Source organism: Lacerta agilis, chromosome 1 (genome assembly GCF_009819535.1).
Source record: "Lacerta agilis isolate rLacAgi1 chromosome 1, rLacAgi1.pri, whole genome shotgun sequence".
Lineage (NCBI taxonomy): Eukaryota > Metazoa > Chordata > Lepidosauria > Squamata > Lacertidae > Lacerta > Lacerta agilis.
This window is the reverse complement of record NC_046312.1, coordinates 116,709,590-116,853,768: the sequence shown is the minus strand read 5'-3', so window position 1 is coordinate 116,853,768 and position 144,179 is coordinate 116,709,590. Positions and strand designations below refer to the sequence as shown.

The 144,179-nt window shown below is 41.6% G+C and overlaps 1 protein-coding gene across 8 annotated transcripts; it reads right to left on the bottom strand.

Moving 5' to 3' along the window:
• Positions 1 to 26,570: 26,570 nt before the first annotated feature.
• GULP1 (GULP PTB domain containing engulfment adaptor 1) lies at positions 26,571 to 119,928 on the bottom strand. 8 transcript variants are annotated; one of them, XM_033168522.1, is made up of 13 exons: positions 119,777 to 119,928; positions 101,941 to 102,000; positions 91,868 to 91,929; positions 68,341 to 68,412; positions 60,341 to 60,439; positions 56,674 to 56,811; positions 53,990 to 54,106; positions 52,587 to 52,679; positions 43,265 to 43,492; positions 38,611 to 38,674; positions 33,062 to 33,156; positions 31,362 to 31,372; positions 26,571 to 26,868 (listed from the first exon to the last, which is right to left on the bottom strand). In XM_033168522.1, exons 2-13 carry the CDS (start codon positions 101,966 to 101,968, stop codon positions 26,847 to 26,849), a joined length of 1,029 nt encoding a protein of 342 aa, XP_033024413.1. In that variant the 5' UTR covers positions 101,969 to 102,000; positions 119,777 to 119,928; the 3' UTR covers positions 26,571 to 26,846. The 8 variants fall into 8 exon arrangements, with proteins under 8 accessions (XP_033024413.1, XP_033024455.1, XP_033024407.1 ...); XM_033168564.1 differs by having other exon boundaries at positions 38,611 to 38,749; positions 119,777 to 119,927; XM_033168516.1 differs by lacking the exon at positions 31,362 to 31,372 and having other exon boundaries at positions 119,777 to 119,927.
• Between the last annotated feature and the right edge of the window lie 24,251 nt (positions 119,929 to 144,179).

Here is a 144,179-nt window from a genome sequence, read left to right as displayed (position 1 = left end):
AAACATGTAAAAAAACAATCTATCCCCCCCCCTCCTTTTAAACAATTTTGCCCTTTGATTGCCTTAGGAACAAAGTTATTTGAACATAAAATCCCACATATGATTAGTTCTTTATGTCAGGGTAATGTAACATCTGGTCTATTGGGAAAGGCAAACTTCCTTAATGCAAACTATGGGGCAATGAATTGGCAAGAAGCTCCCTATAAATGCACCATATTGCTGAAGAGTGACTTGAATTGAAATCTGCAGAGACTAGGTTAGCTTTCACATTCTGAATTCAGCGTTGCCTTCGATGCCATAACCAAGTATGGGAAACACATTCTACTGCTGTGTATATAACTGAACACGGAACAACACAAGTTGGCTTGTCCTCTGGGCTCTGCATTAAAATCTGTACGTAATACGCTGAGAGTTCTTATGGGGGTGAAAAAGCTCTAGCAGTTATCGACTCTGGATCAGACTCAAGCAATGAGCTACATTAGAAGCATTGCTCTGCGTCACGTGGTTATTTTTAAAGTAGAAGAAGAGGAAGAGTTTGGATTTGATATCCCGCTTTTCACTACCCAAAGGAGTCTCAAAGAGGCTAACATTCTCCTTTCCCTTCCTCCCCCACAACAAACACTCTGAGGTGAGTGGGGCTGAGAGACTTTAGAGAAGTGTGACTAGCCCAAGGTCACCCAGCAGCTGCATGTGGAGGAGCGGAGAAGCGAACCAAGTTCACCAGATTACGAGTCTACCGCTCTTAACCACTACACCACACTGGCAGCTTTGTTTAGCAGCTGCAGGGGAGTATTTTGTATTCTCATTTTGTATCTTTCCGTTGTTGATTTAAGCCAGGATCTATCCAGGTCTTGTGCCCCACTTCGTGCCCCGACTGGGCCAGGCGATAAGACTGGAACACCTACAGCTCAATCATAAATATCTGGACTCAAGACTGTCTGTCATGAGCACCCTCACTTCCTCAGAGGTCGAATAAAGCGCTGGCTATTTTAACTTGAAACAGTTCTTCTTTATTTTTCTACAAGCTACAATATATACATAACTATACAGCTTGTGTGGCTAGGTTTTCTTCCACACATCTTATCTACAGAACGAACCCTGTCCAACACACACAGTGAAGGTCACATTCTGTCTGGCAGAGAGAAGTTAATTAAGAGATCAAAGACTCAGTTCCCTCCCCCTTCTCTCAGACCATAAGTCACACGATTCTCACAAAGGGAGGGGGTGAAATACTAACATACTCCCCCATTTCATCCCGAGGTTTGGGAGAATCTAACATAACTGTAACTGTTTAACATATATACCAAGTTGTTCCTTGTTCACAGCCTTAGTCAACACATCAGCAGGAATTTCCTTCCCTGGTACATATGTAACCTTCACAACATTTTTCTGAATACATTCTCTGGCGCGTTGTAATTTTATCTGCAAATGCTTTGTTCTTTGCTTGCAACCTTCAGAATGTATCAGTGCTATGCAAGATTTACTGTCCTGGTATACATTAACTGGACAAGTAACTTTCAGTCTAATGTCTTGGCATAGCTGCAGTAACCACTCAATGTCCATAAGTGAGTGAGTTAATGCATTGAGCTCTGCTTCGCATGAACTCAAACTTACAGTCGCTTGCTTTTTACATGCCCAATCAAAAACACATTGGTTGTACATATAACAGATACCTGAAGTGCTTTTTCCATCAACTGCGTCACTTCCAAAACTGGCATCCGTGTAAATTTCTAGACCACCTGATTTCTGGCTAGAAAGACGCAAGCGATAGTGCATAGTACCTTTAAGGTAGTTCACAATGCGTTTGAGCGCCTTAAAGTCTTGCACTGTGGGATTGTTTGAATATCTGCTGAGCAGATTTACACTAATGGCAATATCAGGCCTGGTGCATCTAGCTATGAAACTTAGCTTGCCCAATATGCTCCGAAACAATGTGACATCAGGAAACATTGTAGCAGTTGTGTCATGTTGGTACCCTGTGACCATGGGAGTGTCCACTGCATTTGACTCAGTGAGTCTCAATTTCTGGACCAAATCATTAATTTTGCATGTCTGGTGTAACAGAACATCACCTTTGTCATTCCTTTCAACTTCTAATGACAAGTAATTAGTCACATCTCCCAGATCTTTCATATCAAAATGTTTCTGCAACTTCGTGAGTGTGTCTTTGTAAATATTTACATTTTTCCAAAAGAATAAGAGATCGTCAACAAAAAAGATGCAATACAACTTCTGTTGCTTGTGCTCCTTTACAAAAACACAGGAATCGGCCTTTCCTTGTTCAAAACCTAAGGAAAACAGTATTTCAGTAAGTTTGGTATACCAACAGCGAGAACTTTGTTTAAGGCCGTACAAAGACTTTTTTAACTTGCACACCATTCCTTGCTTTACTTGTACACCATCTGGTGGTTGCATATAAATGTTTTCATCTAGAACACCGTATAAAAATGCGGTATTCACATCGTGGTGTGAAATTGTCATGCCTTCCTCAGCAGCAAGTTTCATCAACAGTCTGACACTTTCAAACCTAACTGTTGGTGAATATGTCTCGTGGTAGTCTTGATCAGGAATTTGAGAAAAACCACGAGCTACTAGTCTAGCTTTGTGTCTGACCACTTTACCATGTTTGTCAGTTTTGGCTTTGAAAATCCACCTGCTATCTATTAATTTCATGCCTGGTTCTTGTGGAACCAATTCCCAAGTTTCATTCTGCTTGAGGGAATTCAATTCAGATTTCATGACATTAAGCCAAGGTTCTGCATCTTTGGCTGACATGTTTTGAACCTCTTTGTAACTGGTTGGTTCAAACACAGAATCTGAATTACTGGCAGTAACAGCAGTTTTGGCAAACTCAATGGAAAAACGCTTTGGTGGTTTTCCCTTGGTGGTTCTTTCGGACCTTCTTACAGTCTCCTGATCATCTGGATCCACTTCCTCTTTAGGGGAATCAGGATCTATTGTGAACAAAGGTTGTTCATCTGCACCAGCCTCTGGCTCATCTTTAACTGAGGCTTGGGCACTGTGAAGGTCTGTATCTGGATCAGACTCTCCACCATCACTAGAATCAGCATCATCAGACTTAACCTCTTTCTTTTCTGGTTTTGGTTTTACATTTCCATCATCAGACAGTGGGTAACATTGGAAAATACCAACTGTATCCCATTTGGGATTGCAGTCTATGCTCCTGGTCAACCTTATTGCTTTTGTGTCTGTCATCAGAACACGATAAGAACCTTTCTCATATCCTAGAAAGATACCATGTTGACCACACTTACTCAATTTGTCATTTTTCACAGTGTGTACCCAGACTTCTGAACCAAAAATTTTCAAATGTTTTACAAATGGTTTCTTCTGAAACAGCATCTCATACGGAGTACTCTTAATACTTGAGTGGAATCTCCTGTTATAGACATAAGTGAAGCAAGACAGAGCTTCCCCCCAAAAGGGGTTAGAGAGACCTGAATCATGCAACAGAGTTCTTATCCCTTGTTGCAACGTTTGGTTCATTCTCTCACACAGGCCATTTTGCCATGGTGACCTGGGTGTGGCGGTCAAGTGTTCAATTCCCTGTTCAGAGAGGAAACTTTCAAATTCTTCTGAACAAAACTCACCACCTCGGTCAGTAAAAAAACAGCGTACATGTTCATTGTGCACATTCTTAAGCCATGCACAGAATTGCTGAAATCTCTGAAAAGCCTCTGATTTCTTTTGCAACACATAAACCCAGACATATCTGGAAAATGAATCAATCAGAACTAGAAAATACCGTGAATTTCCTCTAGAGGGCGCTAGAGGTCCCACCAAATCAGCATGAATTACTTCATAAGGTTTTGTAACCTCCCTTCCTGATTCTGCACCTTTGGAAGCCTGTTTGATTTTGTTCTCTGCACAAGAGATACATTTCATGTGGTAAGGACACTTCTTAACCTTCATACCATCAACCAAATCTTGCATTTTTGTTAAAGCCTGAAAATGAAGATGGCCAAACAAGCGATGATAATCATGAATACAATGGTTATGCAACTTCTCATTCTTATCAATTGATATGTTGCAGTGGGCCTGTTTAGTTTTCTTAGCTGTACCAGCTGTTGCACCTGTAACAAAAGGCAATACATATAAACCATTAACACATTTGGCATAAAGAATGAGTTTGTTGTCTCTAATAATGTCACATCGGGACTTTGTGAACACCAGCTTGAGACCTTGAGAAGTAAGTTGAGAAACACTCAACAAATTGTCCTGCAAATGAGGTGCATACATAACATTCTTGACTGTTGCATTAAGATTCTGCAGAGAAATCGTTCCCTGGCCAGGAGACTTTATCTCTGACCCATCGGCCTGTTGAATTCGGCCTACTTGTCTCTGCAAATTAATGAAAATGCTTTTATCATTAGAAACATGGCGCGTCGCCCCAGAATCTACAACAAAAACAGAGTATGCGTCCTTATCATTACAACGAGAGATCAAAGCCTTTTGTGCAGCTGGCCCTTGAGGTCTGCGTCGTCCTCCACCACCTTTGAAGTTGCCCTTCTTCTTTGAAGCTTTCTTGCAATTACTCTGATAATGACCTAGCTCTCCGCAGCCATAGCAACGTACTGACTTCAGTGCCTTTGCAGTAGTTTCACTTTCTCCTGCTGAAGGCTTAGAAACATTTTCAACAGCTTTGCCCCGGCTTTCTTTAACAGTCTGTCTGCGGTCAAACTCATTTAAGAGCACACTAGATACATGATCCGGTGTTAAACGATCATTAGGCAATGCTGATAACTGAGAAGCAATAGCATCATATGACTCATCCAGGCTATTAATCATTAGCATAGAAAAAACAGCATCAGAAAAAGTCAAGTCTCTTTGGATGAGGTCTTGTCTAAGACGTTGTAATTGGGACAGATGGCTGGGCAAATCGCCATCTTTCTGCAACTCCAGTCTACACAATTTCTTGAAAAAAAGAATACTGCTCCCTGCTCCCTGCCTAAGATGCAAATTACGAAGTTTGTCCCAAACAGCTCTTGCCGTTTCAGCATCTTCTAAACTAACCAACAGGGTATCACAAACGCCCAAAACAATAGTCCCTCTGGCTCTTTGATCAGCTTCATGCCAGACAGCCCAATCATCATCATCTTCCTGTGGGGGATCATCCTCAATGGTATGAAAAAGCCTTTCCCTTTGTAAAAGCGCTTTCATTCTAACTTGCCAGGTAGGGTACGTCTCTGGCGTAAGAGGAGGAAAAGAGAGAGATATCTGGCCAAACTGTGCAGAAGACATGCTTGCGTTTTTAACTGTAGCAAACACTACTTCTTCATGCAACAAAATAAGCCTTAACTCCCTTTAACTTCACTCCCCCAAACTGAGCGCAATTAGCAAGAATCTGGAAAAGCGTCTCTGCTATCTGTTCTGGCAGCTAAACAGCATACCATTGTAAATCAATTCTGTAGCTTGAAAACAGCTCCGAAATGAAGCAGCCGAACTGTCTCACCAAACACAGCAGCAGCACGTCTCAGCAGCCTTCATCTGCAGAGGAACGAAAACCAGCCGGTCTGCAACACAGGAGGAACGCCAACCAGCCGCTTTGCACCATAGGAGGAACGAAACCATCCGCCTCTGCTACCATATGTTGATTTAAGCCAGGATCTATCCAGGTCTTGTGCCCCACTTCGTGCCCCGACTGGGCCAGGCGATAAGACTGGAACACCTACAGCTCAATCATAAATATCTGGACTCAAGACTGTCTGTCATGAGCACCCTCACTTCCTCAGAGGTCGAATAAAGCGCTGGCTATTTTAACTTGAAACAGTTCTTCTTTATTTTTCTACAAGCTACAATATATACATAACTATACAGCTTGTGTGGCTAGGTTTTCTTCCACACATCTTATCTACAGAACGAACCCTGTCTAACACACACAGTGAAGGTCACATTCTGTCTGGCAGAGAGAAGTTAATTAAGAGATCAAAGACTCAGTTCCCTCCCCCTTCTCTCAGACCATAAGTCACACGATTCTCACAAAGGGAGGGGGTGAAATACTAACATGAACCAGCCTGGGATTTTCAGATGAAGGGGGGGGGAGGTAGGCAAATTTAATAAATAAATACCACAGACAGGACTTGACAAAGAGCCAGGGGCTTATAATTCCTCAACCTGCAGTCAGATACCTGTACTGAAGCTGTTATGGTGTGTACAATGAATCAGATTGTGGGTCATTCTAGCTCTGCAATTACTGCCAGTGTGGCTCTCCAGGATTTTAGACAGGACGGAGTTGCCAACCTGGGACGTTTGGATGGGCTAAAAGTGCTTTGAATGTGCTATGGACTTCAGGGTCGGCTCCCAAAGTATGAAGCAACTTGCCTTGGGGGCAGAGGCAGGGGATCTAAACAGAGGATCTAAACCAGGTAACCAGATTAATTCTCATAATTTATTGGGAACCTGTATGTTGGTGCAGCTGCCATAGATCAGTTAGGCGATTCTGGAATCTGGTCTGTGGTCTAAACCACTGAACCTCTTGAGCTTGCTGATCAGAAGGTCGGCGGTTCGAAACCCTGCAATGGAGTGAGCTCCCGTTGCTCCGTCCCAGCTTTTGCCAGTTTGAAAGCACACCAGTGCAAGTAGATAAATAGGTATCACTGCGACGGGAAGGTAAATGGAGTTTCTGTGCACTCTGGCTTCTATTACGGTGTTCCGTTGCACCAGAAGCAGTTCCGTCATGCTGGCCACATGACCCAGAAAGCTTTCTGTGGACAAATGCTGGCTCCCTCAGCCTGAAAGCAAGATGAGCACCACAACCCCATAATCACCTTTGACTGGACTTAACCGTCCATGGGTCCTTTACCTTTTTACTCTGGTGGCTATGGTCCTTCAACAGCATTGCATCACTTCAACATGTGGTAAGCAAGCCCCTGCAGAAACGGCAACTTGGAAGCAGTGGATCATGTCCTCCTGTCATGCTCCCTCTATAAAGATCTGAGGTCCGAATTTATTACTCCACTCTTACTCACTATCCCAGGCCGTCCATCTGCGAATACGTTGTTCTTTCTCTTATCTGATAAAAATGAGCTGACAACAACAAACGTTGCTAGATTTATTGAGGGCGCAATGAGATTAAGGGCCACTATTTGAACGACAATCATAACCATTTGATGGATCTTTTTATCCACTATTGTATTTAACTGTACATTGTGTATCTTTTGTTGCAATGGCTGCTGGCTATGCGAATAAAGTTTATTATTATTATTATTATTATTATTATTATTATTAGCCGCAGCCCATTTTGGAGACGTCATTTTGCCGAGTTGGGAGCTTGAATGTGAAGCATTCAAGATAGCGAGGATGAGCGTGTGTCTCTAAAAATGTAGAGGACTTTTCCTGCTTTGAAAAGGGGTTGTTGAATCAACCATCTCAAGAATTTCTTATCGTGCAGCAAAGACCAAATCAGAAGCAAAAAATATCTACATCGGCATTCTTGGCTAGGCTTCCAGAGCAGACTGATAGACGTTAAAATCAGGCATTTTGTATACTTAATTATTTGCTTTGAACAGGGTCCATTAGGAACAGTAAAGGGCAGTGCAGTCACATAAGCAGACACTTCAGACTCATTTATTGTCTGTGCCCATTTTGGTCAACATAATTTATGGGCCATTGGCAGTTGATCTGAGCTGATTTTTAAATTCCTGGGGGAAAATATGGCTACTCCTCCATGTCTGCTAAGTAAAGCCAGAACATTCATCTTGAGGAGTATTTCAAAAAGATTTTTTGAGTGGGAGAGATATTCCATAGTGTAAGTGGAAAGGTATTGTTTTGAAACCATAATGTATTGGGTGAAGAACTACACCAACACTTTTTCCATCTCTGTGTTAAGGCCTTCAAATTTGCAGGCCCAGAGCAACATCTAAATAGATGCAGTATTTGAGTATTTTTATTTTTATTTTCATTTGGATTAACCACAGTGCTGCATCTCAAAATTGGGGCAGGGAGGGGGTCAGAACGGCAAATTCCATAGTTCAGACCCCCGTGCCAATATATGTGTAATCTGACTGTCCACTGAAGTTTGGATCCAATAAGCTCTCTGGCCTGAGCTGCATCCAATTCTGCCCCCCCCCACCCAAATCATACCAGAATGATCAAAAGAACAAGCCAAGTTGGGGGCCACGCCACGTTAACTCATCCCTACTTTAGGTTCCAGAGTTTTAGACAAAGACATGTGTTTATGTGAAATGATCACCTCCTTGCAATAATGTGTGGAATGCCCTCCCATCAGATGTCAAGGAAATAAACAGCTATCTGACTTGTAGAAGACATCTGAAGGGAGCCCTGCTTAGGGAAGCTTTTAATGTTTGGTGTTTTATTGTGCTTTTAAAATTCTGGCGGGAACCGCCCAGAGTGGCTGGGGATAAGAAATGTAAAGGACCCTTGGATGGTTTAAGTCCAGTCAAAGGCACTCATCTCGCTTTCAGTCTGAGGGAGCCAGCGTTTGTCCACAGACAGCTTTCCAGGTCATGTGGCTGGGGAAGCTCAGTCATATGGGTAGGGTATAAATAAATAAATAATATCTGCTTCCCTTTCCAGTTTCTAAGTCCATATGGAAGTAATGCTTAAGCAAAAGCACACACATAACAGTTAGCAGCTAGAAAGCACAAGTGTTAGGAACTTGTGGCCTGGTTAGATGTTAAGAGTTGCCAAACCCCATATATTACCACTCTTTTCATCCTGGTGTCACATTTTTTTAAAAAAATAATATTTATTAAAGTTTCCAAAAACAACAACAAATACAAAAACAACAACAAAAAACAGACAAAACTACAATACAAAACATTACTACAAAAAAACAAAAACAAAAATGGACTGTTATATTAAAAAACCTCAATTTTCATCACATCTTTAGATGGACTTCCTCCTGTTTCCACCTATTGCGTCCCTTACAAAATATTTTATGTAACTTCCCAATTCAAGTCTATCACACATTTTAAAAATTTTAATAAAATAAAAAAGAAAACATTTTCTAAGTCTATTTCTACATTCTTAACTCTCCTAAAATTCACACACTTAATTCAAACTATATTTGACAGCCTATCCTTTTTTTCAAACAAAAACCTAACTTTAGATCTTACAATACTTTTTAAAATACAATTTAAATTTTCCCCATTCTTTCTCCACCGCTTCGTCTCTCTGGTCACGGATCCTCGCGGTCATTTCTGCAGGCTCCATATAGTCTCCATATATAGTTAATGCAATGTGCCATGTGCTATCCTACTGCGCATTGCTCTGCCCTTGGTGCAGATAACCAATGAAGTGAAGGAAGGGTAGGGCATTGCAAGATGAGGAGATGCATGAGGGGATGCACAGATGCTTGGAGCGGGATCAGCTCAACATCTCTGGAAACGTCTAGCTCCCTCCAGATATCATCTACGACGCAGCTGCTGGAAATCCTTCCACAATTAATCTGCTGCTCAAGAAACAGGCACCCTGGCAACCTACACAGCCACACAAAACAAATTAGCTTAGGAAGCGAGTCTTTTTATTCAGGGCCAAAACTGCTCTCAGTGAAAACGGCTTTGGAACGGATTAAGATCTGATTGTTTCCTGGAGATGAGCTACAGTGCTCACCAAGAGATGGAAAACGGGGGTGAGGGGAAGATAGATGCACAATTTTAAATACAACACACGTTTCCAGGAAATAAATCTATATTATCTATCTTGGGATATTTGAAAGAAGTTGGTATCCTTTCTTGATGATTTCTTGTCTTGGCTATTGCAGGAATTTGCTTCTACCGCAGGAATTTGCTTCTGCAACTGTTGTTCTGTCGATAACCAATTCTGTAGCTCAGATGTGTAGTTGCAGCTCAAATGCAACAGAGAATTGGGTGAGCCATTGAGACGCACATTGCTCATTCAAAGCCATGGAGTTGCACAGGATGGACCAGAGAGAGAATTGCCCTCGAAAGGACCAGACTCTTGATAAAGTAAAAATGCATCAAACCCAGTGATGGGGATGATGGCTATTTTCTGTATGTGTCTATGCCGGTACGTACAGATTAATATGTTACCTTTTCCCAAACACATCAAGGCACCTAACGGTGTCAGCAGGGTAAAGATAACAGATTGCATAGGCAAAAAATAATAATACACAGCACACAAGCACTTACATAGAATACACCGTTCATTTAATAATTGTTCTGTGCCTGGTTTTCCATCAAGTGAATCAGTTAATTGCTACAGCATGGCTTGCAGTCCACCTTTTCTGTTCCCCCTCCAGATGCTTTTCAAAAGCTCCCTTCTTTGAAGCGTGGGCAGCTGTTGTTGACGCTTTCCAAAAACATATTTACATTCCCCCCACAATGCTTTTTAATGAAAGACCTTCTTCCAAATGCATGATTCTCTTTCCAAGCAAGTGCTGTTTTTCACAAGGTACATGTTCAGTAAGTGGACTCAGATGCCCTGATCCACAAGAAATATCCACATGCAGAAGATGCACATCTACATTGTGATCCCATCTGGTCTACTGGTTCAGCACAGATAGGGGGAGGCACTCAGCAACAGCAGTGGGGACCCACTGTCAATGGTGATGGGTTCTAGGAGGCTCTGCTTTGGGGTGGGGGGTGGGGGCCCAGCCATGCTTACTACTCTGGCTTACATCTTAGTACTCCAAAAAATACAATGCCTCAGATGCTCTGTAGCAACGTGGATGAAAACAAAATCAATACATGGGGAGGAGATTAAAAAGGAAGACCAAAAATTCTTTTTATATGCCACCACAGCGGCACGAATGTTACTGGCGCAAAATTGGAAAGTAAAAGAAGTACCTACAATAGATGATTGGAAAAGGAAATTATTAGAATATGCAGAATTGGCGAAATTAACTGGAAAAATAAGAGAGCAAAGAGATCAGAGGTTTCAAATGGAATGGAGTAAATTTATAAATTATATGAAAGAATATAAAATTTGAAGGCACTTACAGGTATGAGAGTAATCTTGCAGCAGAGCAAAAATATGGAAAGAGATATAACTACAACAAGAAAACAAAACATGTATAAAAGAAGGTAAAGCGAGGGAAAGATGTAAAATTAGAAAACCAGAGTAAAGAAGGAAGGAAGTCCAAAAAACTCGGCGGAGTTTATGTAACATTGTAAACATTTGTATGATGACTTGTGAGTGTTTATTTTCTTTCTGATGAAAATAAAAAGAAGTTTGCAAAAAAAAAAAGAAAACAAAATCAATACATGGTGACCATCTTGGTTTCCCCCCTGTATTTTGTATCCCAAAGAGTCCCTCCTATGATAACACCCTGTTGAGGGTGCCTGCAGCCCTGGAGTTGGTCTTGATCCTGGCCAACTCTCTCATTTTCATCAACTCTGCTTCCACCCCAGATGGGACACTTCTTCTGATCTTACAGGGCGGGCATGTTTGAATCTGTTGATATGACACTTTGAACCAATGTTCCGATATCTCGGAACATTGGTTCAAAGTTTCCCTGGTGCCTAGTTTCACTGTTTTCCAAAGAGGTCAATGTAAAATGCCTGTGAAATGATGGCATGCTGGTTTCAGCTAGGGCTGAGCCCAAAGTTGTCCACTGAGAACATGCATCTGAAATACAAGGTTAAGGTGGGGTGGAATGTTCCCCTGAAACCACCATTCTTGGCTCACATTCATTTCACCAGTTGTCTGTTTCACAATACAGTGGTACCTCGGGTTATATACGCTTCAGGTTACATACTCCGCTAACCCAGAAATATCGTTTCAGGTTAAGAACTTTGCTTCAGGATAAGAACAGAAATTGTGCTCTGGTGGTGCAGCGGCAACGGGAGGTCCCATTAGTGGTGCTTCATTAAGAACAGTTTCAGGTTAAGAACGGACCTCCGGAACGAATTAAGTACATAACCAGAGGTACCACTGTAGTGCTTCTATTGATTAAAAAGCCATGGGGGGCTGAAAGGCACTCTCCCAATTATACTCTCTGGACTCGGTCCTGAATGTAAGATTAGAACCACTGTAATACAGTGCCCCCAATTCTCATTCTCCAGAGCTGGTCCAGAGGGATACCATGGTCGATGGTATCAATGCTGGTGCAAGACCAGAAAGCAGAAGCAAGGTTGCACTCCCCCTGTCCTACTCACAGACGACCCTCTTGATGGGTCATCCATAAAGACTGACTCATTTCCATGGCCAGGTCTTAGCCCAGATTCAAATGGGATCTAAACAATCTGTCCTCCAATAATGCTTGCAGCTGCTCCACCAAGGCCGACTTAGTTCTGTGCATGGGCCTGAACCCACATTGAAATGGACCAAAATAATCTGTGTCTTCCGAGACGACCGTTTACGCGGGCTAAAGAATGTTGTTTTCTAAGCTGTGGCTTTTATGTGGATCATTACTGTGGGATAAATATAAAATATCTCATGCAAATACAGTTCTGCTTATTTGGCTCTGCAGTCAAACATTTTTTTTTTCTGTTCATGATCCACTCCAGCATGCATTTTATACTTTATTCACGGCCTCTTAAGATGGGAGAAATTCACACCAACTGGGGGCGATGAGAGAGGAGAAGCCACATGGAACAGGGGTTCTTAATGCTCCCTGGTTCTGCATTCTGCCATTTCCCCACCTTAAATTGCCCACGTGACATCTACCCTTGGAGTTTTAAGCATTTAAAAACATACAAGGGAAAAACTTGCCTGGGGATAGGGGAAGCCATTTGGAGTAGGGGGAAACAATGGATGACAGAAAAAAAATTAAGAACATCCTCTCCCTCTCCCCCTCTCCCTCCTTCCATTTCTACACTCCTAATAATCCCCACCAGAAGTGATTTTTCCACATCTAAATGGGCTGTCAGACTTCCGTTACATACGGTTCATCTGCGATGGATCGCTTGGGCCTTAAGTCCGCTTGAATTGCTTGACCTCCCTGAGACTCTTTCCTTGTATCATTTCATTCCCCATTCCACTACTAAGCTTGACCTGCTCTTGAGGCAATGATTTGCATCATTTAGTTTTGACTGCAGCCTGACAGATCTCACTGAGGATGCTGGACAACATCTTCCGTTTACGGGATGCAGCAAAGGGCAGTTTACAGTTGGCTGCTGTTCGACTGACCTCTGCCTGTTCCAATTTAGCATGCCTGGCGGAGGTTGTCGAGAGACTTTGCAGATGTCCTGGCTCCTCCCAGCCAGTCCAGTATCTCTGAAAGAAGAGCAGACCCCTGCCTTTCTTGAAAGCTGATGCACAGAAACCTCCCAGGTCTAAAAATGTAGCAACTTGCGTGTAAAAGGAAAAAACACACAAAAATAAACTGCAAGCACTGAACTGATACAATCTGATCCGTGAGGGCTAAGATCATGTCATGGCTGATTCACTGCCCATTTGTGGTTGGAGAGATGTCAGTTAAGCGAATGCAGCTTTGACTTTTTCTCAGCTCTGGCCCCATGAGGACCGATAAAGCTATAAATGGCTTCTAGCCATGGTAACCGTAGCTGACCTCCAGTCTCCGAGGTAGTTCGCCTCTGAATTGCTGGGAATCGCAGATGGGCAGATGCTGTTCCATGGCAGGTTCCCCCACAAATCTCCGGCTGTCCACTGTGAGAACAGATTGCTGCCCTAGATCGACCTCTAGCAGGGCTTCTTCTGCTCTTAAGCAAACATACAACTGCTTCATTATGCACTCAGATCCTAAAGTTTCTCCTGCCTTAGGTATAAGTATCTTCACGGTCAGTTCCCCACTCACCCATCGTATCAGTTTTAGCCAAAACTGATGGGTCAGCCAAGATGCACTATACAGCTGATAATAAATGTTGGAAATGTAAAGAAAAGGAAGGTACCTTTCTCCACATGTGGTGGACCTGCCCCAAAGTAAAAGATTTCTGAGAAAAGATTTATAATGAAATGAAAAAGGTGTTGAAAAACACATTTGTTAAAAAAAACCCAGAAGCCTTTTTACTTGGAATTATTGGAGGAGAAATCCCCAAAAAGGACATTACATTCTTTTTGTATGCCACAACAGCTGCTAGACTACTTCTTGCCAAAAACTGGGAGACACATGAGATACCAACCATAGATGCATGGCAAATGAAGATTATGGATTTCATGGAACTTGCTGAACTGATGGGGACACTGCACGACCAGACAGAAGATGCGGTGGATGAAGATTGGAAGAAATTCAAAGCTTATTTGAAAAACAAATTATTGCAAAATATAGAATTATAGACTCGTAGAGGAGGAGTTATAGGCTTGCAGCATGAAGTTTGATTTTAGTACAGAATTTTTGTTTTTTTATGGTGAAGTAATAATATAGGTTAATAATAGCTAAACTGGTAATTATTATCAATATGTTAAGTATGATGATAAACCAAACTGCTAAGGATGATTTAACAATGAAAATCAGATGGGAAGGACCGAGGGAAGTCAGTTAACACTGTTAAAGAAAGTTAGAGGAGAAAAAAGAATCTTTTTATGTTTTCTTCTTTTTTTCTTTTTAAGGCTTTTGTATGTTTATTATGTTTTTGTATGTTATTTTTTATATGCTTGTTTTGAAAAAGAATAAATATTATTTTGGGGGGGGGAACCTTATGGGTCAGGACTACTGTGGAACCTCGGTTCCCGAACGCCTCTGTTGTCATACGTTTCGGTTCTAAAATGCCGAAAACTCAGAAGTAAATGCTTCTGTTTTCGAACATTTTTCGGAACCTGAACGTGCGACGCGGCTTCCGCAGAGTTCAATAAACTCTTGCAACCAATGGGAAGCCGCGCCTCGGTTTTCGAACGTTTCGGAAGCCAAATGGGCATCCGGAATGGATTTCGTTCGAGAACAGAGGTACTACTGTACTGTGTTTCCCTGTTTCCGATCACCACTGGCTGCAGATAGAGACAAGGAAATTCATTATGTATTGGCTCCAAACAGGGGCGCCAAGTAGGGGGTCTGGGGGCCCAGCTGCCCCCCACAAAAATTTCAATGAAGGGGCCGGGCCTCCTCAAAGTTCTGTGGCAGTCATAGTTGCAAGCATGGGCCATCTACACGACATGTCAATTTCCAGCAACAGAAAGCAAGAGGTGCAATCCTAAGCACACTTATTGGGAACACAGTTCCACTGAACTCTGCGGGGCTTAAAAAGACTAAGAATCGGGCTGAAATGGTGCTACAGGTTGCAATTCCATTGCAAATGGTTTTCTAAATTAGATGCATCTATGCCAGGCGTGTTGGATGAAATAGGTTGTTGTTTAATATAGCCTGTCAGGATAAATCAACTACTTTTTAGCTGCCACACAGATAGGGTTACCATACATCTGGATAATCCCGGACCTAGCCGGTATTCGGCCCTCGCAAACAGAGTGAGTGGAAATTGCTGAAGCATCTGGGAAAATCCGGACGTGTAGGTTGGTTTTGGAAGTGTAGGTTTTTGGCAATTTTCATTAAAAAAAATAGCTCAGAAACTCTCTTTTTTAAAATAGATATTGCCAAAAAAGCTCAACAATTTTGGCCAAGAAAACAAAAAGTTCAACAACTCGGCCCCCATTCCCAAGCTCATATTTCGCTTTTTGAAATATGGCAACAATGATATCAGTTATTCTTAAGCCCCCTTCTCAGTTATAATTGATTCCCATCTATGTGGTCCCAGTATTCAGACACACACACACACCCCAGTCACGTGGGTAAACATCAAAGGGAAACACAGGATTGCCAGCTGAGTTGGCCACATTATGGCACTTGGACATTATATTCAGAATAGTAGAAAATGCATGACCTAATTGATAGCGCAGCTCCATTTTCTATGTCTTCTGGTCTCTCTCTCCCCGCCTCCTCCTACAACTGCTCCGTTTCCTATAATGTGTTACAGCAGCCCAATATCCCGCAAAGGGCAAAAGCAGAAACTGAAAATGTACCTTGGGTGATGCTCTAGACAGTAATGGATTTTACCAAACACATCACTGGTGTATATTCAACAACAGAATGGTGAGAGATCTTCTACCACAACAGTTGTTGGCCGAGCCATTCCTTTCTACAAAAATGTCTGTATACAGTCAAGATAAATTGTGTATAAATGAATGAACCAGGCGGATTGCTTTTTGAGGGGGGTTTAATATTTACAAGATTAGTATGTTGCCAGATTCATGGCAGTGGGTTTTTTGTTTTTGGCTTGAACCGTTTGTTTTCCAAGAGCTAGTCCAAAAATGGTCTTATTGAGTCCAGCTGCCGGACTCTGATCTCACAGATGGACGCCACAATTCCATACGGATTGCAAAGCCATGGCAAGCCTGAGCAGTCAAATCACCATGTGGTCATGTACAAGAGAAACTCATCTAGGCGGAGCTGTTCTCAGCATTAAAACAATCAGAATCAGCTTAGTCAATTTTGTGTGGTTTTGCTTGGGCGTTGGAAGATTTTCCATTCATAGAGTTTTGCCCCAACAACACCAGACTTGACTGTTTCACCATTGGAGTCACATAGAGTTTTAGCAGGCAAAATAAATCAGTGTCCTGTTTTATCTGTGGGTAAGTTTTGCTTCTGTCCTCTTCTGCATATGAGCAAAGAAATTTGGTTGCATTTTAGACTCTGCTCTTTTTCATACTCCTGCTGCAAAAATAATTCAAGTGAACTGATATCTTTACAGTGGTACCTCGGGTTACAGACGCTTCAGGTTGGAGACGCTTCAGGTTACAGACTCCGCTAACCCAGAAATAGAGCAGAAACAGTTGGCTGACACATTATCACTAGAGAGCATTCTAGACCCCCCTTCTCCCAGAACATGGTGAGCAATGAAAGTAGGAGAGCAGAGAGCCCAGAGGCGATTGTCCCTAAGCAATCACCAGAAAGGGGGTGGGGCTGTTGACAACTGAGAAGGGAAGGGGGGAGATTATTTAGAGCAATGCCATTACCCTCCCAGAGCTAGCGAGCCCCACGTGGCCAGCTAGAGAGCTGAGTTGTGGGACCTTGCTTGTCTCAGCCTCCTGGAGTGCACCCCATGCCTCAGAGCCCACCATGTTTGGGGAGACAGGGCCCCTCTGGCTCTGGTGATCAGTCCTGCTATTCTGGTTCCTGTGCACTGACTCCCATCCCCTTGCCACCCACCAACCTCTCCTTTCCCATCTCTAGGTGTGCTCCAGTTCTGGCTACAACTCTTGCTCCTCTTCCCCATTGTTCTGCCAGTTCATGGCATTTGCTACTCCATTTCCTACTACATGCCCATGTATTCCACTGTATTCCGCTCTGGTCAGACCTCACCTGGAATACTGTGTCCACTTCTGGGTACCACAGTTCAAGAAGGATACTGACAAGCTGGAACGTGTCCAGAGGAGGGCAACCAAAATGGTAAAAGACCTGGAAATGATGCCTTATGAGGAACGGCTTAGGGAGCTGGGTATGTTTATCCTGGAGAAGAGAAGGTTAAGGGGTGATATGATAGCCATGTTCAAATATATAAAAGGATGTCATATAGAGGAGGGAGAAAGGCTGTTTTCTGTTGCTCCAGAGAAGCGGACATGGGGCAATGGATTCAAACTACAAGAAAGAAGATTCCACCTAAACATTAGGAAGAACTTCCTGACAGTAAGAGCTGTTCGACAGTGGAATTTGCTGCCAAGGAGTGTGGTGGAGTCTCCTTCTTTGGAGGTCTTGAAGCGGAGGCTTGACAGCCATCTGTCAGGAATGCTTTGATGGTGTTTCCTGCTTGGCAGGGGGTTGGACTGGATGGCCCTTGTGGTCTCTTCCAACTCTATGATTCTATGATTCTATACTTAAAGCTGGTCTGTATAATCCATACAGTGAATTTTCTGTATTACTAAAGTCGAAAAGGGTGGGATACAAATCCAATCAGGTAAAGGACCCCTGGGTGCTTAAGTCTTGTCCAATTTGACTATGGGGTGCGGCACTCATCATAAATAGGCAGGTCTACATCTTAAGACCTTCATTTTATAAGTTCCCAACCTGCAGGCTCAGTGTTTATGATGTTCCCTGACATAAGGAAAAGTCATTACATTCCTTGATATGAAAACACAACAATTGTTGAAGAAGTGGACCTGGCATTTTAGGTCTTCATCCTTGCAGTTTCCCTATATTAGCAAAACATTTAAACTAGAGGTCAACAGATGATGAAAGATTGCTTCGCCTGCCCTGTAACAGAGCTATTACTGAGTTTGAGATTCAGAAAACTGTGCTGTGTAAAAAAATAAAATTCCCCCCAAACAAATAGTTTTTTATTGTATTTTCCCAGAGATGTTGCATCAGTGATATAGACCACTTACCAGTATTTACTCCATAAAGCTCATTTTAATCAAAATTGATCCAGGGCCAGGAGTACCTGATGGCTTTATTTATTCTTGTTTAGAATAATGGGGTGTTCACAATCTTAAGAGTTGGATGAAACTGTAGATTCCAAAGGATTTCAGATATATAAATGCCAAGCAGATACAAACACCATTTAGAAAGACAAAGTTAAGCAACTATCTTAAAGATAGCCAAAAATTAATGACAAGAACAGTTCTTGTTCTGAACGCCGAGTAGACATGTAGAGAATTGTGCCTTTAAAAAAAGAAAAGAAAATACAGAAATATCTTTCGCCAAACAGGGGGAATTATTGTGCGGGTGATTATTATTTAGCTCCTTTAAACCCAAAGAGAAACTGCATTCCATCAATGACTGCCAGGCAGGCCTTTCAAAAGAATTCTGGGGTATCTTCTCTGAACGGTGTCATTTCAAAAGACTAATTTACAAACTAGTGACAAGCTTATCTGGATCGGAAAGAACAATCATAATCTCATAGTGAGCTGCCCCATAAACACTGAGCACTTTTGTCTTCGGGGGGGGGGGGGGCAGATGGGAGAACTCCCAGAACAGCCCGTGGGGAGAGGAGAGGGGAGATCATTCTGTCTTGCGCTGATGGAACCATTTTTTCCAGTGCAACGTTGAACCCCTCCCAATAGATCCCATGTTTCCTCAGAGGAGTTCAAGGTAGCAGACATGGTTCTCCACTCCCCCCCCCCATTTTATCCTCAAACAACCCTGTGAGTCAGGTTAGACTGAGAGAAAGTGGCTTGCCCCCGTGAACTGGCCTATTGCAGGCTGGATCGTCCTCCTGCCACCAAATTGGCCAATGGCGGCAGGAATTTAGGGGGAGTTCCCCTGGACGTGGTGCTAACTGACCAGGAGTGGCACTTAACACCGCACTCAGGGCAATGCCCAGCCTGCAGGGCCTTTTGTACTCTCTCTCGACGTGCTGGTTGTCCCACCCAACCTCCCTCAGATCAGGGTTTTTGCAGATGGTACGACCTTTGCTAAGGACTATGTCGGCCGCCGGATTTGGGGGGCTGGGCAGGATTTTCCCCCACCTGGCTAATTGGCACTGCCGTTTGGGTTTTCACCTACCTCATAGCGATCATCACAACTTTGTAAGGCGGATAGGCATTGGGTAAGTCTAGTCTTGGTTGGACAGGAGGTTGTAGCCTCTGCCTGCCCCTCCAGTTAAAAGGATCCAGGATGAGCGGTTCCTGTCTGGTGCCCAGATGGGGGCTAGGGCCATAGCACTTCTCCAACGGGGACTGCTTGGGGGATGCTCCGATTTGATGTAGGTCATAGGGCACCCCCCCCCACTGGCTTCACCCTTAGAAACATGGGTGGGAGTGACATACAGAGTTCCTTACCTATGGCCAAACCTTATATCTGCAACCAATAAATTTGTGGCCTTATTTGCTCCCCAAACCAAAATGCTGTGTGTTGTCTAGTTATTTGCAACTTCGCAAGTGAGCATCATGGCTGAACCCTTTCTACCCATATCCTGGTCTGACACTCTTAACAACTACACTGAACTGGCTGATTTCAGTAGGTTGCAGGTTCATATGTATTCTAAGATGGCGCCGAGAAGGGCAGCCTCGGCTTTTGCTCTGTAAGGCACTTGTTCTTTCTTAGGAGTTTAGGAGTGCTTTAGGGTGTTTTAAGGTGTTGTTTTTATTGTTTTGTTGTTTTAGGAGTTAGGAGTATGATTTTTAGGGCTTTCTATTGCCTTTATTGCCTTATATAAGGCTTCAGGACAGCTGAAGGAGTGAGCCGTTAAAAACCGTTAAAGCTGTTAAAGATTCTGAACATCTTTATCACTCCTCATGGCTTTTTGCAAACCTTCTCGGATTACATATTCCAGGGATGAGATTCTAAACATGAGAGAAGCTTCTTCGCGTATTTACGCTACTACCTTAAAATATGTTTTGGACGGAGTAGCCCCTTGCAGGATCTGGAGAAGGCGTCAAAGAGGGAGGCGTGCTGGCGCTCTGGTTAAGCTACGAAGGCAAGGAATGAGATCAGCTTTACCGTCTATTCACCTCTCCAATCTTCGCTCACTTGCCAACAAAATGGATGAACTGCATCTTATTAATCAAGTAAATCTTGATTTTTCAAACTCTGCTGCTATTTGTTTTACGGAGACTTGGCTTAATGAGTATGTTATGGACAGTGCAATTGAACTTTCAGGATTTCAAGTGTTTAGGGCAGACCGGTTGATGGAAACATCTGGAAAAATGAGGGGTGGAGGAGTGTGTTTTTATGTAAATACAAACTGGTGCAAAGATGTTATTGTGCTGGAGAAAACCTGTAGTGCGGAGTTGGAGGCACTGTTTATCAATTGTAAACCATTTTACTCTCCAAGGGAGTTTTCCTCAGTAATTTTAGTCGGGGTTTATATTCCACCTCAAGCCTGCTCTAGTCGGGCATTAGCAGATTTGGCAGACAGGATTATCAGTATGGAAAAGAAATACCCAGATTCCCTACTTATTGTACTAGGGGATTTTAATAAAGCAAACTTATCTCATGAACTGCCCAGATATAAACAATATGTAAATTGTCCCACCAGGGAAATGAATATATTGGATCACTGTTATACTACAGTTCCAAAGGCTTACCGGTCAGTTTCTCGCGCAGCCCTGGGTTTGTCTGATCACTGTATGATTTTTCTCATTCCAACTTATAAGAAAAAACTAAAAGCTGTGAAGCCTAGGGTCAGAACAGTGAAAAGGTGGACAGAGGAGGCAAAGCTTAAGCTTCAGGCCTGCTTTGATTGCACTAATTGGAACATTTTTGAAATGGCCTCAAACAACCTGGATGAATTTACGGACACTGTGACATCATATATTAGCTTTTGTGAAGACTTATGCGTGCCTACTAAAACCTTGCGCATATACAATAATAATAAACCGTGGTTTACAGGAAAACTCAAGCAACTCCGATATGCTAAAGAGGAGGCACATAAGAAAGGAGATAGAATTTTGTACAACCAAGCTAGGAATGCACTGGCCAAGGAGATCAAAGTGGCAAAACGAACTTATGGTGAAAAACTGCAGATTCAATTCTCAAATAGTGACTCGGCTACTCTTTGGAAGAATTTACAGAATATTACTGGATATAAGAGAACATCTTCTTCTGCTCCGGAGAGTCAAAAATTGGCAAATGACCTGAATCAGTTTTATAGCAGGTTCGAAAGTCAAGCATTGCCAACTAGTGTCATTCAGTTGGCGCCAGAGGCATCAATAAGCAACTCAACATGTTCTGAAACCACCCCACTGGTAATCTGGGAAAAAGATGTACTGAGCCTTTTACAGAAACAGAAGACCAGAAAAGCTCCAGGCGCAGACGGTGTGACTCCTCGTTGCTTGAAAGTGTGTGCAGCACAATTGGCTCCGATCCTCACACAGATATTTAATCGTTCTTTGGAGTTGTGTAGAGTCCCTTCATGCTTTAAACATTCTGTCATCATTCCTGTACCTAAGAAGCCTTCCATCAGTGTGATGAACGATTATAGACCAGTTGCTTTAACATCTGTGGTAATGAAAGTATTTGAGAGACTAGTGCTGGCCTACTTGAAAGACGTTACTGATCCCTTGCTGGATCCTCTGCAATTTGCTTATCGAGCTAATAGGTCAGTAGATGATACAATCAACATGGCATTGCACTACATCCTGCAACACCTGGATTCCTTGCGGACCTATGTACGAGTTCTGTTTGTGGACTTTAGCTCAGCTTTTAATACTATTGTACCATCTAAATTGTTTTCTAAATTAATTCATCTCAATTTACCTGCCCCTGTTTGCCGATGGATATACAGCTTTTTAACGGACAGGAGGCAGCAGGTGAGGTTGGGGAAAATTATATCGAGCAACAATACCATCAATACCGGTGCTCCCCAGGGGTGTGTCCTTTCCCCACTTCTTTTCTCTCTATACACAAATGAATGTACCTCAACTGATCCATCGGTTAAGATCTTGAAATTTGCTGATGACACAACAGTTATTGGGCTTATCCAGGAGGACGATGAATCTGTGTATAGGCGGGAAGTAGACCATCTTGTTTCGTGGTGCACCGAAAATAATTTGGTACTAAATATCCAAAAGACAGTAGAAATGGTAATTGATTTCAGAAGGCACTCTTCTGTTCTGCCACCACTTTCCATTCTTGGTAACATGGTTGTAATAGTAGAGTCCTTTAAGTTCCTGGGCTCCATAATTTCTTATAACTTAAATTGGTCAAGCAACATCAATAGTATTATTAAAAGGTCCACCAGAGGCTGTATTTCCTGCGTCAACTAAGGAAATTTAAATTGTCCCAGGAAGTGTTGATTCAATTCTACAGAGGCATCATTGAAACTGTTCTCTGTAATTCTATAACAGCTTGGTACGGTACAGCCTCTAAGAGAGACAAGAAAAAGCTCCAACGAGCTGTAAGAATTGCAGAAAGGGTAATTGGTGTTAGCTTGCCTTCAATAGAGACAATTTATGCTACCCGAGTAAGGAAGAGAGCAGAGAGAATTGTAGCAGATCCTTTACATCCCGGTCATCATCTGCTTGATTTACTTCCATCTGGACGTCGCTACAGGACTTCATATACAAAATCGGCCAGGCACAAGAATAGTTTTTTCCCTTGTGCCATTAAATTGTTAAATTCGTAGTTGTATAGCTTAAGGGGAGGTAAAATATGGGTGGGGTTTCTTTACTTCTTTGTATTGTGAGAGGAACAGTGTCTGTATGTTTACATTGCAATGTAGCCGAAACAAATTCCAAGTATGTTGGAAAATGTACTTGGCCAATAATAAATTATTCCTATTCCTATATGGGAACTGCAAACTGGAAAATAGCAAATTCTTGTGGAATTGCAATAGAAGCAGTTCTTCTTTTATTGTACAGTCTTCTACTGTAATATTAGTGATGAATGGCTAGTACACTCATATATATACATGTGGTAGGTATTAATGCAACCATATATGCCGATTCTCTGCCTCCCTTATATAAGCAAAATGCCACGACAAATAATAATAATAATAATAATAATAATAATAATAATAAATTTATACCCCGCCCATCTGGCTGGTTTTCCCCAGTCACTCAAGCGGCTTCCAACCAAATGTTAAAAAAAATACAGCATCAAACATTAAAAACTTCCTTTCAGTTGTCTTTTAAAAGTAAAATAGTTGCTTATTGCCTTGACATCCGCTGGGAGGGCACCCCACAGGGCAGGCACCACCACCGAGAAGGCCCTCTGCCTGGTTCCCTGTAACCTCACTTCTCGCAGCGAGGGAACCGCCAGGAGGCCCTCGGTGCTGGACCTCAGTGTCCGGGCTGGATGATGGGGGTGGAGACGCTCCTTCAAGTATACAGGACCGAGGCCATTTAGGGCTTTAAAGGCCAGCACCAACACTTTGAAATGAACATGTTAGAGGTGTCAGCACGTTTTGGGGGGAAACCCAATGTTTGCAGAGGTACAAAAACAAGCAAATTTTTTTGGGAGGACATGAGACCAAAACAACCAAAAATAGCAACCTAACAGCCCTATGAAGACAGAACAAAACCATTAAGCACAGAATACTTACACTCTTGCAGAAGCTTGGCCCCACTATTGTGCCTGCCTGGGGCCTCTGCAGGGGTGTGCCTGTACCCCTGGCACAATTTGTGGGTGCCCGGACCCTTCACTGGCAATTTTGTGGGGGAGGTTTACAGGAGTACTGTGAACTGCAACATTTTGTTGTAGCCCCCATTTTTGTTGTTGTTGAGTTTTGCGGTTATTATTGTTTGGTAGGTGCTTTTTCGTTTTTATATTTACTGTTTTCTTTGCACTGAGGATCAGTATTAAATAAAAGTTCTGTTCCACGAGACAAAATTATTTAAAACATTTATTCGGAGCAAAATTAAACAGATAGTTGAGATTACATAGAAATACAAATTTCAACCAGAACACTAGAACCCTCTCATTAAAAATGTACTTTCTCGCTGAATTAATTTAGGTGTCCTTGTACTGACGTGATCGGTTAGATCATATTTAGCATTTCGTAGAATCAACCCACGTAAAAATCAGTAAAAGAAAGGTTTCTTAAAATGTGCAAATATTTTCTGAGTGTTTCGTTACCATCCGTAGTAATCGGCCCCTAAATATATGCTTATTACGTAAAGCTTTCTTTTTAAAAGTACGATAAAAATACAAATTCTGTTTTGTTTTAAAAAGCCATTGATATGGCTACTAAACAACCTCGTTGTACAAATTGCAAAATACTATAGGACAAACAAAATTATAGATTTCTTTCTAGGAAACATAGTCTACTCTACTCATTAGTGATTCCATATATATATATATATGTATATAACTATATCGACAGACACATAGGCTGTGATCCAAAGGACTGTTTGTGGTGTTTTGCCCCACACCTTCCTACTGCAGCCACCGTCCCTGCATCCTCACCAAGCAGCTTCTGAAAGTCAGACGACCCTCTGGAATGGTGTTCGGTGTGATGTGAGAGCCTGCATTCTTCCCCGTACATGTGCAGAAGCACTTTACGTACGCGGGCAGTTCTCTTTGGATCCTGTCCATAGATATAGGTATACGTTCAGACCGATCAACAAAAGAAGGAAGACTTAACACAATGCAAAAATAGGAAAGGCTCGACTGGAGCCGCGTGCCGAAGCAGATGCCTAACTTTAAGCAAGTGAAGAATCCCAGACTGTCAAGGCATCTGCTTAAGCGTCATCCGAGGCTGGAACAAAGCTTTTTTTAAAAAGGTAATAATATTGCATAAATGCATTCTATTTTCCGTGTAAACCTCACAATATAAGGTCAAAAGCTATTATTTTTTTCAACCCAAGTACCAGAAAACTAGTTCTTTTCTCCCCGTCTAAAAGATATAAGCAGTAAAATAATCTCTTAAGTGTCTTCTCTTATTTGTCCTTTGCATCCATCCACCCTCCCCACCCCCCAAAAGTCTTTCCAGTGAAAGCATCCTTACAGGAGAGGACCCCCCCCAATTATTGTATATACATATATGCGTGTGTGTGCGTTTGTGTACATGCACACACACTTTAAAAAATGAGAAAAATGATGGCAAAAATGGAAACAGGAAGGAACAATTCCACTGGTGAATGCAAGAAATGCACAAACAAAATGTTCATTTATTGCTAGTTTGAAGGCTAGTGGAAGAAAAATACACTGGTGCTCAGCAATGTGCTTCTGCACAGAATTACAAATGTCAACAGGATAACCTGTCCCCACCATTCTTCTCTGGGTTATTTGTTATCAAATTATGCACCCATAAATGACACGTACATTGCACAGTAAGGTTATTTGCCAAATGTATGATCCAAGCAGCTTTCATAGGGTTCCCACATGACCCAGCAGCAGAAGTCCTTTGTGTGCTTCCAGATGACTCTCCAGGCTCCCAAGATCCTGAAGGATGGAATCTCGGACGCTCTGAAATCCGCAGAGGGACTGACCTCAAAACGCCGAGAGGGTTCCCTCTTTTAGCTAAAGCGTGTGTGCATAAGGCAATCCGAGCTGGATTTTCCCGTTACACGTAGCAACTTAACATGCGCTCCGAGCAGTGACTTTTAGTCTGCCTCCACTTGGAAATCAACAGGATTTCCAAAATATCTGTGTTGAGGAGTAGGGTATTGGACCCGCACCCTCCTAAATATGTTTTTGAGTGCAGACTAATGCTTGTGTGCACATGTGGATGTGAAAACAGACAATCACTCGCCACTGAAAAGCATACTTTTTGTGAAGCAGATCCCAAACAACAAACACCACTGGGAATGTAAAAATAAGCTTATATGCCTAATCAGATTTCTTAAAGCGAGGACAGGAATCTGTGGTTCTCCAGGTGTTGCCTGGTTTCCAGCTCCGATCGTCTCAATGTGCTAGTTAGTTAGGGGTGATGAGAGTCATGTTAGTTGGGGCTGATGGAAGTTGGAGCCTGACAACATCTGAAGCATCCCAAATCGGTGATGCTGGGACTGTGCACTGGGACTGCCTCCATCACTCCCTTTACGTTAAAGTACAGCCATTAATGTGAATGTGGGAAAGTCTATGTGAAGAACGACAGAGTGCACTGTAGCTTGAATCATGGCCAGAAACAAGGATTTGTGGACTGTGGTATGCAGTATCTGGGTGATTTTCAACAAAACTGTATGAACAGGGCCCTACAGATTGGGAATGAAGAAACCAACCGAGGGGATTCTACAGCGTTGCCATGTCCGAGAGTCCCAAAAGATACAGGAAGGGGTCTGCATGAATGGTTCGAAGAACTTCACAGCACATGGTGAATTGCCATTGGGCGGCAGAAGATGACCAAGAAAGACAGCAGTGTGATTTCATTTTGGTTTCATATACACGTGTGACTTTTTACATTTGTACAGGGATAACACTGGAACCTATCTGGAGTTTCACAGAAGCAAACCTCACAAAAGTGAACAAGTTGAAAAAAACATTTTTGGCACATTGACAGTATTTGTAATACGTTTTAAAACTCCCCCCCCTCCTAAAAAAAAGAGAGAGATGGCGATAATCTTTTCACGTTTCTTTTCTTGGCATCAGCACCTGCTGTCTAGAGGGTCAAGGCAAAATACTGTGCCTTCCAGAGTCAGTCCCATTTTGAACCCCTCCTGAAACAGAGGAAGAAAAACACAAACAAACAAACAAACAAACAAGAAAGAGTGAGAAAACACAGTATTTTACAAACACCTATTGAGAAGTGCTCATTCTTATAACTGTGGAATTCACCCTAAAAAAGAAAAGAAAAGGAAGTCTGGCCATGCAGGAGTAAGCTCTTTTGAGTTCTGTAATACATTCTCATCTGGATTGTTTCATAGGGAGTAGAACTTATCGTTTGTGTGTGTGTGTGTGTGCTTTAATTACACACACACGTACACACACACACACAAAACACAAATGCTTTTGATGTTACTGCTATCGAGCCTTAAGCTGCCTGTTTTCATTGTCGCGTTAATTATAGATGATCAGTATGAATGACATTTACAATATATCTCACTATCTATATGAGAAAAGCACCCTCAGTTTCAGATCCCCATTAAATATCTGCCTAATGTGAAATTTAAAAAGTGAATTTGAACGTTGCATTTTGTCAGTTTTTGGAGGTGGCAGTGGCAGTGAAACATGTATATAGCCTGCAAAAATTATATATATACAGTGGTACCTCGACTTATGAATTTAATCCGTTCCAAATGCACATTCGTAGGTCGAAAAATTCGTAAGTCGAAAAAGCAATTTCCCCATAGGAATGCATTGGAAACGAAAAAGTCGGAAAAATTCATAAGTTGAGTAAACCGCATCTAAAATTCGTAAGTTGAGTAAACCCCATCTAAAACCGCCAACGGATGTCCTTCAGATGTCGAAAAATTCGTAGGCGCGCGGGCACTTTTTTCATTCGTAAGTTGAAAAATTCATATGTCGAGTAATTCGTAAGTCGAGGTACCACTGTGTGTGTGTGTGTGTGTGTGTGTGTGTGTGTATGAATGAAATTTCCAGTATTGTTGCAGTAGAGCACTCACGCACATCCCAGGCTGAAATTGTGCTTCGTAATTATTCCATTTAGCCCTGGTTATTCGAGCTCGAATAACCAGAGCTAAATGGAGTAATTATGAAGCACAATTTATATATATATATACATATACACATGCATACATATGGAATCTTCACCTCAACATTTCAATCCAACATATTCAATGTAACTGAAAGCTGAGAACAACTGAAAGCAGGCATCAGAACAGAACAAAGGCAGCTTCACAGCTATGATTATTCATAGTCTACAGCTTACTTTCGGGTTGTAGGAAATGCTCAAGGGACCGCTCTCTCCCTTGCAACAAGAAATGAGAAACTAATACAGTCGTACCTTGGTTTTCAAACAGCTTAGTTCTCAAACGTTTTGGCTCCCAAACGCTACAAACCTGGAAGTGACTGTTCCGGTTTGTGAACTATTTTTGGAAGCTGAACGTCTGACAGGGCTTCCGCGGCTTCCTGCAGCCAATCAGAAGCCATGCTTTGTTTTCCGAATGTTTCAGAAGCCTAATGAGCTTCTGGAACGGATTCTGTTTGACTTCCAAGGTACAACTGTACATTCAAAGCATGTTCCACATAAGATAAGACAATAGATGATGGTTGATGTATTATGTAAGAACTAAGTGATGTGGCTGCAATTATCTTGTTGACCTGCCTTTCTAATTCTTGCTCCTGATAGATGGGGAGGGGGGGGAAGTATTTCAGTTGTTACGCCAAGTTAAACACCAGGTCACCACTGTTTCGAAATGTTTCAGCCACTTGCTAGAGAACGTGAGATATTAGAACCTTCCCGGATGAAATTACAAAATGTCTGGGGAAATATTGTTAAATATTACTTATATCAACCTTGACAGGGGTAATGAAAGGGTGTGAGATTTTCCTGGCAAAAACTGTTTTTATAAATTACACTCGTTTTGCATCAACCGCATTGGATGTCTATTCATTTTCAAGGACAATTCAAAGTGCTGCTTTGAGGTGGTGAAACTCTCCTTCCTTGGCGGTTTTTAAGCAGAGGTTGGATGGCCATCTGTCATGGATTCTTTAGCTGAGATTCCTGCATTGCAGGAGGTTGGACAAGAATGCTCCAAAGGGGAGCATTCCAATATTAAGACACAAACTTGATTGTATACACAAATGGAATGTGTTATTAGTACATGGCGCAAGAGAGTCATTGCTGCATCCTATTCCTTATTTAGTGAAGGAATATATATATAAATATATATAAATCTAGCAAGCAATGTGTCAAGGTTGAACCCTGATTGAAAGTACGCAGTGGGTTGTGTCACATTCCACTGTAGCGGGCTTGCAAATAGAGAAAAAGTATGCTGTTCCATTCTGAGCTGGAATGGATCTAGTTGGATAAGGATCTGAGAATGTGATGGCTCCGTTTTAGACCATGGAAGCGTAGACTGCCTTACGTACAAGTTGGCAAGAGACAACTTTCAAGATAAGAAGTGATTATTGGCAAGATAGGGGTGCTTTCATAAGGGTTATTCGTGTGGGCTTATAAGGTTTCAGTGTGACCTATAAATCAAATATCCTACAAACACGGCTGATTTGAAAGGTAGCACTCCCCTCTGGATTACAGTGCTGGCTAGAGCTGAAGAATAAATAAGTATTCTTTTACTGAAGAAAACAACAAAACAACAGAAGACACGTGCATTGATTCAGTTCCTTAGAGACCTACATGTGAAAAGCTTTATGTTTGGATGACAGAATTGGGAATGTGACTGTAAAGAATCAGTCCAACACACACGCCTTCTATTTTCTGGGAAAGAATGCCTGGGGAAGGTAATATATACTTGTTGGCAAAGGGTCATAATTTTTTGTTGTTGTTCAGTCGTTCAGTCGTGTCCGACTCTTCGTGACCCCATGGACCAGAGTACGCCAGGCACGCCTATCCTTCACTGCCTCTCGCAGTTTGGCCAAACTCATGTTAGTAGCTTCGAGAACACTGTCCAACCATCTCATCCTCTGTCGTCCCCTTCTCCTTGTGCCCTCCATCTTTCCCAACATCAGGGTCTTTTCTAGGGAGTCTTCTCTTCTCATGAGGTGGCCAAAGTACTGGAGCCTCAACTTCAGGATCTGTCCTTCTAGTGAGTACTCAGGGCTGATTTCTTTGAGAATGGATAGGTTTGATCTTCTTGCAGTCCACGGGACTCTCAAGAGTCTCCTCCAGCACCATAATTCAAAAGCATCAATTCTACGGCGATCAGCCTTCTTTATGGTCCAGCTCTCACTTCCGTACATTACTACTGGGAAAACCATAGCTTTAACTATACGGACCTTTGTCGGCAAGGTGATGTCTTTGCTTTTTAAGATGCTGTCTAGGTTTGTCATTGCTTTTCTCCCAAGAAGCAGGCGTCTTCTGATTTCGTGACTGCTGTCACCATCTGCAGTGATCATGGAACCCAAGAAAGTGAAATCTCTCACTGCCTCCATTTCTTCCCCTTCTATTTGCCAGGAGGTGATGGGACCAGTGGCCATGATCTTAGTTTTTTTGATGTTGAGCTTCAGACCATATTTTGCGCTCTCTTCTTTCACCCTCATTAAAAGGTTCTTCAATTCTTCCTCACTTTCTGCCATCAAGGTAGTATCATCAGCATATCTGAGGTTGTTGATATTTTTTCCGGCAATCTTAATTCCGGTTGGGGATTCATCCAGTCCAGCCTTGCGCATGATGTATTCTGCATATAAGTTAAATAAGCAGGGAGACAATATACAGCCTTGTCGTACTCCTTTCCCAATTTTGAACCAATCAGTTGTTCCATATCCAGTTCTAACTGTAGCTTCTTGTCCCACATAGAGATTTCTCAGGAGGCAAATGAGGTGATCCGGCACTCCCATTTCTTTAAGAACTTGCCATAGTTTGCTGTGGTCGACACAGTCAAATGCTTTTGCATAATCAATGAAGCAGAAGTAGATGTTTTTCTGGAACTCTCTGGCTTTCTCCATAATCCTCTCTGGCTTTCTCCATAATCCAGTCATAGTTTTAGCAAGTCCAAATACAAAGCAGGTTCCTGGCTCATATCAGTGGCGGCGTGGCTCCTCTTTTTATCCATGGTGCATTTATCCTAACATACGAAATGGTTCTTCCATCTCAGTGAACGGGAGTGGGAAGAACATTGTGAATTAGGTCCCTATATGGTCGAAAATCTGCAGGAGTGCCTTTTTTAAAATACATATCATATGCATGGTGGAGAGCACATGTTCTTCCAGCACATGAAGTGCACATATACCCAGAGCACACCATCCCCGCAAAAGCCTGTATTTTACAGAAATGGTAGCCATCTTGCCTGCTCTGTCTGAAGTAATAACATTTCACTTGAGTTTTACACTTCAGATTGAATAAAAGAACTCATTCTTACATAATGTGTATGTACACCATAGTGAGCTATTACAGACAAAAAGTCAATACTTCTCTGAAAGGAGCCTGCAAGAATTTCTCAAATTTTACCGCATGAAAAATGAAAATGACTGGAAATGTAGCCATCTGAAGTGCTAAAGTTTAGATCTCAGACATCAACGTTATTATACTTTATAGGACACGAATCAAAACTCATTAAAAAAAAATACCAACCATCGCTGACGCTGCACAGCCACGAAAGCACAAAGAGACAGAAGAAACATTAGAGCTTCTGGCAGATTGGTTAACATCAGAAATAACATTTCTAATTTAGGCTACAATTCTATACACAATTACGTGGAATAAGTCTCATTGAACTCAAGAGAACTTATGCCCAAGTAGACATACATAGGATTGTGCTGTTGGTTACAGATCTTACAAACAACTAAACTGAATAATATAAAAATAATTGCAACTAAATTCATCTTGTCATTATTTCTTACAAAATATTCAGAAGTAAATATAAAGTTGATTGCAACCAAGTTCATTTTCTGGAGTAAATCTATTATAATTCCCCCACTGTACAGATTGGAAAGGTATTTATAGTACTTCGTCACACGTAGATATAAATATTTTGTGCATGCACTTGGTATCTTTTGGTCTCACATGGTATACTGTCAAAAACCATGAGTATTGGGGTGGAAAAGGTGGGATAATGTTACAGAGGAGCTAAAAGGCAAGGCCATTCTTGCCACTAGCCATGCACCCCATTGGCCTGTACTGCCCTGTGTGTCAATGGATCAGGAAGAGTAGTGAGGGGGTGGTGGAGGCCTAACCACTACACGGAGGTAAGCAAAGGCCAGTCAATGGGCAAAGATACCCAGCCGTGATGAAGAGAGATAGGCAAGGAGTCTTGTAGGTTTGAAATGAAGTGTGAGTAGCTGCTTGACCATACACAAATAGGATGGGGTGACTAGAGAAGGGATCGTGATGGAGAAATGCATGGAGAAACCCAGCGGGCTACCATTTGTCATGTATCTGAGTGGGTGGGGTAGGTTTAAAGAAGTCCTATTGGGCCTACAGAATGTACAAAGGGAGGCAACATGGACCATGAAGTGCTGGCATATGAAAGGAAGGGAAAGGGAAGAGAAGGGGGCATTTTTTAAGGACTCCAAATGGCAAGAATCAAACCTGGTTAGGAGCCTAAGCAATATTATAGTTAGGTGAAGTGCTTTTGTACCTTGAAAGAGCAAAATGTGTTTTACAGATAGATACTAAGGCTTGCTTGCAGTGAGTGCATTCTTCCTTGGTGTACTTGTAGTGTAGTGTAGTGATGACCAAACTTGGTCCTCCAGCTGTTTTGGGACTACAATTCCCATCATCCCTGACCACTGGTCCTGTTAGCTAGGGATGATGGGAGTTGTAGTCACAAAACAGCTGGAGGGCCAAGTTTGGCCATCACTGTAATGTAGCGGTTACATTCAGATCTTCAAAACTGCACCCTCCATGTAGCCCACAAGGGATAAATGGTTCTTCTCCAGAGGAAGCATGAACAGTAATATTGACCCCATTTCCTCTGCAGAAGTAATACAAAATCTTATAGAGTAAGTATTAAATCCTCTAAGGAATCTGAATACTGATTCATTTATTGCCAGTGTTGTTCTCCTTAGATGTTGTTGGACTACCAGCAGCATGGACAGTGGTGACGGATGACGGAAACGGCACATGTGGGGGGACCCCAGAAAAGCTACCATGCTTGAGATGGATAAACACTCTATTAACAACTGAATGAATCCTATTTCCTTTTTTTCCTTTCTTGCAACACTGAACATTTTACAGGCCACGATTATGCCGCCTACACAGCACAAATAATATCCCTTGATATTTACATGGCAATAGAAACAACATTTTTGCAATGGCAAATATTTTATCACCTGCATCTCGTCTAGTTTGGATTGAATGTCTGGAGGGAAATCTCCTGCTCCGCAGCTAAAAGGGTCAAAAGGTTCTGCTCCAAAAAGGTCTCTCTCTAGAAAGAAGAATAAAAAAGGAATCAGCAACAAAAGAGGTGGAGTGTACGGAAACTCAGATACTGAGACAACTGGTGAAACTCTGGACTTGAGAATGCAAAGCAGCAATATTTGCAACCAGTGTTCTGATGTATTCTAGAAGGTCTGTACTAGATGGTTTGGTTGAGCCACCACTCTTGATCGTTGCATCTTGCCCCTCTGGAGAAGGAGTCATGAACTGGCAACCATTAATTTTCACTTCATTTCCCCTAAATTATTTTTCGAAAGGGCATCTCCACGAATTCCAGGCTAAATCTGTATGAAGCATAGTCATCTTTTTTGTTTTGTTTTGTTTTGTTTTTAAAAAGCATACAGCCCCTGCAGGTCATTCAGAAACTGAAGTGTGTGTGCTTTTTCTCTAAGCAGGACAAATATGCAGAGTAAGTAAGTTGTTCCAGCAAACAAGCCTCGGATCACCAGCTCATTAGTTTTGGTTACGACTATGCAGTGTTTCTTATCAAAAGATGAAGCTCGAGGGGGGGGGGGGAATAATCCTTTGGCTTGCATTATATTTCTCTTACACAGAACTGAGCTAAATCAGAACAGCTGCTCAAAGGCATTCAGAATGGGCAGCTTCCAAAAGCCCCTCCAGGCATGATACAGCATACCAGTGATGGAGAGCATGTGGTCCTCCAGAAGTTGTTAAGACTTCAGCTCCCAGCAGCCCAAGTCAGTATAGTCGATGGTCAGCCCCTCTTAATCTTTATAAACTGGCAGGATTCGCAATGCAAGTTGAGTTATGCTACGGGCATGGATTGTGGACATTGGAAGTGCTGAAACAGTGCGTGTAATCCTAGCAATTAGGGACGATTTGCATGCTCGGAGAAAAGAAGGTGGCACATTGTTCCTGGGACTGTACCACATCAGAACATATTCAGGTGGTGGAAATCACCTGACTGATGCCTAGTGCATCCAAAAACATCTGAACCCCCAAAATTAGAACACCAGAAAGCTCAAAGCAACTTCTTGCTCAATTGCTTCCTCCTTCTATTCTCATGACGCTTTAAATCTTTTACATCCCAAATGTTACAGTTCAGATTATATTCTGCTTTAACTAGCTAGAGATTGACAAGAGAATTACACAAACACATTTTTTCCTGATTAATGTACCTCTCATTTTTTATATTAAAAATAAGTATTTGTCCCTTATTTGCAGATTTCCCGTTGCTCTCCTGTATTAATTTGTGCTGCTCATCTATCCCTGTCATGCCTTTCACCGTGTAATAATTTCTTTTCTAAAACAGGACTGGGTGGGTGTTATTTCAAACACTCCCAGAATGTATGACCGTATCAAGTTGTTTTATGGATGAATTTCTCAACCACAATAATAACATAACAGAAGAAAGATTTATAAGGCTATGCTTTATGTGTGGTTATGGAGTTTTTGGGAGATGGGTTTTAAATCTGGCATTTCTGTTTCACACTTTAAAAAGATCTGGAAGTGATTGTTGCAGCTTCTAAAATTACTACTATTGGTCCATTACACATAAAACCACCTCGTGAAAATGCATTATAATGATAATATACTGGACTGCTAAATTCAGTAAAATACAGAGAGAGATTGATTTGCCTATTACAAGATGCAAGATCTTCCAATAAATAATGACTGCATTTTCCTTTTACAACACACTATTTGCCTATCTCAACAATCCTTACAACAACCCTGTAAGGTAGGCTGGCATTACTTATCTCCATTTTGCAGTTAACTGGGAAGAGCTCTAAGAGACGATGGCTGTGATAGGCAGCCTTGTGAGTGGGTTCAAGAGGCGAGATTTCAGACAACAGATCTGAGCAGAGGACTCTGCATTGCAAACTCTTTAAGCCAGCCGTTTCATTAGTGCTTTCATAACATCATGAAAGTATTATTACCTCTTTCAGACCATTCTTTTATGGTGCAGAATCCAGTACCTTTCCAGACTTTGAAATTAATTTTGAAATGTGACTAGCAGTGTTCAAATGTTAGTTTCAATATAAGGTAATCTGTTATGAAAAATAAAGGGGTAAAAGAGAAGCACTCGTGTGGACAGTGGCAGTAAGTTGGGTTCAAATGTTTCTTTGTAGACAATTTGATCTGCAGACCTCCTGGAAAGGCCACTGCCCCCAAGGGTCTTACAGCACGAAGTGGAAAAAAAATGCCCTGTTGTTGTTATTGGTGGTAATCAAACTATTTTCTAAGAAGGGAGTATAAGATTTCATTCATGTAGTATCAAATTTTAGTTGCTTTTCCCCCCTATTGGGACAATTTGATCTCAGAAATATCCTCTTTGGCTTCAATACACATCAAAAGATGTCTCTTGGCACTGAAAATGTGAAAGCCTGAAATAATTGCGGATTTGCCCCCTCGTTTTCAGCCGCTGCGACTCCCCTGCTTGTTGCCCCCCCCTCAGTAGGGCTGGAGATTTCCACTATTTCCCGGAAACATAAACTATACCTTTCCTTTGATGTTTTGTCTGCATAGATCTTGGGCTGCCTGTTGAAGCAAGAAACCAACCTCTGCTTTCAAGCCAGGCATCTATGTTCCTTGGGGTTAAAGGTACCTCATAGTGCACAAGCAGACTGGAGTATTTCACATTCTGCTCAAGATAATACAATTCACTGATTACTATCTGGGGAGAGGAGCACATCAGGTCAGGTACAAAGCTCTGAACAACTTAGGTCCAACATCCCTTAAGGACTGCCTGAGTCCTTCTATCCCAGCCCAATCACTGAGATAATCTGGAAGAGTGCTGTTTACCACTGTGATGCAGAGGCCTGTTGGGCACATATTTTTGTTGGTCTCACATTGTGGAATACTCTTCCAGCAAATTTGTTAGGCACCATCCGTTGTTTGAAACTTTCTGGAGTGGCCAGTCATTTTAATGATTCTTCCATCCTGCTTTTAATGGTTTTTATATTGCTGTATACATCCCTGATATTTTATGGGAGGGTAGTATATAAATACATTCGGAAATAAACAATAGGCCGATCTTCCAAGATTTCAATGGGCAATTTGTTCCCAAAAAGAATGTAAATGGTAAAGCCTCTAAAAAGAAAAACGAAAACGCCCGTCTTTGTTGACTTGGCTGTTTTGTGTTAAAAGCACAACGAATAACATGACAAGAGCTGAACCAGAATTACTCACAAAATTACTAAACTATCGTTTTCAACTTACAGTTAAACTAAGCTATGGTTTATATCACTCCTGCTGCACTGCCAATAAACAAGCCATGACACAGGCTTCTCCCTTGTTTCTTCCAAACAAACAAAGAGTAGTAAGCCAAGAACAAATATTGTTTACCACTCATTGTTTGTTTTCAGAGGACCACAGCTTGTCTTCTGTTAGAGTGGCAGCAGCAGGGGAGGAACTAAATGCCTGTGATTTCAGTAGTATGTGCTAGCGTGCTATGCATTGAAATTCAAAGCATAGTTTAGTTTCTTTATAATTTAAAGTGACATGTTCTCTCTCAGGCAAACACCTTTGGAAATGCTGCAGCACGGGGTGGAGAGAAGCTACCCTCTTTCGGTTCTCTCTCATCCAAACACCTTTGGAAATGCTGCAGCACGGGGTGGAGAGAAGCTACCCTCTTTCGGTGATTCTTTGGCAGTCGTTATACAGTCGTACCTTGGAAGTCGAACGAAATCCGTTCCAGAAATCCGTTCGACTTCCAAAATGTTCAGAAACCAAGGCGCGGCTTCTGATTGGCTGCAGAAAGCTCCTGCAGCCAATTGGAAGCCGTGGAAGCCCCGTCAGATGTTCAGGTTCCAAAGAATGTTCACAAACTGGAACACTCACTTCCGGGTTTGCGGCGTTTGGGAGCCAAAATGTCCAAGTACCAAGACATTTGGGATCCAAGGTACGACTGTAATGAAATTTGCACCCCGGTTTAAATGAATCTCACTTGCAATGGCCCTCAGTGGTGTAAGGTGAGGTAGCCAATCCTGACTGGTTTTGATGACATCTGGTTATGCCATCACATCACACAAAGCATTATTACATCAACCCGTCTGTGAACCCAGAATTAGTGGCACTATTTGTGCGGCATATGAAGAAAAAATGCCACTAACACCAGCAGAAATGATGGCACAAAATCGGTTTGAAGTAATGTTTTTGTGTGGGTGTGGGTGTTCAATCAGAGCGGAAACTGATTTGGGGGGAGGCGGGGATAATTTACATTGCCAAAATCATTAGTTGTACCCCCAACAATAAAAACTGTTGAACATTTGGTACCATCCCACTTATACTTAATGTTAACAAAGTTAATGTTAACTATATTACCGGATAGCTGTAGAAATTATTTGATAGTTTGGCTTTGTGAGGGAGTAATTACAGACACTTGGCCATATAAGAACAGGCCCATAAACATTTAGGCCCGATTAACATTTACTGTTCCCAACCCTAATCCTGAGGAAAGCCATCTAATTAGATTTAAATTTGATCCTGACTTGTTTTTAGGAGGTAATTTAATTATTGTTTGATTTTATACCAATGTTATATATTTGATGTTAGCTGTCCTGAGCGCAATCGGCTGGGGAGGGCGGGATACAAATAAAAGTTTATTATTATTATTATTATTATTATTATTATTCTGAGGTGCTTCCCAAAAGAACCACATAGGTGGTTCTGAAGTCAACTTTTATCTTTCCATGCGGGATTTGATGGGCACAGGTTTTTCTTCTTCAAAACATAGCGTCCCCTGTGTGTCCCTTCTTTAGCCACTGGAATATGAGATTGCCACTACGTTTTCTTTTCAGCATGGGGACAAAAGTATTAGTTGAATCACGGCTGAAGCGGCACAACAAAGAACTAGAAGTGTTTTCCTGATGTTAACACGGGACTAAAACATATCCTCAGATTGCTTTTGCGCAATATGAAACAATATATCCAGTCCTCTGGTTAGCACATATATAGTTGAACGCCTGCTTAGTTTTAACAGCCAAAAGCGGACAAGCAAATATTTACAACAAACAAGCTATTTTAATACAGTGGTACCTCGCAAGATGAATGCCTCGCACAACGAAAAACTCGCTAGACGAAAGGGTTTTGCGATTTTTAGGTGACTCGCAAGACGAATTTTTCTATGGTCGTGCTTCGCAAGACGAAAATTTCAATGCATTCCTATGGGAATTAAATTCCTATGCATTCCTGTGGTTGTGCTTCGCAAGATGAATTTTTCGCAATACGAAACGACTCGTGGAACGAATTAATTTCGTCTCGCGAGGCACCACTGTATCTGCATTGAGTGGAGTTATTACTTGAACATATCAAAGGGTCACAGGATGCCCCCCCCAAACACCCAGACTCTCAAAGAACAGGAGCACTGCGAACCCAGCGCTATCGTTTTGAAATGCGTGGTTTCCAAAAAAACAAACAAAAAACGTATTCGGCTTAGTATGAAGATGAGAACAAATCAGGTCAGTTCATTACAAAAACTTACTGATCTCTGCAGATCTACTGGGCACTGGAGGAGGCTGTGTGCCATTGCGAGTAGGTGTTGATGACTGAGGGGATATGGGAGAAAAGGGAACCATATCAAAGATGTCAGTGGAGGGTGATTTAGGTGTCACACTGCCTGCCTACAATAAGGACAATAAACATTAGGGCAAAAATTTCACATGACAAAAATCACAATATTGAACTTTTTCTTTTCTTTTCGCATGCATGCAGAAGATAAAAAGCTACGTTTTCAAACAGAAGAGGGCATGCAAAAACAAAAACAAAAGAGCTGATATGAGGAATTGGCATTTGCAGCCTGAGGTTTTATGAAACATGCTAAAGCCTTCAGTCACGCACCAACCAGCATTGTAATACTTTCACAGTTTTAGCGTATCTGGTGTATCCAGAATCGAATGATATTTAGATACAAAAGAGCTGGGGGAAATACGAGCACATTTGAATGGAGAGAGAGAGATAATGCCCATTTATAGGGACATTTGGCTATACACCAGAATATAAAGAACTAGGCCTGAAATTAAGAGATAACATATCAGTTTTGTTTTATCACCTCGTGTCATAATTGGATTAATATTCTGAAAACCTGACATAGCAGTTGCTCTAAACACTGAGAAACCATTATGTAATAAAGCAGAAATTTGGATGCAAACACATTAAGGACCATTAATATATTGAAACTAACTTTTTTTTTTTTTTAAGTTCAGCTTAGTACTATAGAAACCTCATCACTAAATAAAGCCTAGAAATTCCGGTCAGCTTCAGCAAAGTATAATTTGCTGAAAATATACTTTTCTGTCTGATTAAGATTAATAGCCACAGTCATTTCACCATTGCTATCCAAGTAAGAATGCTTTCCTAAGAGGAAAATATGCAGCAATAACATACAGAAAGCAGAGATAATCTAAGTAAGCTTTCCCATTACAGGGAGCTAACAAGTAACTCTGTTTAATTGACAATGCAGAAAAAAAATACCCCTAACAGAAAATCCGGACCATGTCTCAAATGTTGTGCAAAACAATCTGCAGTTTGGTTATACTGATATTATAATGGAACAAGGCTAATAAATTGATGTCAGTGCCATGATTCTAGAGGTGATGTTTTTCTTCCCCTCTTGCCATGCAAGGCTTCTTGATATGTTGTGCTTTAACTGGTGGTTAGATACATTCAGCATCTCTCTTTTTTTCTTTTTGTTCCTGCATATTAACAGTGTTCATACATCACATAGTTCTGGGTTGTATCTAATGGTACCCATCCATAAGCGGAAGGAGTCCTTCAATTTATGGAAATATCCTTGATCCAGAGGAGCCTCCGGACTTCTCCTTGTACAATGGGTTCCCTCCAGTCTTCTCCTCATGCCCCCACACTGCCCATGAGTTTGGGTGGTTGTGCTGTCCAGAGCACCCCAAGAACTGCACAAGGGGGTGGGGGAGAAGGAGGAGGAGAAGAGAAGGAGGAGAAGGAGAAGGAGAAGGGAGATGGTTCTGTCTGGCAAGCCAAAATGCTTGTGCTGATGCAACAATCAGAAGAACGTGACGTTGAATTTCTCCCAGAGAACCTTAACGCTTCTTACCACAAATATGCTTATAACAATAAAAAAAATATTGAACAAGCCTTTTGTGTTCACACACAAACATCACACACACTCCTTCCGCGATAGACGGCCACTGGCTTCTTGTACTATCTCTTCAGAGTAACAAAACGATGGCAAGTTTTGTTCCTGGGTCTCAGGCAGAGAGAGAGGAACTAGCATTTTCTATAAAGGCTGCTTTTAAACGGAAGGATAAGCTGGGCATCTTAGAGGTAAGTTTGGAGGAAGGTTCAGAGTTTTCCTGGTTCTAGTTCACCTGTGTTCATAAGGTGCTCTGTCTATGCCAGGCATAGACAAACTCGGCCCTCCAGATGTTTTGGGACTACAACTCCCACCATCTCTAGCTAACAGGACCAGTGGTCAGGGATGATGGGAGGGCCATCTGGAGGGCCGAGTTTGCCTATGCCTGGTCTTTGCATTCTCAGACTCTTCAGCCCCTTCTAATAGAAGTTTATAGTGTTAACGGTACTCTACTGGAAAGAAATCACCGATGACAAATGACTACACATATTCCCCTCAATATTTTTTTCAAATTGCCAGCAGCTAGTCTGCAGAGCATGGTGAAGTTTAGTCTTCCAACTTTGCTTGCTGACTTCAGCTGGATGGCTGATAAATTGCAGCTGGCAAGAGGACTCTCTAGACTTTGAGGCAAATTGGGTTCTTCTGCAAGCTGAGCATTCTCTGCTGTTATGTTTACCCTGTCTGTCTTTAAGAAGGGAGGCCTCCTATGCAGCAAAGATAGTCCTCCTTTCATCAGATGTGAATACTGTAACTATTGGTTTTGAATTTGGAACTGAATGACTATCATACAAAGGTTAGAATGCACCACTTAGAACTGTCTTAATAATCCCTAGAACAGTCACAACGAAAAGCTTGTGCACTCTTGAAATTAGAAGTATCTTCTAAAGGTAGAAGCTGTGGTCCAACAACATCTACCACCTGTTAGCCACCCATTTTAGACACACTGGAGAAACATGAATATAAGTGGCAGACAAACTGATTCTGCCTTTATGCGGAATGGATATTAAGTATCACTTCTTAATCACCTAAAAACAAGGCACTGAACCTTGCAGGACTTTATAGGTGAACACCATGTTCTGCATATGTGGGAGTCTTTCCATGTAACAGATTTGCCAAATTTTGACCCAAATAATGCAACCTGCCCAATTTGTTTGTACACAATTACTATGTACTTTGTTTCCTTCTCTGAGTTCTCTGGAAAAAAAAGCCAAGTCTCATCCAAATGACTTCCTCTGTCTCTGCAACTAATATATTAGCTGCTATTTAACTCAGAACAGTTGTGATAAACACACTCAACTTTTGATGAAGGTGAAATATGTTGATGGATAGCATTTGGATACTGTATAAGACATAGACTCTTAATTTATAATAAAATTTTGCTAGTCCACCCATCATAGAAGTTTAGTCGTCAAATGTTGGCCTTTGATGGTGTGAAAAACAGATTCCATTAGGAGTTATGTCAGGATTATGACACCACATATGTGGAATCAGTATGAATTATTTTTACTTGGCTAATTCATTTTTTTGGATTTCACACACACACAAATCCAAACCCAGACATTCCAAACGATTTTTTAAAAGCTGAAGCCCATCACAAAAAAATAAGTTCTTTTTAATTCCCCACCTTCATCTGACAAATTTGAAGTAAGTTATGGGCGACATGCATAACAATCTCCTATTGAAAATCAGTGAGTCTTGAATGTTTTCGACTCTGTCTGGGCTGCTCTGAATGGCCAGGATCTAAAGAAACTATCTGTAAATGAACCAACTGTGCATCCCTAATAGTTTCTTCTGCACCTGGAGTCTCCTTCGCAACAAAACAAAAGGTACTAAGTTAGCTGAACGTGACTAACTTGCCCCACTGATTCCAATGAAGCCAAGTTCAACTAGTTTAGTCTGGACCTGAAGGAAAGTGTTTTTGGATCTGAAAAAGAAAAAGAAAATCCTAAAATATATCGCTAAACACAAACAAGTCCTTGAGGAAGGCTAAAAAAACTATTGGGATTCTGGCCATTGCAACTGATTTCATCTTTAAATGAATGCAGAAGTCATAAATAGGTCTCTCACTAATAAATGCAGAAAGTATAAATATGTGCTATACGGAATAAATTGTTACAACAGAAAATCTACACAAGGCAGTCAATGGAGTTACAGATCTTTGAAGAGTGAGAGAATCAATCAGTAACATCTGAATCTCTTAAATTCTTAAATTAGTTTTCCCCCATTCACTTATTGCAATTAAATAGTACTTCCTTTTGTTTCTCTCGGGAACGCCAATCATAATAAGAGAACTGATCTTTGTTTCGAAATAAGTGCATACACGCACTACCTGAATGATCATGAGAAGCATTTTTATTGGGTAAACCCATGCAAAAAGCCATGTTTGCCAAGGACAGCCAACTGCTAACTGCAAACAGAAAGAGATGGTTGAATCAGCCCATTCTTACAACCAGGAAGCATGTTACAGCTCATCTTTGGGATAAATAATGGGCATTCTTCATTTTGCACAGAGTTAAAGCAAACATCAATAAAATCAAGTGCTCTACATTGCCCACATTTTATTTAAAATTTTATGCTGTCCAATTACAATTCTTCAGAGATTGTAAGCTTTGCATTGTGAACCTGTAGACAGGGTTCATCTTTCATTTTTCCCTATTGGTAATTAATAGTTCTCATTATTATTATTTTTAATGATACAAGGCTGGAATTCTAAACAAAGCCAGCAACCTTGGCACTTATTTTTTTTATGTTTGTGCATTTGGGATTGAGGTATAAGAATTCCATTTGCTTTCTCAATTTAACCAGACAGCCCAAACAATATAGCGCAAGGTTATCCTTAAGCGTTTTTAAAGGAGAGTCTGTCTCGGTATGCCGAACATTTCCGCACTGCTCAGAAGTAAATGAAATGCTTCTGGCCTGTCCTTTAACCACTGTACAAAATGTAGCACTTTGATACAATTCATACACAACAAAGATAGGAAGGTTGAGGGGGGGGGGGAAATTGACTGTTTGTGCCCAGCTGGATTACACGAGGTCTTGGGATGCTGTGTTCATGGACTGGCTTTGGAAGACCACTTTTGGTAGGTGGTGGCGTTAATAGTCCAGATGAGTGTCTAGAGTCAGGAGAGTTCATAGGAGTTAGTGTAATGGAAGAGATATCTAAACAAGGAGCAGAATCCTCATTGCTACACCAGAAAAAGGTGGTGGGTCTTTGAAACATGTCATGTTCACAATCAGACTCTATGTGCAGCAGCAGCTGTAAAGGAATCACAGAAAGAGAAAATATAGATATATATTCTAAGGAGCGAAAGTAGTAAGAAAAGGGAAAGAAGAAAAAAAAAGAGCACATTTTTTTCTTGTAAACTAATATTCCACAATATTAGGAACAAAAAGTGAATATATATTTTTTTTCTTACATCGCAGTAACAATGAGTATTCCAGTACTGGCAGAAGCAAATTTAACATCTCCATTAAAAATCACTGCAAATATAAAAATTTTAAAATCATGTCTTCTATGTCCTTAAAAATATCCCCATGCACCAAATATGCTTGAAAATCTCCATGTCTTGCAATTGTTCTGGCATATAGTAGGCACACATGTTTGCGTGGTCAGCCCAGTCAGTATTTTATGTATTTAGTATAACTTCACAAACCATTTCTCTCTCACCAAGCACACATGAAACACAAACTTCCTACAAGCTTCACATAGAGTAGGTTATCTTGTCCCCACACAGGATTTTGTGTGGGGCTGTTTTCTAAGCACACATAACTCCAACGAGCAAAGAGCTGTGCTTATATTAGCAAGGCCCTTAATAGCTTAGGACCTAAATTAATTGGAAGGGCGGTTTCTCCTTTACAGATCCGCCACAGATGATCTCCTGATTATTTCACAATATTCTGAAATAAAGTTTGTTGTGACACAGGAACGGGCATTTTCAGTACAAGTATCCTGACTTTGGAATGCCCTCCCTCTGAAATCTGATTGTTATCAACTCTTTCAAGCTTTCGATACCAATTACAGTGGTACCTCGCAAGACGAATCCCTCGCTAGACGAAAGGCATTCGCTAGACGAAAGGCATTTGCTAACGAAAGGGTGACTCGCAAAATGAATTTCCCTATGGGCGCGACTTGCAAGACGGAAAATTTTCGCTTCCCCCCCGTCAAACCGCGCTTCCCCTGTCCGTGCTTCGCAAGACGAAATTTTCGCTAGACGACAGCACTCGCAGAACGAATTAATTTCGTCTTGCGATGCACCACTGTAAAGACTTGCTCATTTACCAAGATCTTTGGTCTCTGTATTTGATGCTATCTATGGTGTTATGGATTCTAACAAGCAATGTTGTACAATATTGTAAATGAAGCATCTGTTTACAAATGCTAGCACTATACAACAAACTGAAAGTGCCACATGGTTGAACATACTTAAAACTTGGTTACATGGCTAATTAAACAATATATAGCCTTTTAAACTGGGGGGAGGGTGTTATTTAGTTTCCTCTTATGTATTTTTGTGTTTTTATATTGCAAACCAACCTGTGAGTGATCCTCAGATGAAGGGTGATAATAGAAATATTATCAATAAATAAAGCAATAAAAATAATGTCTACTCTGCTGGTTATATATATATATATATTTAGATTCTTGATGTGCTATTGCTGGCTATGCAGTTTACTGGCAATTGATTGCAACCTGCTCTGGGATCACCTTATATAGAAATATTTTAAATAAAAAAAACTGTTTAAGCTCTTATTGTGATATGAAAAAGTGAATTTATCATATGGGAGCAATAAATCATACTGCCTTAAACTACTTAGGCTCGAATGTTAGAAAGTGCCTCTGATGTAATGCCAAAGCAAATCCGAAAAATGAACAGCACACACAGAGAACACAAATCCTACTTATGAACCGAAGATGCTGATGGTAGGAAACAGGCAAGAATCCCACAGAATTCAAGCACAATGCACCACTGTGTACACTCAGCAATTATTGACATCTCTGCCCATGACTAATATTTTCACTGGTAGGGAGACTGAGCAAAACAGGCAGCTAGGAATGTAACCAGCAATGGAAACCACATTATAATAATCCTGGTACAACTCCTACATAATTATTCAGGAAATGGTAAAAACAGCATTAATCTATATTACATACAAATCTGTCTTTAATGGATATGTTACAATAAGTAGGTTAGGTTTTAATAAAAAAAGACACTTTGGGAAATAATTCTAAATTAAAAACATTCGCACTTGGTTTGTGGGAAATCAAGGAAAGGGCATTAACAAAAATGAAAACTCTCACTTAACATCCTGACTTCACGAGACCAAAATCCTCAACTCACTATTCTTTGACATTTTGTTTTTTGGTCCCAATAAATATATTGCCCAACTGTATATTTCTTCTTATGGATCCTTCGTGGATCCTTCTTATGGACCCTCCAACATGGATCCTTCTCAACTTTAGCTGAGAAAGGCATTTCGACTTCCCCCCCTTCTGCTCTCATGGCTTGAAATGTTCATCTATACAATGCTGGCTAAGATACATAGTTCGGAGAAGAAACAAACTGTTGCCATGGCAAGGTTAAATTCAAATTTACTGCTTTGATCAGTGGAAATGGCAGTACTACAGGTGCCATATAATACTCAGCATTCGATAATTTAGTGTGGCAGTGCCTGGGAAACCCTGCCAGATGGGTGGGGTATAAATAACAAATTTATTATTATTATTATTATTATTATTATTATTATTATTATTATTACACTTTGCCAATTGAGATCAAGCAGACACCTTCACTGTATTCTTTTCGGCACCTGCTAAAAATCTTCATACCCAGATGTTTAAGGAAGTTGAGGTAATTTTAACCTGCTTTAGTATTTTAACTTTTGTATGTTTTAAGGTAGCGTTGTGTATTTTTCTTTATTTCACTGTTTTATCTTTTGTAAACCGCTTTGAGGCCTTTTTTAAACAATCAAGCATAAATTTTATGAAATGTGACGCGCAGTGTACATTTATAGCATAGTCTTCTTCAGTAAAAGAATAAAAGCTTTACTGAGTTAAAACATTTTTGCAAATAAACAGCATAGTGAACAGAAGATTTAAACTAGCTTCAAAGCATACACAGAGTACAGGATTCACTGAGCACAGGCTCCATGCCTAAGTCAGGCTCCACACACACACTGACTCCACCCCGCTCAGGCCCCACTGAGTCTGCCTACAAGCAGATACAAACATTTATACAGAGAATGAGTCATCCTCAAGATGAGTCATAGGGATTCACAGCATGCTGAGTGATTCTGCAGCATTTCACAACATTTCTAGACTCCTTTACTGCTTCCTTTTACTACTTCTGCTCTCAAATACCTTTGCCACATGACAAATACAATAAGGTAAAGGTAAAGGACCCCTGACAGTTAAGTCCAGACGACTCTGGGGTTGCGGTGCTCATCTCACTTTACTGGCCGAGGGAGCTGACGTTTGTCGCAGACAGTTTTTCCGGGTCATGTGGCCAGCATGACTAAGCTGCTTCCGGCAAAACCAGAGCAGTTCACAGAAACACCATTTACCTTCCCGCCGCAGTGGTACCTATTTATCTACTTGCACTTGGACGTGCTTTCGAACTGCTAGGTTGGCAGGAGCTGGGACCGAGCAACGGGAGCTCACCCCGTTGTGGGGATTCGATTTTCTGAACTTCCGATTGGCAAGCCCTAGGCTCAGTGGTTTAGACCACAGCGCCACCCGCGTCCCTTGACAAATACAATACAATATTACAAATTATAGATAAGATTAAGATAAGATTTCTTTATTATCATTGTACAAGTACAAGTACAATGTTGTATGAGTGCAACGAAATTGAATGTTGTTGTTGTCGTTCAGTCATGTCTGACTCTTCATGACCCTATGGACCAGAGCACGCCAGGCACGCCTATCTTTCACTGCCTCCCACAGTTTGACCAAGTACAAGTACAACGTTGTACGAGTGCAACGAAATTGAATGCCATCCCATAAAAACAAGACAAAAAACAAAAAAAACACCACATTTTCAACCTCACATGCACATACATACACACCCATCACAACTCTCCAAGGTCATATTATCATTAAATTATGGATTTAAACTTGGCCTGTCTTTTTGCCACGGAAGCAAACGTAAAACTATGGGAAAGAATTAACGAGGCAACATGTTCATTCTCAGGAATGAGCTTTGATTCCTGCTCAGCTGATCAGCAAAGATTAAACCAGCTGCCTCAGTAGTGTGATCTAGTTGACTGCTGGGAACAGGATCACAGAGCCAGTGCAGGATTAAACATTGTGCCTTCTCGCATCAGCCGATGTCACTAGTGATGCCTGCAGAAGGGACGGCGGGCCTGGTTTGGGGGAAATGGCTTGGAGACTTCCCCCTCCCTCTGTCCTATACTCACTTCCCTGTGAGCAAGCATCAATGAACTTTTCAAAGTGGACTGAATCTCAAATCATATGTTTTGCTACCAGCAAGCTTGGCTCCTCTCCTCAGTTCATTTGAGGACAAGAACATTATCCCAACGTTCCTCTTGCTTTGTAGAATATTACAGGGAGGATGCTTCCCAACAAACTTTCATCCGGAGTAGAAATTTTGCAATAGTGAGAAGTTCCAACACCTTTATTTGGGGGTGAGTGGGGAGGAGGCAGCTTTGCTGTCTTTGCCCATGGAGATAGCTAGGGAAATAAAGGGGGGTGTGTGTGTTTTGATTTGTGGAAACCTATGCTTAGGATCAGGAACTCTAGACAACAACAAAGCAAAACTCCCTGAAAATGACGGAATTAGTTGAACCAGGAATGAGTGAAAGGCCTACCAATTACACCATGACACTGTAGCTCTGTCTCAATAAAAGAACAAGGAGTCAGAATTCCCCATGAGAACATCTTGGGACAAATCACTGCCTGCAAACTGCCCGACAACTAGTTTAGGTATTTGCTGGTAGATATATTCATGATAAATGGATGAGTTGGGAGTTTTTAACTAAGTATGCAGATTATGTTTATCAGATTGCAAGAGAAGAATTGGGGATCTGCATGTGGGGAGGAATATGCAGTAAGGACAGGGGGGTAGGTTTAGCATAACACCTGAATTGTAAGGCCTTTGGAGCCTTTGTGTTACATAAATAACCTTCCCATTACTGCTTTGTTTTCCATATTTAGCATCATGATTAATAATACATACTTTATTATGCTCTTTAAAAAATTCATTGTAAATATCCTCACTAAAAGCAATGTCAGGGCTCTAACGTATGATTAATATACATTTTTAAATCCATATATTAAATATTCACCAAACAGAAAAGTTGAAAGTAGCTCATTTATTTTTAAAGCAAAATTCAAACCACACTGAACTTTATGAGTAATTTTACATTTGCTGAAGCCTATAGCCAAATGTGGGGTTTTCCCCCACCCCCATAGCCTTAAGAGGATGACAAATATCAGAGGCAGCATTCCTAATGAGCAGCGGGAAACGAAATACCTTGAGCATAATGCTAACAATTAATTTTCGACATTTGTGCTGGACAGGCCATTCTCACAAAGTTTCAGGCAAATAATTTATGTGAAGGTTTCCAGTTTGCTCGCTTGCTCACATTCTCTCAGTCTTGCTGTGAGCGTTCTGAAGAGGTAGGTGGCATTAGCAGTAGTGGAATGCGTGTTTTCCATAAGGAACAGAATGATAAACTATATATATATATATATATATATATATACCCTGTTTCTCCTAAAATAAGACATAGCCATAAAATAAGCCATAGCAGGATTTCTATGCATTTGCGAAATATAAGCCGTTCCCCAAAAATAAGCCATACCCCGAAAATAAGCCATAGTGACGTGGTACCTCCCATTAAAACAGCCTGGAGAGGCGTGGCTATGCAGCGTACCCATGCGACACGGTTAAAATAAGACATCCCCTGAAAATAAGCCATACTGTGTTTTGTTGAGCGAAAAAAAATATAAGACGGTGTCTTATTTTAGGAGAAACACGGTATATATATATATATATATATATATATATATATATATATATATATATATATATATATAGTGTGTTACATCTTTAATATTTGTTTTCACTGGTATTTTAATGAATGTTTTATATTGCTTTATGTGAACCGCTCATTGGGTTTTGTTGATTAAGCATCAGATAAGAAGAAGAAGAAGAGTTTGGATTTGATACCCCGCTTTTCACTACCCGAAGGAGTCTCAAAGCAGCTAACATTCTCCTTTCCCTTCCTCCCCCACAACAAACACTCTGTGAGGTGAGCGGGGCTGAGAGACTTCAGAGAAGTGTGACTAGCCCAAGGTCACCCAGCAGTTGCATGTGGAGGAGCGGAGACGCGAACCCGGTTCCCCAGATTACGAGTCTACCGCTCTTAACCACTACACCACACTGGCTCTCTTGTTAAGTAAAACTGTTCTTGGGTGAAGAAAGGAGGGGTGGTTTCTCTCCCTTGGGTGGGGCTTTTGCCAGCGTACCAGCAGTAATAACAGCGAGCTTTGTGCTGGGTGCATAGGAGAAAGGCAGAGACAGAGGATCTATCACGATGGCTAAAGAGGCGAGTGGATGTATTAAATCCAGTCTTCTATAACTAGAATGCAGGGGAGTGGGTTGGACTGGAAGACCCTCAAGGTCTCTGAGCCAACCGTACAATTTTACGGGGACCCCCTTGACGTTTAAGTCCGGTCAAAGGCGACTATAGGGTTGCAGCGTTCATCTCGCTTTCAGGTCGAGGGGGCTGGCGTTTGTCCACAGACAGCTTTCCAGGTCATGTGGCCAGCATGACTAAACCGCTTCTGGCACAATAGGGCACTGTGACGGAAACCAGAGCACACGGAAATGCCGCTTACCTTCCCGCTGCAATGGTACCTATTTATCTACTTGCACTGGCGTGCTTTCAAGCTGCTAGGTTGGCAGAAGCTGGGACAGAGCAACAGGAGTTCACCCCGTCATGGGGATTCGAACCGCTGACCTTCCAATCGGCAAGCCCAAGAGGCTCAGTGGTTTAGACCACAGCGCCACATACACCCCTCTCCTAAAATTTAATGATTCTATGACTATTACACCAATTACCATTTTATTAACATTTACTGTAAATTGGTGACACCTATTGTAATGGATGGTCCTATGATTAGGTCAAAAATTATATTTTGAGAATATCCACAACGTATGTCTTTTAACTGCACTCTCCTCGCTCTTGCCATGCTTTCTTGTCCTACGGATCTTTCCTTAAATCCATGTCCCAACTCATTATGCCCTCCACACTCAATACATATAAAGCATAAATCTTGTTACATAAAAACAATGTCTCTTTGTTGAAACAGAACATTTCTCTCAGTTGCTTATTACGTTAAATGTTCCTGAAATACAAGAATCCTATATGGGACCTGCCTATCTTAATTCCCACCCAACCTTCTGGCTTCAAGCATCCAGAAAGCCAGTGGCAGCCTATTAAGACTTCTGGGTACAGAATTCCTTAGCGTGTGGCCAATAAGAAATTATTGGAAGGAAGTTGCCTGGAGAGTTTTTTCATTAGGAAGTGGGACAGACATAAAAAATAATAATAAATAAATAGGTGTGTTTGCACACCCTGAAACACATTTCTATGTTTAGTAATTCTCATACCACACACAGAAAGCTGACTGCAGAAATATGTGGTTGAGGGAAACAAAGAGATAATGGTAAATAATGGGTTTTTTTGGCATATTTATTTGGTTGTAAATTGCTTTGGGTTGCCCTGGGCAAAATAAAGTGACTGACTGAAGGACTGACTAAATAAATAAATTAGCTTTTTTTTTTTTTTTAAAGTGTTTCTAAATGACTTTGCTAGAGACAATGAGAGACAAGATTGTGACAACACATACACACGAATATTCTCTTTCTCCCTTTGGTTACTGTCATTCTGCCTTGATGAAAGAATACTTTATGAATCATCTTTTTATTGACACAACATTCTGTGTGATTAAAAGCTAGATTCGCCTACGGGTTAATAGATTGCATTATAAGGCATAATTTAATCATCACTAACAAGGTTGTTTAAATCTGTGAAAAATAGACCATCATGAAATTTATGAACCCACGTCAATTACATTTATTTTCTCAAATCACTTTTTAGATTAGACATCATGTAATAGATTCTTTAATAAAATATTTATTTCATTCATTTTTTAATTAAAAAAAAATTGCTTTCCTTGCATGAGGTGCAGGATTCCACAGATTAAATATACACAACCACTGCAGATTTAACTAGACATAACTGCATGGAGGGCGGAAGCACAACAGCAAACAACTTTTTGACAAATATTGACACATGTAACTGAAAACAGCCACCCTGGTTTAAAATTATTGGATGAGCCTCCAATAAAATTAAAACTAAGTAGAAATCAACAAAAGTTGCACTGCAAAATGAGGGCACATTTCTCAAAAGGCGCATACTCTGGGATTCACACCTTGGTTTTCGAACAGCTTAGTTCTGAACGTTTTGGCTCCTGAACGTCGCAAACCTGGAAGTGACTGGTCCGGTTTGCAAACTATTTTTGGAAGCCAAATGTCTGACGGGGCTTCCGCAGCTCCTGCAGCCAATCAGAAGCCACAGTTTGGTTTCTGAAGGTTTTTGGAAGTCGAACGGACTTCCGGAACAGATTTCGTTCGACTTCCAAGGTATGACTGTGCATCCACAATCACACATGGAAACAAGAATGATCAGAAGAACAAAAATTGTCAACTATATCAAACAGGGAAAGAGCCATATGATTTTTGAGGCAGCTTTATGTGGAATCCGACTTCATACACACTTGCAGGAAGGATTAGGAAGAAGGAAGTTAGTTAAGTGCATTGCACATAAAACAAACTGATATGTAAGTAACTGTATGTTTGTGACAAAACTCTGACAATGTTAGATACACCCAAATTTAGGGACTTGTTCTCTGGCAATGCTTAAGTTCTCAAAAAAAAGAGAGAGATGCTGACATACCAAATAATGATCTAGAAGCCCTTCGTCATACTTGGATGTTTTGGCACTTTGTAATTGTACTTGGTAATTAGGCGAACTAACTTTTCAGGGGCCCTATCTCCTACTCTCATTCATGTTTCAACATTGAATCTTGGTATTGAAACTAAGAGTAAAGTTTGCCAGTTTAAGGCATGACTGATTTCCCCCTCCGCTTTCATTAGCTCATCACAATCTTAGAGTTACTTCAACACTGAAATTGCCATTTATGTGTTAAGTCAATCAGAAAAGAGCCTTTGGGTTATTTATTTAGAAGCAAAGTAAGTATTAAAAGTGTTAAAGTTATTGCATTTATACTAAGAAAAAATGGCTTTGCCCAGGGTACTTACTGGCGATGTTTGCACTTGCGTTATTCTTAACTGGTTCTCCAAATCTTGTACCTTGTTCTTTAGCTCAATGTTTTCTGTTTCTAGTTCATGAATCTAAATAAAACAAAAATGCAGTTATTAGAAAGGTGAGATTAATCAACTGCGTTGGATTTATTGACTCATTCTTACTCACTTCCTGAATGAGCCCAGGAAAGCAAATAACCAAGGAACAAAATCTTTGCCATAATTATGAAAAGAGTTTTGTACAGAGGCAAGTTGTTGATACTTATCCATTAAAAATTTCCTCCCTAGCTACTTCGGGGCCGGATTTAGGTTGGGGCAGATAGGCCCCAAGTTAGCCAAGGGTGTTGTTGCCCTGATTTGGGACCCCTGGATTGAGACAACAGGTTGAACAGGTGGGGTGTGCAAAGCCCTAATAATATTTGCTTATAAATTCAGATGAATCCATTAAAAACAATTTAAGGGCAATTTAGTTACTAGCAATAGCTTCTCTGAGTTGGATCAGGCTATGTCATAATCAGAGTGGACCTAATGAAATTAATGGACAAGTTAGTAAGGATTAACTTAAATCTGTTGTTTATAATGGTTCTACCCTGAGTAGGACTTACTTGGATACAATCCCCTAATTTCATGTGTTGTCGCAATGAATTTTCTATAATGTTGAATTCTCACTTTTGCCCTGCTATACACCAGCAATATACCGTATTTTTCGGTCCATAAGACGCTCTGGACCATAAGACGCACCTATTTTTTAAAGGGGGAAAACAAGGGGGAAAAATATTTTTCTGGTTTTCCTCCTCTAAAAGGCTGGGAGGGGGAGTGAAGGAGGCAGCAGCAGCGGAGGGACTGGGAGAGGAACATGCTACAGGCCTCCCCTGCCTCCCCCACCCTGCCGACACCAGCGAAAGTGGGGTGGAGAAAGGGGAAGCCCAGTAGAGATGCTGTAGGGCTTCCTGTTTCTCCCCCTCCCCCACTTTCACTGGTGTGGGGGAGGTTTAAAGATTTAAAGACAACTGGGGAGAAGGGGTGAACGCTCACCCCTTCTCCCCAGCTCCCTTTAAAAAAAGCAGGGATGAGCTGCTCTGAAGGGGTGCCAGGCACCCTTCAAAGCAAGCGGGAAGAGCACAGGGCGTGGGGTGGTGGAGAAAGCAGCTGGAATCCCGGCTGCTTTCCCCACCTCCCCACGCCGATGCAGAAAGCTTGCTTTTTGGATCGGTGCAGTGTGCTGGGTGGTGGAGAAAGCAGCTGGGATCCAGGCTGCTTTCCCCACCACCCAGCACCCCACGTCGATCCAAAAAGCCTGATTTTGGGCGCTGGGTGGTGGGTGAAGCAGCTGGGATCTTTGAAAATCCAAATGAAACATTACTTAAACCAATAAAAGAAACCCAAATTCTGCTACTTACTCTTTTCTGTAACCCAGCAATCTGTTTTCTTGTTTCGACATCCTTTCCTCCAGATTCCAGAAATTTCCTGTAAGCCAGGTCAAATGCTTGACCAATAGTTAAAGTTATCTCTTCTGCCTTTATATGGAGCAAATATTACTGTTAGCTTGTAAACTCTAGCTGAGCAGAAACCAAACCCCTAAAGGAACATACTGGCCCAGTTCACATAGAATGCTAGGCCAAACCATGGCTTGGCATCAATGAGCAAATGTGTGGGTTTCCTGGAGAGAAGATCATGGCTGAAGCACTCCAGTGTTACTCCTGCCATGTGACATAGATGTAAACCATGGTTGAATGTGGCATTGCATCTGAACCCTGTAATGCGTCAAGCTGTTTCAAATGTGATTGCAGAGTGCAGAAAAACCACATTTGGCAAAATGCATTCAAAAGGACAAGACATTAAGGCTATTGTTCAAGACGTAGTACATGAAGGGTAGTCAGATGGAACAGAGCATTGGCTACCACCAAGGAGCTGATTTTAAGCCAGGCCCAATAACAGTGTAACTAGCCTGTCTCTGGGATAATTACATATGGCTAGACCTGGAGCGGCTCCAAATGGCTCAAGTCCTGGTATTCACAGAATATGGTTTGTGTGTGCTTTTACGCTGCGTTTCCTGACCAGTGAACATGACTCAGAGTTGCAATGACTGCCAATGCTTTTATCCACCCTAGACCTGGACCACTGAGTCACAAGGCTGGGTTGCATCCGTGATATTCACTGCTACTTATAATGAAAAAGCGCATCGGGATTTGGACATAGCTGTCAACTTTTCCCTTTTCTTGCGAGGAATCCTATTCAGAATAAAGGAATTTCCCTTTTGTAAAAAAGGGAAAAGTTGACAGCTATGGATTTGGAAGCAGAGGAAGGATGAACACAAGATCTAAGAGAAGGAAAGTATCCAAAACATTACTTTAGCCATTGCACAGCACTTAATACTGCACAGCTCTATAAACAGTCAAAGCCCTACAGCAAGATAAAAGACAGAGCCTTTCCTTCAGTCTCAGAACAGTGAAGGACATTTCTTTCAGGTTTTTTGGTACTGTTTTTCAGATGCAGAGGTACAAAACAGAAATGCTGGCTATCAAGGGCACATGTATTCCTCTTAATACTAAAATGCAAGGCCCAACGCCAGCCCACCATGCACTGCTTCCCAGTATTTTAATGCAGCATGCAGTAGGATGCTACTTTGATGCTTAATGGTGCTTGGTGCATATATTTTTGGGTATCCTTATTGAAGTACAGTATAAAATATTTTGAAGTAATATATTTGGACTAAGAGGCAAGGACACTGCTTTTCTGGCTTTCCTTATATGGTCTGTGATTGACATTGCATAACAACGTAAGAAAAGTCTGCTGGATCAGGCCAAGGAATGGTACATCTTGTGTAGCATCCTGCTCTCTCGGTGACCAAGCAGATACTTATGAAAAGCCAGCATGCAGAACCTGTGTGCAATAGCATTCTCCCATCCTGTAGTTTCTAGCAACCAGTGTTCATGCTTTTTTTCCGGGGGGGACGGGGGGGGGACGCAGGGGTATGCATAACCCCTAAACATTTTGTGAATCTAAGTTTGGCCTCATTGAGAGGCCGTATTTCAATATGAGTAGGAAAATGAGTAGGAAATTCAATATGAGTAGGAAAATCAATTTTTCTCTTGATTGTTCCCTGCAATGTGTGCAAATTGAAAGACAAGGTTATACAATCCTGAATAAAAGATAAACATGCATGCATGAATAAATCAACCAACCAACATCTTGACCATGAAACTGTTTTTCTTTCCCACCAACCAAAGTGCACTGAGTTATTAGCAGTACCAGTGAAATGCACACTGCAGTTTCAGCCGGCTTTTTGAATATGCCAGATTGGGGCATATTCAACTATCAATGGACTGAACTGGTTGTCATTCAGAACATCCTCAGTATTGACCAGTTCTGGGTTCCAAAACCAGAACCAGGATCCCATGCTCGGCACAGTTATATTTTATATCCACCTCGGTGAAGTTTGTGTTACAATAACCGCAGCTAAACTTTTCTAAAACGGCACGGAGGACAACTAAATATTATTAGAACGCATGGCACGCGCATATATGCTTGCACATGCCCACTAACTCACCCATCTGCAACATTCATTTGTATAATGATGACAAAGCAACCAGATTACTTGGTCAAAGGGATAAAAGGTTCTCAAAACATTATTCATTAATGTAGGAATTCAGTAGAAAAGGTATGCTAAAAGGGGAGCCGACTTGAACTGAATGAAGAACAGCACTTGAGGTTACATTATCTTGGGCACTATGAACGAACTTCCTCTCATTTATTTGCTGCCTCGGTTGCATAACATGGCTGTGTGCACCATCATTTTGTGAATCTAAGTTTGGCCTCATTGAGGGGCTGTATTTCAATATGAGTAGGAAAATCAGAGTACCCCTAAACATTTTTTTAAAGAAAAAAAGCACTGGTTGTAACAGCCTCAAAGGAGCACAGGGATAATACCTTTGTGACAACTTTGGCTTCAAAGATAGAAGCTTCTGCATGTTTTCTTCTATTTTCTGCCTTTACAGCAAGAAAAGGGACGATAACTTTCAGCATAACAAACAAAACTCAACCCCAAGCCAGCTTTAAAAAAAAAAAAATACTTCATACTTACACACTTTTCACTGTCAAAGACATAGCACAAGTGTTTGTTTGATTCTGAATCTTTGCATATGAAAGTGAATATCCTTTTGTCAGTTTTGTCATCAGCACAAAATGATATCCTGTGGAGTTGGCAGTTGTGCTGGACTTCCTGGGGAAAAAAAGATTGGGGGGTCTGATGATTGCATTTGGGGGTCTGATGATTGTGTAGCGAGGCCCCACAAAAGTTACCACAACAAGCTATAATTTTACTTTTGAACATGAAATATGCCTCTCACAGAAACCAATACACTGCTTTGTTAGACATGCCTGCAATCTGAACAGGCATCTGGGTCTAATTTTCAGCTACACAAGGCAAAGAAGCATAAACACAAGATGTTCCATTGCAGATATTGGGAGAGCTCCAGCTCCATTCTTGGGACTCTCATGTTGGATCACACTCAATGTAGTTTCTGCACAAAACATATTCCTGCTGTACATAACATCCCGTCAGTTGACATGACTGTATATATTAACTGTAGTAAGTGCATGATGCAAATCCCAGTTTTCCAGATAGAAGGAAGGGATCTCGAAGTACAGAGTACCGTGCTTTCTTTCAGAATCCCACTTAAGAGATATGTTAAACACATCGGGCACTTGAAACACATACACAGAAAACAACTTCTGCAATCACTCTCAACTAATCCTGACTACCGAACATTTTAGAAAGCCAAATTTAGATTGGTGATCCTGGATTAAAGCAACTGAAGTGAAGTTTTATTGCATTCTTTGAGAGCAATGTGGTATCAACACCCTTCAGCAAACTCATTTCACCTTCTGTGTCTCAGTGGATGTGGTGCCATTTGCAAGCTGTGACCAACATTAAGGGACATCCCATTCCATAAGTTAGGTTGTAGAGCTCATGTGAAATGACAGAGCATAGTATGAGAAAACAAACAAACACATCACTGGAGTTAGAAGGATGCTCCAAAACCACAGTGGGGTATGGAAGAGAGAAGAAAATGACAGGCCTACTCCTGCCCTGCAACTTTTTCAGCCATACCCCATACATTATTCAATGATCCACGGATTATAAATATGGAGTGCATCTCCTAAGATGATGATGATAAAAAATCTCTCTTTCCAACTTTTCGGTAACTGAGTGATAATCGGTAATCTGAATTGCACAGATTTTGTATCTGAAATGTGTGTTTTAGATGTGTGGAGAAATACAAGAAATCTTGTAGATGCAAAATTCAGTAAAACCACAAACTATCTGTTCACATGTTTATTATACTGAGGAATACATTCATTTTCATTTATTATATTTTGATGCCACGTTCCACTCACACAAATCACAAACAAATATACCTATGAAATCTGAAGGGTTGGAGGAAGAAGAAGAGGGTTTCAGCTGGTGTTGAGAGATGGACAATGTTTGTGTCAAATGTGGGTGTTTGGGGAACCTTCTGAGGAACGTTTGGGCCTTATATCTGCGTTGGATGTTAGTCATGGTATATAAATGATTTAAATGCATTCTGGGACTTTGAAATAAAGCTACATAATGCCAAATGAAAAAAATGCTTAAATAAAATGATTTTACACTGAAAACTAAAGGGAAGCTCCTGTCTCTTTGTACAAGGGAATAGGTAAAGGTAAAGGACCCCTGGATGGTTAAGTCCAGTCAAAGGCGATTATGGGGTTGTGGCACTTATCTCACTTTCAGGCCGAGGGAGCTGGTGTTTGTCCACAGAGAGCTTTCCAGACCATGTGGCCAGCAACAGCGCGGCAGAACACTGTGATGGAAACCAGAACGCACGGAAATACCATTTACCTTCCCGCCATGGTGGTACCTATTTATTTTCTTGCACTGGCGTGCTTTTGAACTGCTAGGTTGGCAGAAGCTGGGACAGAACAACAGGAGCTCACTCTGTTGCAGGGATTCAAGCTGGTGATCTTCAGATTGGCAAGCCCAAGATGAGGCTCAGTGGTTAGACCACAGCACTACCTGCGTCCCTATACAAGGGAATACCTATACTTGCTGCTTACCATTTTTGTCAGCTGCCGTCATGCGCATGAAGAGCAATACAAGCCTATATGTAGAGGAGACGGCAGGCATTGCCACACCAAGGGGATGCCCCAATACTGAAAGTGCCGCTGTTGCTTAAACTGCCACGAAGCTGATAACTTCCGAACTTGGAAAACACACTTTTGTAAGTTTATAGAAACAGAATACTTAATGATACTTATTTGCTTTTCAATCCAAGTCCCTAGGCAGCATTTTATTACTTCTGGCTAGTGTCATGGGAAAGCAGTTCTGGCTATTGAGAAAAATATGTCGCTTGTATGGGAGATATTCTCCGCTTTAAGAATATGTGGTTCTCGTTCTTCATTAATGTAAGAGTTTCTGGGATTGCCAGAATTCTCTGTGCCTTCCCTTTTTTGGCCTGGTGTCACACACTGGTTCTCATTTTTCTCTCTTTAAAAAAAAAAGTGCTACTCTTGGTTCTTTGCATTCCTTCTAGATTTCTCCTTCAGCAATAAGTTTTTAATCTGTGACATTTTAATGTATTTTAATATTTGTTGGATTATATTATAGCACAGCCTTCCTGATAACTCAACTGTTTCCCTGGTCAGTATTGCTCCTTCTCATCCACTTTGCAGGCAAAGAAGAATTTCTCAAATAAGGTGTTTACTTCCCTTTCACCAAATCCACAGGCCTTTTTTTGTATTTCTTTGGAATATAAACCATACAGATTCATAGAATCATAGAGTTGGAAGGGACCCTGAGGATCGTTTAGTCCAGCGCTCAGCAAACTTTCGCAGCAGGGAGCCGGTCCACTGTCCCTCAGACCTTGTGGGGGGCTGGACTATATATATATATATATATATATATATATATATATATATATATATATATAGGAATGAATGAATTCCTATGCCCCACAAATAACCCAGAGATGCATTTTAAATAAAAGGACACATTCTACTCATGTAAAAACACGCTGACTCCTGGACTGTCCGTGGGCCAGATTTATAAGGCGATTGGGCTGGATCTGTCCCCCGGGCCTTAGTTTGCCTACCAATGGTTTAGTCCAACCCTCTGCAATGCAGGAATATGCAGCTGCCCCATATGGGGGAATGAACTTGTAATCTTGGAGTTATCAGCACCGCACTCTAGCCAATTGAGCTATTGTGAAGTGAATTTCAGTTATTCCTTGGGTGATTTTTCTCTGGGAGACTGATAGGAACATGATAGGCTGTAAGAGTTTCCCCTGCCCCTTGATCCATGTATTTCATCATTACTTCCACTCATATGGGGATCCCATTGGAAGAAGCAGGGAGGGAATTTTCTCCAATCTCTCCCCACCCCCACCAACTCCCAGAAAAGCTGCAGAGGGAATTGAAGGCGGGGGGGGGAGGGGGGGTGGTGGCTGGATCCAATCCATTGCTCAGGAACTTCAAATAAGCAGAATTTAAAATATATATACTGTGTTATTATCTTGATATATGCAATGTTTTACAACTATTGTAAATTTATTCTTGGTGGTGGCCATGGTGGGAGCTCATGTTTCATACCAGGCCTTCTGCTATTTTTGATTCTTGCTTGCCAATGAGATGGATGCATTTAATTCAATATATGTATTACATCAAATAGTCAGGATGCGAGAGGGAGAAGAGGGAGAAAAGAGGGTTCCTACCTTTGTTTTTGGATCTAGGATTTTCACTCCATATATTGAAATTTGCAACTCAACCTTTGGTGTTTTTTGACCTTCAGATTTCTTGATATGTCTTGCGAACTGAAAATGGGAAACAAAAGATCATGTAAAAATATAGTTATAGTTTAAATTTAACACTATTAATTATGTCACACTGCGTTCCTTTTTATGAAATTTGCTACAGCCCACAAGTTCCAAAGAAAACAATATCCATTTCCAGCTTTCTGTCTGTCTCAGTTCCTCTGCTGCTCTGGTCACTGAGGTCAGTCGGTGAGACCGTTGTATGGGTGCCTCCTCCATTAGTAGCAAGGCTTCTTTCAGCAGCCCAAGCAGCTTTATCAGGGGTAACTCTGCATTTATAGATTATGATTCATTGTAATACTCTCCAGGATCAGGGATGGACTTTGGCAATATTTCATAATACAGTGCCCTGAGAAAGCCCAAAATCTGGTGCCCGCAAATGGATCCAGGTGCCCAGGCTGGGAATCATTTTGGACTCACAGCAGTCCATGGAGGTGCAGGTCAATTCTGTGTCCAGGGTAGCTGTCTATCAGCTCCATCTGGTACGCAGGCTGAGACCCTACCCTACCGTATTTAGACTGTCTTACCAGAGTGGTGTATGCTCTGGTTATCTCCCGCTTGGACTACTGCAATGCGCTCTACGTGGGGCTACCTTTGAAGGTGACCCAGAAACTACAACTAATCCAGAATGCAGCAGCTAGACTGGTGACTGGGAGTTGCTGCCGAGACCATATAACACCGGTCTTGAAAGACCTACATTGGCTCCCAGTACGTTTCCGATCACAATTCAAAGTGTTGGTGCTGACCTTGAAAGCCTTAAATGGCCTCGGTCCTGTATACCTGAAGGAGCGTCTCCACCCCCATCATTCAGCCTGGACACTGAGGTCCAGCTCTGAGGGCCTTCTGGTGGTTCCCTCACTGTGAGAAGTGAAGTTACAGGGAACCAGGCAGAGGGCCTTCTCGGTAGTGGTGCCCACCCTGTGGAATGTTTAAGGAAATAAACAACTATCTGACTTTTAGAAGTCAGCCCTGTTTAGGGAAGTTTTTAATGTTTGATGCTTTATCATGTTTTTATATTCTGTTGGGAGCCGCCCAGAGTGGCTGGGGAAACCCAGCCAGATGGTCAGGGTATAGATAATAAATTATTATTATTATTATTACTTCTCAATTATGGATCTTCTCAGTTTTGCGTCTCCTCAGCTTGGTGCCCTGTGCAGGAGAACTGCCCACACGGCACTAAATCTGGCGCTGACAGGATGGTGGGTTCAGATTGTTTAGGCAAGCAGCTGAGACCTTTCTTTTTTAAGGGAGGCATTATATTTTCAAACATGCTAGAGGCTTCATCTGGCAATAGTGAATAAGTGATCCAGTGTTTGTATTATATACTATTTTAATTACTGTTTTAAAAATGAATTTAATTTTTCTCTTGATTGTTCCCTGCAATGTGTGCAAATTGAAAGACAAGGTTATATAATCCTGAATAAAAGATATACATGCATGAATAAATCAACCAACATCTTGACCATGAAACTGTTTTTCTTTCCCTCCAACCAAAGTGCACTGAGTTATTAGCAGTACCAGTGAAATGCACACTGCAGTTTCAGATGGCTTTTTGAATATGCCAGATTAGGGCATATTCAAGTATCAATGGACTGAACTGGTTGTCATTCAGAACACCCTCAGTATTGACCAGTTCTGGGTTCCAAAACCAGAACCAGGATCCCATGCTCGGCACAGTTATATTTTATATCCACCTCAGTGAAGTTTGTGTTACTATAACCGCTGCTAAACTTTTCTAAAACGGCACAGAGGACAACTAAATATTATTAGAACGCATGGCATGCGCATATATGCTTGCACATGCCCACTAACTCATCCATCTGCAACATTCATTTGTATAATGATGACAAAGCAACCAGATTACTTGGTCAAAGGGATAAAAGGTTCTCAAAACATTATTCCTTAATGTAGGAATTCAGTTGAAAAGGTATGCTAAAAGGGGAGCCGAACTGAACTGAATGAAGAGCAGCACTTGAGGTTACATTATATTGGGCACTATGAACGAACTTCCTCTCATTTATTTGCTGCCCCGGTTGCATAACATGGCTGTGTGCACCATCATTTGTAGCTCAAATGCATGCTTAATTCAGACAGATAGATAGAATCTTTATTTGCATCAGCCGCTAGCCATAGCAATAAAATAAAATGTACTGAAGATAGAGGTAAAAACTTAACTATAGAAAATACATTTTGGGGGTTTACATTGATAATAAAATAATAAATCTTATTCTAATTGCCCTCGCTAAAAACCTCGCGGTTTTTGCCATCAGCTGATCATCTTGATCTGTTAAAAGAAAGGACACAGTAGGTGAGGGGTAATAACCTCACTCTTCAAATCTTCATAAAGAGTGTAAGCCAGAAGCACATGAGCCACTGACTCAATACTGCCATCTCCACAGGGACATAACCATTTGTCCAGTTGATTTTTTTTTTAATCGACCCTCAACTACTGCCGAAGGCAGTATATTCAATCTTGTGAAAGTGTGTCTGTATTTTGGAACTGTTAAATTTTGCAAATAGGGTGCGAAAGTGTTAAAATGACAAGGTGGAAAATAACATGATTAATTCACTGTGTTGTCTTAGCTCAACTGCTGACTTGTACTGGATGTAATAATAATAATAATAATAATAATAATAATAATAATAATAATAATAATAATAATTTATACCCCGCCTATCTGGCTGGGTTTTCCCAGCCACTCTGGGGTGCTACAACTTGTGCAGTCAGGGGCAACACAAAGGTTGGGTTTACTGCATGGTAGGAGTGCTGGAGGAGACTCTTGAGAGTCCCATGGACTGCAAAAAGATCAAACCTATCCATCCTTAAAGAAATCAGCCCTGAGTGCTCACTGGAAGGACAGATCCTGAAGTTGAGGCTCCAGTACTTTGGCCACCTCATGAGAAGAGAAGACTCCCTAGAAAAGACCCTGGTGTTGGGAAAGATGGAGGGCACAAGGAGAAGGGGATGACAGAGGATGTGATGGTTGGACAGTGTTCTCGAAGCAACTAGCATGAGTTTGGTCAAACTGCGGGAGGCAGTGAAAGATAGGCGTGCCTGGCGTGCTCTGGTCCATGGGGTCATGAAGAGTCGGACATGACTGAATGACTGAACAACAACAACAACAACAACAACAACACAAGGGGTTGCCCTTTTGAAAATGATACATGACGTACTAAAACTTAATGTGATACCAATTCTCCCCCCCACACACCTTTTACATTATTTAGCCATTCTCAGGAGGCATGGGCGATAACTGGTCCGTCCTTTACATTTCACTGGGCAGCTTATATTGTTGGAAGAAGTGGCTGGTTGGCTGCAGGATCTTTGAAAGCAATAAAGTTGATATGAAGACTCATCCTAAACTACTGTTGTTGCTGCCCTCGATTTGTTGCAGCAGAACTGGAAAGCAAATGAAGGGGAGCCACCCATCATCAACAATGCCTTGCTAGTGCTCAGTAGGAAAGAAGCATCAATGCTATTGAAGACAAGATGATGAGAGGGGCAACTTGCCAGACTCCAAAGATTGAAATCTATTTTCTCCCTTGGGCTCCATCCTTTGTATGTTTCACACATTAGTCATTCTCCTTTTCCAGAACAATGACATTCTTACCAACTATCTGTGTCTCTTTTAAGATTAGGGTTTACTTGAAGAGGCTCACTATGAAACAATTATGAGCAACACCCATTTTATATATCTGTTTGATTAGAATAATGGAAAATGTTACTTCGGGAACAAGAACAAAAGAGTTCAAATGGAGTATGTAACGGACATGCTATATCAGAAGATTCTCCTGGCATCCACGTTCCCTCTGGTAATGGCGGTTTATACTATTTTTTCACATCTGCGCAAAGGAACAGAAAGGATTCCACAGGAGAATGCTGTGTAGGAAAGTTGATAATGCAACAAGGGTGTTTCTTTTCAATAACATTAACAATTCCTGGCCCAATGTAATGACTTAGTACTGATAGCAGTGGCATAAATCATGAACTGGAAGAGAAACAGAAAAGAATTAAGCCTGCCAAAAATGTCTCTTTTTTGCTGTAGAACATTAGCACCACCTACTGGTGAAAATCAAATTATTTAGTTCCATATGTAATAGTTTCATAAATTAATACCTTGTGGGGAGAGGGAAAGAGAATTAACACTTTGATGCCCCTACATTGTTGACTATTTTTTATCACTTGGATCATCAATGGGCTCTTAAGTTGGACACCTCTTCAGCAGAGTTCAAGCAACTTTAACGTTCTATGGTCAAGCATGAGCAAGCAACATTTTCCGGAGGTGCAAAGCTACACAGCCTTTTAGCAGTGAATGGGCATTTGAGATCATATAATATTTCTGAGTATGTGCTCAACTCTTTGAAGCATCAAGGCCTTTGATGAAACAAGTGCCTTGAACTTGGATCACAACACAAATACATGGAAGCATTAAAAAGTAAGTATTAATTAGGCCCCAAGATTTATGATTAATTTCCTCTAATAGGAGCCTAAACACTTAAAACATGTTCTCCCTCTTTTCCAATTAATTCAGTTCTTTTTGAAGTTGTGGCACTGCTGTGGTTTCATGAAATTTTAATTGGCATTTCTTTTAAGAGTAATAACAATAATGAACAGATAGGAATACATCTTTATTTTTTTTACCATTAAGTATTCTCATGCAGAGCATGCTTTAAGCTGGATCACAGAAATTTTATGGTGCATCTTTAAAGAGAATTAAAATGGAGGAGCATTTAAATTTAGTATGAACTGTTGGATATCATTTCGTTTCTCAGATTGCTGCTCACTCCCGTCAGACTTTTAACTCTAACATTTAAGAATCAGTTTCTAGTGTTTACTCATTCTACACTTTCTCCCACACTAATTCAGCCACCTGAGATTTTATACAAATTTTGCCCATATAAAAAATACCCCTATATCTAAAATATTCAGACATACGGAAATATTCATACTGCTTTGGGTTCAATGTATTCATTCTTTGTTATAAGATGGATCAACTGAGTTAATCTTCTAAGTAATATGATCTGTGCTCCAAGGCTGAACAACAAGGGCAAAAGGCTCACAGCTTCTGCAATAACCGTGACACTGGAGAGTGCCCAAACTGAGCCTCAGTGTCTGTTAAAACCATTGCAAATGTTTTTATTCCGGTTGTCTTTCTGCTATTGGGCATAAGTTCATAAAACAATGGAAATTTTAGCATCAGTTTTTTTTATTGGAGGAACAATCCTGTTGTCTGCTCTGAACTGTTGCAGTGCATACAGACACTGATGACAGATGCTGATGATTAAAAAATGATTTATGTGCCAGATGTAGCTTTTAGTTGCAAAAAACAAAAACAAAAAAACACCTTTTAATGGGACATTGGGATAAAATAGGCTTATCCTTTAAAAAAGAAATGGATATTTGACTATGACTCTAGTGTATATATGAAATTGAGTCAAGGATTTGTTGACCACAGGGTTGGTACCTAAGGTCAGCAATGGCACTCAGTGTTCAATTCCTACGATGTCTCATAAATTCATGAAAGCATATGGAAAGAATTAATGAAACGGTTTACACTTCCTTATCATAATCTTTGCATCAACATAACGTTGTTTACTGAGAATTTAAACCAGATTGAGGATCATTTAGATATTATATGTGGCTTAGTGGTCAACAAGTGCATAGGAAGATTAAGACTGATATTTACTAAGAAAACAGATGACCAAACGTTATCTGTGAAGGTCTGATTCAGAGCTCTGATCTTATCATTCTTTCCCACACAGCGTTCTTCCCACTCTCAAATACTGTAAAATGCGAATTAACTGTCAACAATGATTTTTTTGCCTAAAGCAAAAATGGAAGTAAATGTTGTGGTTTCTCCTCCGGCAAACAGCATGAGGAATTCTGAAGGAAGCAAAAAGTATCTGCAAAAAAACTAGTGAAAAATATTGAGGATGACAGCTCTGGTGCAAAGCAGTAATGTGGAAATTCTTCCTTGAGCATTCAAAAGAAAGATTTTGTGCAAATCATTTTTTTTTTTACATTACTTCCTCTTTCTCCCCACTGCTTCTGCAAAAATTCAAAGTCCTTGTGCAGGAGGTAACTGAAGAAAGAAAAGGATCACAGATAGGTGTCCGCCTGCCTGATACTCAGCTAAAAAAATGATTTCCCTGAGCCTGACCACCATTGTTGCCTGCCCATCCGCTTCCATGCAAAGGTAAAAGAGTAGAGAGTGCTCAGCAGGGGAGGAAGGGCCAATAGCAACAGGGGCAAAGCGTGAACCCCATTTTCAGTTGGACTCAAACTTAAAAGGGGCTGCAAATGACTTCAAAACAGTGGCCACTTACCTGGGACTCTGGGGGAGGGGTGGTTTGCGGTCAAGCGCAGTCCAGTCCCAGGGCTATCTTCATCCTGGCATGACCATTGGAGGACGTGGGAACCTCCCCTTGCGGTCACCCAGAATGGCACAAAAAGCTAGTTTGAATGGGCCAATCGGATAAGAAGGGGCTGCCGGCTTGGGCTGCGGACCTGGTTTCATTCAGATCCACCCATTCAATTTAAAAGCAGACTGTTCCAGGCCTCAGCCTGTTTAGATCATGCAGGGTGGAACCCCCCTGCTTAGGCTTTGCAAGCATCACTGGTGGAAAAGCAGTGGAGACTGAGGAAGCAAGTCAACATGAACGGAAATAACACAAAAGGATTACAAGATTCACTGAGCAATGATCCCTAAACTTATTTCTGTTTTTCACAATTACAATTTGACGTTTCTGGGAATGTTAACAGTTGGCTGTTTTTCAGGACACTGTTCTTTTCTGTATGAAAGCCTGCATGTTTTCCTGCAGTGAACTCAAGTGAAAATCACAGCACGGGCATATTGCAAGTGTGCGCCAAGTCCTTTAGTCACAAGCGCATTGTGAGGAGCAAACATCAAACCATCATGTCTCTGTAAGTCTTTGCGAAAAGCCCAAGCAGCAATGAATCAGGTCAGGCTGGAAGACACCCTTCTGTTCTTAGTATGCAGAGATACAGCATAAACCGCGGAGGAATCAGAAAAAGGAAAGCTGAGAGAAACAGGATAATGGAGAGGAGAGGAATTGTTAAGATGCATTCCAGCCAGCCTGCAGAGTGAGATGTTTGGGGAAACAGAGATAAGAGGGTGGAACCCTTGAAGCTGTGCCCAATGAGAGGACAATATAAATTCGGAGGAAGGAAACCCCACAATTGGAGTAGAGAAGGAAAACAAGAAGAAACACGGGATACTGGAGTGAAGGTCTGGAACAAAAGGTACTAGTGATGAACCTTTAACAGGAGATTAGTTTAATGTATGGAAGGGGGCCACAACTTGTGAAAAAAGGAAATATGAATTGTTGTAGCAAGGCTCCACACAATATATAGTGGTACCTCGGAAGTTGAATGGAATCCATTCCGGAAGTCAGTTCGACTTTCAAAACGTTCTGAAACCAAGGCGCGGCTTCCGATTGGCTGCAGGAATCTCCTGCAGCCAATCGGGAGCTGCAGAAGTAGGGTCGGATGTTCGCGTTCCAAAGATTGTTTGCAAACTGGAATAATAATAATAATAATAATAATAATAATAATAATAATAATAATTTATTTGTACCCCGCCCATCTGGCCGGGTCTCCCCAGCCACTCTGGGCAGCTTCCAACAAATATTAAAATACATTAAAATATCACAGATTAAAACACCCACTTCTGGGTTTGTGGCGTTTGGGAGCCAAAACGTTCGACTTGCAAGGCATTCAGGATCCAAGGTACAACTGTACACTGAAGGAAGAGTATATTGGTGTTTTGAGATTTTCTAGCAGAGGGTGGATAAACATAGAAGGAATGCAACACATATGTTTAGAACAGATCAGGCATTGCTTCTAACTGTATCTAGTAAACTTAAAAAGAGTTTCCTACCTTAAGTTTTCTAACAGCATCTCTCACGACTTCTGTGCCTTTAGGTTGCTCCACTTCTGTGCTGCCAAGAAACTAAAAACATTGTGATTTGTGAGAAAAGTAGTGGATACTTGTTACCTCTTTTTTAAAAAAAATGCCTTTGAAATAACTGTATTGAATTTGTATTAATTTATGGATTTTGTATTAATTTGGTGACAATTTGTTTAAAATTATGGAAAATCAATAAAAATAATTGGCCAAAAAAGAAAGAAAGAAAGAAAGAAAGAAAGAAAGAAAGAAAGAAAAGAAAAGAAAAGAAAAGAAAAGAAAAGAAAAAAGAAATAACTAGCCAGAATTGTACCTGCAAACTATTTTTATCTCTGGGGAATATGTATGTATAAAGACACACAAACATATTTCCACTTTTGCTAAAAGTTTTTAACTTACATTAAAATATTTTTTGCTTCATTTTACAGATTTCTACATGCTATTGCATAATCCTTATTTTCATAGTTAAAAAGGCAGTGTTTCTCTTCTTGTAATCCTCACTACCTTGGAGTTGGCATGACTTTTAGCAATGAATGTAACAGCAACAAATGCCATGTCATTATATTAGGTTAAATATTTATTTATTTATTTTTAAAAAATCAAGAGTGTGCTTTAAGTTTGGTCTCTTTCCAACATTGGCAGCTTGAGCAAAGCCACAAAACTAATGGACCCGTCTTAAAACATGCTGTGCCAGCATGGAGCGTAGGGCCAACACATTAGCATAATTCACAATGTTGTGCCAGCATTGCTGACATATATACTGGCACAAATGCTCAGTATCAAGGTGAAACCCCAAAAGCTCTCAATGGTACATTCACTGTGGAGTGGAAAATGAAGACTTCAGTAGCAACCATAACACCTTGCTTAATCATATTGTTACTTGTATATAAAAAAGGTAAAGGACCCTTGGATGGTTAAGTCCTGTCAAAGGCGACTCTGGGGTTGCGGCGCTCATCTTGCTTTCAGGCCAAGGGAGCTGGCATTTGTCCACAGACAGCTTTCTGGGTCATGTGGACAGCATGACTAAACTGCTTCTGGCATAACGGGACACCGTGATGGAAACCAGAGTGCACGGAAACACTGTTTGCCTTCCCACTGCAGCAGTACCTATTTATCTACTTGCACTGGCATGCTTTCAAGCTGCTAGGTTGGCAGGAGCTGAGACAGAGCAATGGGAGCTCACTCCGTCACGGGGATTCAAACCGCTGACCTTCTAATCAGGAAGCCCAAGAGGCTCAGTGGTTTAGACCACAGCGCCACTCTGCTTTTACACCAGACAAATTTGTCTTATACCAGACGAATGAGGGAAGGATGAACATGCACAATTGCCTTAATCCATAGGTCATGGGTGGGTAGCCTGATCTCACGATAGTTTCACACACGAGTAATAATGTTGCAGCTCCAGTGAACACGATCCCCTTTCAACACCAATAATATCACTGCAGAAGGGCCAATGCTATCTAACTGTTTCTCTAAACTATTTGGAATAACTTTCTGAGGCCTCAAGCAAGTCCTCTGCTCACATGTTAACACCTACATTTCCCCCTTGAATCCCTAATCATCATCATCATCATCATCATCATCATCATCATCATCACCATCATCTTTATTATAGCCCAAAGACCCATAAAACAATTCCAGAACAGAATACAGATAAGACAGCCAACCTCAAAAGAGAGAGGAACTGAGGCGGTCATTTTGTTTTGTCTCGAGCTTGATGATCATTGTTTCTTTTGACTTCCGAAAGAAACTTTCCCACGGCCAGTGTAATATTATTAGACCTTTCATCCAAAAAATACCATTTAGCACTTCCGTAGGAATTACATTTAGTCTGGCTTTGGTAAATAAACGCCGGTAGGTTGGTACAGACAGGTTCCTAAGATATGAGGATATCTGAACGTTGTACCCATGTTGGATTCCTGCTGCTACCAGGCCACAGATCACATGAGATTGAGATCGCAGGTCGCTATGTGAAACATCCCAAAGCCTTTGCCTCAGGGGTTCAAGGGTGGTATCATAGCCCAGATGATACAAGAGGGATGATGGCAATCCAATTGAGGTGGCAAGCAAGGAATGGATCAAGACTTGGATCTCAGCTCCTGCAAATTGAAGGTGGGGTGGGGGATCTATTTCCTTCTTCCCCTTTCAATCCCTATTGGCCCAAAAATCAGTTCCAGGATTATCCCTGCTTCTGTTTATGGAGGTCTCCAGTAGATTGAAACCTCTTCCGTGAACTTTTATGTTCTTGGAAAAGCACCATCGGCTCAAACCGGTGATTGTCTGTCATATTTGCACAACTAACACTGAGTTATCAATAGACTTAACTGCTCTTTTCACTTTGGTCCTTAAGCCTATTCTGAGAAACAAGAACCACATTTCTGTGCTCAGTTAACACAGAAGCTTCATGCAAGCAAATGTACAATGTGGTGGTTAATGTAACTACAATAGACTAAGACCACTGCAAACTTTAAAAAAAGGTGTTTCCTCTCTACAGCATCCCTCACTAAACCCAGGGTTCCCAGAAGAAATGCACAACTTTTACTCTGAAGTATGAGCCATGTGTTTTCATATTGTGCATTGGTTTACTTTAAGTAGTACAGATATGAAAACCAGTGTTTCCGTCAGTTTCCATAATAAAAACACTTTCAGCAAAGTAACCTGAGCACTGACACAAGGTTTTCATTTATTTCTAAAGAATCTACATTCCCCAGAAAAGAATTAAATATAACATATTTATTTTAAATACTACCAACACCTTTCCACCCAGTTGCTGGATAATTGCCTTTGAAAACTTTGAATTATAAAGAAAATTAAGGTGATGAATGTATCTTGAAGAAATAAAATAAGAAATGTGGCATTCATTTATTTAATCAGAAACAGTGTGCCACAGGCTATTTCAACATTTGTAGAAGCTGAACGAACTAATCACAATTATTTTTGTGAAGCACCAGATCTCATGGACAAATTTTACCTTTTAACACAGAATAGCACACAAAACTCCACTGCTGTGGATTTTACAAGCTTGTGCACACAAACAAATGTGTGGAATCGCAGCTAAACGGAGCATTTAGTAAATAAAAATAAAAGAGGTATTGCATGTGTCACATATAATCTCAAACATAATTTCTATACTAGTAAGGCCAATTGGCTATTTTTAAAAATGTTGTTGCTATATAACAGATTCAGATTCATAGTAACTTTATTTAGCCATTTCCTCATAATTTCAAAAACACTTATGTTCTCTGATTCCCCCACCCCTTCCAAATGCATTAAAAACACATCAGTTTGGTATAGTAATAGTTCCATTAGATTCCTCCCCCCATCCCACACTCTAGAGAGAAGTCTATTGGTAATTTTTAGCCAAAAGCAAATTGGACTAACTTCATCAACTACACTTAATGCGAAAATAAGTGCACCAGTTGTTTAGCGTTATTAGAGTTGTGTGTTCCGTTTCTTCCCTGTGTGCATTTAATTATTTTTCTTCTTCCCTCATTCAATCTTCATGTTTGCTTCACCCGCTTCCTGGAATGCAGGGATAATGTTCCAGGCTATTTCTGAAATTATGTATACGAGCACTTGGGAACTACTGCCGTTCCGGTAGTGATCAAGACCCAATATTGGGAGACAACTGCTCTGAACTCTAAAGAGGAACTGTGAAATGGACAATATGTGTTAATCGATTTTAAGAAACCAGAGGTGATGGGGTGGGGTTTTTTTTTTTTTTTTGGTAGACTTGAAACTTCTTCAGGTGTTCATCCTATGTAAACAAAAATGAGGAAGGGTGAGGAAACTTTTTGCCCTGATGGGCCTGACCTTTATCTCCTCCCACCCCTGTCGGCAAACTCTGACAGCTGGGCAGGAAAATAATCTGATATCAAATTGACTGACACCTGTTGACTGACCCGCAGGGATGGGAAGAGATTGTGTGACCAAGCGGGATTGTACTCCCCACCCATCAGCTACTGGGTACAGAGTTCAATCCTGCTTTCTGCTATGTGGGCAGCCAATCTAGACACATCGCTACCTGTTCCACCCTTAACATCACATATTATATCACATGTAGTTACAGGTGGGTAGCCGTGTTGGTCTGCCATAGTCAAAACAAAATCGAAAATTCTTTCTAGTAGCACCTTAGAGACCAACTGAGTTTGTTCCTGGTATGAGCTTTCGTGTGCATGGTATGAGCTTTCGTGTGCATGGTATCTGAAGAAGTGTGCATGCACACGAAAGCTCATACCAGGAACAAACTCAGTTGGTCTCTAAGGTGCTACTAGAAAGAATTTTCGATTTTGTTATATCACATGTAGGCATGGTTCATGAAAAATGGCCTTGTGAACCAAATTTGGCTGTGGGGTGCAGGTTTCTCACTGCTGGTGTAGAGGAACGAGTGTATCTGCATCAGCCCACATGCCCAACTGGACGTGTCCATCAATATTAGGGGTGAAGCTGACAGGTATGCTCCCATCTCTGCACACACTAGCATACCGAAGCCGAATGCAAGAATTGAGGACTGCAATACCTCAATTGCATATGCTTCTTTCCATATGAACAACCTACCCAGGCCGTGAGATCATCTTCTGAGGCCCTCCTTTGTGTGCCTCCTCCTCCAGAGGTCCGGAGGGTGGCAACACAAGAACAGGCCTTCTCTGCAGTGGCTTCCCATCTGTGGAATGCTCTCCCCAGGGAAGTTCGCTTGGCACCTTCATTATACACTGTTAGGCACCAGGAAGAAACGTTCCTCTTTCACCAGAATTTTGGTTGATTTGATTGACACCCTATACCCTTTTAAAATGTGGGTTTTGGGGGGGGGGGTTATTGGGTTGTTGTTTTTATTTTGATTATATCTTTTGTGGTTTTTATTTTCATATAGGGCAGTAAATAAATAAATAAATAAATAAATAAATAAAATAAATGTTCTTAGTGCTCTGGCAGTTCTCATTTAAGATACAGTGGTACCTAGGTTGTTGAACGTAATCTGTTGAACGTAATCTGTTCCGGAAGACTGTTTTGACTTCCAAAACGTTTGACAACTGAGGCAGAAAGGGCGGTCAGCAAAGTCAATGGAGAAAAAAGAAGAAAATCGCAGTGGAAGCCATTCAACTTCTGAGGCACGTTCGAACTTCCAGGTTTTTGGCATTCGGGTTGTGAAACGTTCAGCTTCCAAGATGCTCAAAAACCGAGGTACCACTGTATCTGTAGAGGGATCCAGGTGGCTGAGCCTATGTACTGCTCTGCTATTTCAATGAGTTGTAAAATCACAGCACAAATGTGTCGCACTCCATTGTGCTATTTCTGACCTTCCCTCCCACCCTCGGCTTTCTTGAAACTGGGATACACAATTGACAAATTGTATTACTTGAACCGCACAATTGCACTCATTTCACACGCTAGCAAGGTTATGCTTAAAATTCTACAAGGCAGGCTTAAGCAGTATGTGGACCGAGAACTCCCAGAAGTGCAAGCTGGATTTCGAAGGGGCAGAGGAACCAGAGACCAAATTGCAAACATGCGCTGGATTATGGAGAAAGCTAGAGAGTTCCAGAAAAACATCTACTTCTGCTTCATTGACTATGCCAAAGCATTTGACTGTGTCGACCACAGCAAACTATGGCAAGTTCTTAAAGAAATGCGAGTGCCGGATCACCTCATTTGTCTCCTGAGAAATCTCTATGTGGGACAAGAAGCTACAGTTAGAACTGGATATGGAACAACTGATTGGTTCAAAATTGGGAAAGGAGTACGACAAGGCTGTATATTTTCTCCCTGCTTATTTAACTTATATGCAGAATTCATCATGCGAAAGGCTGGACTGGATGAATCCCAAACAGGAATTAAGATTGCCGAAAAAAATATCAACAACCTCAGATACGCTGATGATACTACCTTGATGGCAGAAAGTGAGGAGGAATTAAAGAACCTTTTAATGAGGGTGAAAGAGGAGAGCGCAAAATATGGTCTGAAGCTCAACATCAAAAAAACTAAGATCATGGCCACTGGTCCCATCACCTCCTGGCAAATAGAAGGGGAAGAAATGGAGGCAGTGAGAGATTTCACTTTCTTGGGTTCCATGATCACTGCAGATGGTGACAGCAGTCACGAAATTAGAAGACGCATGCTTCTTGGGAGAAAAGCAATGACAAACCTAGACAGCATCTTAAAAAGCAAAGACATCACCTTGCCGACAAAGGTCCGTATAGTTAAAGCTATGGTTTTCCCAGTAGTAATGTACGGAAGTGAGAGCTGGACCATCAAGAAGGCTGATTGCCGAAGAATTGATGCTTTTGAATTATGGTGCTGGAGGAGACTCTTGAGAGTCCCATGGACTGCAAGAAGATCAAACCTATCCATTCTCAAAGAAATCAGCCCTGAGTGCTCACTAGAAGGACAGATCCTGAAGTTGAGGCTCCAGTACTTTGGCCACCTCATGAGAAGAGAAGACTCCCTAGAAAAGTCCCTGATGCTGGGAAAGATGGAGGGCACAAGGAGAAGGGGACGACAGAGGATGAGATGGTTGGACAGTGTTCTCGAAGCGACTGGCATGAGTTTGGCCAAACTGCGGGAGGCAGTGGAGGATAGGCGTGCCTGGCGTGCTCTGGTCCATGGGGTAACGAAGAGTCGGACACGACTGAACGACTGAACAACAACAACAACAATTACTTGAACTCGTTTTCGAAAGGAAAACATGAGACAATTTTCACTGCAATTCATACGGCTCTGAAAAGGTGAAGTCTAGGCAGGTTCTTTTGCATACAAATGTGACAAACGAATACTTTTGCAAAACTTACTGATGCATCAGCTCTGCAACCCATAACATGTTTTCCTGCATTATTTCTAGAACAGATGTTGGGCCCAGAAAACGTGACTATTCATAGGGATGTTTAGCTTTTGTTCTGCTCCACCATTAACTGAAGAATTACTTGAAACAGATTAGACAATGTTTCGTTTAATTTTTTTTTTAACCCAGTATAAAGCTTGGGAATGGTTTTTGGATAACTCAGCCACAGATTTAGGTCATATAAGAACTGCATGTAAATCCTTCTCTTCCAGTAGAGAGCAGTGTAGGATTTGCTACTAATGCTTCTTTATCCCCATCTCACAAAATTATTCATCAAGTTTTACAATGACTTTTAAAGCCTTTGAAACACTGAATGCTAATAATTTTGTGGTATGTGTACACATGACAGAAGTAAAAAAAACAAAACAGTCCTGTGATACCTTAAAAATAGCAAAACTGTTGCAGTATATCGTTTTGCAAACTAGAGCCACCTAATCAGACATATGAAGTATTATCATTAGTTACCAGATGATATATTAATACAATTTCTTCTCTCTGTAACCATGTAAACTGTTGGGTCAAAAAGCCAAGAAATGCAAGAGGGCCATTGGGTCTGGAATAAAAGTATCTTCTGACTCCATAAAGCAGATAAGAAGGCAGTTTGAATTTTACACAGAAAGCCTGCTGCCAAAGATTGATAAACAGGCTCTCTTTTTCATCACTGAAGTTAGGAAGAAAGTTGATTTATGACTGAATGAAAGCAAAGCATCTCTGATCCTGCAACACTAAGCTAATGCAAGTTGGAAAGGGGGGGCGGGAATTGACTGGTTCTTGGAAACCAAACAAGGAAACAGAATCAAAGAACCATTTGAAGTGCATGCTAGGGGTGGGGTGGGAAACAGCTTCAGATTAAAAAACAACAACCAGAAAAGCAGAATATGAACCTTAGTAATAGGCAAAAATGTTTACTGTATATTTTGACCCTGTATAGAAGACATGCTTAAACCAAACCAGGGATGTCAACTTGAATAAAATATTATTATTATTATTATTATTATTATTATTATTATTAGGGGGGAGGGCAGGTAAGTCCTGCCCCATTAATCAATCATTGCCATTTGAATAGCAATGCCTATCAACTTTTTTGGGGGGGGGGCTCAAATATTTTAGGGGGAGGCAAAGGGCCCCTTGGCCCCTAGGAGTTGGGTTCCTATAAACCAAACCAAGTCTCAGAGAAGAAGAAGAAGAGTTTGGATTTGATATCCCACTTTATCACTACCCGAAGGAGTCTCAAAGCGGCTCACATTCTCCTTTCCCTTCCTCCCCCACAACAAACACTCTGTGAGGTGAGCAGGGCTGAGAAAACAATGACTGCTTTGCCCCTCCAGACCACAAAACCATCTGACCATCACTTGGGCATGAGTATTCCCAGGATGAAAGCTCAGGACAACACTGGGCACCTGGAATGGATTGCAGAGTTATGGTTAATAATGGGTACAACTATGCCATGGATAAGATAAGGTTATCTGAAGAAGTCAAGATGTCAAGATTGAGTACTGTATACCTGTTGGCCAATGTCATGAAAGAGTGGGAAGTGATAGGCAGAAATGCTCTTAGAAGAAGAAGAAGAAAATGAGTCAGTTACTGGCAGAGGAGCAACAAGGTTGAAATCAAGCACAGAATGACAGCGCCAAAGATTGAGAAGCCAGGGGAATTTTGCTTAGGCAAAGAGTCCCAAGCTGTTCTATAACTTATTTATAACAAGTGAAGGTAAATAGTCAGAGAGCCATTTATTGATTCGGTCCCTCTTTTCAGTCCATTGTCATCTCCCAAAGCAGCTCACTTCAATTAAAAACTAAGATACAAGCACCAATATTGTTCTTACAAAGGCACACAAGGGAAAGGAAGTGGGAGGATGATGCGAAGTGGAAAGGCTGCTGTATCAGAACTATTTGCTGAGCTGCAACTGCAGCCGAGATGGATGAGGGGTACCCACATTAGCATGCCCCAAAAGTCTGGGGAAAGAGATGCATCTTCACTCGCCAAAGAAATACAATGCCAATATCGTGCTGAGGTGCAGCTCAGAGGGAAGATTGTTCCAAAGTAAGTCACCACCACAAAGAAAGCCCATGGGCAATACACATCTCGTTAGGCATGGAGACTACCACCAGCATGTCTCCTTCAGATCAGAAAGCTCTGGGAGGTCAGTGGAACAGGTGACATTCTTTCAGTAAGTGGTGGTTTAGGGTCTAAAGCTCTTAGGGTGGATTTCAATGTCATGCTTTTCTAATCATTCTATGTGCAACCCTGGCAGCTTGCCAGATGGAGCAATCTCCCTCCCCTCCCCTATGGGTTCCCCCAACACAAATTGGGGGCAGCGGTACTGGAGCATATGGGGGGAGGAGACCTCAGTATACCAACCAACATGCTGGCCAACAGTCTTCCTGGCTGAGGTGGTCTTGGCGGTGGTGTTGAAGAACTCCACTCTTGTTTTGGGGACTTCAATATCCATACCAATGCTGCTTCTACTGTGCTTATTCGGTACATCAAGTGCCCAACCCATATTGCAAGACCTGCCCTGGATCTTAATGATGCAAGAGAGCAGGAGGACAGAAATGTTTTAGCAGTGGGGCTTATGATGAATCCATTATCATGGATAAATCACGCGAGGTCTGACCTGATCATAAATCACCCTGCAGGGTTGGGGCACCTATTAGGTAAAGGTAAAGGGACCCCTGACAGTTAAGTCCAGTTGCAGACGACTCTGGGGTTGCGGCGCTCATCTTGCTTGACAGGCCGAGGGAGCCGGCATTTGTCCACTTTGGCAGACAGTTTTTCCGGGCCATGTGGCCAGCATGACTAAGCCGCTTCTGGTGAAGCCAGAGCAGCGCATGGAAACGCCGTTTACCTTCCCGCCAGAGCGGTACCTGTTTATCTACTTGCACTGGCGTGCTTTCAAACTGCTAGTTTGGCAGGAACTGGGACCGAACAATAGGAGCTCACCACGTCATGGGGCTTCAAACCACCGACCTTCTGATCAGCAAGTCCAAGTGGCACAGTGATTTAAACCACAGCACCACCCGTGTCCCAGGGGCACCTATTAAGATGGCATATAAAGGATTTCTGACTACTCTGAGGGATTTCCCCAACCAACATGGTTTGTGTGCTTGTCCAAGCCCTGGTCTTGCTACAGTGTAGCGCTAAAGGGAGTGCTCTTGACACGATCACTTCCAGGTCGCCACTTCAATGAAGGACAGTAGATTGGTTGCAAGTGGTACAAGGCCCAAGATGAATCTGACCAAACACAGGAACAAGCTCATTATTGTGCCTACAATGTTGCAGTGATAGTCATGGGAAAGCCTTACACTGGTAACTCGGGTTACAGACGCTTCAGGTTACAGACAATTCAGGTTACAGACTCCGCTAACCCAGAAATAGTACCTCAGGTTAAGAACTTTGCTTCAGGAGGAGAACAGAAATCTTGCGGCGGCAGCACGAGGCCCCTTTAGCTAAAGTGGTACCTCAGGTTAAGAACAGTTTCAGGTTAAGAACGGACCTCCAGAACGAATTAAGTTCTTAACCAGAGGTACCACTGTACTTCTTTTCTACCAGTGTACCCTCCAGTAGCTGTCCAGCAGATCTTTTCCACATGGTGAAAGGCTTTTAGGATCTGTCCAGTTGAAAGGGACTGTTCTGATTTTCCTAGTCAGAAGAACTGATGGCACCGTTGGAGAAACTTCATTATATGTTGCAATATATAAACTTCCCTATGCAGATATTAAACTTGAATGTCATAATAAAGTTCTCCCATCAATGCACAACATCTAACAGAAAAACAACTGTGAATGGAAACTCGTTACATTTTGGGTTGCACTCTTCAGTATTATGCATCTATGAAATGCAAAGTAAAGAAAACAAAACATTGAAACAGGTTCTGGCAAGAAATATTTGAAAGCTATAATTTAATAAACACAGCCGTTAAGAGTCGTCAACAGGTTTTCCACACCTATCAGCTGATCACCCATTCCTACCACCCTTCTGAGCAATACCCCTCCCCACTCCCTCACTATATTTAAGGGTCTGGTGACTTCTGTTTCAGTGTATCTGAAGAAGTGTGCATGCACACGAAAGCTCATACCAAGAACAAACTCAGTTGGTCTCTAAGGTGCTACTGGAAAGAATTTTCGATTTTGTTAATAAACACACTTCAACACTCATCAGTACCATGTCTGCCTTATATATCCTAAAAGGACAATAATAAACACTTCATAAGGCCTGACTGACAGGAAGTTAAGATCTTTTGTAAATCAGTTTCATATTCCTGCGGCTGCATTTGCAATTTCAAAGGGGAAATGGCACAAAGGCACCCGCAGTTTGCCTTTACACAGTCTCAAGGTGTGTGCAGAGAAGTCCCTTAGAAAAGAGAACTCGTTGCTGTACCTGCAGTGAACCTTGCCTTCCTTAACATATGTACAGCTTTTGACAGATGTACTTATCAGCTAAATGAACCCTGGCTTGAGTTGTCTGTTTTCCACCTCCTTCTATTCTTTAGGCTGCTTCCCCAGGTTTTTCAATGTACCCGTTTGCATGTTTATCCAGCTTTATGGCTGTTTTTTATCTTCATGTTGTTGCTTTTTAAACACATTCATAGTGGGCACACTCATGATGTCAACAACCTAATTCCAGCCAATAAAGTATACAGCCGAGGTCAGGCTCAAACTTACAGAACAACTTTCCCTCGAGTCAAATCTCGGAAAAATATTGTTTTGGGTATGAACAAACCCCAGCAATTGTACTTCCACTGAAGCTCCACAGTTCAAATTATGTTAGTCTGGATGTTCCCCATACTGTGTGTCAATGGCTCATGCAGACAAGTGCTAATGAGTCTAACTCATAGAATTTCAAAAGAGAATTTTGTCAAAGCAAGTGGATAATATATAATCAAAGCAGAGGGGAAAGGAAGCTTGGAAGGACCACAAATAGCTTACTGCCTCTGGGAACATTAATTGTGTTCTATTTCTTTGTGCACAAATAACTGTGATTCATTTCCTTTTTTAAGCCCAGCCAATAAACATATCCTTGACTAGCCTAATCACAATGGCTATTTCAAATCAATAGCATGGAGGAACCACATAACCGAGCCCTGGCACAATAAATTGAAACCAAATGTACAAAACTCAGTGAAGCTTCAGATAAAAACCATGTCCCATCTACCAAGCTACTCTGGTTTTCTTCAGGAAGAAAATAATGAAGGGTCCCCCCCCCCATACAACTGCTGACTTTTCTTTTTGCAGCTTATAAGATATGTTTTCTTCTAAAATAAGGATACTGGTGTCGTTTGACAAGAAAGAGTACCTACGTTTGAATAGAAATTTATGACAATGGCATTTGAGTGCTTCTTAACAAGTCATTAGGAATGCTTTTCAAGTCACTGTTTCAATCTTTAGATGGTGACTGGGAATAAGGGCTGCAATCCAGTGCATAAATAGACTGTTTCATTCCCTCACCTTCAATGCGATTTAAGCAGCACCAAAGCCATGGTGATACACTTGAATCCCCCCTCCATTTGAGGCAATATATTTAAATGATCCTCCCCAAGCATGGAGCAACTTGTCTGCCTAAAGAGGTGTTAAGGATTTAAAGGCAAACTAATGTTTGAAGAAGGTATTTTATAATTACCTGCTTTACTCATCCTTTTTTACAGAAACAACACAATACACTTCCTGTACACTGCAGTGCATTTTATTGACGATAATATTAAAACCGCATTCAAGTATTTCCTTTAAGTATTTCTCCTGGTTGTGAAACAGGAGAGGCTGCCAGTGGGGGGTGGGTTGTTCAGCCTCTGAAGACAATAAGAGATTCATCTTCAGAGTCCTCCTCAGGCAAACACTGGGGCTGTGAGATAGGGGACACGACGTGTCCTATCAAGTCAGTGACCCTGTGGGGTGGCAAAGTGTAAGGCAGGGGTCGGCATACTAAGGCCCGCGGGCCAGATGCGGCCCACCAGGGTTGTTAATCAGTCCCCATGCTAAACCGGCGCGGTGTGGAGGCCTCGCTGCGTGGGGACTGACTTCCATGATGCTGGTGTGGCTTCAGGTTGGCTCCTGCAGCCAATCCGAAGCTGCGGACGCCTCTGGGCGACGCCCCTTCCTTCTCACTGAGGCGGTTGTGTATGATCAAGAGCCGAGCAGGAGGAAGTGGCGGTGGTGAGGCTGCCTCCGCCACCCAGGCCAGCGGCATGGGCTCTGTGCCCCACAGACCCCTGGCCAAGGCAGAGGATGACAACGCTGCCGAAGATGAGGTGGCATCGGCGTGAGTGGCGGCTGGGGGGCTCCTTTCAGGAAGGGGGTCTTTTGGGGGTGCTTTCGGGAGAGGGTGGGTCCGCCCCCCCCACAAGGTCTGAAGGACAGTGGCCCAGCCCCCTCCTGAAAAAGTTTGCTGACCCCTGGTGTAAGGAGTAATAGCAGGTGAAGTTAGACAGTGGGAATGTGTTGAAGCGAGCAGCAGCAGGCAAGGTTACTCAGACCAAAAAATGCACTTTGCCACACAGAAGGGGTGATATAAGTCAGATCTCCACTGGGCAATACTCAGTTCCTGCCAGTTATTCTCAAGACCCCAAATTCAGAAAATGCTGAAGCCTTGCACCCAGGCAGCCCCAGGCACAGGGGGAAGCAGCATGGCCTTCGGCTAATTAATACATTCTCAGATGCTGAGAACAAGCAAGAGCAGGGAACAGCTCTGCCAACCATGTGAGCTTCCCAGAGAATCTGATTACCTTCTGTTGGAAGGTCCATAGGCCTGATTCAGCAAGCAATTCTCACAGTGCCTGAATCCTTGCATGCCCCCAGTTCATGCAACTTTGCCATTAATCCGTCATAGACTTCACCGGTTCTCATAATGAAGTTTAGCAGTGCTTTTATCACCAGTCTTGCGAGCTGACTGTGATTTTTAAAATATCGTTCTGCAGACATTTAAGTGTGCCTCTTTTTAAGGCAATAAAGTTGGTCTGATTCCATGCATACCAATATTGTACAGTAATAAACTCTATAATAAATAATATTTGGCTCTCTGATAGACTAGCCACCAAAGAAACAATTATGGAATCTTAAGTTCCTTTTGGATTATTTTAGGGCACCCTCAGAAGGTTGTTTTCAGCTGCACAGTGAATCTCCATCTGTGAGTGCTACTGTTTCCCTGCACAAGCCACCTTAATTAACACCACGTCACGCTGTTACAATTCTGTTTCTTTCACATCTCACTGACAGTGTGAACTAGTATGATTATATTATGCAATCTGGCTTCTTAAATCCAAGTATTTGAAAAGACCATTTATTAATTAGCATTCTGACTTTCATTTAATTTTTTTTAAAAAAGTAATCCTCGTTCCCCACGAATAATAGTTTTCAAAACTCCTCTTATTTGTGAAGCCAGTTCCCAGATTTTATGAGATTCAGCTCTTAAACAAACTTGAAATGTGTGGGAAATAGGAGCCCTCTACCAAACTGTGCGTGTGTGTGTGTGTGTGTGTGTGTGTATGAATGACAGCAAAAAAATGTTGGCTCATAAAATGTTAAAAGATACATTATGGCATTGCACTGATAAGACTCTTCCTCAGTGCCTATGGCTATGTGTTTTGTGCAATTACCGAAAAGCTAATTTACCATAAGCATTGTATGAATGAGCCAGTAACATAACATGGGACTGCAGGACATTCTCCCTATTTAATCTGCAGGAAAGGAACCTGCAGATTTCTGTCTTTTCATTTTGGAATATCAATTACATTAACACGATTCAGTTCCTTACTGGGCCATCCCTCACTGCTGGTCCCCTAACTTGCATGCATTGATTTCTGTACTTCCCAGTTCTTCACTTGTGTCCCAAACTGACCTCATTGCCTTTGGCTGAGGGACACACCATGACCTATATTTAAAAGCACCCCTTATCACAAATTAGTCACATAGCACCTTTGTGTCTTTCTATCAAGCAACACTTCCAATTTGCTTAGATCTCATTTGATGCTTAACTCTCCTCATTTCTCAGCCAGAGGTCACCTTATTGTTCCCGCTTCCAGCTCAATTACCATTACTGGCAAATCTCTTAGTAATCTGTCTACCGTGCCATTATTCAGAACAGCTGTGTTATCTCACACTTTTAGCTTATTGATTTTCCTGTAAACCCGAGAGATGGAAATATTTTCCTTTAACATAACCTCAACACTTAGCTGTCAAATCAACTTTCTGCAGGGTTTTCTAACTGTGTAGCATTTGATAAAGTTGAAAATGTTCACAAATAAGGATGTGAAATAGACATACTTCACCATCATGTTAGTTGTGTGTTTAGACCTTTTAACCACCCCCTAAATAAATTCACACATGACTCAGATATTTGGTTTGGTTTTTGGCAAAATTTAGGCCACAACTTTATCGATTACAATCAAATTTAGGCCACAACTTTATCGATTACAATCAAGTGAGTGGTTGCATGGGCTCTGGTTCAACTAGCTCCCTGCACCGTTGCAGGCAGCGCTGACTCTATCGTAGGTCAGCCAAAGGTGAACACCAGGGACAGCGGAAAGTGGGACCCCGCCAGTCTGCCAGTCTGATGTCCCCTGGACTCGGGCACGGGCACAACCCCTCTCAGGGTTGACCAAACCATTGAGTCCCTGGATTCCTTTACTGGAATACCTTTCTCATAGGGATGGCCAGACCTTTCTGCCACCCCTATCACTCAAACCAGAGCCTATCCACAAACTTACAAGTTGTGACGATTTGCTACGCGGCAGCCGAAACCCAAGTGGCAACAGCCAATCAGCCAAGTGGGAAAAATTCCTGCCGTGCCCGTCCCAACGACAGGCGACACACGACGGCATAGCAAGTTGAAGCGCAAGCCCTAAATATAGGGAGAGGTGGGTGGGTATTCCGATGCAATAGCCCCAAGAGGAAGCTCAGGGACACATGCATGGGCTTAAATAGGTCCCTCAATGTCCTTTCTCTTGCGTCCCATTGGTCAGACTGCTGCCAGCATCGAGGGACCTACCAATAGGGTGTTGTGGCTTGTCCAGATATTCCCACCCACAACACAGGGTTTGGTTGCCAGGTCGCACTGCAACACGTGCCCTCTTTGAGGGAGGACCCGATTTATGTAGCCGATATGTACCTGCTTACCTGTCTTAGTATTTTAGGGCAGCCTTCCCCAACTTGCTGCTCACCAGATGTTTTGAACTACAGCTCCCATCAGACCCTGCTAACAAAGCCAGGCTGATTGAAGTTGAGTCTTAAACATCAGAAAGCTACCATGTTTTAGTAGGCTATTATATGGAGAGAACAGTATGAACAACTGGATTTGTATCCTGAACCCCCCACCCCCTGCAAGTTGGATTATTCAGGCTATTTCACCTCAATGATTTTAAGGGCTCCACAACTAGCCATGAAAGTACAATCTCTAGAGCTTGGGAATGAATTGAATGTTGCCAAATTGGCTTTATGCCCCCCCCCCCAAAAAAAAACACCAGAGCACATCTCCTTCAGAGCAAACAATTCCAGTTATTTATTTATACCCTGTTGGGTGGCTCCCAACAGAATATTAAAAACACGATAAAACATCAACCATTAAAAACTTCCCTAAACAGGGCTGCCTTCAGATGTGTTCTAAAAGTCAGATAGTTGTTTTATTTCCCTGGCATCTGATGGAGGGCGTTCCACAGGGCGGGCACCACTACCATGAAGGCACTCTGCCTGGTTAGGCAGAAGAAAAGAATTTCAGTCCTCCTGTGTACCTACAATCTGAGAAGGTGCCTTTAAACAGGGAAAGCAGCCTGAAAAACCACCGGGTCCTGCAATTGCAGGTTTGGAAGGGACCCTGAGAGTCATCTAGTTCAACCCCCTACAATGAAGGTATCTCAACGAAAGCCAGCTCTAAGACCCACCTCTTTTGCCCTCAACCTCAAGGACTCTCCACTAGCTCAGTACACATTCACTGTGCATGCCAGGACACAAACACACACTATGGCTAATGTAGGAGGGGAAAGCAAGGAAAATGAAGGCATCTATTACTGAATGTATTACCTTGAAAATGCTTTGGGCTTACACAAAGGTTGGATCATATCTTCAATTTTGTTCTCCCCTCCCTCAAGCATTCTGTTACAATGCCACAAATAGGAGCGCTGGTGAAATTTCCTTATGTCCCATGTAAGCTACGCAATGTTTCCCCTTCATTTTAAGTCTTCTCCATTCAAGCACACCACTCTGTTAAGTCTCCAGTGAGCAAAGAGATTCATGAAATCTGACGAGAACATAAAAGGGTGGAAAGCCCAGCTTAAATGTGACTTCAGACCTCAGGCAAGATTCATGAAGTGGCAATAATTTAATGGGTAATACCTAATAAGCTCACTGGAGGCTTGACCCATCTCCAACGACAATTAATGGCTATTAGCTTTACTGTAGTTAGAGCACAGCCAGGTTCAAAGGGCCTGCAAAGCAGCACAGTAAAAACTTTCAAGAAACGGCAATTTTCTAAATTTATGTAACACTGATCACTGTCTAGCTTTTCCTTGCTGTATGTAGCATCTTGTTCGAATCCCTAGTATCCACTGAAAGGAATTTCACTTCAGAATTTCTATTCATTGTTTCAGGACTGAACTTTCTACTCAGCTTATTCTACTAAAATCATCAAACACATCCTGTCAAAGGTTTATAGTCCTAAATAGCAACTGCCCTATTCTTATCACAGAAAATGTTTGTGAGATGTTATCGTTGAATCATAGAATTGTACTGTTGCAAGGCAGGAATCTCAACTAGGTTTATTTGTTTAGAGAACTATCATATGCATAGCCATCTGGGAGTAAGCCCCATAAAATGAATATAATCTAACCGTTCAGAGGTACAGTACATCTCTCACTTCATGCACTAGTTATTGCTGTGTACCAAAATCTGTATGCAAAAATGGAGTATAGAAATTCAGGCTGGAAGGTGACAATCTTTCTCCCATATGGTACAAATATAACAACATGGCAAGTATGTTTGGAACTGTGTTATGTGCTACACAAAATAAATTTATGTTATCTTATAGGCAAATCTGTTTTCTAGATGGTAAGGACATTTGTGTACATTTAAGGCTTCAGAAATCTGAATTGATTGCACCAACACTCAGACTTCACAGCACTGGTTATGTTCAAGATAAGCAACCAAGTCAAAATCTATTTCAACTGTAAAGACTGGCTCTGTTCCGTGTTTATCATTGACTGCTGCTTCCTATAGGCATGTACAACATTCCCTATACATATTTATTTATTAGATTTCTTACCCGCCCTTCATCTTGAGATCCCAGGGTGGGTTACAATGACAATTTAAAATGTGGTATTAAAGTTCATGAAAACAAATTACAGTCAAGAGAGGGCTGCCAACCAGGTGTGCCCAGTTCACTGTACATGGATTGGGGCCTTTGTCTTACTTGGGTTCAGTCACCCTTGTGATCAGGTTTCCAAGACCAATGCAACATGTTTCAATGACCAAAGTTCCCTTGTAAAGGGGTGGTTCTCCACTGATGGCCCACTTCATCTCAATGTTATCCTGACCTCGACAGAACACCTAGCCCTGTCACCTGGAACCACACTGAGCATTCAGAAATCCATCGCATTCCATAAGTCCCTGGGATTAGATCACCTGCAGGAGGGCAAGATTACCACAGGTCCACATTTGACGAGGGAGGGGTCTGGCCACAGCTGTCCATGGAGACGCAGGTCAAATCTGTGTCCAGGGCAGCTGTCTACTAGCTCTAACTGGTATGCAGGCTGAGACCCTACCTGCTTGCAGACTGTCTTGTCAGAGTGGTACATGCTCTCGTTATCTCCTGCTTGGACTACTGTAATGTGCTCTACGTGGGGCTACCTTTGAAAGCGACCCGGAAAGTACAACAAATCCAGAATATGGCAGCTAGACTGGTGACTGGGAGTGGCCGCCAAGATCACATAGCACCAGTCCTGAGAGACCTACATTGGCTGCCAGGAGGTTTCCAAGCACAATTCAAAGTGTTGGTGCTGACCTTGAAAGCCCTAAACGGCCTCGGCCCGATATACCTGAAGTCTCCACCCCCATCAATCAACGTGGACTGAGGTCCAGCTCCGAGGGCCTTCTGGCAGTTCCTTCGCTGCGAGAAGTGAGTTTACAGGCAACCAGGCAGAGGGCCTTCTCAGTAGTGGCGCCCACCCTGTGGAAGGCCCTCCCATCAGATGTCGAGGAAATAAACAACTATCTGACTTTTAGAAGACATCTGAAGGCAGCCCTGCTTAGGGAAGTTTTTAATGCTTGATGTTTTATCGTGTTTTTAATATTCTGTTGGGAGCAGCCCAGAGTTGCTGGGGAAACCCAGCCAGATGGGCGGGGTATAAATAATAAATAATAAATTATCAATATTATTATGATTATAGAATAATTTGTATCTCCTCATTCTTGTTGGGCTGGGCTGGAAACTGCAGGGCAGTACCACCCTCCGACCATCAGCAGTGCTAGAGCTGCAATGCGGCAGAGATCAAGTCCGCAGTTCCCCAAGCTTGCAAACTACTGTACTACGATGGGAAAGGGAGCAAGGTGCCTGGGAGTCCTGCCTGAGTTCCAGGCTCAGGAACTTTTGCATATGACTTTTATTGTGTTGGAATGTTATTTCATCATATTCCTAATGTACAACTTTGTTTTGCATACTGTTTTGTACAATATACTTACAAGACAAGTGTGCTATTAGAAAGGCTGATGAAATGCTGTTAATAAAGCAGCCTTAGCAAAGTAAAAGAATCGCAGACACATTGCTGATTTCAATGGGAGTGTTAAGCAGATGCCCAACAGCACTTAATTGTCTGGATTGTGCCCATGTTGTTGTTGTTTAGTTGTGTCCGACTCTTCGTGACCCCATGGACCAGAGCACGCCAGGCACTCGTGTCTTCCACTGCCTCCCGCTGTATGTTAGTAGCTTTGAGAACACTGTCCAACCATCTCGTCCTCTGTCGTCCCCTTCTCCTTGTGCCCTCCATCTTTCCCAACATCAGGGTCTTTTCCAGGGAGTCTTCTCTTCTCATGAGATGGCCAAAGTACTGGAGCCTCAGCTTCAGGATCTGCCCTTCCAGTGAGCACTCAGGGCTGATTTCCTTCAGAATGGATAGGTTTGATCTTCTTGCAGTCCATGGGACTCTCAAGAATCTCCTCCAGCATCATAATTCAAAAGCATCAATTCTTCAGCGGAACCAATATAGTGCAGTAAGACATATTTCTCTGCACTGCAATTCACAGTCCATGAAACTCAGCATAGCAAACTTTATCTTAAGTGATTTCTGCCAATTTACAGCAAGTGAATACCTGCCCCTTAGCTACCTTATTGTGGCTGCAGCAGAAAATAATCCCCATTGGGGGGTTTGGGGAGCAGTGAGTTTTATAAGCTGCCGGTATCTGTGTGCATGTGTGGTTTTTTTTTTTTTTTGAAGAAAAAAAATCTGATAAGTAGAGAGCAGTCTTAGAAAGATTCCTTAGAGTAAAATAATGTTTTTATGTATGGCTCATCTCAACAGCGCTGTGGTCTAAAATGTCATAAACATATATCTACTAATTTAATTCCAAACTCAACATTGACTCACAAATCAAAAGATTTTTTTTTGTTCAGTATCTTCCCTTAACCGAAGTACTGCAAATGCTCTTATTTCACAACCCATAACAATAGTTTCAGAACGCCAGGCAAAGTTTGCATACTATTTGAACTAATGCATAAATGTGAAAAGCCTGTTAGAAATTCTAGACCTGCTGTCCTGCCTTGTATATGCAGTTCTTATCCATGACAAATACAAGTAAACATTTATTTATTATTCATTTCTTGTAAATGAGAACATGCAGCACTTCTAGAGAACTTTACTGTTAGTTGAGTAACATATTATTTTAAAACCAATCATTGATTGTTGACGGTTTTCAATAGAACACTGATTTTAGTGATAAACGTCACAGCATTTGGAAATGATGATTAAAGGAACAATGTCTGACTTTTGTTCTCTATGCATAAAAAAGCCAGCCGACCAGCTGCTTCTGAGCTATTCATGCCTCACGTCATTTCCCTTGCAGCTCTTAAAATATATATTTGTTCCAGAACTGATTAATATACCCCACAACTATAGACCCAACTAGACATGACATAGATCTTCTATTAAGAAACTTTTTTAAAAAACAAAAAACAAAAACTAATTATCAGCCCCCAGTGGCTGGCCTGAAGGTCAGTTAAGTGGAGCTCTCTAGAAGAGGCCATTGAACTTAGCATCTGTACATGTCTTTTCCCTCCAGTAGATCTAATAGCAGCCTTGGGAGCAGTGTGTGTATGTAATGTGTGGGAATGAGCACAGAGGTAAGGTTTCAAAACTTTCTACAAGACTGCATCATCCACATTCTTCAAAGCAGCCACCTGGGGCCACTTAGTATAACAGAGGTTGTGGAAGAACCTAATCACGGGATTACCACATCCCTTCTAGTTTGGCTAATGGAAATGACTCGAAAAAAAGGTTTTGGAATATCCATCCGCAAAGGCACTACTTTACAAATCACAGGCCAGTACCAGCTCAAACAGGCCAGAAGCACCACATGATGTATGTAGCCATTGTGAGGCTGTGCTGTTTTGAGGAACAACAGCTGAGGATATTCTTTTGGATACTCTTCCACGTGAAATACTCCTTACATATATGAAACTAGCAATTATCATAGAATCATAGAGTTGGAAGAGACCACAAGGGCCATCCAGTCCAACCCCCTGCCAAGCAGGAAACACCATCAAAGCATTCCTGACAGGTGGCTGTCAAGCCTCCACTTAAAGACCTCCAAAGAAGGAGATTCCACCACACTCCTTGGCAGCAAATTCCACTGTCGAACAGCTCTTACTGTCAGGAAGTTCTTCCTAATGTTTAGGTGGAATCTTCTTTCTTGTAGTTTGAATTCATTGCCCCGTGTCTGCTTCTCTGGAACAGCAGAAAACCACCTTTCTCCCTCCTCTATATGACATCCTTTTATATATTTGAACATGGCTATCATATCACCCCTTAACCTTCTCTTCTCCAGGCTAAACATACCCAGCTCCCTAAGCCGTTCCTCATAAGGCATCGTTTCCAGGCCTTTGACCATTTTGGTTGCCCTCCTCTGGACATGTTCCAGCTTGTCAGTATCCTTCTTGAACTGTGGTGCCCAGAACTGGACACAGTATTCCAGGTGAGGTCTGACCAGAGCAGAATACAGTGGTACTATTACTTCCCATGATCTAGATGCTATACTCCTATTGATGCAGCCCAGAATTGCATTGGCTTTTTTTTAGGGAATTTAGGGAAAGGTCTCACCTAGACAAACTAGTTATGAACTTGTAGGGAGCATGTTACGTTTACAACCCTACATGTTTTGTGTGTTTTAATACAGTTAACCACCCTGTGATCCTTGGATGAAGTGCAGTATATGAATGTAATAAATGGATGCTGATAATACTGCCCCACAACAGATACATCTTGTGAGGCACCTGCTTAAGTTTTCTAACAATATATTTTGGTAATTCCACAACAAACGCCTATTACATATTAATGCTGTTCTTAAGCCCCATCTCCACTTCATCACAGTCCAGTATCTACGCCAGAGGAGTTGCAACTACATTGCTCAAGTCCAATCTAAATTTTGAGTGCCTTTTTTTTTTGCCTGCAACTAATTATCTACAAACTGACAGCACAAACAACAACAAAAAATATCAGCACACTACATTGGACAAATACTTGGCAGTTTCCAAATCTGCTGGTAAATCATATAAGCATTCCCGGTAGTTGCAAATCAGCCCCCAGATTTACATGCATTTGATTCCTACTAAAATCAACAGGGCACCCATAGTAACTGCACACTAGAGACTGCAGTCAACATGCTTTTCCCTTTTGATCTTTCTGTAGAGTTGCGCTACTGCCAACCTCGGTGGCAATTCTCTGGCTTCCACATATTTTGTTTACTGTGATATCCTCTCCAAGATAATTCAGCCAACAACTGCTTTGAGTGTAGCTGGAAACTGCTTGGTTTAAATGATTTATCCGGAACGTTAAGCCATAACCAACACTCAACTAACGAGACAGCCACTATTTTGGATGTGCTGCACAACTTCTTTCATTATGTAACTCATAAGCAACTAACAATTCCTTACTGGCAACAAGGGATATTGTACAGTTAAGCTACTCCATTCCTTGCCTTCATGAGAGTGCAGTTGCATTAAGGTTGAAAACAACACCTAGGGCAGAACCAGACCAAAACCAAAACCTTTAGCTGCTTCATAATTTAAATGTGTGCATGCATATGTTAAAATTCAATTTCTAGCTGTTGGGGTTAATGGTGGTGAAATCTCCTGGTCTAATTCAGAATTTGGCTGAATTTGGAGATTGCTTTACGCACAATCAAGGCTTCTGTGCCACCCCAGCAACAACCTGACCTAGCTAAGAGGCTTCCCTCACTTCCATTGGCATGGTATGCCACAGACTCCAGGCCCCAGACACTGCTTGAAAAATGAGCAACAACACCTAGGATAATTTGCCAAGCTTTGCATTCCGTTGCAGTCCAAATTCTTAGTCACTTTCAACCTTATAAAGCAGGTGGCATTTTTAATGAAGACAAATGGAAAGCATCTTCAGAATTTAGGCAATTGCCGGCTGTCACGTAGGCAGAAGCAAAGTTAAGTAAGCAGACCCCTCACCTTTACATTGTAGGGAATATAGTGCTTCGATAAAGCCTCGGGAGTATGCATCCACGTTTTGTCTGTAAAAGGAAAAGAAAAAAACCCACATAATTTAGTCTTACTTTTTGCATTTCTTGCTTGTGTTCTTTCTGGGCAGGCAACACACCATTCTTAATCTAATCCCTAATAGCAAAAACATTGTCACAATAGCAGTACCGTGTGTGTGTGTGTGTAGCAATCAGTTAAGAACTGCTTGCATTGCCACAAAGGACGGAGGGCTCGCAAAGGAACTGATGTAGCCATGTATTGATGCAGGGCTTTTCGAGTGGTCAAAGAATGTACCCACCAGTATCTCTATGGCATCTGCAAAAGGTCTAAGGGTGTAAAAACAACAACAAAAACTACAGTACTTGAAGGAATGCTTGCTTTCCTGATCAGTTCCTATTAACACTGTCTTGGCCTTTCCTACATTGAACATGCCTGCATAAAAGTGTCCAGGAGTGGGGCTGGGGACATGACTGCAGGCATAAACCTTTTTGTGGTCCTGTTTCTTTTTCTGTCCTTTGTGGGATTCCCTCCCCATAGAAGTGTGTCTGGCATCTTCACTATATAGTTTTTGGCAAATGCTAAAGGCACACACCTTTACTCTGACCTTTGACACCTGAGAGGTGTTTTCAGGGCCCACCCTATTCCTGCACCTGTTAGTTTAAACTATTTTTAAATCTATTTTAATGTGTCTTGAATTGTCGTTAACATGTCATTGGGCCTGCCAGTTAAGGACAGACAGAAACAGTAACAACAACAACAACAACAACCACAACAGATGTAGTGACCATTTTGTGTTATGCCACACCCCACACGAGCCACTACTTGATGAAGTGAACATGCGTGAGGGCCGACCCAAGTTGCTGAACCTTTTCTTACGATTTTACCCCACAGCTGTTGAGCTTTTTCAGGATTCAACTTATTGAACTTTTTAAAGGATTTGACCCCAATAAATAAACTGCCACAGGGGCCAGATAAGACGGGCCGGGGGGCCAAATTAGGCCCCCAAAATGGACTTTGGACATGCCTGCTCTATCTGTTCCCTTTTGTCCCTGTTGACGGGCTGCTGCTATTATGAGGAGGGGAGGTCCATTTCTGCTTCAACACTTATCTCTCCACCCCTACTGGTTTTCTGTGCAGCGGTCAAACATCTCTGGTGGAAAATGAAAGCCGAGAAAGTTTCATACTTGGTCAGGTAATTTTACTTCAGGCAAAATCTTTGTCTATTCAATTATGCAGTTGTTTCTTCCTTAACAGGACGTCTTTTCACGTCAATCTCCACAATGCATATCCCATAATCTGAAGTATTATACAATTTAAAAGGTTATGTACTCAGTTACTGGCAACACGCTGGGGAGAAATTTCAAAGAACTGTTGAAATCTGTTTTCCCACGAATGTATTTGAATGTACTCAGGTTTGTTTTATTTACAGTGGTACCTCTGGTTACGTACTTAATTCGTTCCAGAGGTCCGTTCTTAACCTGAAACTGTTCTGAACCTGAAGCACCACTTTAGCTAATGGGGCCTCCCGCTGCCGCTGCGCCGCCAGAGCACGATTTCTGTTCTTATCCTGAAGCAAAGTTCTTAACCTGAAGCGTTATTTCTGGGTTAGCAGAGTCTGTAACCTGAAGCGTCTGTAACCTGAGGTACCACTGTATTGCTTTGCAGGTTTGGGTAGCGTACTCTATCTATTTCTTCTTATTTTAAATTAATAAAAACCCAAGTCACCTAAAATTAATTTTTTTAAAAAAAATGTTTCATAATGCAATATGGAATATTAACAGGTTGACTGAGACTATTGTAATATTATGTTCACTCGAGAAATCTGCACTATTTTGTTCCTGGACAGGTTATTATACTTCAACAGCAGGAGTTAATTGCGTCATGAAATACATTCTCATTCTATCACCACTGCCATTCTTTAAAAATAAGTTCTTTAATAGAGCACTTAAAATGAAGGGGGAGGGGAGAACCTCTAGACAGCAGGGGAAATCAAATGAAAGAGTTTATATTAAATAACTGTGAATATTTACTTGAAAGACCACCTGCTGCTGTAAAGACTAGTTAAGATCACTTAGATCATTTGAGGGAATTCTACTTGTGGTACTGCATTCTGTAGAATGCCATAGGAAAGTGACTCAAAAATTAGGAATTTTCCCACTATTGCTCCTGTGCCACGGACTTCGTTTCTCTCTCATGTGAAGCAGCGACCACCAGTTGCTTCAGTTGCCTTGTAAAGACATACCTTTTCCCCAGGATTTCTTTGAGAGGAATTTTTTATTTGTTTGAATTCCCTAAATTCTTGTTTTTATATGCATTTACGCTACTTTTTTGTATTAATTGCATTGCTTGTTAATTGCAATGGTTTCTAATGTAAAAAACATAAGGCAATTTATAAATGTTTCTAAAATAAAATGTGTAATATAATATATGATCTGGTCTTTTATTTGGATATTTGTAACAGCAGAAGAAAAAGGCTATCCCCTTAAATATATACAACAGCCATGCATAGGAGAACCCACAATAACTAAGAAATGGGAAGGTTATCTGTAGACATAGCTTATGAGAGTTAATGTATTTTCAAAGCAACAGGAAAACACTGCTGGGAAATTCATGACCACGAGGGAAAGACAGTACAAAAAGAAGTTTAATTCAAGATTATGTAAAGGAATCCTTCAATGACTGTATTCAATTTAATAGATGAATGGGTTTGACAATAACATCCGGACAATTGTGTTCCTTCACCTATTTCTCTTAAAATTAATTTTAAACAGGGTTTCACAGTTCACAACTTTAAAATAATAAACAGAATGCAGTTTTCCAAAACAGAATAATTCTAAAACAACCAATATTATGATTGCTTTTCTCACCCAGACCACATTCTTGGCTTCCCATGAAAATCCGTAATGGTAAAAATCTCAAAGCAGGACCTCAGATGATAATTGAAACAGTAGCTAGCAAGATATCGAAATGCCACATTGATCTGTACAGACACGATCCAACAAAAACGCAGCACTTTGAAAACTCATTCATTTCAAAGGAAGAGATTTAAGTAGATACTTAACACTCCCTTCGTGGAACTAAAATGTAGTTAACTTGGCTAGGTTTTTCCGATACTATTTTTAAAAAAATGCAAATTGCTGTAACATTGTGGATTAAGATATAAAAGAAACCAATTAAGCTAGACACCAGTGTTGCAAAATACCATCAAACCTCATGGCATTACCTGGTCCGTCCCTAAAATACCGCTTGTTGTTTTATTTTGCAGATGTAATCTTGTCTTGACTGCAGTGGAACATCAGAATGAAATACAAGAGGCTGTTCATTGGGATTTTTGCTTACACCATTCCCACCTTGGCACCAAACGTTAGCTGCATGGCATAGCTGTGCCATGTAAGGTCTTCTCTTCAGCAGAAGTGCAAGATTTCAGTATCAGTGGAAGACCAGTAGGTAACCTTTTTGTGCCAGTGCTGGATAAACTCCCCAACTTTACTTTTCCCATATAGACCTCATAATCTTCATAAACCCACAAGTAAGGGAAAATCTCAATAGTGTGAGCAGAGCAGATCATATATGAAATACCTGGATGATCTAATCAGTGTTAGAAACTGAGATATGAAAACTAGGGGCTAAATGGCACCTTAAACCGAGGTTATGGGCGCAACAACGGAATGTCTAGGCAGGCTTTTTTATAACAAGGTTACAAAGCTGAAAAGGAATGAACCGCAGCTAAAATATTATGTTCCTTTTTCACATGGTGTAGTCCTTCCCCTGCCTGCCCCCCTAATATTCTTAAGAGGGTCTCTTCTCCATTCTTCAGAGAGTAGCTGGAAGTGGGGAGGCAAAAAAAGGTCCTCCTTTCCTTCCGCTATGCAGTTTTAATCTGAAATCTTAGGCGCAATGCTGCGCCCAGAGCTCAGAAACTGCTCGCGCTAATGAAATCAACTGTCGCAAAATGCGCCTGGAACAATGGGAGTTTCGAACAGTGGACCTACTCAAATCAGCACTTCCCTATACTATAAATGAAAACCTACTGGCAAAATCTCTTTCGCGGTTTGTTGCCTCTTGAAGTACCGAAATGCTTAACCCTCTATCCTTGAGTGAGTTAAAAACCTTCATATCCAGCTGAAATCTAACTGTGCCCTGGAATAATGCTAATGGATAATGCATTATATTCTGGTCGCAAATCACATGTAATGGGCAAAACAGGAATCCTCATCTTCCCTACAATGAAATTCATGGAACACCCACCCACCACTGCACAACTTACTTGTACAACTTTTGCTTGAACATTTCTGGACAGACCAAACAGAAGTACCTGTATGTGGCAAACTGTGCAACTACAGGTATACCCTATTTTGAACATTACTGCTGGTGGCTCTTATATGGAGAAGTAGTTGAGACATGTCCTTCATCATGTGCTTAAAATTGTAATAGACTTTTTGAAACCACAGTAGCAAAATGATTCCCCCTTTTTTCCCAGGGCATCATGGAAGATATTTGTAGCACATAATTAACGTTTTTATCTGTGGACATAAATTGACTGCTAACTCACAAATAAAGTATATACCCCTCTTCAAGCATTATGATTATGTGTTATGACAACATACGAAGCGGTTGAGCAGCTGGAGTGAGCACGCTAGGTTCACTGCATCATAATTGTTCCATAGTACCCTATTTCTGGAAGGAGACTGTATGAACCAGAGGGTCTGCTGTTTTCATGGAGGCTTCCTCTGCAGTTCAAGACCATGGGAAATCAGAATTACGAAACACAAGTTTTCAACACAGAACTTTGATGTTACATGATGCAAATCAGGGTTCCATCTTCAGGTATGCACGGGCAACTTCCACAATTATATATATAGAATTAAAAATAATTTTCAAGGAAGTGTATTCAGCTGGCATTCCCAGCAACGATCCTTGAAAGACATGTGTTCATTCTTTTGCCAGGATTCTGAAAGCCTTATCTTCCCTGTGCAGAATATCTGCCTCCTTTATAAAACACCAGCCTTTATAAATGGATTTATAAGGCAGCTTATTAAAACGACAGAATGCTGTTAATTCAAGTATTGGCAATCGTATATCGGATTCCTGGCTCATCTGTATATTTAGTGCTGCAAGGTTTTCAAAGGCGTCCGTAAGCCTTTAAGGACTTAGGAGCTTGTACTGGCAAAATGAAGTAATGGGCTGACTGACATTTTCAAACATAAAAAAATATGTAGCTAAGGAAACTGAGGAAAAAAACCCCCCACACACGTTGGTTTCATAACCTCGATTCCTACTGTGAAATGCTCCTCGAGCCTAGGAGTATAAGAATAAATGTAAAAGGCATCCCTTGTCAACCACTTCTTAGTTTCTGAACTGAAAGTTGGTGAGAGCTGGCATAGTATATGTCAGGCGACAGAGGGCCCAGCTCCCATGGCAGGTTGCCAGGAATGCATAAGACAAGGAAAAGTCCTTACCATCTGCTTCCCCCACCCCCCATTATTTACAGAGAGAGGCTTGGGAGTGCAGCCTCTTGGAATAATGGCATTGTCTCGAGTAAATCTCCACCTCCCCCCATCTCTCCCACTTCCTCATTTGTCAACAGCACCACCCCCTCTACGGTTGCCGCTTGGGGCCATCTGTCTTTGATCTCTTTGCTCTCTTACTTTTAAGGCTTGCCGGGTTCTGGGAGATGGTGGGTCTGGAATGCTTTCTAGTCATAACATGTCAGCCAGCTGCTCCAGCTCTTCCTCCTCCTCTCCCATTATTTCCCAACTTTCCCCCCGCATCTTCTTCTGAGTTGTGACCTCCCGCAAACCCCTGTTGTAATTCTGAACTGTCTTCATATTCTCCTCTGGAAGGGTCAGGCTGGGGGGGGGGCGGTCTCCACCATTCTTCCTCTGCCCAGTCCCTGACAGTATAACAGTTAACAGTGTGAACTGTGATTCAGGAGGCCCCAGGTTTATAGTTTAACTCAGGGGTCGGCAACGTTTTTTGAGGCCGGGCCGGTCCACTCCCCGGCAGACCTCTTGGTGGTGTGTGCTCAAACTATTTCTGGCACTCTTCTGACCCAGAAGTCGGTCCCCGTGGCAAGAAAAAAAATGGTACTGTGAAAAGAAAAAGCACAGAAGCACATGCCGATCCACGGAACAGCCACGGAACAGTTCCAGGAAGTTCATGGGCCGGAACCGGCCCATGGGCTTTAGGTTGCTGACCTCTGGTTTAGCTCATTCAATTCAATTTTATTTTATTGAGTTTAGCTAAGTCATGAACCTACTTGGTAGCTTAGGCAAGTCACCGCCCCTCAATTTACACCTCACATCTGGCCTATGGTTATAATACTGATACAATTTTTTTGAAGATTGCAGATAACGTTTTGAAGATGACTGAGGTTGGTGTGAGCTGCTTCGAATATTCTATCCAAAGCATGATGTTTGTGCTAAACAAATAGTGCTGTCACTCTCTAAGTTGGCCTAAAGTCCTAAAGTTTCTACAAGAGAGAAAAAGTTGTTGCCATTCTATATATACTTTCTATAGATTTCATTCAGCCGATGGAACAATCTATTCGAGGCATAGGCAAGCTCGGCCCTCCAGATGTTTTGGGATTACAACTCCCATCATCCCTGACCACTGGTCCTGTTAGCTACGGATGATGGGAGTTGTAGTCCCAAAACATCTGGAGGGCCGAGTTTGCCTATGCCTGATCTATTCACTTTGAAAGCCCAGGTCTTATGACAGGTATGGTGCTACACTTCAGTTTTAAAAATAGTTATCCAATGACTGTTAGGGGACTAGCAGGATATTCTTCCCCGCTCTCCCCACGAGGAGTACTCCCACCCAGACTCTCCTCACGAGTAGGGCCTCCCCCCGGGCTCTCCTCATGAGGAGAAGGCAAATCCCTGACAGATACCAGATATGCGCGCACACATAACTGAAATCAAGCCATCCAAATGGCCCAAAAACGTATTCTGCCCTAGAAGTGTAGGATGTTCCCATGCTCTCAATAATATTCAGATTGTGCATCTGCCAAGCCTACTAAGCATGACAGAGAAAAGGAGGGGGGGTGATTATGCTATTCATGAAAGTGGAGGCTGAGTACTTTGTACAACTAAAGTATGTTGTGCCAATATACGACACGATGATTCCATAAATCCTCCATATATATTATGGATAAATAAAATGAAAAATTATATAGAATATGCAACACTTGGGCTGGTGCTTACCAATCTTGCAATCACGTTAATTTAGCTTAAATAGTGAGAGCCTATCCATATCCGGCAAAGGGCTTCACTCATCTAACTAAAAAGCCAGAGATATTATTTAACCCTTGATTGCGAATCCCAGAACACGTCAACCAGCGGAGTTGAAGGGGAAGACTAGAAACGGTTCTAACTAAACATTAAAGTTCTGATTCTCAAAATTCTGATGAGAACTGCTGACATCGCGTTGGAAGTCCAATGGCATAATTCACAACCTAAAGGCAATAAACGAGTGCTTCCATTTATTTTCTCTCTTGCCTTCCATTGCCTTAGTTGTGGGAATCATACCCTAAAAAAGGAAGAGCATGTGCCACACTTTACACAGTCTGTATGTTTAGAAATTGGCAATTTCATTACCAGCCCATTCAAAAGCAACTGATGTCTATAACTTTCTTATGCCATCCAGAGCATTAAACTTTTTACTTTCTCTATTTTCACAAATGCTTGTCATAAAATAATAATAATAATCATGGTCTAACTTGGATGTCTGGAGATGCACACCTATTCACAACCCATAATGTTTAATAGGCAATAACTTCAGGAGATTACATTTAGAACTTTAACTTGCAGTTGAGTTCTGCGTGGCTCAGGTTTGCATACGACTGCAATTTCTCAGTACTGCGCCATCTGTAATAGGCCAATACCTCAAACCTTTATAATTTAATGTCACTGTGAATATCTTCCACGTTACAAGATCTAGTCACCTGTAAGCAATTATTGCCTTCATAAAAGGAGCATCGCCTCCCTTCCAATGTTAAGCAATCTAGCTCTTCTTTTTGGACAGCTGTCTCAACACTGAACTTTGCTCTTTATATGATTATGGCTGCCATTGCTATCTTTGTAATCAAGGCGAGCACACTAGAATACAAGACAACATGTGATTAATTCATGGCTGATTTGACTGTCGATAATCACCCAGGACTCAACAGAATTTCAACACACCATTTAAACCCTCATCCATAGCCAAAGCAAAGCTTAAGCACTAGTAACCATAAGTCAGTTAGATCAACCCCTGGCATCTGGTATTGAATAGGGAGGCTGCATTCCTGGCTGTCATTACCATTCGGAACCAAGAAACTCACCCTGCTTTAAGTTTTCTAATCCTCATTTAATATCATTCATATTACAGGTGGGTAGCTGTGTTGGTCTGCCATAGTCGAAACAAAATAGAAAATTCTTTCCAGTAGCACCTTAGAGACCAACTGAGTTTGTTCTTGGTATGAGCTTTCGTGTGCATGCACACTTCTTCAGATCGGAGTATTTTCTTTGAAAAGAAAATGAAGCATAAAAGGATCCTCTCCCCCCCCCCCGCCGGAAATACAAACTCAGCAGTCCAAAAGCAATTACTGGTATGTTTGTTACTATTCATGGAGATGTATTTGAGTATTAGGCAGCATCCTGAAGAAACCTTGAGTTGAAGAGCATCTAATCAAACCAACTCACAGTGCCATCTGGTTCAAAGAGGTGCTTGGTCATATTATTATTATTATTATTATTATTATTATTATTATTATTATTCCCAGAGGTCTCAGGGTGGTTCACAAAAAACACAATATATAAAATCAAAATAAAACCAATAACCCAAAAACACCCCCCCAAAAAAGAGCCACATTTTAAAAGGCCATAGGGCATCAATCAGATCAACCAAAGGCCTGGTTAAAAAAGAACGTTTCTGCCTGGCGCCTAAAGGTGTGTAATGAAGGCATCAGGCGAACTTTCCTGGGGAAAAGCATTCCACAGAAGGGGAGCCACTGCAGAGAAGGCCCTGTTCTCGTGTTGCCACCCTCCGGACCTCTCGAGGAGGAGACACACAAAGAAGGGCCTCAGAAGATGATCTCAGGGTCCTGGTAGCGTCATATGGGAAGAGGCGGTCCTTGAGGTGTTGCGGTCCTGAGCCGTTTAAGGCTTTATAGGTCAAAACCAGCACTTTGAATTGGGCCCGGAAACTAACTGGTAGCCAGCGCAGTTGGACCAGGATCAGTGTTATATGCTCAAACCGTCTTGCTCTGGTGAGCAACCTGGCCGCTGAATTCTGCACCGGCTGAAGTTTCCGAACCGCCTTCAGAGGCAGCCCTACGTATAACACATTGCAGTAATCTAACCATATGTTCTTGGGACCTGAAGGAGCTGCCCTGCTGAATGCTGGGTAGCTCATCTTCATGCTGAGTTGACAATAAAACCTACATTAAAACAAGTGCTAGGTAAAAGTAAACGACCCCTGACAGTCAAGTCCAGTCACTAATGACTGTGGGGTTGTGGCGCTCATCTCACTTTACAGGCCGCTTCTGGCACAAAGGAACACCGAAACCGGAGCAGCGCACAGAAACGCCGTTTACCTTCCCACCGGAGCGGTACCTATTTATCTACTTACACTTTTTGCCGTGCTTTTGAACTGCTAGATTGGTGGAGGCTGGGACAGAGCAATGGGAGTTCACCCCGTCGCGGAGATTCGAACCGCCGACCTTCTGATCGGCAAACCCAAGGGGCTCAGTGGTTTAGACCACAGCGCCACCTGCATTTCTCAAAAAACAAGTGCTAGGATTGTTTTAATAAAGTTGTGGTCTTCATGTCATGTACATGTCTTGCGAGTCTTCACTCGGGGTATGGGGAGAAGTGGCACTTACTTCTTCACCATTCTAGTTTAGATACAGTATTGCACATCACCCTTGAACAGACTTTCCTTAAAACTCCTTGGACAGTGTCCTCTAATAATAACTTTGCTATGTACTTTTGAGGTCTGTGTCTCTTTTCAGTGTTACCCTCCCTTTTCTGCTCTGATATAATGCAAGTCAAACTGCTTACCTTTCTTCCTACTAAAAGCACGATTCATGATGAGAAATCACCCAGTGTGTGTAATTTAATCTAGGGAAAAAATACAATTAAACATTAATTTTACCAATAAGATTTTTCAGGTATCAGTTTCATGTCAGAAACAATTCAAAAAATATTTTCTTTCTTTCTTTCTTTCTTTCTTTCTTTCTTTCTTTCTTTCTTTCTTTCTTAGTTTAGTTTGAATTTTATGGTATATTAGGTTGAAAACCTTTAATAAAATTGATATTTTTTTTAAAGGCAGCAATTACAAGAAGTTTTGTACTGATCTCTATTAGATTTACTTCCAAGTAATAAACTATTGGATTATTCTGTATATTGCTGCATAGTCGATGCCAAATTTAGTTATAGTGTGCTATACAGCTATCATATATTTCTGTTCATATTGTACAGTCATATATCTATAAAAGTACACTTTCTATTAAATCAAAATACACATCCCTGATTTCTTTTGCTATGAGTCACGATCCAGCAGAAGCGATAATGAGACTCAACTTTTGTTGGATACACTTCAATATTGCCACCATCATTAAAGGAAATATTGCTCCTGATTTATTCAGAATTACTGCAGAGGCAGCTAAAAACCAATTTTCTTAACATATTTAACAAAAGCAATAAAATGCTGCAAAAGAAATCTAGAACTTGGGTCATTTAATTTTCCTAGCAGTTGCAGTCACATTTTTATTTTCACCAAACAATCTAATTTTTATTTATATTTCTAACCAATAATGAGGAGACTTAAACATTATTATGTTTTTAAAAGATGCTTCATTCAAATTAGTCCAGTAACTACTATGCATTTACGCTATCTTTCAGTGTAACGATATCTTAAGATCTGATACTATTAATGTGGAATGGTTAATACAAAATAATTAGTAGTAATTTCCCTTAAACATTTGATTAGCTTCAATCTATGTAATAGGACAGTACTGCTGTAGTAAATATAATATAGATATGCTACTATTATGAGAACTAATAACAAGCAGTTAACATCGATGTGGACAAAACAGAGAGCATACTGTATAACATTCAGCTCAACAAGAAATGAAGTGTCAAATTTATTCAAATGAATAGCAATTAAATTACTTACCATGCACCTAAATCAATTTATTCCTCTGGAGTACTTTTCACATTTTTGTTTAATTGAAAAGTCATTGTTATTGAATCGTTTTAACTGTGATAATGTACAATTTGTGAAGCTTGTGAATTAAATCAGAACGCACATAACAGGAATTCATTAGCTTAATAGTTTACATAACGTCTAAGATTAGACCTCTCTAAGGAATGCAATATCCCAGCTTACCATAGAACCATAAGGTCACCTGACACTGGTCCCCACTCTTATGTTCATGTAAAGTAACTAGGAAACCTTTATTATACATTTCTGTTAAAGTACACTCATCATATATGGAACAGCATTTTCCTGTTGCAAAATAAAAATAAAAATGAGGCACCTAATAAGAAGTGTATTTTCTAGCATATAATGTCCTGTAAGATATACAGCATAATACATGCAATAAAAGCCAAGATTCAAAGATACATTTTATGTACTACACATAAAGACTCACACACAACACTAGTATTTATATATCATTTCACCTCCACGCACCCCCCCCAAGCATCCCCTAAGATTGTATTATTGTAAAGGTAAAGGGATCCCTGAACGTTAGGTTCAGTTGCGGATGACTCTGGAGTTGTGGTGCTCATCTCGCTTTACTGGCTGAGGGAGCTGGCGTACAGCTTCCAAGTCATGTGGCCAGCATGACTAAGCCGCTTCTGGTGAACCAGAGCAGCGCACGGAAATGCCGTTTACCTTCCCGCCGGAGCGGTACCTATTTATCTACTTGCACTCTGACGTGCTTTCAAACTGCTAGGTTGGCAGGAGCAGGGACTGAAGCAAAGGGAGCTCACCCCGTCGCAGGGATTCAAACCACCGACCTTCTCATCTGCAAGCCCCAGGCTCTGTGGTTTAACCCACAGCACCACCCGCTGTTTAATGACCTTTAGGAAACATGTGTGAGGCCCCAGGAACTTCCCAGAGCCCTGTAAGCATGGAAAACTCACTGGGTGCCCGTGTGTGTGTGTGTGTGTGGAATAAATAGAGAGTGGTGAGTTTCCTCCACTCTTCATTTATTCCCCCCCCCATACACACACCTACATAAATTTGTATTGTGTATGAAAAGTGAGTGCAAGGACTCAGCTATATAGCTGCAAATAAAATGTTTTAAGTGTGTTTTAAGTGCAATATACAATGTGACACTAAATGACAATGGCCTGACTGGTAAACATATTCATTTCTAACTTTTTTTAGCATATCGAGGCATGGCCTTATTGCATTAACAGCCAGCAAAATATGGAATGAAGTAATAAATACTGGACATCAAAAGTGTCCATCCTTTTCAACTCCTATTTTAGCAAAAAAACAAACAAACACTTTCTGCACAATAGCTATGCACAACAATTGTCTCACTATCTAAAACTAAGGAATGGAAACAAAATAACCACTGCAACTCTTCTAAATGTTCAGAACTTAATGTTATTAAATATCTTCTTCAGAATGTAGAAACGAACCACGTTCCAATGACTATTTTAGTAAATCAGTCTCACCAGAGCTTTTTTAAAAAAGGGATGCTGCATATTAGCTAATTAACTAGATATGAGACCGCTAGGTAAGAGACTGCAGCTCCCATACACAAGCACAAAAACATTACAACCAAGACAATTGAATAAAAAGCATTTAATGGAACAGTTTCATATTATGAAGATTAGCTCTGGGTCCGCCCTGGAAAAACAATTTCACGCCTTACAAACTCCATAAGCATGGAGCAAGACACTGATTTCCTGGCAGCTGGGTAGTAAAGTCTTGTTCTAGATGCACACAGAGTGAATTTTGCTCTCCAGCCATTGTCCAGTTGCCATAATTCATAGATAGTGGAATTCAGCTCTGATATATACAAGTTTTGGAAGTTTTGGCAGACCCAGACATTATTTCAAAATTTCTTCCTGACTCACCGAAAACCACCCTCCTGCCTTTTCATTCTGTTTCCTTTAAAACAATATTCAACCGAACTAGATTATCCAGTGCTGAAATTCTACAGAGAAACTCAAAAACACAGTTGCCCTACAAAGGTTTCAAACCTCAAGTGCTACATAACCCATGGTGCAGTGTGACTTATAAAAAACACAGGCACCACTTCTTTCAAGAACCAAACAGAAACGTAATACATTTCCATAACTCCCCATGAATTTTGCAATAATGACTGCAAAACCGTGCAGCGAAGATCCATTTCATAGTTTCTGGTAATTGAAATTAAAGGTGATTTCTCAGAAATGTTTAAAATGGATAGTAAGTAGCCTTCTGCTGATGAACTATGATACAGCCTACGGTTGATATTAATCATTACTAAAAAGATGGAAACAATGAAAACTTCATAAGCATTTATCTGTAAGTTACAGTACATTACTAACTTCCCAAGCTGTTTAGGCTAAAAGAATAAGTTGAGCAAGGCAACCAGTCGGACTGCATTTTTTCTGTTTTTGTTTTACCTTTCTAGCACTGTGGATAGAACCATAGTCAAATATTTAAAAGTACACTATGTTCAAAGTATAACTGCTATAAATTGTAGTGCATTTAGTTGTCCTGTGTCTACCAGCGGGGCAGTGGCATGAGACCACCCACAACCAATCTGGATGCTTCAGTATAACTGGGGGATTCTCAAGGTATGCAGAAAATTATTAGTTTGTAAACTTTAAAAAAGAAAAGGGTGGGAGATGCCAAGCTCCAACAGGAAACGAGCAAGTTAATTATATTCCAGGAGGCATGGAATATGGAAGGCATCTGACGTGTGTGTGAGAGAAAAAATGGGTGATAGAAAATTGCTCTGAACTGATAGCAGCTTATAATATTCTAGAATCGTCCTTGTGACATCGCAATTTGAAGAGAGACATTGAAGCCTTATTATAATATATACTGAAGTAGATGCAGCTAGTTAAGAGATACTACACTTGGACTTCCACCAAAGACTCCTGAATAAGCTTATCTGTCATGGAAAAAGAGGAGAGGATCAGGAACTGATTAAATAACATGAAGTACAGAGCAGAAATGAATGCACCAGTTATTCAATGAAGGGTTATAGAATCAGTATAGGGACCTGTGTTTTTTAACATCTGGAACTATACACTTTGTACAGTTCTGCTCACCTCACTTCAACAAGGGTATTGTAGAGTTGGAAAATATTCAGTCAATGGCAAGTAAAATGACCAAGGCAATACATCAACTCCCCTATGAGGCAACGTTAACACATCTGGGGAATTTTAGTTTAGAGATAATCCAAGTAAGGGGAGACATGATAGAAATGTATACAATTATGCATGATGTGAAAACTTTGGATAAGGAAAAGTTTTGCTCCCTCTCTTGTAAAACTAGAATTCAAAGTAATCCCATGAAGCTGAATGTTGGAACATTCAGGACAGCCAAAAGAAAGTACACAGTGCAGAGTTCAACTATGGAATTCGTTTACATAAGAGGCAGGGATAACTACCAACTTGGATGACTTTAGACAAATTTGGTGAAGGATAAGACTATCAATGCCTACTAGTCATGACAGTTATGCTCTGACTCCATGTTCAGAGGATATATGCTTCTGAATATAAGTTGCTGGAAACTGCAGGAGAATAGAGTGCTGTTGCACTTAAGTCCTGCTTGTGGGCTCCCAAAGGCATCTAGTTGGAAGAGGATGCTCTACTGGGTGGGCCACTAACATTATGAAGCAGGGTCGCGGGTCATGCTGTGGTCTAAACCACTGAGCCCCTTGGGCTTGATGACCAGAAGGTTGGCGGTTCGAATCCTCACAACCAAGTGAACTCCTGTTGCTCTGTCCCAGCTCCTGCCAACCTAGCAGTTGGAAAGTAAATAAATAATGTACCACTCCGGCAGGAAGGTAAACGACATTTCTGTGCACTCATCAATGTGTCCAATTGTGCCAGAAGCGGTTTAGTTATGCTGGCCACATGACCCGGAAAGCTGTCTACAGACAAAGGCCGGCTCTCTCGGCCTGAAAAGCGAGATGAGCGCTGCACCCCATAGTTGCGGGGGCCTTAACTGGACCTTGCAGTGGGGTCTTCTTATTTGAACAAGGGAAAGCAGCGTTAAACCGAATAGATACATGTGGCCTGGCAAGGCTTCTCCTGCTGCCGTCTGCAACTTTCTGCTGCCATTGGATATGTTTTTTATGGCTTGCTCATTCTTACAGAAGTAGTTCTTGGCGACATGTCCTACAGGGCCTTGAATCAGCTGTCCCAGCAATAAATAAGTATATAAGCAGACAAAGCCTTATTTAATATAGCTGATCTGCTAAACAGAAGGTTACGGAGATTAAGCTCCTTGATTAAATTATGTATGGTAATTTGTATTAAAAAGAATGATGCATGACTTGTGCACTGTTAGGATTATTAGAATGTTTAACGCCTTGTGCCAATGCATAATAAATCCTTCAGTAGTTATTTATTGAAGGGTGGTGGTTGTTTTACCAAAACCACTGAATACTAAAATCAGGATATTATGGATGATTTCCAGCATTAGTCACGTTCAGCAGACTCAATGACATCAGTGAGTTCTATCCAATTAAGTTTTACTCTACTGAAATTATTGGGCCTAAATTAGTCCTGCTCGTTTTTCCAGTGGGTCTACATTGAGTATAACCAACACTGAATCGCAACCTAAATGATTTCATAGTTGCTATAATAGAAAGTAACTTTAAGCTGCATTTCTTTAAAAAGAAAGAAAGAAAACATTTTAATTTGATATTCACCGGTTCAGCAGATCAGTGTCCATTGAGAGGTTCCCATATTTTTCTCTTTCTCTGGCTTGACTTATAAGCTATTATATTCACTAGGTATCACTGTGATGTTCAGTGAAACTTTAGAAGACAACCAAGCACTGTGCACTACAGCAGCAGAATAGTCTGACATTGGTTTTCTGCCCATTGTGAAGTATGAAGGCGTTGCCAGGGGGGTAATTCAATGGAGTGAGATCTACGCATGCAGATTTGCTTTGCCTCTGTGGGAATTGCATCAGGCTCTGTGTGCGGCATCCCGCATTAATTTTTCAGAAGAATTTTGTATCTTTGAAAGAAGTGAGAGAGGGGGAGAAAAAGAAGCAGCAGAAGCCAGCTTGCCATGCATTTCTTGAAAAGTGAGTAAACTTTTGGAAGTACAGCTAAAGGAGCCGATGAGTTCAGATTACTCTCGTAACAAGGCCTTCACAGAAAAAATCAAACGGAAGTCAAACTGCAAAACTCCAGCACTATAGTTATCTTTTAATAAAAATGCAAGTGTGCACAAAATTAGGAATGTCAAAATTAGACACCTTGTTCTTCTATTACTTAACACCACTCAAGCGATAGCCTTCCCAAGTGAATGGTCCTGGAGCTCAACTCTGTGTAAATTCACACTCTCACTTGAAAAACATCCCTTACCTAATATATTATTTAAAAAAAATCCTTAGTACCTTAGAGACCAACTAAGTTTGTTCTTGGTATGAGCTTTTGTGTGCATGCACACTTCTTCAGATACCTGAAGAAGTATCTGAAGAAGTGTGCATGCACACGAAAGCTCATACCAAGAACAAACTTAGTTGGTCTCTAAGGTGCTAAGGAATTTTTTTATTTTATTTTGTTTTGACTATGGCAGACCAACACGGCTACCTACCTGTAACTAATATATTAAGATCAGTTGTACAAGTTACCTATGCTGAGAGGCTATGTATGCTCTTTTTAATCAGGCTTCATAACTTTACCTTTGCTCAGAAAAGAAATGAACCTGGCTTTTCTTTTCTTTTTTTCTTTTTTTTTGGGGGGGGGGGTGTCGGGAGAATCTTGTTCCAGACAGTTCTTTTCAGTGTTTCTGTGGTTTAATATTTTAATGTTCATTTTATCATACTGCATTCCATTTGCATTATGTGAATCACTGTTATTATCTAAACGAACTGCTGCAGATACATGTGTTAAAATAGGTAACTAATGTTGTTTCTCACCAGTTGCGTGGTTCCCGAACCCAGATAAAACTGGAGAAGCTACTTCAAAGTAAGTGATTCAAAAAATGAGGTGCTACAGAGATGATGGTGTGCTGCCTGACTTCTTTTGGAAACTCTTTCAATGAACTCCTCCAGCCCAGATCGTAAGCTGGGCTCAAATTTTCCTAAATTTCAGGCATGATGGAGAACTTCTTCCCTGTCATCCATCAACTCTCAGGGCTCACCCACACTTATTTCTCTCTCTCTCTCTGCATTTCTAGGTACAGGTCCACACTATAAAACTCCCTGTCCATGCCCTTTTTTTCCCTGCAAAAAAGTCTCTGCAGAAAAACCAAAACCCTGCTTGTTCTGGTTCAGCATTAAAGAGCTGGTTTTCCTGGGGAAAGTGGTGGGGGAGGCGGAAATGACTGGACACGAACCAGCTTCCGGGTCATGTGGCCAGCATGACTAAGCCGCTTCTGGCGAACCAGAGCAGTGCACGGAAACGCCGTTTACCTTCCCGCCGGAGTAGTATCTATTTATCTACTTGCACTTTGATGTGCTTTCGAACTGCTAGGTGGGCAGGAGCTGGGACCATACAACGGGAGCTCACCCCGTCGCGGGGATTTGAACCGCCAACCTTCTGATCGGCAATAACATCAATATTTCAAATAGCTGCATTGTAACTTCATGGAACATTTTAGCTCCTGGTTAACATTCCCTACAATTTATTGGCATGCCATGTAAGAACAGAAATGTTCATTGGATCATCTCAAGAGAATCTTCTCTTTAGCATACAGCCATTTTTATACATATTTAAGTAGACTCCTTGAAGAGATTCATCGAAATGCTGAACACCACTCTGTTTATAATTCAAACCAAATTTTGGCAACATATTTTATACCACAGAATTTATGGGGGAGAAGGCAGCATACAAAAGGAAAATAGATTATTTTAGTTAAGGAGCCTTGGGTTCTTGCCTTGAGAATGAAACTTCTGGAATTTGTTTCGGAAAAACAGAACTGTGCTTCAAATGCAGTGTGTCTGCAGCCACAAAAGCCATGCAGTATATGTATATTTTTTTCAACAGCAAACAAAATTAAACAAGACACTTTACAGAATGACACAGAATATGAGGACATAATAATTTGAACAATGCAATTATTTCTTTTCACTTGAGCAGAGCACCTTTGACAGATGACGACTGGGATCCTAAGTAGTATTTTAAATGTGCCCAAGGACTTGAGCATGCCCAGAGGGATTTTGTGACTGCTATTTGGAACAGCTGTTTGTCATCTTATCTTCATCTGTCAGAAAAGGACGTTTGTTCAATTTCACCTTCACTTCAGGCGGCGCTAGTTTCTTTCACCCAATTTCAGGTGCTCCCCTCTGTGTAACATAGCCCAGTGTTCAGTAGGTTGAGCACACACTCTGAAAAAGCTTTTCGGTCGCCACTGCGGGGGGTGGGGGTGGGAGGGAGAGAGAAAAGAGAAATACAATGGAACCTCAGTTGTTGAACATAATCCGTTCCAGAAGACCGTACGGCTTCCAAAACGTTCAACAACCAAGGCACAATTGCTGGTCGGCAAATTACTTTTTTAAAAAATGGAGAAACATTCAACTTCCAAGGCACGTTTGAAAATGGAAGCATTCCCTTCTGGGTTGTCGGTGTTTGACTCCTGAAGCGTTTGACAACCAAGGTTCCACTGTACCTGTTGCAAAAACTGTCTTCCACTCGTGCTACTTTGGAGACAACCCAAGGCCCTTTTCTACATTGAATTTGTCACTGTGTACATCCTCTAGACAGCAATAGTTTTAAGCGAGGTTTCTGCCAGATACCCCACACACATAGAATCATAGAATCATGGAGTTGGAAGAGACCACAAGGGCCATCCAGTCCAACCCCCTGCCAAGCAGGAAACACCATCAAAGCATTCCTGACAGATGGCTGTCAAGCCTCCGCTTAAAGACCCCCAAAGAAGGAGACTCCACCACACTCCTTGGCAGCAAATTCCACTGTCGAACAGCTCTTAATGTCAGGAAGTTCTTCCTAATGTTTAGGTGGAATCTTCTTTCTTGTAGTTTGAATCCATTGCTCTGTGTCCGCTTCTCTGGAGCAGCAGAAAACAACCTTTCTCCCTCTTCTATATGGCATCCTTTTATATATTTGAAAATGGCGATCATATCACCCCTTAACCTTCTCTTCTCCAGGCTAAACATACCCAGCTCCCTAAGCCGTTCCTCATAAGGCATCGTTTCCAGGCCTTTGACCATTTTGGTTGCCCTCCTCTGGACACGTTCCAGCTTGTCAGTATCCTTCTTGAACTGTGGTGCCCAGAACTGGACACAGTATTCCAGGTGAGGTCTGACCAGAGTGGAATACAGTGGTACTATTACTTCCCTTGATCTAGATGCTATATTCCTATTGATGCAGCCCAGAATTTATCTCCATATGCTTATGTCCAGTCCATATGCTTATGTCCTTTATTCACACTTATTTGTGGTTCTACTAGTTTCCTGCTCCCAGTCTCTCTGTACCGGTATTGATTTTACGCCACCCAAACCCCCAGAAAACAAAATTGAGCAACCCTCGGGCTCATGACAATACTAAGCAAACTGAAACAACCCTTTGGATCATGACAGAGCAAAAGCTTCTTTTTGTGTTTAAGTTGCTATACACTCTAGCAAGCCACTAGAACTTTCAAAGGAAGCACCTTTACTTTACCTACAATTTTATTGCTGACTCAGGCATCCTCACTTCACTGTTAGGAACTGTGGAAATGAAGTTATGTCATGCAATACTGTTGTATAGTGACATCAGCAGTCTCATTTCGATCGAAATTACAGGCCACTGTTTGTCATTGCACCGAGAAATCACTTCAAATACTATCAACAGAAAGACTCTGATAACAAAACCAGCTTTCTAAGAAAATAAGTTCTTCAGAAGAAAAAAGAAATATTTGGATGAAGAAAGGAGGGGGGGAAATCAAGTGAGTTCTTTGTGCATTTTGCAAAGAGACTTCACAAGAGTCTATTTGCCCTTTTTATGTAAGAATGCTTTATGTGACAAAGAATCAATAACTTCTGCAGAAATACCAGAAGGTAGAACTCTTCGCTGCTACCAAGTGCCTGCATTAAAAAACCAAATTACTAACAACATCATATTTACAGTACTTTTCCATCTATAAGATGCCCCCATGTATGAGATGCCCCCTATTTTGTGGGGCTGAAATTTCAGGAAATGGGGGGAGATTGCAAAAAGTTGTTGAGCTTTTTTTTGGGGGGGAGGATTGACCATAGTTGTTTAGGGGGGAACGCCGAAAATTGCTCACCCACACGCATGGGTTCGGTTTATTGATTCTACTGACTGGTTTTTATCTGCTCTCTTTTTAACTGAAGCTTTCCTATATGTTTTTTGTATGGTGGTTTTTATTATGTTACTTTAGCTCAAGGGTCGGCAAACTAAGGTCCGCAAGCCAGATCAGGCCCAATTACCTTCAGGATCCGGCCCGCAGACTGTCTGTGGATCGGCGTGGGGATTCTGTTTGGGCGGCGCCATTCTCCCCCCCCCCCCGCACCATTCCATTTCCCCACACACACACACATACCGTGGTGGTGCCTCCTCCCTCCCTCCTCCTGGCTTCTCCCTGCCCTGCCTAGAGGAGGAAGGGAGCTGGGCTTAGCTGCCTGAGAGCCATTTTAAGCAGCCCCTCTCCGGAGCCAGCCCTTTCACGCTGGTCATCTTCCCTCCACCACCGCCCTGGTTCTCCTGTGGGCCAGAGAGTGGAGCGGACGAGCTCACTCTGCCTACCCATGAGAAGCAGCAGCAGCGGCAATGGTGGCGGCGGCGGTGGCCTCTGGGAAGGTAAGCGCAGCGGCTGGGGGTGGGGAGGAGGACAACTTGCCCCCCTCACCTCTTCTTCCAGCTCTCCCCCCCCCCCCGTGCTGCTTCTCCGGCCCGCCACAAGGTCTGAGGGACAGTGGACCAGCCCACGGCTAAAAAAAATTGCTGACCCCCTGCTTTAGCTTGTCACACACCTTGGGTGATATTTGGAGAAAGGCAATAGACTAAATATACCAAATTATATATATACACACACACATACCTACTTTCATAATTTCGTAATGCTGAGGTCTATTGAGTTTGACCTCACATTTATGTGACATGAATTCCACCTCAAGAGGCTCAGTCTAACTAATGCCAAGGCACAGAGTCACTTTATATTACTCATTATTTATTATTTGACTTGAGTTAGTTTGGAACCAGACTCCAAAATAATAACCTTAAGCAACGATGACTCCTACAGTTTTATCTACATTTCCTCTTCTTAGTTCCAAAAATGGTTTTGCATAGGTTATTCCTCTCCCCAGCTGCTTTAGCAAAGTACCTATGACCTTATATCATAAGACCAGAGGTAGATTTAGGGAAGTGTGGTTTAGGGAAGATTGCCCACACTGGGCACTGAGCTGAGAGGGTACCACAGGGGGCACCACAACAATGACAAAGCAAGAGGTGGGGTGGGCGCCATTTTTTTTGCATCACACAGGATACTGCTGAAATTTTAAAGCCCCAAATCTGCCATTGATAAGACATGGGAAGTCCAATTAATTAGAAATAAGAAATTATATTACCGGTAAATGGAAATGATATAGGGATACTCTAGAGACCCAACCCCCTGGCCTACTAAGTTCAAACCCCATCATAAATTCTTCTTTGTTAGCCTATTAACAGCCATATACAACTTCTGAAGGGTGAAATCAAAAGCATGAACTAGAAATATGCTTTATTTCTCCAATAATTATTGAGCTTTTATTCTTCAGAACAAGCACCTGCTGGCCAGACTGAGGCTAATAAATCAGATGAGCACAGAAATGGCCACACAGCAGCAGCCAATCAGTTATTCTTATATTTTGTAAGTTGCCTTGGTATGTATGTGGAAAGAGCTTAATAAACAATGGGAAATGGAGGGGAAAACCTAGTGCAAGATGATCTACAAAACCTGTAACAAAATTAGCTGCAAAGCTTGACTTAAAACTTCTACAAAGGAGGTTTAAAGAAAAATGTGTTGAAACCATCCTCCTAAACGAATAAAACTCAGGGAGGTCCCTTAAATTCCAGTGATCTCTCAAGGCCTCAGCAGCTATGTCTGGGACTGTAAATTCAAAGCTATCGTCCTAATTTGACATCTTCTGTTTATGGAGCAATGAATCTCAGCGAGGTCTAACTTTGCTCACTGCATCACTAACAGTCAATAGTGCATTGTGAATTGTGGAGTACTTGCACAGTGCCTGTGTCCTTTTCTTCAACAGAAATGTGTGCTTTTTTTACAAGACAAACATAAAAGGCATCAGTCACCTTGTCGTAAAAGGGCAGCCAAACCCCAGAGGTTGCATCTCTATCAGCGGCAATGATGCACAAAATGATGGCTGCAAACTAGGCATTGATCTCCATCAGTCCAGGCAACAAAATCTCTCCTTAATACAACTCCATGTACACAAGTGAACTGGCTCCTCACACCGTCTATGGATGTAGCTTGAAAACCATCCCAGCTTGCAAAATCTAAAGTCTTTATCTGATCGTATAGCTAGGAAAACAATATAACAGTTGTAATGGGAAACATTTATGATTTCATTTTAGGTCATCTCTGTCAGCTACTGCCAGGCTTAGTGAGTCCCTTGCTCACAAAACAATTACCCAGTTGACCTCTACCCACAATCAATCATATCCCAAACCAAAAAGTGCCCACGCTGTTTTATCCCCAATATTTTGTACTCCGCTCCAAATAAAAGTTGCAAAATCCAATGCTTTTCATTCAAACATTCTAAATTACTTAAGACAACTAAGGAGGGAAGGAGGAAATAAGAGGGTTTGGGGCTCCTTCCGCATTCGGACTCCTTAGTTTTGCCAAGACATCATTCTTCAATTCTCAGCTGCAAGCAAAATTACAGTGGCAGTTCTGGAGCAGGAATTGGTGTGTGAGGCAGAGAATTTGATTCAGTTTGCATTTAAAGGCGAATCTACCTAATTCACACTTCCTGAGACAACATGTGAACCAAACTGCAGTTGTCTTTTGAAATTTGCACTTCTCTCAATTTTGCAATGCTGCTCTACAACCAAATAACATGTACAAAACTGCAAATGCTTGGTAATGTCTTCATAAAAACATGTATTTTAATGAAAACAGCATACAAACATGCGTTATGTTAGGGGAAATTGCTTGCAAAATTGTGTATATCACATACTATATGTGTTTATTCTGAGACATTCATTCTAAAAAGCTAGCAAATGTTCATGAGGACTTCATAAGAAAAGGAATTTTCCAACTGATAAGACTGCATTTAATATATTGTGCTTAATCTCAAGACGAGCAATGTCTGTCTATATACCAGTAAGTTGAAGGGGGGAAATAGAAACATAAGGAAAGGAGGAAAGGTCTTCACCCTTTGCAAATATCTGTTATAATGAAATGTAATTGATGCAGGCTTTTTATTTTGTTTGTTCAACTCATTAGAATTTCAGAAGCTAGAGAGGACTATATTTTACAAAAGATCTGTAGGACTCTGAACAAGAGAAGCAGATTCCTTCTTCCCTTATCCCAAGCCTTCTCTGACTTTGATGGAGTCACACAACTCATGTGCGTTGCTTTCTAATGCTGAGAAGGGGAAATCCAGTACATGGCCTTTATTTGCCTTCTATGTCCAATGGCTCCACCCAAGTTAAATACAACTTGGGAGAAGCAGAGAAGAAGTTTCATGAGTTTCCCAGAGCTTTGCAAAATATCAGTGTTAATGACTATAACAACAACAACAACAATTTTTCAGTACTTGTATTTCAACATTACAAGGAAGCTATGGTGCTACAGTGATTGCCTTTTTCTTTGGTTTGAAAAATAAAAGAAATTAGTTGTTAGATGGTACAGAAGAAACATGGGGGGGGGAGCATTGAAAATAAAGGCTTGATGAGAAATCAACTAGATGCCAGCTCAGGAAAAATGTGTTTTCAGCCTTATCTTTTGAACTCAGGTTTTTTTTTTTCCCAATGAAGAGCAGGGGTTGGGGAATTAAAGGCCTAATAATGGATATTATATTAATGGCCATAAATTCAGTTCAATTCAGCATTTTAAGCAGACTTTTCCATCACAGGGAAAACAGCAACCACAACCTTCAATATACATATATGGAAGTTTCTTCTCACAAGTTATAAGCTCATTGCAAATTTATGATAAAAGAGCCTTGCTAGTCCATTTTGTAACACCTCCCATAAAGATTTTAGTTAAGAATGTAACCCGAAAACAGAGATTGATGGTCAAACTTTCAGGAAAAGTGGGGACAAACCAATAGGTGGTGTAGAAAACTTTTACCTGTAGATGGATTACAATCTGTTTAGAGGTCTATGGACACACAATGGATCAGCATGGGGAAAGAAGAGAGCAATTTTTAAAAACAAAACAAAACACCGAGTTACAGAGGGGACTGGTATCTTCACAGGAACTGGAACACTTTATCTGGCATAGTAATTCACTCCCATACAGTTATGTAAGCCTTCAAGAAATAACAGCCACAGTGAGCTGTCGCCTAGCAACAGGAGAAGGTAGGCCTAGTGAAAAGAATGGCTAAGAAAGCCAAGAGTTTTTCTGTTCACACAACTGAGGCACTGCCGGTTCAGAAGCTGCCATTTATTGCCATGCTGTGTGGACTTCAAAAAGGCTGTCAGCACTCTGGTGTGTGTCCCTTTTGCTCAACACCTCACTAAATGCCCAATTGCGGAGAACTGACCCCCCCCCCCCCGAGCCTTTAAGGTAGAAAGACTGTCGTTCTGTTTGGACGTTATTGATGCTCCTCTGGACAATGTAATGAGGGTGACAGGTTCTCTTTGCTTGCCAATTCTTTTTATCGATTTGAAGGGTGACGGAATCTCACTACTTTGCAAGCAATCTCATGCAGACACAAAAACAGGTACACAAACCTTCCACAGCGAACTCTCAACGCATGGAGCAATCCCTATGCCTATATAAGCTCATGTAGGCATATTCATGTTGCAGACATGAATGAATGAATGAATGATGAAATGAAATGATGAAATGAAGTACTTTATTGTCATTTGTACAACTTGTATACAGTGAGGTTACATGAGCATCCCCACTCAGCTCTCTTAGTCTTAATTCCCCTCGTTTATTGGCGCACACCCACCTAACCCGAAAGTCAGTTGCCCTGTTGTTTTCTTTTCATTCAGAAGCCTAACAGCCCACAGATAGAAGCTGTTCTTTACCCTGTTGGTGCGACTAATCATGCTTCTATATATTCTGCCCAAGGGCAGGAGATCAACAAAAGTGCCAGGGTGTGAATCATCCCTGAGGATTTTCCTCACTCTCCTGAGGCAACGGTCTTCCACGATGTCATCCAGCGGATTCATGGGACAGCCCATAATATCTTGTGCTGTATTCATCACCTTTTGTTGGCACTTCCTATTCGTGAGTGTCAAACCGGCATACCACACCATGATGCTGTATGAAAGGACACTTTCTATTGTGGACCAGTAGAAGGAGATCATCAAATGTTGGTTGACATTGTTCTTTCGCAATACTCTGAGGAAGTGGAGTCTCTGTTGGGCTTTCTTAACCACCTGGGTTGTATTGATTTTCCAAGTAAGGTCTTCACTGAGATAAACTCCTAGGAATTTAAAGGAAGAGACTCTCTCCACACAGCCCTCCCTGATGTACAGCGGTGCTGGTTCTCCTCTCTTCCTACGAAAATTCAGCACTATCTCCTTTGTCTTGCAAAGGAATGAAACATGTGAGTCTTCTGCCATCATGCCAGCCCCACTGTCATGTACACATTAGGCAAAGGTAAAGGTAAGGGTAAAGGGATGTGGATGGCACTGTGGTCTAAAGCACTGAGCCTCTTGGGCTCGCCGATCAGAAGGTTGGCGGTTTGAATCCCCGCGGCGGGGTGAGCTCCTGTTGCTCTGTCCCAGCTCCTGCCAACGTAGCAGTTCAAAAGCATGCCAGTGCAAGTAGATAAATAGGTACCGCTACGGTGAGAAGGTAAATGGCATCTCCATGCACTCTGGTTTCCGTTATGGTGTCCCGTTGCGACAGAAGCAGTTTAGTCATGCTGGCCTTATGACCAGGAAAGCTGTCTGTGGACTAATGCCAGCTCCTTTGGCCTGAAAAGTGAGATGAGCGCCGCAACCCCATAGTCACCTTTGACTGGACTTAACCATTCAGGGGTCCTTTACCGTTACCTATGCACATTAACTTAATGAATGGAAGAGCCCCAAACAACTGATGCATATTCTAGGTTCATCTGATCTGCAGTAGAGCTACCAGATCACAAAACAATAGCCCTAGTGGAGCCCTAGAATGAGAGTGTTGTCGTCGCAAGCTGACCAAACAAAAATAGTTGTCGCCAAGGCACACACAGACCCCATACTCTGACCCCCTGTTATATCTCTGAAGTGCAGGATGAGATCAGGGGGAAATCTCCTGCTCTGGTTAAAGCTTGGAGCCAGGGAGAAGGATTCTGCTCCCACTTCAGAGCTGAAGGCAGAAGAAGGAGCATTGGCTTGCACAACCTCAGCTTCTGATCAGGTGTGAAGAGCACCCGTCAAGCATAGAGGCAAGCCCATATGCTTCTATTCTCCTCCTCCAGTTCAAAGCTGGAGAGGAAAGTGCTTCAGCCTGCTCTGCCTGAAAGATGTTTCGATGAGTTTACCTCCCGTGATACAAAATGTGGAAGACTCTGCAATTGTGCCCAGCAGGCACAAAGCCAAAATGAATTCCAGGCTTTGGGTGAGCTTTGAAGTCTTGAGGAGGGGGCAGTGTTCATCCCACCTCCTCTATAGCTTTCTGGTTCAGAAGACATCTCAGGCTCACGTCACTCACCAGTGTCTGGCATCCCACTCACCATGGTGAAGTGAAAAGGACTGTTGAACCCTAATCCCTGCAAGAAGGACCCCTTTACGACAAAAACGAATAGTTCTAAAACTGCAGTTTGGACTTGTGAATGGGGAAACAGCTTCCTTGTGACCACCAACAGAACTCAAAATCTGGCCCTTCCTACTGCAAGGTTTCAGGCAGAAGGTTTACACTTATGAATCATATTTCTGATTCATTCCAAAATTAAAAGTTAACAAGAATAAAAAGTTAGTGTTACTGAAATAAAAAAAGTTATGAAAAAATTGAGTCATCCATGAAATTTAATACATAATATTCTCCTGTCATTCTTTTAATTAAGACCATGATTTTGGATGGGCTACATAAATAGTATTCACTTTTATACTAAGTAGAAAGCTGACCAAAATCTGAACTCTGGAGATACATGCTTCTACCATCAAGGTTATATGGAAACATCTGAGATACCATTTATTCATAACAGTAACATTTTTTCAAGAGGCTTTTTAAACTTTCCATCTCAATTCTATTGGTGCTGATTCAGTGTCTCTAGAACAGTCAAAAATATGAATCTGATCAGAGGGGAAATTTGCATCTCCATGATCATCATTCAATGACAGTATGAAATGACAACATGCAATTGGGGAACAGCCAAGAAAGATCCAAAAGCATGGATCAAAACGTTCCTGTCATCCATACTGTTCCAATTACAGTATTTTTTTCTAAAGAAGAAAGTTCACACATCCAGTTATATGTACCAGTCCTAAAATGGATCAGTTTCATTTACAGTTTTGTCTGACAAGGTCACAGCAGTCAATTTAAAAGTTCACACCGTGTGATGACTTCTAGAATTGCAGCACTTGTACTGCTCACATTAACAAATGGTTAAACATTAAACTCTTACCGTGATGGGTCCAAATTTTCACCAAGGGTCAGAATAGCAGCTTGCTTTCATGGGAAACAAATCACTTGTTTGTCAACATGTTTGTCCTCATGGTGCTGTATTCTAATGTCTTCTATGTTGGGTGTGCTGAAAGAATGAAATAAGAAACATCAGCTGAAAAGCTAGTGTGCCACCAAAGAAAACAAAGGGCCCCCCCCTCCTTTCCTCTTGAGACTGAAGATGCTAGGCATTATTAATTGCCTTCAGAATGCTTGCACACACTGAAAGGCCAGACGATAACTCACAACACAAAAGGGGCTGGATTGCCCCACCCACTGAAGCTTTTTTGTCTAATATTTCAGGGAACATTAACTCTAAAAAAATATTCTCCTGTTCCATCTATAGATGATCCACTCAAATTAGTTTTGTTAGGAAGCAGACATGCAGAACACAAAGAACTGTGCCCTCGGTCTCTTCCTTTTTGGAAAACATGGGCAAAGAAAACAGTAACCAAAGTCCATGGAAATATAAACAACATGTTTTGGGTGGCAAGCATCTCTCTTGCATATATATATACCCTTAGCCTTAAAAGCAGATGGCAGAACATCTTATGCTTAAAATAAAGCTAGCCGGAACATTTCAATGAAACATCATTATCCCTCTGAAAAATAGTAAGGGTGATAAGAGTTGCATTTGTGGGGATAGGGAATTATCATAAAAAACCCAAGTACATTCAGAAGTACTATTGTGATGACGTGAGAATTAAAAATACCACCCTGGTCTAATGCAAGAAATTGGTCTGAATTGCAGAGGATTGTGTTTCAATTATGAGAGGGTACTGTGACAGCAGCTTTGAGCAGAAAGATAAGGAGCAGGACTTTACTACGAATGACATTCTCTTGAGTTAGGGTTGAGATCAAAGTTAGTGACTAATAAATGCAAAAAAATAACTCAATATTCAGCTTGGATCAAAATATGAGCCAAGGAAAATTTTCTACCATCTATTTCACACGTCTCTTCCAGTCCCTGGCATTCACCAACCCCTGCCAACCCCCTGAACAGAGCCATAACATCGGGGCACAGAGAAAGAGGGTGTTTTTACTCCTCCTCCCTCACCTGATAGGTAAAAAGGTAAAGGTAAAGGACCCCTGGACAGTTAAGTGCAGTCAAAGGCAGCTATGGGGTTGCGGCACTCATCTCGCTTTTAGGCCGAGGGAACCGGAGTTTGTCCACAGACAGCTTTCCTGGTCATGTGGCCAGCATGACTAAACCGCTTCTGGCGCAACAGGACACCGTGACAGAAACCAGAGCGCACGGAAATGCCGTTTACCTTCCCGCAGCAGTGGAACCTATTTATCTACTTGCACTGGTGTGCTTTCGAACTGCTAGTCTGGCAGGAGCTGGGACAGAGCAACGGGAGCTCACCCCGTCACGGGGATTCGAACCGCCGACATTCCGATTGGCAAGCCCAAGAGGCTCAGGGGTTTACGCCACAGTACCACCCACTCCCCTGCTTGATAGGATACATAAACAGCATGCCAGGATGCCACACCTGGTGGACCACAGCAAAGACAGCAGCCCTGAAATTACTTCTCCTATGATCGACAGGTTTTGCAGCCCATCAGGGTGCAGTGCCACCCCCTATGGATCAGGGACACTGAGAAGGAAGGAGGACAGAGCGAATCATATCCCTTTCTTCTCCCTGCACACCTGCTTGCCAGCATTTGTCAGGTAAGTGTGACTGCAAAAGACTAATTGTTGGAGTTGATAGGGAAGGGTTCGCAACAGGGGCATTTTCCCTTCAGTTGGCTCACAAAAGATATCCAAGTTCTTCCAGTTTGTGAGGGTGAAGGGTGGGAGAGAAACCTGATGAATTTCTACGACAACCTTTGAAAGTTTTCCCATTTCTAGACTTTTACACATAGCACTTGTATCCACTTTAAACTTTCTGACAGGTTTTTATTGGAAAGAGAATTCTACATTTCTTTCTCAAATGGGTAACAGCAGCACAGAGAATACCAATATAGAAAACGTCTGTGAGTCCCGAACACTAATTCATTTTACTTGTTTTACTGATGACGTTGAAGAGTTCTATCCCTTGGGGAGCAGGAATGTTGCACTAGGGTAAACTAAATTCTGCAGTGAGGAAGACTTGAATACGCAGCCTACATAAATTATGCAAATGTGCATGGCTTCTCTTATTTCATATGATTTGTTCTACGATTCTTACTATATTGCATAATACAGTCTGCTTCTTCTAGCCTGGATAAGAGTTATACAGGGCACTTAAGGATGCCAAGGTAACAAGCCAAGTTACATTTCCAAAGTGGAAATCGCTGTCTTGAAATTACCCTGAACTGTTCATTCAAATTTATTTTCTATTAGGAAAAATAATAATCAGCAGATGAATTAAAATAATCTGTACATGAAAACAACCACTGGAATGAGCACACAAGTTGAGATTCCAACAACATGTTGTTCAAATACACATTCCCATCCGAAACTACTGCAACTGCACGTTACGATTGTGTGTATCTGGACTCACATGTGCACTGCCAGCACACATGTATGTTCATATATACACATCCAAAATTTCATATATGTACCAAGCTTGTGTTAAAGGGCAACAGTTTCCAGAAGATAAACAGGGGGGGAAATGTCCATCCTTGGTTTTTAATGGGCTGGTGCCATCATAGACAGCATCTCCTCTAAAATATGTCATAGCATAGCTTCTTGCGCCCTAAAAACCACGAACCATTGTAACTTCACAGAAGGGGGCTTTCTTCTCCAGTCCTATCACCCACATTGCAGCCCCCAAACCCCTAAAAAGCTCCTTTGGGAAGTTGGGTGACCCTGCTGAAAATCATGTCTTAGTGGGACGTCTACTAGAACTCATTTCCATGTCCAATATGTGCATACAGATTCTAATTAGTTTATTTAAAGGCAAGTGAAACTTATCAAGACAATTGTTATTCTCCCCTGAGGACTCATGTTGAATCCAAGCAATGCTGTTACTTGGCCTTTGAGCACCATGGTTTCCATGACATTTCATAATTGCCAGCAGTAACAATAGGTTCATTAACTATTTCCCTTAACACCCACAATGTATTTACCTACGCTATAATGGTTCCAAACGTCCTTGCACATTTTTTTTTATTAATAAGAACTTCAAAGTAAATATTGTTCTTAAAATCCTATTTTATAAGAGAGAGAAACTAAGCACTTGAGAATTCCTATTCATTTCTTTTGCATATTTTACTGGACTTATTCAGGAATATGAACAGCAATAGTATTTAAGCATTAAGAGTTGGAGTCCCCCCCCCCTTTTGTTTTATAGGAAGGGCCAACTTCTGCATAACCTGAGTTCTACGGCGTCCGCACTGGAATTTGACATTGCAACTTAATTATAATCATGTGTTGAGTATCTCTGGTTCTGCACTGTTGACGGCTATCACTACGTCTTGTGCTAACGAATTCCATAGTGTAACTATGCAATGTGTGAAGGCAATTCAAAACATTTTGAGAAGTATATCATAACCTTATTGTGTTTTATCTGCTGGTTATTTTGCATGTCTTTGTTACTGTTTCACTCGTTGTCTTTTTGTACACTGCCTTGAAATCTTGGATAAAAGGAAGAAGAAGAAGAAGAAGAAGAAGAAGAAGAAGAAGAAGAAGAAGAAGAAGAAAAGAGTTTGGATTTGATATCCCGCTTTTCACTACCCAAAGGAGTCTCAAAGCGGCTAACATTCTCCTTTCCCTTCCTCCCCCACAACAAACACTCTGTGAGGTGAGTGGGGCTGAGAGACTTCAGAGAAGTGTGACTAGCCCAAGGTCACCCAGCAGCTGCATGTCGAGGAGTGGAGACGCGAACCCGGTTCCCCAGATAACGAGTCTACCGCTCTTAACCACTACACCACACTGGCTCCAAGTCGTACCTTGGAAATTGAATGGAATCCATCCTGAAAGTCCATTCGACTTCCAAAATGTTTGGAAACCCAAGTGCAGCTTCTGATTGGCTGCAGGAAGCTCCTGCAACCAATTGGAAGCCGCAGAAGTCCCGCCGGGACATTCGGCTTCCAAAAATAGTTCACAAACAGGAACAATCACTTCCGGGTTTGCGACGTTCGGGAGCCAAAACATTTGAGAATTAAGCTGTCTGAACGCCAAAGTATGACTGTATATAAATGTTACAAACAAAACAGTTCAAGAGGTTCAAGATATCTACAGTGTATCTTGACGCGTAATTCTTTTTTTTTTAAAAAAAAAAAGAATAAAAAATTGTGTTATGTGTTTATTGTGCCGAGCCAGAAGAAAGTCAGTTTCGTTAATCACACACATTTGTCTCACTTATTTTCATTATGTCTTCGTAACCCTACACCATGTATTTAATGATGTATATCATGCAGATACCAAATATGCATGGCTTTTTGAAAGATGGAGATGGGGCTGCAATGTGTGGTTTTTCTTTTACACCATTTCATCATTATGACAGCCCTGCTCCTGATAAACGAACACAAAGAGTGTTATACTTGCTGTTTAGTCACCTGGAAGGATTTGGAGCTATTACATCATGCAACATAATGCAATGTTGGGACATCAAACCATAGGTCTGAGTTCAAATCCTCCCTTGATGGTGAAGTGCACCAGCTAAAAGTGTCAGGGCATGCGGAATGGGCAGCCACATTCAAATCCGTACCAGAAAAGTGTGCCTCCCCCCAACAAAGTTTCCTCAAATCCATGGCCTGAGTCTGAAACGTATTAAGCAGAATGCACTGCTCTGTTGACCAAGTGAAAGCAGAACGCCAGTCTTCGCAGTATATCAACTGCAATAATTAAGCTTGGGAAAGGAGGGATAGCAAGTTTTCCAATCCCTATCATGCGCCCGATGACATCATTGGGAACATGATGTGATGTTCGCTTGGAATGGGGCCAGACCTAAATGAGATGAATTCAGGCATGATTCAAATTGCCTAAATGATCTCATTTGAGTCCTGTCCTTTCCACATCGAACTGGGGAGATGCATATTACTAATCCAAACTGTTCATTTACGGCACTAGAATTCAAATGCGTAAACTTGATTTCCTGTACAATATTAGATGTTGTAGACAAATGCAAGCACTGTTAGATATAGTTGCCCCCCCCCCCCGAGACAAGCATCAAGCAGGAAAGCAGGACAAACAGAGTTTTTTGGGGGGTGGGGGTAGGCAGGGGCAGGGAATACTACAAGCACAGATCAGCCTGTAGATCTTAAGTCAAAAGTTCTATTGCCAGAGAAATGTGGACTTCTGATAAGAAGCTTAACCAGGTGAACTAAACAGTCCCGGCAACCAATTAAGTTGCAACCTTTCCACAAGAAACAGGTGCTGTTTGAAGCACTAACTGGAAGAAAAAAAGGACCAGAAAAGTTTTGGAGCATTGCTAAGTAAGTGAGACAATAAAGTAAGGTCTAAACCACGAGGCTTCTACTCTCACTGAAAGAGAAAGGCTCTCCTGTATTAAGGAGTGCTACATTCCTATTTGTGGTTTGATACTGCATTATCAAAACAAGCATTGTGTTGCACCTTAGCTTCCTCTTAAAAGTTGTTATTTCACAGGACTAGGAAACTGAAGTAAGCTGTGTATCACAGTGTTATCTGCGAATATATTGCAATGAGGCTGCAAAGATGAGAATCAGCAGCTGATTTTCATCATTGCAGCCATTGACAACCAAGTCATTCAGCATTTAAGTGCACACCAACAGCATAAAACAAAGAAGCAGATGAATACGTAAGTTCTTAAATAATACTGGAAACGGCATGGAGATGGTTGGTGGATGGATGACAGCTAAACAGATTGAGGTAGAATCCTGACAAGACAGAAGTACCGTTTTGGGGGGACAGGGGCTGGGTGGGTGTGGAGGAGTCCCTGGTCCTGAACAGGGTAGCCATGCCCCTGAAAGACCAGGTGCACAGCCTGGGAGTCATTTTGGACTCACAGCTGTCCATAGAGGCACAGGTCAATTCTGTGTCCAGGGCAGCTGTCTACCAACTCCATCTGGTACTCAGGCCGAGACCCTACATGCCCGCAGACTGTCTCACCAGAGTGATGCATGCTCTGGTTATCTCCCGCTTGGACTACTGCATTGTGCTTTACATGTGGCTTCCTTTTAAGGCGATTCGGAAATGACAACTAATCCAGAATGCAGCAGCTAGACTGGTGACTGGGAGTGGCTGCCAGGACCATATAACACCTGTCCTAAGGGATCTTCACTGGCTCCCAGTACTTTTCCAAGCACAATTCAAAGTGTTGGTGCTGACCTTTAAAGCACCAAACGGCCTCGGTTCAGTATACCTGAAAGAGTGTCTCCACCCCCATCGCTCAGTCTGGACACTGAGATCCTCCTCTGAGTGTCTTCTGCTGGTTTCCTGACTGTGAGAAGCAAAGTTACAGGGAAACAAGCCCCTGTGGCCCTCCCTTCAGATGTCTAGGAGATAAAGAATTACACAACTCTTAGAAGATATCTGAAGGTATCCCTGTATTGGGAGGTTTTTAATGCTTGATGTTTTTATTGTGTTTTTAGATAGCCTAGGGCTTGCCGACCAGAAGGTCGGTGGTTCAAATCCCCAGGACGGGGTGAGCTCCTGTTGTTCTGTCCCAGCTCCTGCCAACCTAGCAGTTCAAAAGCACGTCAAAGTGCAAGTAGATAAATAGGCACCACTCCAGCGGGAAGGTAAACGGCGTTTCTGTGCGCTGCTCTGGTTCGCCAGAAGCAGCTTAGTCATGCTGGCCACATGACCCGGAAGCTGTCTGTGGACAAACGCCTGTTCCCTCGGCCAGTAAAGCGAGATGAGCGCCGCAACCCCAGAGTCATTCATGACTGGACTTAACGGTCAGGGGTCCTTTACCTTTACCTTTACGCTCTACTAGGCCTTGCTTGATACCTTTACAACTGATGTGCTACCCAATGTAGCACGAGACACTACCGTAAGTATAGGGGTAGCAATGAATTCACTACCATCGATACTTCCAATGGGTTGCTTTTTTAAAAAGAAGAAGAAGAAAATCAGGAAGTGGCTAAAGATGCAGCACAGGTACTCTAGCAGAACTATTAGTTCAAAATATGAATGTGTCCCTCAGACGAATGAGACCGATATACTGTGTAGCAGCTTTCACTGCAAAAAGGTCTTTTAATCATCCTTTGCATGTAACGTTCTGACATGCCGCACATGTCCTTCATTAGAGCCAATAACAACAGATTACAGACAATGGCTACATAATGTAAATGTATTTCAACTTTGGCTAAAGCAATTTGGCTGGTGATTGCAATTATAAATGCACCTCCTGTCACTGAAAGCCACAGTAAATCTCTTCTCAAATGGCCCAGCCGGGACGAAGATAAGAAGATAATTTTACTAGAGGTCTAACATCCTCGTCCTTCAGACGAGTATTTCACAACACACAAAATGGAGCATACAGAATAAAAGCAAAGAGTATTGCTCACATTTACAGTTCTTAGAAGAATATGAATGCTCCTGGTACTGCAGCTTCATTATACCAAAGCTACAAGGGGATCTTTTAGGTGTATCAAGGTCCCCAGGAATAATTTGTTTATCATCTTGCCCAGTGGGTACAGTATAGATTTATGCTTTAGGCTTACATAGATTAAAAACACTGTGCTTTTTGACTGACTTGTTTTATTGCATATTTTAATTGAGGATGTTTTAACGATATGATGGAATTGTTAGTGTGTATTTTAAGTACGGTATGTATTTGTTTCATTGAGACCATATAACACTGGTCCTGAAAGACCTACATAGAATCATAGAGTTGGAAGAGACCACAAGGGCCATCCAGTCCAACCCCCTGCCAAGCAGGAAACACCATCAAAGCATTCCTGACAGATGGCTGTCAAGCCTCTGCTTAAAGACCTCCAAAGAAGGTCTTTGGAGTACGTTTCCGAGCACAATTCAAAGTGTTGGTGCTGACCTTTAAAGCCCTAAATGGCCTCTGCCCAGTATACCTGAAGGAGCGTCTCCACCTCCATCGTCCAGCCCGGACACTGAGGTCCTGCAAGAAGTGAGGATACAGGGAACCAGGCAGAGGGCCTTCTCGGTAGTGGCGCCCGCCCTGTGGAATGCCCTCCCATCAGATATCAAGGAAATAAACAACTATCTGACTTTTAGAAGACATCTAAAGGCAGCCCTGTTTAGGGAAGTTTGAACGTTTGACATTTTATCGTTTTTTTAATATTCTGTTGGGAGCCGCCCAGAGTGGTTGGGGAAACCCAGCCAAATGGGCAGGGTATAAATAATAAATTCTTATTCTTATTATATTGTGGTTGCAAACCATGTAGAAACCAAATGAATGAATGAATGAATAACAGAGAGAGCTATCTCTAGTTTTCCATACATGAGATTAGAAGAGTTCTCCTACGTGCAAACTCTGGAGCACTATGTCATGAAATCTTTGTGCCCTGTGAATAAAAGCTGCATGTTAAGTATTGCAAAAATCTATTAGCACTGAATCCTTAGATAACAAAACCGCCTTCCCCCATTACTCTTAATTCTACAGTCAAGGGGGAGAGGGAATCAGCACATACGTTTTCATTCTGATTAACTTGGAATAAATTCACTGTAGGAAGGCAGATTTCCCATTCCTAAAGAGAACAGTAAAGGTAGCATTAGTGCCTGCCTATTCTAATTATTTCCACCAAGAAAAGAACCAGCAGGTATCAAAACAAATTATTTAAGTGTAAAGTCAGTTCTTTTATTCTTGCTTTAAGTAACTACCTGCTTCCTGGGGCTTCTGAATGTGAATAATTGCCCAGCTTACACATAGTTGCTACAGGTGTTTAAAGAGTCCAATAAAGGCTATGACTTCCCAAATGTAATAAATTCTCTGGCATCTTCTCTGGTTTACTTAGAGCACAATCTTTTGTAAGGAATAATCTACTTGCCTGAATAAAGCAATAAAGTAGTATATTACCCTTTCGGTGGAGGGGGCAGGGAGGAGAACATGTTGAAGAACACTGCTTCTTTTTTAATTTTAGAAAGCTGAATTACTTTACTACAGCGTGACTGTTCTGGTTTGCGAACTATTTTTGGAAGACAAACATCGAACGGGGCTTCAGCGGGTTCCAGGAGCTTCCTGCAGCCAATGAGAAGCCACGCTTTGGTTTCCGAACATTTCGAAAGTCGAATGGAACAGATTCCATTTGACTTCCAAGGTATGACTGTACTGCCCCCCCCAAATAAATTGGTTTCTCTTTAGAAATGACAAAACCTGTAAATGGAGATATTTGAGATATTGATTTTGTTTCTTTAATGAGGCTTTGGGGAGATTCCTTTCTCTCCCTCTTGTTATAGAAATTACTGATTTGGGACCTTTTATCCTTGATCACCCTACTTTGATCTCTCTATAATAATAGGTGCCAACTCCCTAGGGCACTAGGTGCCCAAGCACCCACAAAATTCCCCATGAAGGGGCCGGACACCCACAAATTTCAGTGCCAGGGCCTTACACACTGCATGACACCCAAGGCCCCAGGCACCCACAGTCACTGGGCCAAGTTGGCACTCCTGCCTATAGTTCACCCTTCTACCTTTTTCACTGCCAAGTGCCAATTTTGCTTTGCCTCCTTGTTACCTGCCTGTGCTATTCCCCACCTTTTTTCTGCCTGCACTAAAGATATTGACAATCAGTGTGCTCCTGAGCTGTGCTGAGCAACGTTGAGTCATTCATTGATTTCCCTTTTTAGCCATGGGCTGCTCCCTTTTCTTTGCAACAGCCTTCTTTCTAACTGACAGCAGATTTCATTATTACTGGAGTCAAACACCATAGTATTCCAATTAAGAGCAACAATGTTATTACAGTAGAGGAGATTGCTTGATAGCACCGCTGAGCAGACACGCTTGGCAGACTGCAGCACAAGCTGGAGAAAATATTACTGTAAAGGTGGAATATGTGAGGCAGAAGACTAACGAACATAAAATTGGAGGTTTAATAACAATACAGTGGGTGCTTCCAGACAGGGGCTTAATTTGCAAGTGGATCACTGAGATATCACAAACAGGTGAATGGCAACTTGTTGGTATATAAATACAGCCTGGCATTTTGATGCCAATGCTGTTGCGCAGAGGCTGCAAAAACCTGCATATGTGAAGTGCACTGATCCCACGATAAAAACCTATCTGGAAGTCCCCATTGCTGTGAAAATGCACATGGCCCAGTAGCGGAGATCATGCTTCACTTGCAAAAAGTATGCAGGTTCGTCCCCTGGCATCTCCTTTAACAAGAATTTTGTGTAGCAGGGCAAAGAAAGCACTCGGCCCCAGGCCCTAGAGATTCAAGCAGGATATGAGATTATGCTGCTCAGCGGTGTGACACAGTAAAAAACCAGCTTCATATGTTCAAAGTGGAGGATACAAATGCAAAGATGGGTTTGACCTTTGACTGCAAATCTAAGGTCAAGGAAGAACATTTCTTAGATCCAAGTGGCTTAGGTCTACTGTCTTGTCCAGGAAGACACATGAACACACACACACACCTTGTCCTCACATTAGTAAAACAGACAACTACCTTTCACATATTACTCATGATGCTATTCTCTTACGTTATCTCTAGATAACAAGTCAATCTTTAGTGAATTCTCATTATTGTTGTTGTTCACCCTAAGGTCCCAGAATGGTTTACAACAATTAAAGCAACTGTGGGACGTAAGAATCAGGTACAGTCAAACACAACATTTGCTAGAGTAGACATGAAGGTTGCCTCAGTCCTCCAGCCGGTACTTCCTGCTTTCTAGGACTGAGACGAAACTTCCTATGTGTAACTTGAGATGGGTGTGGCCTCTCTTTTTAGCAGAAAGAACAAGAACCACAGGCTGGCGACCATCTTACCTTTTGTCTCTCACGATGCCATCTTAACAACAGCATTACTAAGATGCAGTCTTGGCACTAGGCCAAGAGAAGAAAAGGGGGGACTTTCTCCCATAAGGAGATAGTCACCACATTTACGCTATGTTCTAACCTTTTAAGTCTGCCTTCTGGGAACCTTTATGTGAACAGATGATTACTTGTGAGTAAACGTTTTATACTTTACATAAGACTGTGTAGCGCCTTATTTCAGGAGGGATTAAACGGGGAAAGTACCAGGAAAATATTTACAGAGACTCTAGTGAGTCTGAGGAAGCTATCTGCTGTGCGTGTGATTAAAAAGGGGAATGTTAGCTCTGCTGATATTGTTCAACTTGTAAAGACAAGTTGGGGTAGGATGTCTTAGACAGCAACATTAAAACAGTTTAAAACAATTTACAACCACTGATATGGGATGGATCCTAAAGCCATATACAGTGGTACCTTGGGTTAAGAACTTAATTCGTTCTGGGGGTCCGTTCTTAACCTGAAACTGTTATTAACCTGAGGTACCACTTTAGCTAATGGGGCCTCCTGCTACTGCTGCTGCACCACTGCCACGCGATTTCTGTTCTCATCCTGAAGCCAAGTTCTTAACTCAAGGTACTATTTCTGGGTTAGCAGAGTCTGTAACCTGAAGTGTCTGTAACCTGAAGCACCTATAACCCGAGGTACCACTGTACCTCCAATGTCAAAAGCCAGGGTAAGGAGATTTTATTTATTTATTTATTTATTTATTTATTTATTTATTTATTTATTTATTTATACCCCGCCCATCTGGCTGGGTTTCCCCAGCCACTCTGGGCGGCTTCCAACAGAATGTTAAAATACAATAATCTATTAAACATTAAAAGCATCCCTAAACAGGGTTGCTTTCAGACGTCTTCTAAAAGTCTGGTAGTTGTTTTTCTCTTTGACATCTGGTGGGAGGGCATTCCACAGGGCGGGTGCCACTACCGAGAAGGCCCTCTGCCTGGTTCCCTGTAATATGTCTTCAGCATTTGCCAAAAGCTGCATAAGGAAGATGCCAGATGCACCTCTGTGAGGAGGGAGTTCCACAACCTGGGGGTCTTCCACAGGGTATGCACTCTTCTGGGTTACCATCCCCTGAGGGCAGTGGAACAACCAAAAGAGCCCTCTCTGCCAATCTCAACACCCGAAAGAGTCTGTGGGAAAGGAAGCAGACTTTCAAGTAATAAATAAATATTGTGAGCCTAGGTAGTTGAGCAAAAAGCAAAGACATCACCTTGCCGACAAAGGTCCGTATAGTTAAAGCTATGGTTTTCCTAGTAGTAATGTACGGAAGTGAGAGCTGGACCATAAAGAAGGCTGATCGCCGTAGAATTGATGCTTTTGAATTATGGTGCTGGAGGAGACTCTTGAGAGTCCCATGGACTGCAAGAAGATCAAACCTATCCATTCTCAAAGAAATCAGCCCTGAGTGCTCACTAGAAGGACAGATCTTGAAGTTGAGGCTCCAGTACTTTGGCCACCTCATGAGAAGAGAAGACTCCCTAGAAAAGACCCTGATGTTGGGAAAGATGGATGGCACAAGGAGAAGGGGACGACAGAGGACGAGATGGTTGGACAGTGTTCTCGAAGCTACTAACATGAGTTTGGCCAAACTGCAAGAGGCAGTGAAGGATAGGCGTGCCTGGCGTGCTCTGGTCCATGGGGTCACGAAGAGTCGGACACGACTGAACGACTGAACAACAAAGGTAGTTGAAACACTAATGTGAGCACCCTAAAGAGCTAGCAACCAGTGAGATCTAATGAAACCCCAGCCAGCAATCTGCCCACTAATGATTGAAGTTCCTAAGTCATCTTCAAGGGCATCCCCATGTAGAGTGCATTGCAATAATCCAATCTGGAGATTACGGGAGCATGGAGGGGTAGAGTGGCCAAGTTATTCCTGTCCAAAAGGGGCCATAACGAGTCATAGCTGGGAAAAGGTGCTCCTAGCAACTGTTCACCTGAGTCTCTAGTGTCAAATCCAGGAGCACCCTCCAAGCTGCATATCTGCTACTTCTAGAGAAGTACAACCCCATACAGGACCAGGCCATCTCTGCAAGTCCCAGACAAGACAACACTTCTGTCCACTCAACCCATCATAGCCTTCAAGCACTAGTAGGTGATAAGCGCTGTGTACACACCATAGATTTAAAGCGCCACCTCCCAAAATAGCAAAGTGTGTGTGTGTGTGTGTGTGTGTGAGAGAGAGAGAGAGAGAGAGAGAGAGAGAGAGAGAGAGAGAGAGAGTGAGATTCATGGGAGCTGCAGCTTACCTCTCTCAGAGTTACAACTTCCAGGACCCTTAATAAAGTACAGTTCCCAGAGTTCTTTGGGAGAACGTGTTTTAAAAGTATGGTGTGTATTGTAGCCTTGGTTTCAGAGGCTACCTTTGTGACTGTATGAAATATATATCAGAAGGACATAGAGGAAACATATGCACAACCTATCTTCCATTTGTTTATAAAGTATATTCCACCCTTTTGCCTCTTGGACTGCTGCTTTTCCTTACAGCTGCCGAATATAGAGAGTCAAAAAAACTGCAACGATGCTTTATGGTCTGTCAAGCTGTAGAATCCATCTTACACCCACATTGGCTTCCACCTTGGGTCAGGGCTGCAGGCAATTATTTCACCAGCTACAGCTACATATAATTAATCATCTTTTTTCTCTCTCTCCAGGTCCTCTCTAGTTCTCCACCTCCACAGCAAAATATAATGATTTGGCTACATGAAAGCATATTTCAATAATACTGCAAAACAAAACTGAGTATTTGGAAGTAGCCTATAAGCAACACAGCGAATGGTAGAGCTCAAGTATGACTATCTTCACTGGCAGGGCAGGGAGATGTGTAGGAAATGTTTACAGAACAATAACTACAATAAGAGAGATCAATATTTCATTAGTAATGATGAATTCAGTAGGGACGTGTCTTATGTAGAGACACAGAAAAGCGATGTACAGTAGTGCTGCAAGGTCCTCTTTTTTTTGCCTTTATCCTGCTTGCTTTGTTAAATTATGATTCATCAAAAAAGTTTACACAATGCTAATTCAATCTGTGAGAGCACATTACCACTCACTCTGGTCACTGGATAGTATCATTCATTTTAACCTGAATCTGCTATTGTTATGTTCTTAATTACCAGCTTTATTTCCATGTTAGTGCAGCGACTAGTTTGTTTTGCTATGACATATAAGGATCCTGAAATACTCAAGTGTTATTAGACACGGCAGTTTAACTTTTTGTGCTATTGACCTTTGAATCTGGAGTTTAAAACCCCATATTCAACACCTGTGAACAGGTTTGCTCTGCAGAAAATGCAAATTACTCGTATCTGGGCAAGGAAAGGTCCTATTCCCACCTGGTGTGCGTGCACACACACACCCTGCTTTTCTCCTACATACAAACACGGCAGTGAGAAGGTCCTCTGCCCATGCAAATGGGGAGTGTGTGTGCAAATATATCTCAACCACATGGCCTCACTCACTTTGGGTCTTCCAATCTAGCAGGGTGCCACTGGGGACAATTAGTAATGTTAAATTCTCGAGAATAATCTTATGGAGAATATTCTCGATTAATGAGAATATTAGAGAATTTTCATTTAAAATAGGAGAATATTTATTTTAATGCACTGAAAATATCATTTTAATGCATTGAAAATGATATAATTATTTAATATACATGTTTATTCATGGGTAAACTTGTTCAGATGGCAACCAAAAACTGTACAGATACTTTTATTCAATGGAGCAATGCAGTGAATTCACATTCTTTGATTTTTTTTTTTGCACCACACTTGAAACTGAAAATTCAACGTGAATGACTCACGTTAATCACTAAGCCTGCCACTAACCATATATTTACCATCAACTTTGAATTCTAATTATGTTGTGTATGTATAAAATGTAGCTTTTAAAGTAAAAAAAAACAACAACAACTCAGGTCTGCTACATGAGTACGTTCTTTAATAAGCATATCTACATGGCACTGTATTTTCAGTGCAACACTAATAAAAACTATATAAAGTTTAAAATAAATACTATTATTTCCAGAAAATAAAACACAATGATCATTATTCATTACTTACACTGGCAATACCACAGCTTGACTTATTATTTACTAGTTTTTTTTAAAAAAAATGTGGGTTGTAAAACTGGTTCTTACATTAGAATTTACAGTTTGTGGAGAATATTCTCTGGAGAATTTTTCTAGCATATTCAAGAATATTCTCTCCTCACTAGGGACAATACCCATGCACTCACCTATGTTTGTGTAAGAGAAACACACAAACAGAAGTAAAGGCTTCATGACATCTATAGGCAACTTCATAAAAGGAGTGTTAATTACTGGAGAAGGGGAATTCACAAAACTCTCAAAGGGTGCATTTAGGACTACAGCACAGCTTTACTGTGACAAGTAGTCTTGGATTGGTTTTATACCTTTATAACTTGATAATGACATTTTTTCTCAATCAGTCAGTCATCTGGAAACCACTATCATGGATTAAGTTTTGGTGACCCTGTTATTTCATCACTTCACCTTATTGCATTTACTTCCACATTTATTACATTTCTTGCCACTTTAAAAAATGGAGCATGGGTGCCTTCCTAGCTTCTGGCAAATCCAGCTCTTGCCATAAAAAAAATAAGCCATTATCTCACTTCAGCTCCAAACAAGTCTTGGTCCCATGACATGGATATGTCTTTGTAAACTTCAGAAGATATTCTCTTCTCCTGTCTCTTTGCCATGAAACTTCAATTTGAAGACATCACAGTAATCCACCATGTTGAATCAAACATACAGATACCGTTGCCCCACCATACAATTCTATGTGATTTATTTTATGTGGGGGACAAAATGCAATTAGAGGCTGGGTGCACCAGCTAAGCCAAGTCATATAGGGTAAATCTGCATCAGGTGCATGGCGACAAGGGCAGTGACTTGGACACCAACTCAGGTGGAGAGAGGCCAGCTGAGTCAAACAAGTCAGTTTGACTTGGAGAAATGGATTATGACCCTGACACAATGTCCAATGTGGCTTCCGCTTGAGTGCAGGAAGCTCCTGCAGCCAATTGGAAGCTGTGCCTTGGCTGTCAAACATTTTGGAAGCCAAACGAGCTTTCGGAATGGATTGCATTCAACAACCGAGGTTTGACTTTACAGTGGTACCTTGGATTACATACGCTTCAGGTTACATACGCTTCAGCTTACATACTCTGCTAACCCAGAAATAACGCTTTAGGTTAAGAACTTTGCTTCAGGATAAGAACAGAAATCGTGCTTTGGTGGCACAGCGGCTGCGGGAAGTCCCATTAGCTAAAGTGGTGCTTCAGGTTAAGAACAGTTTCAGGTTAAGAACAGACCTCCAGAACAAATTAAGTATGTGACCAGAGGTACCACTGTATATGTGTGTCCTGTTTGTAGTGATCATGCACACTTTTGGCCTGATTATGCCCACCTCTGGCAAGAAGCTCCCAAAAAGTTGACCAAGAGGGACTATGGTCCTTGGACTAAAAAGGGTATTCTCCCTCCCAATACTGTGGGATGTTAACATCCAAAATGCATACGTAAAGGATTAATTGCAAGAGCTGTAGAACTCATTGACACTCTGTGTCAGTCATGGTCGTTGGTTCAGTTATGGCGGTGAGTTGAACAACCTTACGAACTGTTGTGCTGCTGTCTGCCTCAGAGTCAAAATATCAGTCCGTCTGCAAATGTCAGCCAGCCTTAAACATAAATCTATGCCAGATGCTTTAGCAGCTTAAGAATCAACTGCCTGCATTGTATATTTAATCTGCAAGTACACTAAGAATAAAATAATAATAATTCTTTGAACTTTAAAAAGAGTGTGTCTTGCATAGCCTTTATAGGAGGGGGAAAGAGGTGTAATTAAAAGGTCAAACAACTCAGGGTTGTCTTTCACATATTCTGCAAATGGGAACGAGAGTCTAATTCCCACAAATATAAGGACTAAACATAAAACACTTAACAGACCCACTTTTGCACATCTAGGGCCTTGGACCTGTCCAGGGTTCTGAAGGATCTGTCTCTAGCTACGCCTGCCTCCAGGTTCTGATACTCATGCTTTGGGTAGATAGGTACACAGGGTTCTATCCAAAGCAGCACCATCAGAGTTCCATTGGTGCAGAGGCACCTTCCTTTTCTCTCACCCTCCACTCCCAAAATCTTCTCCTAGTGTTCCCCCAGCTCCCTGGGGGTGATTTTAAGGAAGTGCAGGGCACTGCAGAGGGGAGGAGGTGGGGTTAAGTTTTGTCCCACTAGCACAGGCCTCTTGCACTGGCAGTATGGGGATTTCAGATACCGCCCAAGGTCCCTGCATTTCAATTATTTTCTCTTACTACCTTGCCAGACCATTGCCAGACCTCCTTTCTCTGAACTCTTCATCTCATCAACACCAGGCAGTTTGTCAGCCTGCATTTCTCACATTGGGATTCACGTGTCCTACCCACAGTTGGATCAGTGAGCAAAGCCTCATGAGGAACAAAGTCAAAAGGACTTCTTGAGACTGTAGCTGTCACTTCCTTTGAGCGTGCTGTTGCAGATTCCACTTTGCTCTTCTCACTTTTGTCAGACTGCACATTAAGGCTGACAGAACTAGCAATATTTTGCATGCATTGGCCCCAAAATATAAAAAGGTAAAGGTAAAGGACCCCTAGACAGTTAAGTCCAGTCAAAGGCGACTACGGGGTTGCGTCACTCATCTTGCTTTCAGGCTGAAGGAGCTTACGTTTGTCCACAGATAGCTTTCCAGGTCATGTGGCCATCATGACTAAACCGCTTCTGGCGCAATGCAACACTGTGACGGAAACCAGAGCACACAGAAATGCCGTTTACTTTCCCACCACAGCGGTACCTATTTATATACTTGCACTAGTGTGCTTTCAAGCTGCTAAGTTGGCAGGAGCTGGAACAGAGCAATGGGAGCTCACCTCCCCCCCATCACAGGGATTTGAACCGCTGACCTTCTGATCAGCAAGCCCAAGAGGCTCAGTGGTTTAGACCACAGCACTACCCATGTGAACGCACGCACACACACACGCACACACACACACATCTTTCAAAGTGGTGGGGAGAACAGACCACTATCCCCCAACCACTGTGAATATTTTTGCCTGATTCTGAGCACATCTTCACAACTGCTCCACAACTTCTGTTGCAATTACAGAACTACGTAATAATACGTTTCTGACAATGCTTTCAAAAGTCAGTACCTATAAACGACACAATGTCACCTGAATTCACCATGAATTCCATACAGTAGCCACAACTGAAAGAGCAATTCAAGCACAATGCGGCTCTTGAGTGTCTCATACTTAGCCATCCTTTCATAAACACTCAGCTTCAGAAGTGGCTGGCAGCATGGAAGCAATACAATCCAGCAAGTTATGCTTCTAAGAAATAAGAAGAAATTTTATAAAAGCAATCAATATTTGTTAAAAGCCCAGGAAAAAAACCTGTTCTTTGGCATATTTATGGGGAATAAAGAAGTTTGTTTTCCTTGAGGAGTGGCAAGGAAAAACCCACACACATTTAGAGCTAGGAAACAAACACTAAAGCAGATGGAGAGGCCATCTCTAGCCATTTGTTTGCTAGAATCAGGTTCATAAGAAATTATTAAAAGTATTGTCCTGAGCTCACATGCATGGACCTCTACAACAAAGCAGAAAGTACAGAAGGCTCTTCTCCGCATTCATAGCACAACACATAGCATCATGTACATCTGAAATGAAGGTGGGGAAAGAGAAGCAACTGTGTGCTATGTAGAACAAGACAAAAGAAATTCTATTTCTATAATGCGAGACCAAAAGAGGGTGTTTGCAATCATCTCTCTATGAAACCGTATCATTGTGTTACTGCAGAAGGTAAGGAAACTGCACACTTCAGGAAACTATTTTATTGAGCTAACAGAGCACTATATAATAGAAGTCAATGAACCTTGAAAATAATAATTCCATCGCTCAGCCCAGACTCAAAATTCCTCCCCACCCCACCCCACCCCGCCTTACCTGTGGCAACAGACCACGAGTGAGACACTAACAGAGCTGGAAAAACCCTATCTATAAGATACAGGTGCCACACCATTTAAAACAGGGGTGAGGAACATTCTTTTTTCATTCACAGGGTCACATTCCTTTATCTGCAACTTTCTGAGGGCCAGAAGCCAGAAGCCAAGGGGGACAGAGCAATGGATGTGGATTTTCTTTTGACAGTAGGCTCCTTTCTACACAGTCACGTCCCTCTCTATCCTCCACCTGGGCTACCAAGAAGCATGATCAGAGTTCAATAACACATTCCTGCCATGGGGGGGGGGGGAAATCAAGAAAACTGAAAAGCAGGGCTGGCTGAGGTGTGTGGCTCGGGGTCATATAAAGAGGTTTGTAGCGGTGCACTAGGTCCCCAGGCCCTAGGTTGCCCAAATTCTTTTTCAGCCCCAGCACAAAGCTGCAGCCTAAAAAAATGACATTTTTCCAACAGCAATGTGTTCAGCCAGTCCTTGAAACAAGCCAAATACATACGTACCCGGTACATACATACATACATACATGCACAAGCAAGAGGAAAAAGCTTTAAAAATGTTCACATCCCACGAAAAAGAAAAACTGATGCTGAACTTGGGGTCTATTCCAACTGTATGATTCAAAGACTGTCTGATTCTAAGGGTTAGAATCACAAGACAGAGAAACCAGTCACAATCACAAGACAGCTGAAACCAATAGGAGAACACTTCAATCTCCCAGGACATTCTATAAAAGATCTCAAAGTAGCTGTCTTAATACAAAGAAATTTCAGAAATAGACTGGAAAGAGAAGTGGCTGAATTGCAACTTATCACCAAACTTAAAACCATGGAGAAACCTGGTCTGAACAAAGACATTGGATTCTTATCTCATTATACATAACAAAGCTATCTTTAGCCATCTCACCCCTTGCCTTTCCCTGCAAGACTAATTGCAGCCGTTAAGAGTCGTCAACAGGTTTTCCACACCTATCAGCTGATCACCCATTCCCACCACCCTTCTGAGTAATACCCCTCCCCATTCCCTCACTATATTTAAGGATCTAGTGACTTCTGTTTCAGTGTATCTGAAGAAGTGTGCATGCACACGAAAGCTCATACCAAGAACAAACTCAGTTGGTCTCTAAGGTGCTACTGGAAATAATTTTCTATTTTGTTTCGACTATGGCAGACCAACACGGCTACCCACCTGTAACTGATTCTAAGGGATTTAAAATGGAAATCTATCCCAGGTCCCCAGCAGCTACTACCAGGCTTATAAGGAGACTAAGTAAAGAATGGTGAAAAATCTTCTTGGTGGTCCATCTTTGAAATTAGTGTGATTGCTATTAACCACTCACAACAAATGTCCCTTCCTGATGTGGTCAAGGCTCAGGAAACCAAACCATTCTCTATTGCCCAAGGCTAAAATCCTGCCAGGGTTTTGTTCCACAACTCAAGCTCCCAGGAGCAATTTAAACAAAAGTACCTGCGAACTTTTGTTTAAAGGATGCGGGTGGCACTGTGGGTTAAACCACTGAGCCTCTTGGGCTTGCTGATCAGAAGGTTGGTGGTTCGAATACCCATGACGGGGTGAGCTCCCGTTGCTCGGTCCCAGCTCCTGCCCACCTAGCAGTTCGAAAGCACGTCAAAGTACAAGTAGATAAATAGGTACCGCTCCAGCGGGAAGGTAAACAGCGTTTCCGTGCGCTGCTCTGGTTCACCAGAAGCGGCTTAGTCATGCTGGCCACATGACCCGGAAGCTGTACGCCGGCTCCCTCGGCCAGTAAAGCGAGGTGAGTGCCGCAACCCCAGAGTCAGACACAACTGGACCTAATGGTCAGGGGTCACTTTACCTTTACCTTTACCTGCAAAGTGCTGTAGCCACACAAACTGAACACTCAGAACTGTTTTTTCCCTTCCCTGCTTCTCATCCACCATGGGCAAGATGCAACATTTTCAGTTTTAAAAAAACGAGTCAGAAGTGGTTTACCTAGGCAAGTGTTTCACTTGCTGTTTCCAACAGCACAGAGGACCCTAGAACAGAACTTCAGAGCTCCAGATCTTCAATATTATTAACATTTATATCTTACTTCCTGGGCCCAGAGTATTTACAAAGCAAGCTTTCCAAATGCTCAAAAACAAAAGACCTAAAACTTTAAGAGGATTTTCACAAAACCGTATATTCAGCTTCTTCAAGAGAGGATTTGTACAATACAGTATATTGAGCTTCCTTTGACATGAGTGCTACACTCCTTTATATTATTGCCAGGAAACAGAACACAACTCCAGTGTGTGTAAGGCTCCTTAACTTCAAAAGGAATTGGGCTGCCTGAGTTAAGAATCAGCCTCTCATCCTGAAGTCCCTGCTCTTGACTGGTATAACTAGAGTTACTAATTTTCTGTCGCTGACCTTAGAAATGAGTTTACAACTGTCAAACAATAATACAAAGTGCGCAATAAAGCTAGTGTTCTTTCAGAATAGGATAATAAAATACAGTCTCTGCACTAATGTAGAACCAGCATTGGTTCCTGACTCAGCAGGAGTATACTCCACAATGAGTTGTGAAGTAATACCAAGAACTGAATATTGTTATTTTTTTTGCAGGTTGGACAAAGATTCATCCGGCTAGCATTGCTTTCTTCCCCTCTCCCCAAATCTGCCAGTCTCACACGTATGTGACCTCATTGCAAGGAACGGAATTGGTCCATTTGTTTACAGAATATTTGTGCATGCGACGTAAAAGGCTTCCTTATTCTGAGAAAAAACTAATCTGTCTTACATCCAAGATCTTAGGAAGTAGCCATTCCCATCCCTGTTCTCTTGAGATACTTTTTAGCAGAGGGCCTAAGGGCTGAATGTGGGATCTTCTATGTTCAAGGTCTTTGTCCAAAACATAACATAATATGGAAACAAGTTATCTTAAAGAAGTGTCTGAGGAATTATGGAATTGCCATCCATTTTATGAGCACTCATTTTCGGGGGACAGAATTAAAAATGAATTATGCCATCCATGAAGTGTGAGAATCAATGCGATAGTTGCCCTCATCTATTCATTCTGTTGTCCCAGTTTCCTTCATTCTGGTTAGTATTTTATATGCTATGGCAGAATTGCAAAGATTTGAAGTTTGGTACCTGCTAGCAGAAGCCCACTTAATTTGGTGCTGCAACTGCTGACAGAACAGGATGAGGATAAGCCTTACTGCGCAGCAGACATAACAGATTGTTTCTGTAAATAACAGCATTTGCCAAGAGAAACCAGAGGCACAACCATGTCATTTTGTTGTTGCAAAAACAATGAAGTCTTACAAGACTAAGTGTATCTGAAGAAGTGTGCTTTTTTTCCTCCAAGGTGACATGTTTCCCACATGATGGGGTCTTCAAGCATCTGATGGTGAGGGGGGAAGATTTACCTAACATCATCATTGCCTAGCAACAAATGCATGGGGAGGTTCTTAGAGTGACAGCAAATTAGTTTAGTAAATGTAACATAGATATGAGTTTATGCAGATACAGGTAAAACACACACACACCTCTGAAAGTTCCAAGGAGATTGCAAACTAAAGATTTACTGGATGAATGGATTTAATAGAGCTTGGCCAAGGAGTCTTTGGCAGTGAGAGGGAAGAGACTCTCAGCACAGAATCCTTCAGGTCTCGGTGACCTTCAGGAAGACTGCCAGGCATCCTGAACTCACACAGAAGGGAAGAAATAAATAATTTTGACAGAAGGCTAGACCATCATGCTGTGCCTTCTACTTCACATGAGCCAGACATAATACAATGGCTGTGTTTTGCCAAGTTAAATAAATCTTCCCAGCAGCACCATTTAATTTTAACACTATTAAGTGTTACAACAGTTACCCTTTTTTTAGTATTTGCAACATCAGGGCCATGGACTGAAGCATTGAAGAAATGTCTCAGAAGTACTTACAGAATTTTGTTCAGCAATACAACAGATTCCTGGTTGCTGTTTTGAGTTGGGTGGGGTGAAGACAGGGAAACTAGAACTGCTTTTCCGTTCTGATGTGCATCTTTTCAAATCAGTAGGCTATGTCTGCTGGAAAGGTCTGCTGTACTGCTCAAGGACTCCTGTTATTTCTAGGACTGAACCAGGTGCCCTTTGGAACAAACCACTCAGTACAGATAATTTGGGATGGTGGGAGTTACAGTCCAAAACATCTGGAGGACACCATATTGGGGAAGAGTGGCATACAGAGAAGAAGAGAAGAAGAAGAGTTTGGATTTGATATCCCGCTTTATCACTACCCGAAGTAGTCTCAAAGCAGCTAACATTCTCCTTTCCCTTCCTCCCCCACAACAAAGACTCTGTGAGGTAAGTGGGGCTGAGAGACTTCAGAGAAGTGTGACTAGCCCAAGGTCACCTAGCAGCTGCATGTGGAGGAGCAGAGACGTGAACCCGGTTCCCCAGATTACGAGTCTACCGCTCTTAACCACTACACCACACTGGCTCTTGGGGAAATAGTGGAAGGATTCACATACTAGATGGACAAGATACCCTTTACACCACAAAATTAGGGCACTATAGAGATACTACATAAAATTAAACGAATAGAGGACTGTTCCCTTGTCTTTTTAGCCAATTTAAGCATAGAATGGGGAGAATATACAGTAAGGTATTGCAATCTGTAGGTATGACGGCTACCATGCTTGAAGACCACATTATGCCACTCTGAATAGAGCTAGGAAATATCTGATTTTCAACATCACAATGTATCACCAGCTAAACACAGCAAGGTATCAATATATCATGATGCCTGAAATAAGGATGGAACTATGTAGAGGCATTGGCTGGCTTCACAGTTTTCCCCACATTGTGATTTTTACATAGCATACACACACACACACACACACACACACACACACACACATCATGATTTGCGATATATTGCCTGGTCAAACATTATGAAACCGATATCATGTTATGGACTTCAAACTCTTTTTGGATAATATATATTGATATAGCTATCACCCAGCTCTAACCCTGAGCTGCTTGAATGAAAGTGTTAAAAATAAATAGTTTTTAAAATGCCAGTACTGTGGGGTAGAATGGATCAGCACCTTTCCACCTAGTTAACAGAAACTAAACTTGAGGAATCACCATATCTAGAAACTGTGCTCCTCTTGAAGCAGAAGTGAAGTTTAAAAGCTGTTACATGCTACCACATTTCTAATATACAGCACCTATGATTGTCATGGCTACATTGCTCATTTCTCCCTGTGATGAGAAACTAAACATTCTGAGCATCTCAGATCTCTTGTCTGTTCACCCCATCTTTATGCTATGAAGTATCAAGATCTCTGATAACTCAGACATCGTTTTCATGCTGCTTTGGGATCATGGTATATTCATGTCAGTTCAATTTGATTACCAGTTATTTCTGGCCAATAATTTCTAACATCATTTGCGTCACCATAATATGTCACCCCATGCTCATTATTTAAGCTCAATTGCTAAGTAATTGTTTTATACCCAGGGTAGTA

Bases quoted from the DNA above. Each gene is read 5' to 3' on its own strand.
- GULP1 (XM_033168564.1), bottom strand. From the start codon at position 101,968: ATGAATCGTGCTTTTAGTAGGAAGAAAG. The intron at 68,413-91,867 runs GTGAGGGGTCTG...CAATGTTTTTAG, and splicing joins ATATTCCCTACAATGTAAAG to TTTCTTGGCAGCACAGAAGT. The intron at 56,812-60,340 runs GTAGGAACCCTC...TTTTTTCCCCAG, and splicing joins TCCTAGATCCAAAAACAAAG to GAAGTCCAGCACAACTGCCA.